We start from the raw sequence: 144,179 nt of genomic DNA, 5'->3' as shown, positions 1-144,179 counted from the left end.
GGACCAATTCTATTGGTGTCAGCTTGTAGGGATTAGCCATTTTTTAGGAAATTGTAAAAGTCCTGCAATTAACGGCTGTTTAACGGCTGAAAAATTGCAAAGAAGCTCTTTTACAGCCGTTAGAATTTATTGGAAGGAAAATTTTCCCCGGCCTCTTTTTCTTAAATGCGCCTCTTTTCTTAATTTAGACTCAAGTATTGATTATATTAGATGTCAGCTGTGCCTACAGGCCATTGTCTAAATCTTAAATCGTGAGTAATGTAAAACACTCTTGACTTCTATTGCTGAAAGTGAAGGTGGAAAACTATTGCTGAAAGTGAAGTCTGTAGGGGTAAAATATTTGGACAGTGTGTTGGTGGAAAACTATTCTTACTATATAATAGGCAGAATAATTATAACTAACACCTTAGGCATGCAAACCCGCTATACTTACCACCCCCCCTAATGTTCAAATATATGGCCCGATTTTTTGAAGAACACTTTCAAGTGTTCAGGGCAGCCTACATGAAGAACACTTTTCCTTTTAAATTTCTTCCCCTTGTTTTTGCCTGCTATGGCACGCACTAGTGAACAATTTAGCTTTGTCTGTTCCTAAAATACTTCTAGCAGCAGAACATCACTCTCAGTTAAATTTAAACAAAGCTCTGATAAGAGATTATTGAATTCTTTTTCAACCTCATGTTTGAGTGTAGCTTTCCTAAGCCTTGGTTTTGAATTACCTAGGACGTAAAATAAATATCAGTTTTCTTGTAGTTTCTTCAGCAACTTGATGTCAACCAATGACCTTTTACTGTTCACTGGTAAAAATATGGTAATTTTATTGTCAAAAATGTTGGTGACTACAGTCAAATGCTTGGGTATTTTCTGATTGAGATACATCACAATGTAACTATAGGTCTATTTTAAGCCTGATTGTGTGCTAAGAGTAGAAATTTCGATTCACAGGGATATATTTGTTATTTAAACTTATGAGGGAATGTTAATCACGAACAGTACTGTAGGTAATATATTTAGTACAATTCAAAGCAAGTGACCTCATAAATTTGTTCTGATGAAAGAATTTGTGGAGGACAGCTGGTACAGATATTTTTTCATGATGAGATTGGACCTTGAATAATTGTAGCATCTCTTGAGACCATTCTTCAATAGATCCAGATGAATCATTTGGTTCAGTTAAATAGTTTGGTTCTATAACGTTAAATACATTAAGCCTTTATATGAATTTTGTGTCTGGTGTAATAGTCTTTATTTTACCATACAACTCTTGCTACACGCTATAAAAATAGCAGATATTTTCCGAATTTTATAAAATATTTTTTTACGATATTGAATAATTTTCGTTAGAAGTCTTGTTTTGCCAGACATTGATGGCCCGCAAGGAAACGATCTGAATGTAGAGTTTGCTCTTTTCAATTTTTAAATACAACTAACTCTAAAATGCCTCAATCTGTTGAATAAATATTAATTTCCTATGTTCGAGAATAAAAAAATTAAGAATAATAAATGGTTTCTTTACTGACAAAAAATTCACTACAAAATTATAGTGACATTCGAATGTCACATTTATTTTAAATAACACACAGTAGGCACTTGGGAAAAACAACAAACATTTTTATTTAGATAAAATAGACACTTGGGAGAAAAATATTAAACAGCGACACGATATGAAAGTTCTTGAGAGGGGACCTTGAAAAGCACGGCGGTCGTTGCGGTGGCCAAAAGACGGAGCCAGGCAGACGCCAGGTAAACAATAGTATAATATTAAACACTTTTTATGTCAAGATATAGAAAAATATACCGACACATAAAAAACAACAATAAAAACTCTGCCTTACACGGAACAAACACACATGTAAAAAAAAGCACCAGTGAAATAAAAAAAAAAGAACCCCGTCCCGCCTACTATTGAATTTATTCCAGACCGAGATGTTGCCTGCATTGCACACATTCATCTCGGTTCGAAGTAGTGTCCATGTAGAACTTTTCCACCATCCGCACACACACTCACTTTGTCCGATATGGACTTGGGATTTTTCTCTAGTCTAACCATGTAGTTTTTATATTTTAAAGAGCAAATTGCTCTGTCTTTCACTCTTGGAACTAGATTACTTTCTACACAGTTTCTATAAACAGTCACACCAAAATTATCCTTCACATAGGGCAGGGCTTCTTAAACTTTTGTAATTCCCGACCCCATTTACGATTGCGAGTTTCTTAGCGACCCCAACAAATATAAAAGAAAAATAAATTAGTATTTTTTGATGATATATTTATTAGGTAACAATATACATATGCATATGAAAATATATAAATTTAGAATTCGTTTTGAAACATACAAAAATCTAAATTGAAATTTGCACAAAATGTTATAGAAATGTTTTTATTATAGTTTCAAAAACAAAAGTGGATTCTGACCGTCTTAATCAAACAGTCCGTGGTAACAAACTGTAGTAAGGAGCGACCAGGATCAATAGTAACCGAAACTCTAAAAAACGGAATTTTGATACCAATAGTTCCATCAAAAGAATGGTATTTTAATGCTGATTTTAAATATATAAGTTTCATCAAGATTAGTCTTACCCATCAAAAGTTACGAGCCTGAGAAAATTTGCCTCATTTTAGAAAATAGGGAGAAACACCCCCTAAAAATCATACAATTTTAACGAAAATCACACCATCAGATTCAACGTATCAGAGAACCTTATTGTAGAAGTTTCAAGCCCCTATCTACAAAAATGTGGAATTTCGCATTTTTTGCCAGAAGACAAATCATGGATGGGTGTTTATTTGTTTTTTTGTTGTTTTTTTCCCAGGGGTGATCGCATCGACTCAGTGGTTCTAGAATGTCTTGAAAGGGCTCATTCTAACGGAAATTAAAAGTTCTAGTGCCCTTTTTAAGTGACCAAAAAAATTGGAGGGCACCTAGGCCCCCTCCCACGCTCATTTTTTCCCAAAGTCACTGGATCAAAATTCTGAGGGAGCCATTTTATTCACCATAGTCGAAAAACCCAATAACTATGTCTTTGGGGACGACTTGCTCCCCCGCAGTCCCCGTAGGAGGGGCTGCAAGTTACAAACTTTGACCTGTGTTTACATATAGTAATGGTTACTGGGAAGTGTACAAACGTTTTCAGGGGGATTTTTTTGGTTTGGGGGGATGGTTACCGGGGAGGATCTTTCCATGCAGGAACTTATCATGGGGGAAGAGACTTTCAATGGAGGGGCGCAGAATTTTTTAGCATTATTTAAAAAAATAATGCAAAAATAAATATGAAAAGTTTTTTTCTACTGAAAGTGAGAAGCAGCATTAAAACTTAAAACGAACAGAAATTATTACGCATATCAGGCGTTTACCTCCTCGTAATACCTCGCTCTTTACGCTAAAGTATTTTTAGTAATTTCAACTATTATTTCTATGGCCTTTGTGACTCAGGGGTCATTCTTAAGGAATTGGGACAACATTAAGCTTTAATGTAAAGAGCGAGGTATCGATGAGGGGTGAGCCCCCTCATATACGCAATAAAAACATACGAATATAGAAGTTTGCTACGTAATTTAATTCGTAAGTTACGTATATTTTTTACTTATGAAAACGTTCGTAAAAAATTCTAAGTTATAGCTGCCTTTTTAAGTAATTAATAAATTGGAGGGCAACCAGGCCTCCTCCCTCGCTCCCTTTTTTTCAAAATCTTCCGATTAAAACTATGAAAAAGCCATTTAGCCCCAAAAAATTAATATGCAAATTTCGTTTTAATTATTTATGTGCGGAGAGCCAAGATCAAACCATGCATTAATTCAAAAACGTCCAGAAATTAAACAAGAAAAAAAACAAATTTTTTTTAAAGGAAAGTAAGGAGCGACATTAAAACTTGAAACGAACAGAAATTACTCCGTATTTGAAAGGGGCTTTTCCTTCTCAACGCCCCGCTAAAGTTTTTTACTGTTTTAAAATGTAGAGTTAAGAAAAAGAGTCAAACTTTAGCGTAAAGAGCGGGCGTTGAGGAGGAAAAGCCCCTTTCAAATACGGAGTAAATTCTGTTCGTTTTAAGTTTTAATGTCGCTCCTTACTTTCATTTTAAAAAACTTGTTTTTTTTTTTTTTTTTAATTCTCTCGAATATATCCAAGTCGTTGCGTGGTAAATATTAAATTAAAGTTTACGTTAAAAATTTAATGAGATGGATGTGCCTATTTTTTATTGGATAAGAAATCAAATCTTGGTGTAATGTTTGGAACTGCTGGACGTAAGACCTCTTCAGCATTTTTTATCGCTGAACAATATTGGGATTTAATGTTTGTTAAAGCTGAGAAAGTAACTTCACATAAATATGTGGTGTTGAATGGCAGAAGTACATTTAACGCAGTATCAGCGATTGTGGGGAATTCAGTTCTAGTTCAGATCCAGAATTCAGTCAAGAGCTTTTTTTTGGAATTGTAGTTTTAAGTTTGAGTCAAACGAAAGCTCAGCAAATTCCTCTTGAGCTTTAAGTGGCAGATGATCAATCTCACTTAAGCCAATCCAAAACGGCTTTTGACTCCAAACTATTTTTTGTAAATCAATATTTAATATAAAATATGTCCGGAACTGTATTTCTAGCGCTTTTAAGTAATCTACAATATTTTTTGCAATAAAAGTTTTACGATGAATTTTCTCAATTACAAAATTGTCGACACCGGAAAACATTTCGAACGAATTTTTTTCGACCCTACTTTTCCAAATGCTGATCTTTTTAATAAAACTTTCAATTTTGTCGTTTGAAGTAAATATATCGCAATTTTTTCCTTGAAGAGACAAGTTAAGATCGTTTAACTTCGCAAAAATATCTTACAAATAACACAGCTTGGATAGCCACAAGTCATTTTGAAAAAAAGCAGCAAATTCACATTTTCGTTCAATTAAAAGTATTTCGATCTCGTCCTTCAATAACAATAATCTTTTTAAACTTTGACCTCTTGACAACCATCTTACTTCTGCATGTAATAACAAAATTGTGTAGTTGGAATTCGTATCCTTACAGAGATTTGAAAATAAGCGACTGTTAAGGGCATGGTTCTTAATCAAATTTATGACCTTAACAGCATCCTGAAGCACATCGTTCAATTCTGGTGCTTTTAATCAATTAAGAAGCGCCCATAGCATCTTCATATGCCGGGACTGTAAGGTCCCGCCTGTCGTGAAAGGATTAAACCGACTAATTCGAAATAAAATGCACTTCGTTCGTAATCATACAATGTCTAAATGAAAATAACACCAAATGTTTATATAGTTTCTTCAAAATAACACTTAGAAATTTTGTTGATAATATTTATCAGGATTATTTCGGTTTTAAGAGATTGATAAAAATAAATCGCTATTATTCTTATAAATTTCTATAACATCTTCTGATTCATAGTAAATTAGTACAAGATATTATAAGGATCGGAATAGAAATGCTGGTATAAACAGTCTTTTCGAACCAGAAGATTTTATGATACATTTATCTACGATGATTGTTATTTTTCTTTATAACAATAATTTTACAAGTTAAAAAACATTTTTTGTTAAATTGTATTTTTATCACTCGCGACCCCATAATTTTGCTAATCGACCCCAAATGGGGTCGCGACCCATAGTTTAAGAAGCCCTGACATAGGGTATTGGTACTTTCTTAGAGAGTTTGTGGATTTTCTCATCGTGTGTATGCACAGAATACACCTTTGAACCTGCAAGAACAGCGTGGAAAATCAAATCACTCCCCGTCTCAGATTTTACAAATAAAAGTTTATTTGGGGCCTGGTGCTTAACTAGCTCCCGGTAAATGGACTCGTTCCAGTGGGTAAAGTCCATTCGAGAGCCAATTTCCTTACCATTTCGCAAATTATCGTATAGAGTGTCTGTTTTAACTTTTAACAGGAGTGAATCAGTGTTTCCATAATATACTTGAGCTTCCCCTCCCTTGGTGTTTGAGCCTACACATTTTTTAATAAAATTACAACACAAGTTTTTTGAAATTTCAAAAATGGCAACGCCAGTGGCAATGTTTTTATTTAACGAAATTTTCTTTTTTCTTTTCTATGTAAAAGGACAATATTTGAGTCAATGATGGAAAACATTGTAAATCTCAGCTCAACAGTGATTTAAGCACATTCCTTTGAGTCGCTTACAACGTCACAGCAACTGCTATTCCGCACACTCTCGCACCTCTTACCGAAGGCCGAACTGAAAATGAGCTTAAAGATATTTTTTTTCAACCTTCGTTGTGTGCTTAAGAACTTTTAATGACGGAGGTATCACTAAAATTTTACATGTAGGGCTATTGGTCAGATTGGTTGGCTTTATGAATCTTTGTGACCTTGAAACTGTTTCCTAGCATCCATCTCCAAAGAACTTGGTGTAAAAAAAATATTCTGTTTCGGACGAAGGTTGGCAATTAATTTTTGTTTTGAAGGTTTCCAGAACATATTCCCATCCTTTAACGTAGACTCAGGGGGTCCTCAGACATCGGTCTGTTTTTACACAGGAAAATAAAATTCTTTACCGAGTCATGAAGTTCAAAAGACATTTCACTATCAATTTCAAAAACCTTCCTTGTGGCCCATTCTTCTCAACAGTGGTAATATATGGAAAAATTTGGATCACAAGGACTGTTAAGCCATTTATAATTCTCACATGGCAAAGAGTAGTGAGACATTACCGACATATGAAGTAAGTTCATAATAAGAAAAACTATGTCAAATTTTTCACCGGTGCGTTGTCCGGTTGGGTCAGTTTTCATGATACGATTGCCATGGAAAACATACCCTCCTCTCAAGTACTTCTCTACAAATAAGTGCTTATTCACAGCAGTGGTCAAACCTCTTTTCTCTTTGCTAATTTTAAGAATTAAATCCCTTACACGTTAGCAAATATATATGTCCTTACACATTAACAAATCATGAATTTCATCATGTGAAGAGCGCTGTTTAAGGAGGGGAAAACTATTAAAATCATTGCTTTTCTGTACTTCAATTAATTGACTTACAGATTTGAGGAAAAAAAAACAGGAATCTAAAGAACAGATTATATTCGAGAACGTATAATAATAATGTTTTGTTTACCATTTTAAATCTAAATCTAGCAGCTTCTAAAAAGATTTGGGTGAGATATTATGGGAAATAGAACCATCCAGCAAGTGCCATGTTCAACCTCAGCTCTCTGCAAACGTGGCAACGCTGGCAGTATGAATTTCAAATCATAGTTGGAATTGTGTATGTTAACCGGTAGATTAGTTATTGTTTAATACATAAATTGCAAGATTTATGGGCGAGTCCGTGAAAGTTATTACAACGATAAATTGATATTGTGTAAAAGATCATGATCGTGAACTGGCATCTCCCCAGTACTCTCAATAAATTTCCATTTAGACACTCAATACATTTTCTAATTTTTAATGGCCAACTTGACCTCTGATTAAAGGGTCATTGGATAGGCTGCATTGCCCACCTGTGAAATTGACTAATTATGAGTTTTAATAAGTGCAATCATGGCTGCAACCACAAAATCTTTCCCGCCCAATGCTTCAAAAATCTCTACCAATTGCATCGTATTTCTCGAGTCTCTTTTTCCATATGCAAAAGAGGCAGCAATGGCTTCATGTTCTTTGACACTATTTAAATCTGATGTATCATGTCCATCTGTGAGTTTGTCCTCGTAAACTAACGCCATCTTGTCACTAGTGAATTCTAAAAATTCTTGAATCACAAGACTGCATTGTCGCCCGAAACTGTCTCCACAGATTGATACTCATAACGCTTATAATGCTTGAAAGAGTGCTTTGATATTAATTTGGTGTGGAATCTAGACTGACACATTAGATAATAGTAGCTTGTCCCACTCCTCTCTCCCCGAAAAATATGTACTATAGAAAAAAAGTAGAACTGGATTAGTCTCTTTAGCAAGCTCGTAAAGAAGTCATACCCAGGGTTTCACTGATTCAATGGACGGAGCCCTCACTGAATATGCTACCTTCTTTTTATCCTTACATCCTCCTCAAACTCTGTGTCATACTGTAAAAGAGTAACACCAATCCTTAAATGCTCATTGGCCCGCTTAAAAATATTTACTCCTTCGAGTGTTACTGATATTGACTATTTAAACAGTTAAAGTTTACCTTAGAAGACTCTGCCCTTCTCTGGGCCAATTTACTGCCAAATCACCCAGATCTGCCCTACTGGTACCCTTTTGCAATTTTCTGTGGGCTGCTATGACAAACGTGCATTGAAGCAATGCAACCTTATTTCAAAACAAATTTCTTGAATACTACTACATCTCCTCAAATCTGAATTGTATTTTGTACCTGCCTTCCCTTCCCACCTCTTAAACAAAATCTTTTTTGAAATTAAACCCATTAATATATAAATTCTCAATAAATAATCCCTCTAACCCACTCCCCTTTCCATTACAGTCATCCAGTTTATTCATAATACTATCTACTCAACCCGGAAGTACCCCTTCAGAATTATGCAAGTCTGGGTCAAGTGATTTTCAATTTGCATACAATACTAATAAAATCACCCGATTTTTCGTTTAATTCAAAAAAAAATTGTGAGATGGATGGGTTGATCCTATCCCTACCTCCCCAATCCCGTATCTGTTTTTCAAGAAGGGCTCGAATCCTGCCCCCATAGGAGAAGAATATGTCTGTAGAATACGTGATTCAACAGCCCACTGCAGCCCACTATAATTAAGTTAAAAGGATCCCAAAGTCTGCGCTATAGACACATTTTTTGCAGAAGGTAGATTTCAACAAGTAAAAGTATGGTAATTCAGGGGATGAGCCACTTTCACTTTGTCCCACACCCCAGCTCCTCCTTTCCACGGTCACTGTGAGTGTTTAGGAGGGGTAGCCACTCTATCGTCTGCCAAGAGTCTCTGGACTGTGTTGGGTGTTAACTCCTCTTGCACCCAATCCAAAAATTCTGCATTAAGACCAAGATTGGCTGGAAAACTATCTAAATCAAAGTTGAGGGATTTATACTATCTAGGATCATCTCACAAAATATGTTTAATCCCTCTCCTACACTCTCCTTTGGGGCCTTCTCTGTCTCAATTTGGGCACAGATACTGTCATAAAATGCTGATGGTGCAACAAGACAGATGTCTTCATACCGTCCAAGAGATTATTGACCCTTAAAGTTGATGGCACTGATAATGTCGCTCGCTGGAACGAAAAATAATACTACCAGCTTATTTTCTTTTTCAAACGGTTAGGATTTTAACCTGAAAAAGAATCTATAATTTTCATCGTTTTAATAATCTATTCTATTTTTTGGAGGCCCCGGGCCCTCAAAGTTCCCCCTGTCTCTCCAAAACCATCGAACAGGTGTGGGCCCAGCAGTCCAAATTATTTGGATATGATTTTCGTTTTATCAGTCTGAACGAGAATATATTATTCTGCAGTATTGAAAAGCCTATAAAATTATTTTTTTAGGAGACTTGGTGGAAGGGGCAGTAGCTATCCAACAGGGGGTTACTCAACATCTGTTTGAAATGGGATGGTTTTATTAAGTTTGAAAAAGATGGAATTCACCAAGTTGAAAGGCCTGTTGATGTTAGTGAATGAGTTATGGTCTTTTTAAGAGTCAATTGAATTTAGTTAAATTCATTTATTTACTAAATGATATGACAATTATTTACGAAATCAACTTTAGCAGCATGGAAAGTAGAGTGGCCTCTCTGAAAACCAAACTGCGTCTAACATAATAGGCCATGATTCGTAAGATGGTCGTTAAGGCGTTGGTGGACCACTTTCTTAAGTATCTTGGAGAACATCGGCAATATTGAGATTGGTCTCCAGTTACCCATATTTGACTTTAAACCTCCTTTGAACAGAGGTATTGCTTTAGCATGTTTTAAGGCATCTGGGAAGGTGCCTGTTGTCAGGAATGTGTTAATGATGTGAAGCAAGGATGGAAGTAGATACATCATTGTGACTTTAAATGTGAATAGATTTTAATCATCAATCCCAGCCGAATTTGATTTAATATCTATAACAATTTTTATGGCCTTATTACTTTTAGATTTTTCAAACCGAAACTCCAATCTTTCCCCTCGATCATCCACAAATTTATGTGAAAGAACTTTAAACTTTAGCGTAAAGAGAATCCATGAAATGAAATCCATTTCATATACGGAGTAATTTCTGTTCGTTTTAAGTTTTAATGTTGCTCCTTACTTTCAGTTAAAAAAACTAGTTTTTTTTTATTTAATCATTTACAGACGCGACATACTTTTCACTAAAATACCTTTTTCTTAGCATGTTGTTACAGAAAGTTTATTCTGTTTCTTGCCTTTCTGAACTCCTCGAAATCGGTCGGATCCTGAGTATTTAGAGTTTGTTCATATAGCAGATCTCTTTTGTTTCTCTCACTTATGATTTGGTCAGTAATCCATGGCTTTCGTGGTTCATCCTCCTTCTGTCTGACAGCTCGTTAGGGATACGTTTTAGCATAAATTGGCAGTAAAATAGACATGAATGTATTGTAAGTTCAAAGGATCATCTTTTTGACACAAAAGATATTTAATGTTAACTGGCCGCTTTGAAAGAGTTTGACAAACCGTCTTTTGGTCAATAGCACAAGTTCCAGTTCCAAAAATAGGTCTTAAAAAACAAAAGATTTTGAAATTTCAAAATTGACGTATTGTAGACAAACTATAGACAAAATATGTCATATTATGGATTATATATTATTTAGACAAAGTATGGACAAAATCTGGCTGAAAACGACAAATAATTGGGTGCTTAGGGGATATATTCATGCAACTGAAAGTTTGAAACCCTGATCTCGTATATTATTTTCATCATCATCATCAACCTTCTGAAATTCCGCCGGCCATATTAAAAAGAGTCACAAGGGGTTGGTGAAAGAAATTTTCAGGTTCCTCAACCGAAACCTGAAAATTTCCATCAAGTTAAACTTGCTTGAATACTTTATGTAGACCCATATTTTAACAAGGTAGGTCTCTTTAAATTAGTCTGTAACGATAGAAATCAAAAGAAAAGATAATTACTAGGCTATGCATAATGGATAGTAGGCCTATGTTAAGTAGGCTAATAAAATTGCCTTTTCAATGTGAAGCCTGTAGCATATGATGTCTATTAATGAGATTATTCTGTATTGACTTCATTTGATATCTAGCCTAAATTTGAAGGGAATTTAAAATAACAATCATAGGCTGTAGTTGTAATTTATTGTTTTTGCTTGGGTTAAACCGTTTACATTTTTGCCAGCTGGTAGGAGAGTATTTGCAACAGTAGAAAATGTCTGGTTAATGTTTATATTAACAGACTACACAGGTAGCTAAGGAACAAACATAGGCTACCTCTATATTAAGGATTGCATCCTGATCCAAACTTAACATACATTTACATCAGAAATGAACTTTATTCCCCCATAAATATGTAACAAGGTAAATTTGTGACAGTGATAAAACTGACTTACCATTGCAGTGAACATACCACTTGTTGCCTTTTTTATGTTCTTTACAAATATATTAATTTCTTTTACTGTAATTCAAATTTAAGCACTTATTAACAAAACCTTAGCTTGCTACAAATAACTTTTTATCTGATAAAATGTAGCATTATTTTAACAAATATGACCAAGAAAAGATGGTGCTGAGAAAATATAATATTTTTTGTGGAAAACAAGCAATAACTTATACTTTATTGAAAATTTTAATTGAAACTTAAATTTATAGCTGAAAATTGCAGCCTGAATCCAAATCTAACATATACTTTCATCATAAATAAACTTTATCCCCACCCCATCCCCCTAATCTGCAAATATATACCCTGAATTGGTATGCAGTAGGGTAAGACAACCAGTACTGGGGCACTTTGATCACTCTGCCTATTTGGGGACAGAATTTTTGATTAGATCACAACATGTCCAATACTGAGACAAAGGACTTTAATCTTGGACATCCAATCCATACATTCTTCTGGGTTGCATCCAAAAAACCTGTTGTCTTTTGTCCCAGTTTTGGACATGTTGCAATCCAACCAAAGATTCTGTCCCAGAATAGGCAGAGTGATTGAAGTGTCCCAGCACTGGTTGTCTTACCCTTAAGTTCACTTTTGATGCAAATGAATATTAAATTTAGATTCAGGATACAATTCAGAGATTCAAGAGGTAAGCTTGTTTCTTATCTACCTGAATAGTCTGTTAATATAAACATTTCCAAGAATGGGAAGTAAATTTTTTGTTGTTCATACTATTGACTTGAGAATAAAGTGAAACAACCTCTAAAGGTTTCTTTTTACATTTTCTTTAAAAATATAATTATTGCTTCTGTTGCAAATTCAAATTTCAGTACTTTCTGAAGTTTTGATAATGACCAAAATATTTCTAGATTGTGGGTATAAAAAAGGTTTAGAACATTGGTCCAAAACTTAATATTTCATTATACATTAATTTTTTAATTTTACAATATTATGCTGTTTTCTTCTTCCTTGATGCTTGATGTTCAATTAAAATATGGGTTTTCTATAAAATATTAGAAATATGAAAGCCAGCTAAAGAAGGTATAGATAAATATCCCATGAGGTTCCAATCCAAAGCAGTATTTAAATTTACAGATATTCAAAATGTTAGCAAATTCAGGTTAGGTTAGGTTTAAAGGGCTTAAATTTGAATTTGCAAATAAGTGATTTTTGTATTTGTATAAAGTTTAAAAAAAGCATCAAGCACCTAAATTTGTCTAAATACATTTGATTATTGTGACTAGTGCTTTTATTGCCTCTATAAGCTATATTTTATGATGACCCCCTGTATTAGTTCACATTTGGGGCTATTGAGAAAGAAACATGTTAAGAAATCAATATTCAATATGCTACCACTTCCAATCGGGCTTTTTAATTATAAATACACTTTCTCTTTTGTTAACATAGGGTGGCATTGGATTTGAAAAACAATGCAAGAAAATAGCATTGACATTTGATTGCTTCTAACCAATTTTCTGAAACATCTATAATTTTCTTTAAAAGTATATGTTGAAAGATTATCTATAACTTGTGTTTTATATTTTTACTTATTTTACACAAAGAAATTTTTTTAAACCATAGGCAGGTCTTGTCATCTTTAAATATGGATATCTATCTGTTATCTTAATCTAGGCTTGTTTTAATACCTTTGAAATATATGCAATATTTGAAATAAGTATTTATTTTCATTGTGTATTTTAAAATTTAAATGGTATCCTATATGAAATGTTGAACATTTTGATTCTCAGTTAAAAGTATAACTTGTTTTTCCTCAAGCTGCAAAGATTTGGGATCCTTAGTGGTTTCCTTTACCTGTAGGTGCTCCTTGACTGGCAGTATGGTTAAAATGGTATATTAGCAGATCTGCATTCTTTGAAAATCACTTCTGAATTTTTGTTAATATTATTGGTATTAACTTTTGCTAAAGAAAAGCAACAAACTTTTAAAACAAGTTCCACCAAAGATTTATGTATTATCTTATTTGACCCTTTGGGCATGAATGAGGAGGCACTATTGGAAGCTTTATTTAAAAAAAAAATCATTTTACTTTTTGTAAAAACTAGTTTTATTTTCTAATGTATTGAAATATATATTCCATGCAAGATAAGCTTTATTTTCAAATGTTTAAAAAAATTACAAATCCAGATAAAAAAGATATAAGGTAATATAAACAGCAGCTGAGAATGGATCACTTTATAGATGATCAGACAAAATTGACCAAGGTTTTTTTTGTGTTAGAGATGATAATTGATTGTCACTGTGATATCTTAGTCAGAGGATAACAGCTGTCATTTAGTCAAATATTTGGTCAAATCTCAGTGGATGACCAAACAAATAACCATTATGGCTCTGAATTTAAAGCTAACTTTGATGCCTAAATTGAAAGTCGAAAATTTTGCATATTTAAAATCCTCTTCTTTGGCAGATGCAGGCTTTTCAGTCAAGACTACTCAGCCATTTTTCTTTTGATTCACTATGTGATGGACAGGGTTACTGATTCGGCTGCTTCTTATTTATCTAAAATTTGCTCAGATTTTTTTCAGTAGATCTTTTGATTAAAGTAGATGAAATATAAGATGATAAATACTTATTTTTGAGCTCTGGGGGCATGTATAGTGAGATAGACTCTTGGCTGATAGTGAAAATTTGTGGTGTTTGAAGCACTTCAAGAGTTGACATTGCAGAATATTCTGTGCGGACATCAGCCTATTACATTCAAATAGGCAATGGTCAATTGTTTAATTTTTAAAATTACAAAACCTGCAAAGAGGGAACTGTGCCACTTGAATTAGGGAACTGATATGATAACACCTCAAAATTTAGCCCATTTGATCCAGACAAAATTCTATGTTAAATCTTGGAAAGGTGCTTGTTGGGGAAAGGCAATAGGATTGGATTATTCCTATGTTACAACATCTCTGATAATCTCCGTTGGTGAATATCCCTAATGGGGTTTGGCACTGGGAATTTCTTCTGGGTATTGACATAATCATTTGCAATGCCTCTATACATGGATAGATTTCTTAACCAGTTATGCAGAGTATGAGAGCTATTAGTTCAATTTTTGTAAGATAATTAATCAAAATAAATCTTTATCTTTCATTTATAGTTGATAATCCACCCTCAGTAAGGAGAAACTTGGTGTTTGTTGGTTTCCTAAGACCAAATGTGAGATGGATTATATCATTTTGTGTTGTTTCAATTTTTGCATATGGGTATTAGCACAAGCACCATAAACAATGAAGCCATAATTAATATGGGGTCTTATAGGTGATTTATAAAATTTGAATAATGTTTTCTCATGACAGCCCCAAGGTGTTGATAGTAGTCTTTTTATTATTCTTATTTTTTCTAAGGTAATTTTTAATTGTTTGTGATGTGAAGGTGGAAATTGAGTTTTGGGTCAAGCATGAGGCCTAGGTAACTTATTTGATTGTCCTCTTGAATAATTATTCCATTTAGAGTTAGCCTTGCATTAAGATTATTTTGCTTGTGGTGGAATTGGATGATTTTCAAATTGGTCGGTGCAATGGATAAATTGGAATTTTGAGAAAACTTTTCAAATTGGAAAGGTGATTTTTGCAACTTTGAATGTGCAATCCCAAAGGTTTTGCCAGTTGCCCATAATACCAGATCATCAGCATATTGTAAATTGGTGTGTGGGAAGTTCATTGCCTAGAGGAATATGGAATAGAGGAGGCAGTTCAGGACTGTACCCTTTGGAAGACCTTTGGTTATTGCAGTTTTTGGTTAGAAGGGTGAACCTACAAAAACAATGGAACTTCGATTTTCTTGGAAAGATTTTATACGGCATACAAGCGGGGGGGGGGTGGATAATCAAAGACTTGCAAGTTTAACCAAAAGAATCTGGTGATTAACATTGTCATATGCCTCTTCAAAGTCTAGTAATGCAGCAATTAGGAAATTATTTTGGATAGGAATTCATTTATTGCATTTGTTTTTTGTGTGTCCTAGCTTTAAATATTTTTGGCACTGGATTGGTTTTGGCTTGTAGGGCTTATGGAGTTTCCTTTGTCCAAAAAGGAATATCTGGGCCAAGATATTGCATTCTTCTCTGAGTGTGAATAAGAAAGACTTGCTTGACTTTTCGCCATTGATATCTGGTTTACTCAGTTGGGTGACATTAGCAACTGGGAACAGGTTACCTGTTCTGTCAGAGAGCCCTTCATTTAGCTCCAGAATAGGTATTTTTGGAGGGATACACAACTATTTTTGCTGGATTGTGGTTTGGAGTCCATAGAACAGATTTTATTGGGATGTTAAGAAGAGATTTTAAATTCAGCAATAATTTCTGCTGATTTAGAATTTTGGAGGGCTATTAGTGGAGATCCATCATGGTTAATGTTTAAAGAGAAAATTGATTTTAATAATTTGAAGAATGCAACCCTTAATTAAGCTATCTTATTTATCTCAAAGGGGGTATCTGGAGAAATTTTAAAGTAAATTCCAAGTTTTGTGAAGGAGGAATTGGATCATGACAAGGGGTTATTTTTGATCAGGCAGATTTTTTTTTTCCTTTTTTTTGGAGCTCCTTGATAGGACCTATTGAAATTCAATTTCATTTTCATCATGGATAGTGACAAACGCCCCCACTTTCACCAATATCTTATTCATTGATTCATCATGTGAGCTTTGAGATAGTGAGCCTGACCAGCCAAGATGTTGAACGTTTTTGATAATCCTTGGGTATGGTCCAGGGGGGACTTTTTGGGGGGTGTTCTATGCATTGCACTCTTACAAAGGGAGGACTTCACTATCCACAAAAAACCACAGTGTGGTCCAGAAGTTGGTTTGGTCCACCATTGGTTGGGCTGACTGCTGATAAATTGAGATAAATATCATAAGAAATCTATATATATAAAAATAAGTTGTCTGTGTGTGGATCTGTGGATGGATCAGGTGACGTCATGTTTGTTCGCATATGACGTCTGAATTATTTCACACTAATACAAAAGAAGAAAAAAACTAAAAAAGGTAAAAACTACAAAAAAAAACTAAAAAGAAAAAAAAACTAAAAAAGCTAAAAAACTAAAAAAAACTAAAAAAAGGTAAAAATCTAATAACTAAAAAAAACTGAAAAAAATAAAAAAAGGCAAAAACTACAAAAAAAATAAAAACTAATAAAAAAACTAAAAAAGCTAAAAAACTAAAAAAACTAAAAAAAAGGTAAAAAACTAAAAAAAACTAAAAACTAAAAAAGAAAAAAACTAAAAAAAAGGAAAAAACTGAAAAATAAAAGAGAAAAAGAAAACTAAAAAAATATGAATAAATATATATAAAAATAAGTTGTTTGTGGGTTATGTCTGTCTGTCTGTCTGTCGAGTGACGTCGTGTTTGTCCGCATATGACGTCTGAATTATTTCACACTAATACAAAAGAAGAAAAAAAACTAAAAAAGGTAAAAACTAAAAAGAAAAAAAACTAAAAAAGCTAAAAAACTAAAAAAAACTAAAAAAGGTAAAAAACTAAAAAAAAACTGAAAAAACTAAAAAAAGGCAAAAACTAAAAAAAAACTAAAAACTAATAAAAAAACTAAAAAAGCTAAAAAACTAAAAAAACTAAAAAAACTAAAAAAAGGTAAAAAACAAAAAGAAAACTAAAAACTAAAAAAGAAAAAACTAAAAAAAAAGAAAAAACTGAAAAATAAGAGAAAAAGAAAACTAAAAAAATATTAATAAATATAAAAAATATAAATATAATATAAATTAGCAATCAACAAAGCACCGAGACACAAATGACGACCGGGACACAGGGAGTATAAATGACGACCAGGACTTAAGTAAAAAAAAAAACTAAAAAAACTAAAAAAATGGTAAAAACTACAAAAAAACTAATAAAAAAACTAAAAAATCTAAAAATCTAAATAAACTAAAAAAGAAAAAAAAGAAAAAAGGAAAAAAATAAAGGAGAAAAACAAAACTAAAAAACGAATGTATATACAGACCGGGACACCGGGATACAAATGACGACCGGGACACAGGGACACAACTACAATGGGGACGCCGGGGGGCACAGGGGATATAAATGACGACCGGGACACCGGGACACAAGGAATATAAATGACGCCCGGGACACTCAAAGAGAAATCACAGACTGGAACACCGGGACACAAATGACGACCGGGACACAGGGAATATAAATGACGACCGGGACACAGGGACATAACTACAAAGGGGACGCCGGGGTGCACAGGGGGATATATAAATGACGATGGCGACTCAGGGAATGGTCGATTAGCAATCACCATCAACAAAGCTCAAGGGCAATCATTAGAATCATGAGGTATAGATCTGAATACGGATTGTTTTCCCATGGACCATTATATGTTGCATGTTCAAGAGTCGGTAAACCTGACAATCTATTTATATGCACAGACAATGGGACAGCAAAGAATGTTGTATATTCGCAAGTTTTACGTAGTTAAAAACATATATATATATATATATATATATATATATATATATATATATATATATCTATCTATATTCACAGGTGGGACATAGGGACACAACTACAATGGCGCGTAACTAATATGGCGCGTAACGACTTACGCGCGCGGGGGGGCTTGGGGGGGGGGGGCGCTTCGCGCCACCCCAACAGCTAGTTTATTATAAATTTCTTAAAGCGTTGCTGTTGCGGTTTAAAATCAAAGAGTTATTGTCATCAAGTAATGGCTAATTGTAGGAAAAGCCAAGACAGATAGTCCAATTGAGTGAGAGGCAATTCTGGCATGAACCACCCTTATTAAGATTTAATAAAAATGATGTTAGTTCACTTGTTGGTAGATAGATAGGTTTATCTATTATTTGTCCCTGCGTCATTCCTAAGGCAATAGAACTAAAGTAGATTTTCATAGAGCTAAGGTAGTCACAGAACTTGTAGTTTTCCATGTGTTTGGTTAAATAGTACAGGTTAATGGTGGGACTAATTGTGCCTCTCTTATTGGACCAATCCTTGTTTGTTTTTTTGTTTTTTTTAGCAAGTCATGCCTGCTTAGAGTCTTGGGCAGGGTGTCTAATAATTTAAAATTGATATGGGACCACCTACCTATACAAAACTTGCCTACCTATGGTCTTAGATTATTGATACTTTTGCCGAGACTAAAGAAAGAAAAGTTTGATTTAAAAGAAAGAAACTTCGCTAATAAATGAGATTTGGCCTTTAATTTTTTTTTGGGGGGGGGGGGAAATAGGGGGTTTAAATTTTGTCCTGATTCTTTAATAATGACCCGTGAATCACAAAGGCCGTAAAATAAATATTTGAAATTTCTAAAAATACGTTAGAATAAAGAGCGAGGTATTACAAGGAGTTGAACCCCTCATATGCGTAATAATCTCTGTTCGCTTTAAGTTTTAATACTGCCCCTTACTTTCAGTTGAAAAAACTTTTCATATTTATTTTTTATTTTTTTAATAATGCTAGAAAATCCTACGCCCGTTTCATTGAAATTCTCTTTCCCCATGACAAATTCCTCCATGGAAAGATCCTCCCACGTAAAATGATCCTCCCACGGGAAGAATGAGCGTGAGATGGGGCCTAGGTGCCCTCCAATTTTTTTTTGTCACTTGAAAAGAGCACTAGAACTTTTAATTTCCGTTATTATGAGCCCTCCTAATAACCATTACTATATGTAAACACTAGTTGAAGTTTGTAACTTGCAGCCCCTCCCACGAGGACTTTGGGGGAGTATGTCGGCCACAAAGACATAGTTAATAGGTTTTTTAACTATGGTGCATAAAATAGCTATCTCAGAATTTTGATCTGGTGACCTTGGGGGAAAAATGAGCGTGAGATGGGGCCTAGGTGCCCTCCTATTTTTTTTGTCACTTGAAAAGAGCACTAGAACTTTTAATTTCCGTTATAATGAGCCCTCTCTTGACATTCTAGGACCACTGAGTCAATACGATCACCCCTGGGAAAAAAAATAAACAAAAAAATAAATAAACACGGATCCGTGATGTCTTCTGGCAAAAAAATGCAAAATTCCACATTTTTTTAGATAGGTGCTTGAAACTTCTACAATTAGGGTTTTCTGATCTGCTGAAACTGATGGTCTGGTTTTCTAAAATAAGTCAAACTTTCTAAGGCTCGTAACTTTTGACGAATCAGACTAAACTTAATAAAACTTATATATTTAAAATCAGCATTAAAATACGATCCTTTTGATGTAACTATTGGTATCAACATTCTATTTTTTAGAGTTTCGGTTACTACTGAGCTGGGTCGCTCCTTACTACAGTTCGTTACCACGAACTGTTTGACCAGGTCGCTCCTTACTACAGTTCGTTACCACGAACGATCTGTTATTGTTACCTGGCATTAAACAATAAACTGTATCAAAAATATAGCTCGATCCTTCCTTCTAGGGCTATTATAAAGAGTGATTGAGAAGGATGGGTTTCATTTACAGATATGGGATGATGGGTTTGCTGAAAATTGCGCTTTTTGGCTGTCTAATTAGGACTAGTGGAAAAACAGGACGTTCTCGAATGGGGTAGCAAGAAGTCACAAGGAAGTCTTAATGAAATTTTCTAGGAAAGTTGGAAAGTAACAAGGAACTTCGGATGGGAAAGGCAACTTTTGGGTCAAATGTTCAATTTTTCCAAATTGTTCTGCAAGTGAAAATAGGGAATATAGTGTATTTGGAAGAAAAAACCGAAACTCTTAAATATCTTCCCTGCCAGTATATATATTTGAATTCTAATTCTAAAGATGAATTCTATAATTGTTTGGTTCATTCAGGTTTTTTGCAATGTGTTAAAATTTGTGATTTGGTAAAATTTATCATATTTAGTTTACCTATTGTTGCTAAAAAGAGGGATATATTAACAGGATAAGCTTGTTTTGGTGTTGCTTGGTTGTTTTACATTTCCTTTTTTTTTCATAGGCATGTATTTTGGGGGTGATACCTGACACGGGGATGCCATGGATATTCTGTGGTAGCCATAACACTTGGCTGGGTAGAGAATTTAATGTGGCGAAACTCTACAGGCAAGTGTATTCTCCTGATGAGCCCTTGTGTTGGGTTATTGCCTCTGAATTATTTGTCTTTATTGTTTCTATTGTTTGGTAAATGACGACTTATACTTATTGACGACATGACTGCCTGTCCATGGATTATTCTTTATGGTTGATTGTGTATGGCTATGCTGTTTGACCTATGTGATTGTATGGATGAGTAGGGTTAAGGATTCAAGTGCTGGTCTATATTAGTCACTAACTTAGGAAAACAGTTTTTCTTTTCTCTTTTTTTTTTTTTTTTTTTTTTTTTTTTTTTTTTTTTTTGTGTTTGTGCTGTTGCATTGGTGATTTCTCTTTTCGTGATATATATATATACATATATATGTGTATATATATATATATATATATATATATTTATTTATATATATATATATGTATATATATATATATATATATATATATATATATATATATATATATATATATATATATATATATTTATATATATATATATTTAAATTTGTTTTCCCTGTTTTAATTTACGACTTTTTATCGTTTGACTTTTTTACGGATTGCAATTTTATGAGTTTAAACTCGTTTGTTATTTGTTACTGATTGACATTCACCATTTAAATTATTTTTTTTATTGACACTAAAGTGTGAAGTTGGTCCTTTTGGGCTTGTGATAGCCGTTTGCTAGAAATAAATATTGTCTAAACCGTAGTTTGATAATAATGTGATAAATAACCCGTGAAAAATGATAAAAGAAGAGCCAGAACTTGAAGGACGAAAGATGAGATCTGAGTATGAAGATGAGATTGCTAAAGAAATAGCGAAACAACTGCCGATTATTCTATATAAGCTTTAAATTGTTGGTAAAACCAACAATAGTGAAATTAAACCAACCCAAGCAGATACCGTTGGAGTGTTCTTATGTTTTGGGATGAAAATATCTTTTTTAAGCTATCGAACATTCTTTCTCTATAGCAGAAAAGACAATTGTCAAGCATTACTAAGGTACAAGTTGTATTTGTTGTAACCCAGAATAATTCCCCATCCTAATAATTTTTGATAGCAGTAAATCAATGACCTAAAATGAAATACAAAGAAAAAACTTACATGTGGCGAATCACGAGCTTTTCATAATTCTCAAAAAGCTAAGGTAGATCCACAATCCAGCGTGCGCCTTTGAGTAGGACTGATCCCAAATTTTTTCCAGAAGTGATTACTTTCATTGCAAAAGGGGAATTTGTTCCACTTTTTTCGGAACTTGATTCTTCGTGAACCGAAGTAACTGTTAAGCCTTCTAATAAATATTTTGGTAACTGCGATCTGGCTCTAGCAGGATAATCTAATTTCAACTTTTCACGATGGGCTCGCACATTTGGCAAATTGAGCCCTCGCTTATTTCTTTTTTTCTAAATTTGTTTAAACTAAGGGGTTGAATTGTTTCTTGGAAAGGCCTTGGACTTGAGACTGGTCATTGACTGCTTTGGTAGTTTGCTTTGGTAATTCTACAGCAAGACTCGAGTTTTGCTATAACAAATTTAAATACTCTGGGGACATTTTGTTTCGTTCACATTAGTTATTAATTAACTTGTTTTATATATCTTTAATTCTTATTCCAGTAGGGAGATTAGGTGAAAATGTACTTATACTACAACATATAAATTTGTCCTGAATTGATTTTAATGGTACAATAATAACCAAAACGACAAATCATTCTTTTTAAAATAAAACCTTTGCTTCTTATTCGGCCCTTGTGCTGTCTTCAATTTATCTCTAGGATAAGACGCAGCTTATCCTTAGCCATTCTTCTTGTAATTATTTATAAAATACAATTTTCTTATATATTCATTAACCGGCAGTTGGGTGTCTACACCCTACTTATTCTCTAGACTCTGTTTAAACAGGTTATAACTAATTAATGCTTGACTGAATCGCTCCTGAACAATCCGAGTGGTTAGTCCCTTGGTCTGATTAATGCATTCTCACACGGTCCGATTACAGCTGAATCTCCACACGAATATGTAAATAATCGCGTCAACGAACAGCGAATGAAGCAAGTAACAGAAAACCGAGAGATGCTTAAGCCAATTCTGGAATCAATCATATTTCTAGGAAGGCAGAATACTCCACTGAGGGGCCATCGGGATGATGGCAGATTAAACTTGGATGACTTGCCGCTTTCCAATGAAGGAAACTTCCGAGAACTACTACGTTATCGTGCTGAAAGTGGCGACAGTAAATTAAAGGAACAACTGAAAACATCAGGAAAAAATGCTATCTACATCAGCAAAACAACTCAAAACCAGTTTATTGACTGTTGTGCGAAAGAAGTTATAGGTGTCATTCTAGAAAGAGTAAAGTCAGCAAGGTATTACAGCATCATTTTTGATGAGACAACAGATGTGTCACATTCATCGCAACTTAGTTTAGCTCTGCTATGCCTTCGATAACCATAGACGCGAGGACTTCATAGGTTTTGTTGACGTTCATCATGCCACCTTTGAACCTTCCACTGCAGACAAAGAGCCGACTGTCAACGGAAAAGTGATTGACCAGCTAGTTCAAAGCCTTTTAGATGAAATGGGTTTGAATTTACTCGACTGTGTTGGAATCGGTACGGATGGGTGTGCAATGATGGTATCAAATAACTGGTGCTGTAGTTGAAATCCAGAAAAAAAAACTAAAAATGCGTCTCGTTGTCCCTGCTTTAACCACGCTATGAACCTTTCTTTGTCAAGAAGCTCTGCTGTTTCGAGCATCAGTAATGTCATAGGCATTATAAAAGAAGTTGTTGCATTTTTTTAATGCATTTGCGAAGAGAAATTACGTCTTGAATAAGGTTTTAGAAGCTCAGCTCACGGGAATCGGCGAGACGAGGTGGATCGATCGACACGAGTCACTTAGGCAGTTTGTGTCCGAACTTCCATTGAGGTGAACCCCTCATATGACTATTGTTGCAAAAAATATGCCTACATCCCTTCTCAGGGCTCAGACGTGTTAGCATCTATGCATGAAAGTAATGTTTGTTGCCTCCCTCCCCCAATATAGTTTCAGGTGAATCATCAAGAAACGCATGTATACCTGGAGTTGACATCGACTCAAGGGAAAATTTTCTGGTGAGTGGTTTCCTACCCCTGACCTAGTTCCTTGTCTTTTCAAGATTTAATATACCGTCTATTTAACAAACATATCAGTCAGCGGCGCAAGAAGGTAGTGCGGAGGGGGAGACCACCCCGGGTGCCGTCTTCGTAGGGGTGCCAAAAAATTGATCTAAAAAGCATACTTTTCTTTTGTTTCATGTTTGCTAGTCATCACAGACTAGGTAATGCCCTCCCCCCTCTAAAATTCAGTTTATGGGCGCCCGTGGTTTGTACAAGAAGTTTCTAAGTGATAAATCTTAAGAGAATAAGAAGAAACTAAGGAAAGTAAAGAGGGCATTAAACTGCGAATTTAGGAGATACGAAATTGAGACCCTCGATGAAATTGGTGAGGATCTAGAAGATGCAGCCAGACGGCATAGTAGTAAAATATTGTATTTTCAGGCTAAGAAACAGAGAGAAAGAAGTCACTGTAAATTAATGGTTAGTGATAAGGAAAATGTTAAAGAGTGAGAGCATAATACTTAAGAATGTGTTAAACCATTTTAAAGCTGTAAGAAATGATAGGGAAGAAATAATAATAAAAAATTGACCATTTTAAAGGAAAGAAGATTTATTTTGTGAGGAATTTCAGAGAGTACTAAAACGATTGAAAAATAATAGGGTCCCAGGTGCTGATATCATGATAAATAAGCTTTTAAACATATTGGTTTTAAAGTTACAAATAAACTACAAGAGAGTATGCTTACGATCCCTGAAAAGAAAAAAGGACCTATTGATTTAAGGACGACTTTATTTACTTTATTTAAGGAGGACTACAGAGGCTGTAGGTAAAGTTTTACAAGAAAATCATTGTTGTTAAAGACGGAACTGCTCGTAGGTTTGGTGGTTCCCGGGGCAAAATTAATTACCCCCCTCCCCCATTTCTGGGGAAAAGGTATCATGAAAATGTTTAATGGAAACTGGGACTTCACGGGAAAGAGAAAGACTGAAGCTGTGAGTAGATTCGGATGAAAGAGGAGCGTCCGTCTATTGGTTAGTGCTATGTGTAAGAACAACATTACTACAGTCGAAGTAGGAAGCAGGGCTGGTAGTCGATTTTTTGTGATATCGGGAGTTAAGCAGAACTGTGTTTTATCACTATTTATTTGGATTTTGTGGAGAGACTGCTCCATTGAACACAGCAAAGACTATGGGAAAGTATGGTATCAAATGGGAAAGTAAAACACTTCTAGATTCATATTATGCAAATGGTTTGATCCTCCTAGGTGAAAATGCCTAATATATATATACATATATATATATATATATATATATATATATATATATATATATATATATATATATATATATATATATATAGTACTGTAATTACTGTAATTGGACACCCATACCTGGATATATTTCAGATTTGTTTCAGATTGAAAAAGAAGCAAGAAAATGCGGGTCCGTAACAGAAGCGCGAGACTTCTCAAAAATGAAAGCCGACTGCTTGAGTGAAGGACACCTGTTCCAAGATTCCACCTTCCCCGCTGACGGTTCTCAATATGCGTCTCAATCATGGCTGAGCTGGTTTGGACTAGAAAGACCACATGTAAGTTCTGAATCAATGGATCGTATCTAGTATGTTAGAGTCCCTAACACTTCTTTTTGTTTATTGGGTCCTTTTGGCCCCAAAGACCTACATATTTAAGAACTCGGTGGATTCTCGAGAGAGAGAGAGAGAGAGAGGTTTGATCCTCCTAGGTAAAAAATACATTATTTTTTGTAAGTTTTGAAAGTTTGGGACTAGAATATGCTTCAAAATTAATGTTGAGAAGACTGGTCCGCTTAAATAACAAAGTATAGATGATGAAAAGTGATATTAGGTAACGAGATAACCAACCTTTTAAATAGCTTTGCTTACCTAGGTAGCATTGTTAGTAAGAATGGTTGATGCAGCGAAGATGAATAGCAGAATAGCCACGGTAGAGAATTTATTTTCCACTTGGAAAATATTTTGAAGAATAGAAAAATAAATCTTCGAACTATGATTAGTCAAACAGTTCGTGGTAACGAACTGTTATATTGACTTTTGGTACCAATAGCTACATCAAAAGAATCGCATTTTAATGTTGATTTTAAATATATAACTTTTATCAAGTTTAGTCTTATCCATCAAAAGTTACGAGCCTGAGAAACTTTGCATTATTTAAGAAAATAGGGGTAAACACCCCCTAAAAGTCGTAGAATCTTAACGAAAATGACACCATCAGATTCAGCGTATCAGAGAACCCTACTGTAGAAGTTTCAAGCTCCTATCTACAAAAATGTGAAATTTTGTATTTTTGCCAGAAGACAAATCACGGGTGCGTGCTTATTTGTTTTTTTTTTTGTTTTTTTTCCCAGGGGTCATCGTATCGACCAAGTGGTCCTAGAATGCCGTAAGAGGTCTCATTCTAATGGAAATGAAAAGTTCTAGTGCGCTCTTTAAGTGACTATAAAAGTTGGAGTGCGCCTAGACCCCCTCCCACGCTTTAGTTGAAAGCTTCGTAACAAGGCAAAAGAAAATATTCACAGATCAGATACTGTCTGAGGGAGTTCATAAGTGTATTTGTGCGTTTGTGTTTGCATGACAACTGATATCGTTAATACTATGCTTACAACAATATAATTTCCAGGAACATATCAAAGAGAAAAGAGTGGTCTAGCCACTTTTAATACATTTTTTTTTACGTAATTTAATGTTTTTGGGATGTCCTAGCCATCTTTCTCATTATAGCCCTAGAAAGCAGGATTGAACCATATTTTTATATCTTCCACATATAGGAGGATAATTCTGCTACTCGACTGAAACTATCCGCCCGAGATCAAAACAGCTTCACACGCTCTCTTCCCGTCCTAATCTATTCAAGGGCTCTTTACACCCTCCCATGAAGTTCACATTTTTTCCAAATTTTTTTCTTTTCATCCCATATAAGAACAGCCTTATTTTCTTTGGATCCAAGATTGTTGGCCGAAAAAGACGATCTATCATCCTTCGTCCGTATATGGTGTCTAGCCATCCCAATAGTTTTCTCACTATAGCCCTAGAAAGGAGGATTGAACTATATTTTCATATTTCTATATTAATTCTTTTCATAAATCTAATTAATTAGTTCTTTCCGTATTTCTATGTCAGCATAAAAAAACCGAACGTAAATCCGTCTAAACACTGAAAAATGAGCAAAATCATGGAAGAGATTATGGAAGGGACAACAAATAATTATGCAAAGCAAGCCACTCAGAGTGCGTTATATTAAATGTCTACCCTAACCACCTCTATCTATTGAATATGTAATTAAAACATACATGCACCGTAGTTTATCTCATTCAAAATAAGCACTCAATAAGTTTCTTATCTCTTATCTCTGAGCATTTTAAGGCAGTGCCGTGTTTAAGTCAGGGTTCCCATATTGCACCTTGAAAATGAATAGGCAAAGCTAATTGTATAATTTGGGATTAAATGGAGAGTGGAGAGATTAGGATTAAACTTGGTGGGAAAAATTAGCACAAGTCTTAAATATGTGATTGACACAATTGGACTGAATCTGCTCTCTTCGTGGGGAGTTGGGGGGGGGGTGTTGATTCGAAAAAATTAGAAACATTGAGGTACTTTAACCTAGGGTCGGGTGACTGGATCTTAATGAAATTTAATATTTAGAAGGAATTCATGTCTCAGAGGTCTTATTTTAAATTCCAAACAGATCTGGTTACACTGGGGGGAGTTGGAGGGGGACAAAAGGAAATCTTGGAAAACTCATAGAGAGGAGAGATGAAACCAGGTGGGATGAAACTTGGTACAAATGGGTGATCAAATCTTAATGAATTTAGAAGTAGCGCGTGTCTTAGAGCTCTTATTTTAAATCCTGACCTTTATTAAGCCTCTGATTTCCTTTAAATCAATCTATTGATTCTTAGAATTTTTCTAGAGCTCATGCCATATGTTCTCTTGGCTCTTCCGACTTCGTCACAAGCGCCATATGAACTCTTAGCGCTCTTTTTATACTGACACTAAAGAGCGAATTCGGCCATTTTGTGCTTGTGATAGCCGTTTTGTTGGAATAAAATATTGTCATACAAAAACAAACTTATTTTATTTTCTGAAGTCTTGACTTTTCAAACTACACCTTATTTACCCATGAAAGTTTTTCCCCAGAAAATTCTTCTCCAAAAAATCATCTATGCTTATACCGACTCACGGCCTAATCTTTTAATAGATGGTGCTTAATGATCCATAATTACACAGAAATTCTTGAAATATGGTGCGGATCAACTTTATCAAATGGAGCTTTTATATACATTTTCATTTTTAAACATATTTCTTGTATTTGCTAATTGACTTTGAAGGAACGCATTTGTCTCTGTGCTTTTCTACATAACAAAATGAGCCAGGAAAGTCTAAAGGGATTTGTTAATAGTAAGGGAAAAGAGGTCTTGACTTAGCATCCCAACCACCTTGAGGTTTTCGCTCTTGTAATATATTTAGCCAGTCTTCAAAATGTATCCCTTTATAAATTTTTTAGGTCGGAAAAACATAGTATTTATTGTCTGTAAATGATTGACGTTCCTCTTCTTTTCTAGGTAATGAAGTAGCTGCTGGGCAGTAAATTTCGAACTCTGTATAAGCCTGTTTTCTGTTGCATTCGTCTTTTTGTGTATAGACGCTTATTTTTACATAAAAAGACAGTGCAGCAGAACTGGTTTCTTATAATTTAAAGTTTAAATAAATAAAAAATCAAGGGTTCTAAACCTTAAGTTAAATAGTATCTCAGTAAAATTCGCGTGTATTTTCTTTCTCTCACCTTTACATATTTTACAAAAAAAAGAACCCTAAAAAAATTTTCTAATCAATATTCTTTTTTGCTCATCCTTCACCTAACGAATTTACTGCTCATTGAAGCTGTGCAATTATGTGGCCTCTGCTCCTGCCAAGGAAACCCTTCCTGACTCAACATTCAAGACCATTTTTTTCCCTTATTTTAATAGAAATTAAATCAATAAAATATTGCTTCTTTGCATTTCTTACGAACTACCTGTTGATCCTAGAGTTAAGGATAGTTCATAGGAACGGAGTACAAGACAGATAAAATACAAAACGGCGTTCATCAAAACAATTAATGAAAATCACTTATTATACACGAACATGTGTTGGATACTTTGTGTTGATTAATGCTAAAATTAAAAAAATGTAGCTAGGCTTTTTTATATATAGAGTGATCCTTGATAAACGTTGGAAAGGTGATCTTGCTTGTCGTAATGCCAGAATTTACCGTATCTATATGCTTACTAATGGCGAAATAATAATAATTATGAAATGACTAAAATAATTCATTCTCTCAAATATGTTGAAAAACCATCGGAGAAAGAATAATTTGTGTTGAAAATATGTTCCGTGTTCATTAAAGAGCCAACACCACTAGTTATTTTGGGGAGTTAAATGAGAGTTGCTTAACTCATATTTATGGCTTTTTCCTTTTCTTTGTGCTCTATATCTTCATTAGGCGTAGTCTGTTTGGTTTAAGATTGTTAACTTGGAGGATTCGATTTATGCCCGTCCGATCTCTAAAATTCTGTCTTTTCTTTGGAGAAAATACATCGTTTTCATGTACTGGATTTTCAGTGAAATGGTAGTGCATATATTACTTTTGTATAGCTTCTGGTGTATAGAAGAGCATCCTAACCCCCAAAAACCTTGGGGTAATTTCTTGGGTATCTAGGCTTGTATGAGAAGGCTAGAGGAATTTTTAAGAACCTAATAAAGTTATTGATGAAGAATTTCTATCATCCTTCAAAAGATCAATACAGTACGGCCGTGCGAAATACAAAAGGGATTGTATGACATTTTCGAAAATGTTAAAGATTAAAGCGTTCCCAGTTGAGTCATAGCACATGTGAAAGCTTTTGAAATTGTTGAGAAAACTGTGCTCGGTTATATAAATAGAACATGACAAATAGATTCATTAGAATGTCAATAACCAGGAGAATATTTTCAGTATCGTTATTTGATCTCTAACGCCAAAAAGAAGAAGAACAATAGGGAATTTTTTAAGACAGCGGGAAGCAAATTAGAATGAAAATTTCGGCCCTATGTCCAAGGGCCGTCTTCAGCAATACAAATAAGAAAAAACAACTGACACGAGGATAAAATCAATAAAACTCAAATGAACAGTTTTTTATAACAGTCCCAGCATCCTTACCTCAGCCAAGTTCAACCAGGACTCTGGTTGAGGCGTTTTCTTTTTGCAATCAATTGAATTTTTTTTAGCGGCTTCTCACGGTAGGGTTTATGCCTTCCACTCGTAGTAAAATTAATTTTTCATTGTCAGCAATTGTCATATTGTTGATAAATTTACTTAGATTGCCCTCAAAGTGCTGTTTTGGCGAAAGGACCAATTCTATTGGTGTCAGCTTGTAGGGATTAGCCATTTTTTAGGAAATAGTTTTTAAAGGTCCAGTAATTAACGGCTGTAAAAGTGCAAAGAAGCTCTTTTACAGCCGTTAGAATTTATTGGACGAAAAATTTTCCCTAGCCCCTTTTTCTTAAATGCGCCTCTTTTCTTAATTTAAACTCAAATATTGATTATATTAAATGTCAGCTGTGCTTACAGGCCATTGTCTAAATCTTAAATCGTGAGTAATGTAAAACACTCTTGACTTATATTGCTGAAAGTAAAGGTGGAAAACTATTGCTGAAAGTGTAGTCTGTAGGGGTAAATTATTTGGACAGCGTGTTGGTGGAAAACTATTCTTACTATATAATATGCAGAATAATTGTAACTAACACCTTAGGCATGCAAACCCGCTATACTTATCCCCCCTCCCCCTAATGTTCAAATTTATGGCCCGATTTTTTGAAGAACACTTTCAAGTGTTCAGGATAGCCTACTTGAAGAACACTTTTCCTTTTAAATTTTTTCCCCTTGTTTTTGCCTGCTATGGCACGCACTAGTGAACAATTTAGCTTTGTCTGTTCCTAAAATACTTCTAGCAGCAGAACATCACTCTCAGTTAAATTTAAACAAAGCTCTGATAAGAGATTAATTAATTCTTTTTCAACCTCATGTTTGAGTGTAGCTTTCCTAAGCCTTGGTTTTGAATTACCTTGGACGTAAAATAAATATCAGTTTTCTTGTAGTTTCTTCAGCAACTTGATGTCAACTAATGACCTTTTACTGTTCACTGGTAAAAATATGGTAATTTTATTGTCAAAAATGTTGGTGACTACAGTCAAATGCTATTTTAAGGCTGATTGTGTGCTAAGAGTAGAAATTTCGATTCACGGGGATATATTTGTTATTTAAACTTACGAGGAAATGTTAATCACGAACAGTCCTGTAGGTAATATTTAGTGCAATTCAAAGCAAGTGACCTCATAAATTTGTTCTGATGAAAGAATTTGTGGAGGACAGCTGTTACAGATATTTTTTCATGATGAGATTTGACCTTGAATAATTGTAGCATCTCTTGAGACCATTCTTCAATAGATCCAGATGAATCATTTGGTTCAGTTAAATAGTTTGGTTCAATAACGTTAAATACATTAAGCCTTTGTATGAATTTTGTGTCTGGTGTAATAGTCTTTATTTTACCATACAACTCTTGCTACATGCTATAAAAATAGCAGATATTTTTCGAATTTTATAAAATATTTTTTTACGATATTGAATAATTTTCGTTAGAAGTCTTGTTTTGCCAGACATTGATGGCCCGCAAAGAAACGATCTGAATGTAGAGCTTGCTCTTCTCAATTTTAAAATACAACTAACTCTAAAATGCCTCAATCTGTTGAATAAATATTAATTTCCTATGTTCGGGAATAAAAAAATTAAGAACAATAAATGGTTTCTTTACTGACAAAAAATTCACTACAAAATTATAGCGACATTCGAATGTCACATTTATTTTAAATAACACACAGTAGGCACTTGGGAAAAACAACAAACATTTTTATTTAGATAAAATAGACACTTGGGAGAAAAATATTAAACAGCGACACGATATGAAAGTTCTTGAAAGGGGACCTTGGAAAGCACGGCGGTCGTTGCGGTGGCCAAAGGACGGAGCCAGGCAGACGCCAGCTAAACAATAGTATAATATTAAACACTTTATGTCAAGATATAGAAAAATATACCAACACATAAAAAACAACAATAAAAACTCTGCCTTACACGGAACAAACACACATGTAAAAAAAAGCACTAGTGAAATAAAAAAAAGACCCCCGTCCCGCCTACTATTGAATTTATTCCAGACCGAGATGTTGCCTGTATTGCACACATTCATCTCGGTTCGAAGTAGTGTCCATGTAGAACTTTTCCACCATCCGCACACACACTCACTTTGTCCGATATGGACTTGGGATTTTTCTCTAGTCTAACCATGTAGTTTTTATATTTTAAAGAGCAAATTGCTCTGTCTTTCACTCTTGGAACTAGATTACTTTCTACACAGTTTCTATAAACAGTCACATCAAAATTATCCTACACATAGGGCAGGGCTTCTTAAACTTTTGTAATTCCCGATCCCATTTACGATTGCGAGTTTCTTAGCGACCTCAACAAATATAAAAGAAAAATAAATTAGTATTTTTGATGACATATTTATTAGGTAACAATATACATATGCATATGAAAATATATAAATTTAGAATCCGTTTTGAAACATATAAAAATCTAAAATTGAAATTTGCACAAAATGTTATAGAAATGTTTTTATTATAGTTTCAAAAACAAAAGTGGATTCTGACCGTCTTAATCAAACAGTTCGTGGTAACGAACTGTAGTAAAGAGCGACCAGGCTCAATAGTAACCGAAACTCTAAAAAACGGAATTTTGATACCAATAGTTCCATCAAAAGAATGGTATTTTAATGCTGATTTTAAATATATAAGTTTCATCAAGATTAGCCTTACCCATCAAAAGTTACGAGCCTGAGAAAATTTGCCTCATTTTAGAAAATAGGGGGAAACATCCCCTAAAAATCATACGATTTTAACGAAAATCACACCATCAGATTCAACGTATCTGAGAACCTTATTGTAGAAGTTTTAAGCCCCTATCTACAAAAATGTGGAATTTCGCATTTTTTGCCAGAAGACAAATCATGGATGCGTGTTTATTTGTTTTTTTTGTTGTTTTTTTCCCAGGGGTGATCGTATCGACTCAGTGGTCCTAGAATGTCTTGAAAGGGCTCATTCTAACGGAAATTAAAAGTTCTAGTGCCCTTTTTAAGTGACCAAAAAATTAAAGGGCACCTAGGCCCCCTCCCACGCTTATTTTTTCCCAAAGTCACTGGATCAAAATTCTGAGAGAGCCATTTTATTCACCATAGTCGAAAAACCCAATAACTATGTCTTTGGGGACGACTTACTTCCCCGCAGTCCCCTTGGGAGGGGCTGCAAGTTACAAACTTTGACCTGTGTTTACATATAGTAATGGTTACTGGGAAGTGTACAAACGTTTTCAGGGGGATTTTTTTTTGGTTTGGGGGGATGGTTACCGGGGAGGATCTTTCCATGCAGGAACTTATCATGGGGGAAGAGACTTTCAATGGAGGGGCGCAGGATTTCTTAGCATTATTTAAAAAAAATAATGAAAAAATAAATATGAAAAGTTTTTTCTACTGAAAGTGAGAAGCAGCATTGAAATTTAAAACGAACAGAAATTATTACGCATATCAGGCGTTTACCTCCTCGTTAATACCTCGCTTTTTACGCTAAAGTATTTTTAGTAATTTCAACTATTTATTCTATGGCCTTTGTGACTCAGGGGTCATTCTTAAGAAATTTGGACAAAATTAGCTTTAATGTAAAGAGTGAGGTATCGATGAGCGGTGAGCCCCCTCATATACGCAATAAAAACATACGAATATAGAAGTTTGCTACGTAATTTAATTCGTAAGTTACGTATATTTTTTCCTTATGAAAACGTTCGTAAAAAATTAAAAGTTATAGCTGCCTTCTTAAGTAATCAATAAATTGGAGGGCAACTAGGCCTCCTCCCTCGCTCCCTTTTTTCTCAAAATCTTCCGATTAAGACTATGAAAAAGCCATTTAGCCACAAAAAATTAATATGCAAATTTCGTTTTAATTATTTATGTGCGGAGAGCAAAGATCAAACCATGCATTAATTCAAAAACGTCCAGAAATTAAACAAAAAAAAACAAGTTTTTTTAAATGAAAGTAAGGAGCGACATTAAAACTTGAAACGAACAGAAATTACTCCGTATTTGAAAGGGGCTTTTCCTTCTTAACGCCCCGCTAAAGTTTTTTAGTGTTTTAAAATTAAGAAAAAGAGTCAAACTTTAGCGCAAAGAGCAGGCGTTGAGGAGGGAAAGCCCCTTTCAAATACGGAGTAAATTCTGTTCGTTTTAAGTTTTAATGTCGCTCCTTACTTTCATTTTAAAAAACTTGTTTTTGTTGTTGTTTAATTCTCTCGAATATATCCAAGTCGTTGCGTGGTAAATATTAAATTAAAGTTTATGTTAAAAATTTAATGAGATGGATGTGCCTATTTTTTATTGAATAAGAAATCAAATCTTGGTGTAATGTTTGAAACTGCTGGACGTAAGACCTCTTCAACATTTTTTATCACTGAACAATATTGGGATTTAATGTGTGTTAAAGCTGAGAAAGTAACTTCACATAAATATGTGGTGTTGAATGGCAGAAGTACATTTAACGCCATATCAGCGATTGTGGGAAATTCAGTTCTAGTTCAGATCCAGAACTTAGTCAAGAGCTTTTTTTGGAATTGTAGTTTTAAGTTTGAGTCACACGAAAGCTCAGCAAATTCCTCTTGAGCTTTAAGTGGCAGATGATCAATCTCACTTAAGCCAATCCAAAACGGCTTTTGACTCCAAACTATTTTTTGTAAATCAATATTTAATATAAAATATGTCCGGAACTGTATTTCTAGCGCTTTTAAGTGATCTACAATAGTTTTTGCAATAAAAGTTTTACGATGAATTTTCTCAAATACAAAATTGTCGACACCGGAAAACATTTCGAACGAATTTTTTTCGACCCTACTTTTCCAAATGCTGATCTTTTTAATAAAACTTTCAATTTTGTCGTTTGAAGTAAATATATCGCAATATTTTCTTGAAGAGACAAGTTAAGATCGGTTAACTTCGCAAAAATATCTGACAATTAAGAATATAAGACTAAATATCTGACAATTTGAGGGAAAAAACAGGAATCTAAAGAACAGATTATATTCGAGAACGTATTATAATAATGTTTTGTTTACCATTTTAAATCTAAATCTAGCAGCTTCTAAAAAGATTTGGGTAAGATATTATGAGAAATAGAACCATCCAGCAAGTGCCATATTCAACCTCAGCTCTCTGCAAACGTGGCAACGCTGGCAGTATGAATTTCAAATCATAGTTGGAATTGTGTATGTTAACCGGTAGATTAGCTATTGTTTAATACTTAAATTGCAAGATTTATGGGCGAGTCCGTGAAAGTTATTACAACGATAAATTGATATTGTGTAAATGATCATGATCGTGAACTGGCATCTCCCCAGTACTCTCAATAAATTTCAATTTAGACACTCAATACATTTTCTAATTTTTAATGGCCAACTTGTCCTCTGATTAAAGGGTCATTGGATAGACTGCATTGCCCACCTGTGAAATTGACTAATTATGAGTTTTAATAAGTGCAATCATGGCTGCAACCACAAAATCTTTCCCGCCCAATGCTTCAAAAATTTCTACCAATTGTATCGTATTTCTTGAGTCTCTTTTTCCATATGCAAAAGAGGCAACAATGGCTTCATGTTCTTTGACACTATTTAAATCTGATGTATCATGTCCATCTGTGAGTTTGTCCTCGTAAAATAACACCATCTTGTCACTCTGTAAGGGTGAATTCTAAAAGTTCTTGAATCACAAGATGGCATTGTCGCCCGATACTGTCTCCACAGATTGATACTCATGACGCTTATAGTGCTTGAAAGGGTGCTTTGATATTAATTTGGTGTGGAATCTAGACTGACACATTAGATATTAGTAGCTTGTCCCACTCCTCTTTCCCCGAAAACTATGTACTATAGAAAAAATGTGGAACTGGATTAGCCTCTTTAACAAGCTCGTAAAGAAGTCATACCCAGGGTTTTACTGATTCAATGGACGGAGCCCTCACTGAATATGCTACCTTCTTTTATCCTTACATCCTCCTCAAACTCTGTATCATACTGTAAAAGAGTAACACCAATCCTTAAATGCTCATTGGCCCGCTTAAAAATATTTACTCATTTGAGTGTTACTGATATTGACTATTTAAACAGTTAAAGTTTACCATAGGAAACTCTGCCCTTCTCTAGGCCCATTTACTGCCAAATCACCCAAATCTGCCCTACTGGTACCCTTTTGCAATTTTTTATGGGCTGCTATGACAAATGCGCATTGAAGCAATGCAACCTTGTTTCAAAACAAATTTCTTGAATACTACTACACCTCCTCAAATCTGAATTGTATTTTGTACCTGCCTTCCCCTCCCACCTCTTAAACAAAATCTTTTTTGAAATTACACCCATTAATATATAAATTCTCAATAAATAACACCTCTGACCCACTCCCCTTTCCATTACAGTCATCCAGTTTATTCATAATACTATCTACTCAACCCGGAAGTACCCCTTCAGAATTATGCAAGTCTGGGTCAAGTGATTTTCAATTTGCATACAATACTAATAAAATCAACCGATTTTTCGTTTAATTAAAAAAAAATCGTGAGATGGATGGGTTGATCCTATCCCTACCTCCCCAATCCTGTATCTGTTTTTCAAGAAGGGCTCGAATCCTGCCCCCATAGGAGAAGACTATGTCTGAAGAATACGTGATTCAACAGCCCACTATAATTAAGTTTAAAGGATCCCAAAGTCTGCGCTATAGACATATTTTTTGCAGAAGGTAGAGTTCAACAAGTAAAAGTATGGTAATTCAGGGGATGAGCCACTTTCACTTTGTCCCACACCCCCAGCTTCTCCTTTCCACGGTCACTGTGAGTGTTTAGAAGGGGTAGCCACTCTATCGTCTGCCAAGAGTCTCTGGACTGTGTTGGGTGTTAACTCCTCTTGCAACCAATCCAAAAATTCTGCATTAAGACCAAGATTGGCTGGAAAACTATCTAAATCAAAGTTGGGGGATTTATACTACCTAGGATCATCTCACAAAATATGTTTAATCCCTCTCCTACACTCTCCTTTGGGGCCTTCTCTGTCTCAATTTGGGCACAGATACTGTCATAAAATGCTGATGGTGCAACAAGACAGATGTCTTCATACCGTCAAAGAGATTATTGACCCTTTAAGTTGATGGCACTGATAATGTCGCTTGCTGGAACGAAAAATAATACTACCAGCTTATTTTCTTTTTCAAACGGTTAGGATTTTAACCTGAAAAAGAATCTATAATTTTCATCGTTTTAATAATCTATTCTATTATTTGGAGGCCCAGGGCCCTCAAAGTTCCCCCTGTCTCTCCAAAACCATCGAAAAGGGTGGGCCCAGCAGTCCAAATTATTTGGATATGATTTTCGTTTTATTAGTCTGAACGAGAATATATTATTCTGCAGTATTGAAAAGCCTATAAAATTATTTTTTTAGGGGATTTGGTGGAAGGGGCAGTTTCTCAACATCTGTTTGAAATAGGATCGTTTTATTAAATTGAAAAAAAGAATGAATTCACCAAGTTGAAAGGCCTGTAACTATTTTTAGGAGTGGCAGAATCCTCGGTAAAAAGCCCCAACATCATTGTTTAAAGGTTTATAGCTTTATTTTTTATAAGGGGCAGAACTCTTGCACAGGAGGTTCCGACATCATGTTTAATAGTCTGTCATTATATTTTTAGTGGAGCAGAACTCTCCAACAAGGGCCCCAACATAATATTTAACAACCCGTAACTTTATTTTTTAGGAGGGTCAGAACTCTCGAACAAGAGGCCCCTCGATACCCAATACCCAGGACCGGCCATACGCAGGACCGAGTTGTAATTTCTAGGCAATTCAAGATTTTATTTTCCTCTGGACTTTCCTTTGAAAAAGCCTATATTCTTCAGATCTAAATTATATTCATTCTCAATCATATCCAGGACTAGTAAAGCGAATTTAAAAACCATTTTGTTTGACATTAGTCTTATGATTCGACATTACCACCAATCTGACCCATATAATAATTAATGCTTCCATTTGCCCCTCGAGGAGCCCTTTGAGGAGGGTATTCCCGCCATATTCGCTGTAAGCTTGGGTGATTTACATAGAAACTGTTTCATTTGTTCTTGAAATAGAATTGACCCATGTATGTCACCTTTCATGCTTATTGCCCCTATCTGAAATATAGCTATTGATCAAACAGTTTGTGGTAATGAACTGTAAGTGAGAAACAACCCGGCTCAATAGTAACCGAAACTCTAAAAAAACAGAATTTTGATACCAATAGATATATCAATGGAATCGGCTTATTATGTGATTTTAAATATATAAGTTTCACTAAGATTAGTCTTAACAAATTTTTGAAAAACGAGGAAAAGACCCTTTAAAAGTATTAGAATCTTAATGAAATTCACACCATCAGATTTAGCTTATCAGAAAACCCTACTTTGATGGTTTCCGGCCCCTGTCTTCAAAAATGTGGAATTTTGTATTTTTTGCCAGAAGAAAGATCACGGATACGTTTTTTTTTTTTCAGGGGTGATCGTATCGACCCAATGGTGCTCAAATATTTTGAGAAGCCTCTTTCAAACGAAAGTGAAAGTTCTAGCGACCACAAAGTTTGGAGGATATCCTGTCCCCCTCCCCCGCCTTTTTCTAAAGTTGTCTGATCAAAATTAAGTTGCAAAAAGATCGGAGGGTATCCTTTCCCCCACCCCCAGCTTTTTTTCTCAAGTTCTCTTATCACAATTTTTAGATAGCCATTTTGCCCAAAATAGTTGAAAGGCCAATAACCATGCCTTTGGATATAACATGACCCCCTCACAGCCCCAGGGGAAAGGCTTTTAAGTCATAAAATTTGCCCATTGTTTACACATAGTATTTGTTATTGTGAAGTGTGTATGCATTTCCGGGTAGGGGGAGCAAATTTTTGCTGTTTTTTTCCACAGGGGAATTTTTTTATTGGAAGGGAAGTTTCAAGGGGAGTGAATCTGTTAGGGGAAATTATGCACTGGGGGAATTTGGCAGAAATCCAATACAAAACGCTTTTTATATATCTTGCATTCTCATTTCCGTCTCAATGTTACGCTTGGAGTTGTTAAAGGTAATTGTCCGGGGTAAATTCTCACCGATATTCAATTTTCTATAAGATATTTTCGGAGGGAGGGGGGGGGGGGTGAATGAAGGTGAAAAAACTAGTTTTTTTCTAAATTTCTCCGGTTACCAAGCTTCAGTCGAAGGAACAATTTCTCAACAAGGAGAAATCTTCTCAGAAATGGGAACTGCTAAGAAATCCAGGTCTTGGCATTGCAACCTCAAAGATACCGATCCTGAAGTGGAAAATGAAAATGGTAAATTTTCAATAATCCCAAGATTAAGAAGGGCATTGATAAAGAGTATTAATATTAGTAAATCTATGCTCATTTTCTCGACATAAATTGTTGGGTCCACAGATATGACAACTTAGACCTTAGTACTATGGAAATAATAAATTAGAGACCTTTTGCTCTAGCTATGGACCAATAGCTAGAGCAAAAGCTATGGACCAAGTTAAATTGGGATCCAGTGTAATATTCATCCTCCAAACATGAATTTATTCTTGTTTTTATTGCATGTCTTAAAAGTTTTATCCTTTTGACGTAGTGTAGCCCTATTTGAAAATAATTTCATAGATGACAATATTTATATTTATAGTTATATTTTTAATTCTATTTATATTATTATTTATTATGCACAGTATACCGCTTATCTTACACGGTGGAAGAATTCAGTCATACTCCATAAAGTCTTATAAAAATACATTGGTCAAAAAGTAGTTCGTCTAGGCCGGGGTAAATATAGCTGCTAACGCTCTTCCTCCACCCAGTTACAGTTAGAGCTTCAATGTTTTCTCCCGTCCAAGAATATCCTACTTTCTTTAAGTTTGTCTTCAGAATTTCTTTTCACTCTATTTGAGAAGGACCTAGCCTTTATAAAGATGACATCCATAAAAGAGGAATTATTCCTCGCGTTTCATAAAGCTTAATCTTTGATATACTGTCGTTCAAAGGATCATCTTCCATGTCCATATTTAACAGCTCCCACTATTGTCATAATCAAATACATCATAACCATGGTTATAAGACCATTGACTCCCACTATTGTCATAATAAAATAAAATCATAACCGTGGTCATAAGACTATTGACTCCCGTTATTGTCACAATCGAATGACATCATAACTGTGATCATAAGACTATTAATTCCCGCTTTTGTCATAATCATATAACATTATAACCCTGGTTATAAGACGATTGACTCCTACTTTTGTCAGATTCAATTAACATCATAACCATCGTAATACGACTTTTCTTTCAATTCTTCTATACTTTTTTAACGTCGAAAAAAGTCCCCACGTCTTTCCATTTATTACTAAAAATAAAATTTAATAAAGGATTCTATTTAATAGGTCTTATTTTTTGGCCCCAAAGAATGGCCAAAAACACAATCTTTAACAATCTGTCATCTAGAGTCTGTAAAACATGGTCTGCCCATGTTAGTGTTTCTGCCATTATTGTCCCAGCTAGTGGAGTTATACCTCGTTTTTCATACAGCTTAATGTTAGGTATTCCTTGCCAAATAGACTACCAACCTAACCTCCAACCTTAAAAGCAGCAAAATAATTTTTGCATATAACTCTGATCATTTAAATTTAATAATCGATAACGTTTAAAAAGATAGGGCATTCGCTAAAGCCCCTCTATCAGTTGAATCAAATAAAATATAAAGTTGAAGACTACACTCACTTGATGAATGAGAATTTTCTGAATTATTAACCTAAGAGTTAGAATATTGTTGAGATATCCTCCGAAAACGACACTGTCTCTCTCAAAAGAACTTAATTCACAATATTTCTTAGTCTAATAAGTGCCATTATGCCAAGTAATTTACTTTGTACAGAAAAGGAAGAATAAACCATTTTAAAACTTTACAAAAAAAAACTATAAGCAATTATCTTATTATTCAAAAACCCTCATTAAGATATTGATCCTTTGATTATTTTTTATGAAGAAAAAATTGTTTTGGCGAAGGTACAGGAAAATTTTCTTTTCAATGAAATGGCTAAGTCAATTAAAATATAAAAATAAAAAAAAATCCAGCTAAAAATAAAACAAATTCAGCTAAAAATAATCTTTTTATTCTAATTTTTTTCTTTTTGTAGCTTCAGTTTCTATCATTGATACGATATCCGACAGCAACTGTACATCTCCTAAACACAGTGTTGTCATATCAGAATCCGCAACTCCTCTTTCTGGGGCAAACGACGAAATATCTGATGAGGAATCAGTTAAAGCCCAGAATCGGCGGAAAAGCAGCTTCTTATTAGTTCCTGAGAAAAGGAGTCGCCACTCACGTCGTCATGAAAGAGGCAATTTCAGCAACAGTTTTTTGTTTTGTAAGCTATTTTTGTAAAATATACCTGTTATAATTATATGTTTCGTTTGGAATTAATATCGATTAAATCATCTGTCATAATGATTTGGTATCCTAACCTCAAATAAAACGACTGATGTGCCTTGCATATTGATATATGAGGTCTGAAGTAACGGAACTTTAAGAAATTTCACATTTTTTATTGATTTTTCTGAAGCTTTCTGCTCTTCACATAACTCATGTTTTTTGTGTTTTATACAAATATTGCCTTCCTCTACCTTGAAACAGTTTCCATTCTACGTGAACTAATTGAATAGCCTGAACGATACTAGAGATTAGATTTTATTATATCAAAAGCATTTTCGTTCTAAAACATCAACCACTGTTACTCGATAAACCAAGTTAAAAAAAAAATAAAATTCGAATGGAAGTAAGGCGTAACTAAAAAATTGAAAGAAAAAGAAGCCATAATGTATATGGTAGCGTGTACCACCCTTTTCCCTTCCCAAAACACTTCATTCTTTACTCTACGGCGTGATCTGGAAGCAGCTAAAAATTAGTCAGACAACAATGAGGAACGAAGCCGTCGCTTCCACCTAAGGCTAAATTTTAAAGAAACCTCTTACTGTTGTACTTCAGCGGTCTTTTATCAGCGGTTTTGCTGGTTGGCTGGAAAATGCTTATAAGATGAGGTTTTTATTTCTAAAAAACGTCTATCACAAACCCAAGTGACCGGAATTTGCACTTTAGCGTCAAAAAATACAAAATAAACAAGCAAATATAATATGTCTGGAAATATTTTTTTTTCCAAAAAGTTGAAAAAGTTGTAAAAAAAAAACAGTTGTCAAAACAGTAGAAAATGTCCAAATAGTAAGAAACATACAAAATTAAAAAACGAATAAGCTAGATAAAAAAACAGATAAGAATAATTTAGTCTTACACTAAAACATACAAAATACAACTCAATTAAAAAATATCTAAATTTGTTAGCTAAAAATTTAAGAGTTGCAAGGTAAACAAAAGAGGGGGGAACTCATGTATTTAACATGCTCACTATGTAGGGAATGAAAGTCCTTCTGTGTCTCTCGGTAGACAGTATAAATGGGGTAAAAAGGGGAATTTTTATTGACGTAGAACGAGGGAGGCGAGGACGAAGGGGGAACTAAATAGAGAAAAGGTACTTTTCTGAGAGACTACGAAGGGTATTGTTGGCGAAATAAAGGAAATTTGTATTCTGGGTGACAAGATCAGTTCTTCGAAGAATGGAGATATAAAGGATTTTAACTTCATTCAAAATAATACTTAGGCACCTTTTTTTTAGACGGCCTCTATTCTTGCTGACAATTGCCAAACAGGACGCATATACTCCATGATTGTGCGTACATATGAAAGGTAGATTCTCAAGCAATGGGATTTTGGACATTTAAAATTTTAAGGAGGAACAATGTGGTATTTGCGCTTGGACATGACGATCCCGTTTTAAGTCACTTGTGATGACAACACCCAGTAGTTTTGTAGTGCTAACTGACATTTCAAGTGATATTGGTCATGTTAAAAAAATGGGAGTCTTTATAAAATGAATTAAAAAAAAAAAAAAAATTTCAACTGAAAGTAATGAGTGAGATTAAAATTTAAAACCACCAGAAAGTATTCCGCACATGAAAGAGGTTGTCCCCTCCTCAACGCCTCCCTTTTTACGCTAAAGTTTGACTCTTTCTCACAATTCTGCTTTTTGAAACAGTAAAAATTTTAGCGTAAAGAGCGAGGCGTTGAGGAGGGGACAACTCTATCATGTACGGAGTAATTTCTGTTCGTTTTAAGTTTTAATGTCGCTCCATACTTCCAGTTGAAAAACTTGTTTTTTTTTATTTAATTTCTGAACGGCTTTGAATTAATACACGTTTTGATGTTAGTGAATGACTTGTGCTCTTTTTAAGAGTCAATTCAATTTAGTTAAATTCATTTATTTACTAAATGATATGACAATTATTTACAAAATCAACTTTAGCAGCATGGAAAGTAGAGTGGCCTCTCTGAAAACCAAACTGCGTCTCACTTAATAGGCCAAGATTCGTTTTAATCATTTACAGACGCGACATACTTTTCACTAAAATACCTTTTTCTTAGCATGGTGTTACAGAAAGTTTATTCTGTTTCTTGCCTTTCTGAACTCCTCGAAATCAGTCGGATCCTGAGTATTTAGAGTTTGTTCGTATAGCAGATCTCTTTTGTTTCTCTCACTTATGATTTGGTCAGTAATCCATGGCTTTCGTGGTTCATCCTCCTTCTATCTGACAGCTCGTTAGGGATACGTTTTATCATAAATTGGCAGTAAAACAGACATGAATTTATTGTAAGTTCAAAGGATCATCTTTTTGACGCAAAAGATATTTAATGTTAACTGGCTGCTTTGAAAGAGTCTGACAAACCGTCTTTTGGTCAATAGCACAAGTTCCAGTTCCAAAAATAGGTCTTAGAAAACAAAAGATTTTGAGATTTCAAAATTGACGTATTGTAGACAAACTATAGACAAAATATGTCATATTATGGATAATATATTATTTAGACAAAGTATGGACAAAATCTGGCTGTAAATGACAAATAATTGGGTGCTTAGGGGACATATTCATGCAACTGAAAGTTTAAAACCCTGATTTTGTGTATTATTTTCATCATCAAATTCCGCCGGCCATATTAAAAGGAGTCAGAAGGGGTTGGTGAAAGAAATTTTCAGGTTCCTCAACTGGAACCTGAAAATTTCCATTAAGGTAATAGGTAAACTTGCTTGAATACTTTATGTAGACCCATATTTTAACAAGGTGGGCCTCTTTAAATTAGTCTGTAACGATAGAAATCAAAAGAAAAGATAATTACTAGGCTATGCATAATGGATAGTATGTTAAGTAGGCTAATAAAATTGCCTTTTCAATATGAAGCCTGTAGCATATGATGTCTATTAATGAGATTATTCTGTATTGACTTCATTTGATGTCTAGCCTAAATTTGAAGGTAATTTAAAATAACAATCATAGGCTGTAGGCTAGTTGTAATTTATTGTTTTTGCTTGGGTTAAACCGTTTACATTTTTGCCAGCTGGTAGGAGAGTATTTGCAACAATAAAAAATGTCTGGTTAATGTTTATATTATCAGACTACACAGGTAGCTAAGGAACAAACATAGGCTACCTCTATATTAAGGATTGCATCCTGATCCAAACTTAACATACATTTACATCAGAAATGAACTTTATTCCCCCATAAATATGTAACAAGGTAAATTTGTGACAGTGATAAAACTGACTTACCATTGCAGTGAACATAGCCTACCACTTGTTGCTTTTTTTATGTTCTTTACAAATAAATTAATTTCTTTTACTGTAAATTCAAATTTAAGCACTTATTAACATAACCTTAGCTTGCTACAAATAATTTTTTATCTGATAAAACGTAGCATTATTTTAACAAATATGACCAAGAAAAGATGGTGCTGAGAAAATATAATATTTTTTGTGGAAAACAAGCAATAACTTATACTTTATTGAAAATTTTAATTGAAACTTAAATTTATAGCTGAAATTGCAGCCTGAATCCAAATCTAACATATACTTTCATCATAATTAAACTTTATTCCCACCCCATCCCCCTAATCTGCAAATAACCAAACCAAAAAACTAAAACCACCAAAGATTCTGTCCCAGAATAGGCAGAGTGATTGAAGTGTCCCAGGACTGGTTGTCATTCTTTCTCTATAGCAGAAAAGACAATTGTCAAGCATTACTAAGGTACAAGTTGTATTTGTTGTAGCCAAGAATAATTCCCCATCCTAATAATTTTTGATAGCAGTAAATCAATGACCTAAAATGAAATACAAAGAAAAAACTTACATGTGGCGAATCACGAGCTTTTCATAATTCTCAAAAAGGTAAGGTAAATCCACAATCCAGCCTGCGCCTTTGAGTAGGACTGATCCCAAATTTCTTCCAGAAGTGATTACTTTCATTGCAAAAGGGGAATTTGTTCCACTTTTTTCGGAACTTGATTCTTCGTGAACTGAAGTAACTGTTAAGCCTTCTAATAAATATTTTGGTAACTGTGATCTGGCTCTAGCAGGATAATCTAATTTTAACTTTTCACAATGGGCTTGCACATTTGGCAAATTGAGCCCTTGCTGATTTCTTTTTTTCTAAATTTGTTTAAACTAAGGGGTTGAATTGTTTCTTGGAAAGGCCTTGGACTTGATACTGGTCATTGACTGCTTTGGTAGTTTGCTTTGGTAATTCTACAGCAAGACTCGAGTTTTGCTATAACAAATTTAAATACTCTGGGGACATTTTGTTTCGTTCACATTAGTTATTAATTAACTTGTTTTACATATCTTTAATTCTTATTCCAGTAGGGAGATTAGGTGAAAATGTACTTATACTACAACATATAAATTTGTCCTGAATTGATTTTAATGGTACAATAATAACCAAAACGACAAATCATTCTTTTTAAAATATTAAATAAAAAAACTAATTTTTTTAGCTGAAAGTAAGGAGCAACATTAAAACTTAAAACAAACAGAAATTACTCCATATATGAAATGGGTTGTCCCCTCTGCAATCCCTTGCTCTTTACGCTAAAGCGTTTATTTGTTTTAAAAAGTAGAATTGTGGCAAAAAGTCAAACTTTAGCATAAAGAGCGATGGATTGCAGAGGGGACAACCCATTTCATATACGGAGTAATTTCTGTTTGTTTTAAATTTTAATGTCGCTCCTTACTTTCAGCTAAAAAAATTAGTTTTTTTTTATTTAATTTCTGAACGTTTTTGAATTAATGCATGTTTGGTTTTGGCTCTCCACACATAAATTATTAAAATGAAATTTGTAGATTAATTCTTTTTTTGGCTAAATGGCTTTCTCTTAGTTTTGATCAGACGATTTTGAGAAATAAGGGGTGGAGAAGGAGGCCTAGTTGCCCTCCAATTTTTCGGTTACTTAAAAAGGCAACTAGAACTTTTAATTTTTAACGAACGTTTTTATTAGTAAAAAACATACGTAACTTAAGAATTAACTTACGTAACAAACTTTCATAACCTTATATTTTTATTATGTATACAAGGGGGTTTGTACCCTTGTTAATACCTCGCTCTTTACACTAAATCGTAAGTTTTATCCCAATTCTTTAAGAATGACCCCTGAATCAGAAAGGCCATAGAATAAATAGTTGAAATTACTAAAAATACTTTAGCATAAAGAGCAAGGTATTTATCTCCTCCTAAATACCTCGCTCTTTATGCTAAAGTATTTTTAGAACCCCTCATATGCGTAATAATCTCTCTTCGTTTTAAGTTTCAATGCTACTTCTTCCTTTCATTTGAAAAAACGTTTTCATGTTTATTTTTCATTGTTTTCTTATAGTAATGCTAGAGAATCCTGCACCCTTTTCATTAAATTTTTCTTCCCCCATGACAGATTCCTCCAAGGAAAGATCCTCCAACATAACCCCCTCTCCTCAGCCCCACCCCCAAACAAAATAAAATCCCCCTGAAAACGTCTGTACACTTCCCAATAACCATTACTATATGTAAACACTGGTCAAAGTTTGTAACTTGCAGCCCCTCCCCCAGGGATTGTGGGGGAGTAAGTCATCCCCAAAGACCTAGTTTTTATGGTTTTCGACTATGCTGAACAAAATGGCTATCTCAAAAGTTTGATCCGTTGACTTTGGGAAAAAAATGAGCGTGGGAGGGGGCTTAGATGCCCTCCAATTTTTTTGGTCACTTAAAAAGGGCAGTAGAACTTTTCATTTCCGTTAGAATGAGCCCTCTTGCGACATTTTAGGACCACTTGGTTGATACGATGACCCCTGGGGGAAAAAAAAAACAAAAACAAATAAACACGCACCTGTGATTTGTCTTCTGGCAAAAATTACAAAATTCCACATTTTTGTAGATAGGAGCTTGAAACTTCAGTAGAGTTCAGTACAGTAGAGTTCTCTGATACGCTGAATCTGATGGTGTCATTTTCGTTAAGATCCTACGACTTTTAGGGGGTGTTTCCCCCTATTTTCCTAAATAAGGCAAATTTTCTCAGGCTCGTAACTTTTGATGGGTAAGACTAAACTTGATGAAACTTATATATTTAAAATCAGCATTAAAATGCGATTCTTTTGATGTAGCTATTGATATCAAAATTCAATTTTTTATAGTTTTGGTTACTTTTGAGCCGGGTCGCTCCTACAGTTTGTTACCACGAACTGTTTGAAAACCTTTGCTTCTTATTCGGCCCTTGTGCTGTCTTCAATTTATCTCTAGGATAAGATGCAGCTTATCCTTAGCCATTCTTCTTGTAATTATTTATAAAATACAATTTTCTTATATATTCATTAACCGGCAGTTTGGTGTCTACACCCTACTTATTATCTAGACTCTGTTTAAACAGGTTATAACTAATTAATGCTTGACTGAATCGCTCCTGAACAATCCGAGTGGTTAGTCCCTTGGTGTAATTAATGCATTCTCACACGGTCCGATTACAGCTGAATCTCCACACGAATATGTAAATAATTGCGTCAACAAACAGCAAATGAAGCAAGTAACAGAAAACCGAGAGATGCGTAAGCCAATTCTGGAATCAATCATATTTCTAGGAAGGCAGAATACTCCACTGAGGGGCCATCGGGATGATGGCAGATTAAACTTGGATGACATGCCGCTTTCCAATGAAGGAAACTTCCGAGAACTACTACGTTATCGTGCTGAAAGTGGCGACAGTAAATTAAAGGAACAACTGAAAACATCAGGAAAAAATGCTATCTACATCAGCAAAACTACTCAAAACCAGTTGATTGACTGTTGTGCGAAAGAAGTTATAGGTGTCATTCTAGAAAGAGTAAAGTCAGCAAGGTATTACAGCATCATTTTTGATGAGACAACAGATGTGTCACATTCATCGCAACTTAGTTTAGCTCTGCTATGCCTTCGATAACCATAGACGCAAGGACTTCATAGGTTTTGTTGACGTTCATCATGCCACCTTTGAACCTTCCACTGCAGACAAAGAGCCGACTGTCAACGGAAAAGTGATTGGCCAGCTAGTTCTAAGCCTTTTAGATGAAATGGGTTTGAATTTACTCGACTGTGTTGGAATCGGTATGGATGGGTGTGCAATGATGGTATCAAATAACTGTGGTGCTGTAGTTGAAATTCAGAAAAAAAGCTAAAAATGCGTCTCGTTGTCCCTGCTTTAACCACGCCATGAACCTTTCTTTGTCTAGAAGCTCAGCTGTTTTGAGCATCAGAAATGTCATAGGCATTATAAAAGAAGTTGTTGCATTTTTTAAATGCATTTGCGAAGAGAAATTACGTCTTGAATAAGGTTCTAGAAGCTCAGCTCACGGGAATCGGCGAGACGAGGTGGATCAATCGACACGAGTCACTTAGGCAGTTTGTGTCCGAACTTCCATTGAGGTGAACCCCTCATATGACTATTGTTGCAAAATATATGCCTACATCCCTTCTCAGGGCTCAGACGTGTTAGCATCTATGCATGAAAGTAATGTTTGTTGCCTCCCCCCCCCCAATATAGTTACAGGTGAATCATCAAGAAGCGCATGTATACCTGGAGTTGACATTGACTCAAGGGAAAAATTTATGGTGAGTGGTTTCCTACCCCTGACCTAGTTCCTTGTCTTTTCAAGATTTAATATACCGTCTATTTAACAAACATATCAGTCAGTGGTGCAAGAAGGTAGTGCGGAGGGGGAGACCACCCCGGATGCCGTCTTTGTAGGGGTGCCAAAAAATTGATCTAAAAAGCATACTTTTCTTTTGTTTTATGTTTGCTAGTCATCACAGACTAGGTAATGCCCTTCCCCCCTCTAAAATTCAGTTTATGGGTGCCCGTGGTTTGTACTAGAAGTTTCTAAGTGATAGATCTTAAGAGAATAAGAAGAAACTAAGGAAAGTAAAGAGGGCATTAAACTGCGAATTTAGGAGATACGAAATTGAGACCCTTGATGAAATTGGTGAGGATCTAGATTAACAGTGGTTCCCAACCGGTGGTACGCGTACCCCAGGGGGTACGCGAAACCCTCGCAGGGGGTACACGAAGGTCCCAAAATTAATTTAGTCTACATCTTTAAAACTTGTTTCTGACTCAGTTCCAACATTTCCCTCAAAATCAGATAACATAACCCATTGTACGTAATTTCAGACTCTTTTTCAAAACTTTTGCTTTCAGTAACCCGCTCATTTTTCTCCATAGCCGTAAGGTCTCGATTTAAACTCAGCGGGTTCAGTATCTTGTCATCTGTTGAAACACGAAGTTCGTGAATTGTGGTTGCAAACAAAGATGGATAGATTCCTGATCAGGAATAACAAGAAGCCGAATGATGGTACCCAAAACTCTGAACCTGCACCTAAGAAGAAGAAATATGACGAATCATCGGTCAAAGTACGTCGATATTTGTCAGAATACCTAGGGCTCGGATTTAGTGTGACAAAGTCTGATCCAGTGAATGCACAGTGTGTTCTTTGTGGTCAAGTCTTGGCCAACAGTTCCATGAAACCTGCGCATATGAACCGACATTTCAGTACTGTGCACCCTTCTCATGTCGGTAAGCCCATAGAGTTTTTCAAGCGTAAACAAGAAGCATTCGCTAGTAACTGTTTGGAAATTGCAAAAGTGGCATCTTTCTTCAAAGGCTCTCCGGGCTTCGTATGCTGTTTCATATTTAGTTGCGAAACAGAAAAAACCGCACACCATCGCCGAATGTCTGATATCACCAGCACTAGTGAAAGTCAGTGAAATAATGTTTGACACGAAAACTGCTACTGCCCTTCAGTCTATACCTGTGTCGAACAATACCATTTCAAGAAGGATAGAAGACATTGCAAGCAATATTGTCATGCAGGTTATTGAGCAAATAAAGTTGACGAAGATGTTTGCGTTACAGCTTGACGAAAGCACGGATGTGTCAGGTGAAGCCCAGGTGATCGTCTTTGTTCGATATCAAGATTGTTCTGACATAAGAGAAAATATTCTGTTTTGTCAAAACCTACAGTCAAGAACAACAGGAGAAGAACTATTCAAGGTGATTGACAAATTCTTCGCAGAAGGGGGCATCTTGTGGGACTGCTGTCTATCAGTTTGCAGTGATGGAGCTGCCGCCCTAACAGGGAAGAATAATGGGCTCATGGCCTGGATAAGGAAGAAAAATCCAAAGGTGAAGTGGTTGCACTGCATCATTCACAAGCAAGCTCTTGCATCGAAAAGGATGAACGCACATCTGCACGAGACCCTCAACGAGGCTGTAAAAGTGATCAACTTCATCAAAGCCCAACCACTGAACTCAAGAATGTTCAAGTTGCTGTGCCAAGAGATGGGTTCAGAACATCAACATTTACTTCTGCACACAGAAGTTCGCTGGTTGTCTCGTGGGAAGATTTTAAACAGACTTTTCGAGCTTCGACAAGAAGTTCATATGTTTCTTCTGGAGCAAAAATCTGCATTCAGTTCACTGTTTAAAACCAGGACTGGGTCTGCAGGCTGGCCTATCTTGCGGATATTTTTGACAAACTGAATGACTTGAATCTGTCAATGCAAGGTTTCCGGACGGACGAACTCTCCCTGAATTCGAAGATGTGTGCTTTCATCAAGAAATTGGAGTTCTGGCTTAAAAAGGTTCAAAGAAACAGCGTTAGTGTCTTCCCGACCCTTGACAAGTTTGCGGACGATAGTGAAATTGATAACCTCAACACAATCTGTGATTGTATTCGGGAGCGTCTGACAAAGTTGCGAGATGAACTTGTGTCATATTTCCCATCGATTATGAACCAAGATAGAACGCAGGATTGGATCCAAAATCCATTTGTTGAAGACGTGACCTCAAGCTCCGGTCTTAGTGACAAGCTTACAGAGAATCTGATCGAACTTGCCAGTGATCGCGCCTTAGAACTGAAATTCCAAAATGTAACTGTTTTCCAGTTTTGGCTGAAGGTGAAAGGAGAATACAAGGAACTAAGTGAAATCGCCATGTCTGCTTTGTTACCATTCGGATCCACTTACCTTTGTGAAGTGTCATTTTCGGCAATGTCATTGATCAAAACCAAACACAGAAACAGACTGAGTGTACAAAATGACCTTATAATTGCCGTTAGTGACATCGAGCCAAGATTTGATAATATTTTAGCAAAAAAGCAGCCTAAAGTTTCTCATTGATTTTGTACGTACATTTAAGCACCGTCATATTGGACAATAAATCTCGCGTTTTTGAAAATCTGATTTTAGTTAAGAAAAAAGTAAAACAACGATTCTCAAGAAAGGGGTACGCAAACTTTTTGGGCCTTGACTAGGGGTACGCGGACCGAAAAAGGTTGGGAACCACTGATCTAGTTTCTAGAAGATGCAGCCAGACGGCATAGTAGTAAAATATTGTATTTTCAGGCTAAGAAACAGAGAGAAAGAAGTCAGTGTAAATTAATGGTTAGTGATAAGGAAAATGTTAAAGAGTGAGAGCATAATACTTAAGAATGTGTTAAACCATTTTAAAGCTATAAGAAATGATAGGGAAGAAATAATAATAAAAAATTGACCATTTTAAAAGGAAAGAAGATTTATTTTGCGAGGAGTTTCAGAGATTACTAAAACGATTGAAAAATAATAGGGTCCCAGGTGCTGATATCATGATAAATAAGCTTTTAAACATAATGGTTTTAAAGTTACAAATAAACTACAAGAGAGTATGCTTACGATCCCTGAAAAGAAAAAAGAACCTATTGATTTAAGGACGACTTTATTTACTTTATTTAAGGAGGACTACAGAGGCTGTAGGTAAAGTTTTACAAGAAAATCATTGTTGTTAAAGACGGAACTGCTCGTAGGTTTGGTGGTTCCCGGGGCAAAACGAATTACCCCCCTCCCCCATTTCTGGGGAAAAGGTATCATGAAAATGTTTAATGGAAACTGGGACTTCACGGGAAAGAGAAAGACTGAAGCTGTGAGTAGATTCGGATGAAAGAGGAGCGTCCGTCTATTGGTTAGTGCTATGTGTAAGAACAACATTACTAAAGTCGAAGTAGGAAGCAGGGCTGGTAGTCGATTTTTTGTGATATCGTGAGTTAAGCAGGACTGTGTTTTATCTCTATTTATTTGGATTATGTGGAGAGACTGCTCTATTGAACACAGCAAAGACTATGGGAAAGTATGGTATCAAATGGGAAAGTAAAACACTTCTAGATTCATATTATGCAAATGGTTTGAACCTCCTAGGTAAAAATGCTGGTGAAAATACATTATTTTTTGTAAGTTTTGAAAGTTTGGGACTAGAATATGCTTGAAAATTAATTTTGAGAAGACTGGTCCGCTTAAATAACAAAGTATTGACGATGAAAAGTGATATTAGGTCACGAGATAACCAACCTATTAAATAGCTTTGCTTACCTAGGTAGCATTGTTAGTAAGAATGGTTGATGCAGCAAAGATGAATAGCAGAACAGCCACGGTAGAGAATTTATTTTCCACTTGGAAAATATTTTGAAGAATAGAAAGATAAATCTTCGAACTATGATTAGTCAAACAGTTCGTGGTAACGAACTGTAGTAAGGAGCGACCCAGCTCAATAGTAACCAAAACTCTAAAAAATGGACTTTTGGTACCAATAGCTACATAAAAAAATCGCATTTTAATGCTGATTTTAAATATATAACTTTTATCAAGTTTAGTCTTATCCATCAAAAGTTACGAGCCTGAGAAACTTTGTATTATTTAAGAAAATAGGGGTAAACACCCCCTAAAAGTCGTAGAATCTTAACGAAAATGACACCATCAGATTCAGCGTATCAGAGAACCCTACTGTAGAAGTTTCAAGCTCCTATCTACAAAAATGTGGAATTTTGTATTTTTTGCCAGAAGACAAATCACGGGTGCGTGTTTATTTGTTCGTTTTTTTCCCAGGGGTCATCGTATTGACCATGTGGTCCTAGAGTGTCGTAAGAGGTCTCATTCTAATGGAAATGAAAAGTTCTAGTGCGCTGTTTAAGTGACCATAAAAATTGGAGTGCACCTAGACCCTCTCCCACGCTTTAGTTAAAAGTTTCGTAACAAGGCAAAAGAAAATATTCACAGATCAGATACTGTCTGAGGGAGTTCATAAGTGTATTTGTGCGTTTGTGTTTGCATGACAACTGATATAGCTAAATACCAATGTTTCTACATTTTAGTGTGTCCCTGAAGAAGAAGATATAGAAAATGAAATCTCTGATGGCGAGAGTGATTTCCCAGGTCCTGAACAAGGATCAATAGTTCGTCTTGATATACCACCTGAACGGACCGCAGACGATGATAATGAGCTGGTAAGTCTTTGCTGTATGGGACTAATTAAGGACTGTTATTCAGTAACAGAAAAAAGGAGGAGACCAATGAGAGTACCTTGGGGTACTCCATTGTGGACAAGGAGGGGCTGGAATAATGATTCTGAGATTTGACTACCTGTGATCTAATTAATAAATTTCACCAGAAAGAATCAATATTGATGTTAGACACAAGTTTCCTAGATTGGAGCAGTTAAATGTATGCCTAACTTGGAGAATAGACATGAAGTTCCAAGTAACCTATTCATTAGCTTTGGGTCAAAAATTTGTTATTTTGACCTGACCCTGCAAATTTTTTGTTTTTAAATACTATCCCACTCTACTAAATTTTACAATGGCGGTTTAAATGACTTCCCTCTTATAAACGCTTAGAGTAACTATTGTGTTTCAGATCGGTTCTTTCAAAAATTTTACAAATTCAAATGTTATTGACCTACTACCTCTGAGGACTAAAGAACTAAGTGTTTAACTGGTCAGGTGTTTTTTTTTTTTTTTATGTTCCATGACTGGTCAGGTGGGGTAGACATTTACACCATAAGTTATACAATTGTAAATAAAAACTATCTCCGATATTACTGATCCTACTGCTAAGAACTCATTTCAGCACCAAGCAGCCTGAAGTCATCACAGCTAGACGTGGTCCTCTTCCATCCCAATCTGTTTAATACCTTGCACCCTACAAAATCCCTGGATGTTCCAGATCTTTCCTTATGGCATCCTCCCACCTTAAACAGAGATGATGTTTGGCCCTGAGTAGTTAGCTATAAAGGACAATCTTTAGCAATCTGTCATCCCTCATCTGCACAAAGTGCACTAACCATCTAGACTTTTCTCTTATTGTTGCCCTGGAAAGCAGGATTCGACCACACATTTTGTACAGGCTACTGTACAGGCGGGGGTTTTCCGCTTGACTGGCTGGCTCTGACCTCTAACAATCCACTCAAGAACACGTTATCCTTAACATAAGTAAACAATCTCTTATTATGTGCCACGCCTCAAGTGGGAATAATATTATCTCAATTTTCATCATCAACTTTTTAAGAACAACAGTTCCAACACATAGGCCATCGAAATAAAACAATAAGCATTTTAACACACTATATTACTTTAAAGCAAAGAGCTAAAGGATATATCTTACTCTAGAGGTAGAGGTTGTAACATACAGGTGTAAGATAGTATCATGTGACATACCTCTTTGTGCCCCGTCCTCAGTTACAACAAGAGATTCCCCAAGGGCCTCTAAGGTCTAGCATGTCGCGCAAGATTGTACCATTCTACGTTACCACCAGAGGTTCCCCACTAAACTAGCGAACCCACCCCCCCTCCCCATTGGAATTGTTTGCTAGGAACCCAGTAGAATTGAATACTAGTGCCCTTGTTGGAATTACTCGCTGGTGCTTCCTTTGGAAATCATTGCAAGGGGTCCGGTGAAATTAGATGCTAGGGCCCCGGTTGGAATTGGATGCTAGGGGCCCCATTGGAATTAATTGGTTTGGCCCCGGTGGATTAGGATTCTAGGGCCCTCGTTGGAATTGGATGCTAAGGCCCCCGCTGGGATTGACTGCTAGGGCCCCGTTAGAATTGCACGGTGGGGCCCTCTTTGGAAAATCTTATTAGTGCCGCCGGTGGAATAGGATTCTAGGAATCCCCATTGGAATTGGTTGCTAGGGCCTCGGTTGAATTGCTTGCTAGGGCCCGGTGTCTTGAAGGTTCCCTATTTGGGAGGGTCCTGAAGGTTTTTCCTTACGCACCTAGGTTTTTTAAACAATCAAAAAACTTTCATATAACATTTATGTTTGCATCTTGATTTGGCGGGATCTGAAGGTATAATATAACACTGAATGTAAAATATTAATAAAATTACAAAACAGTTGAACAAATAAAATGACACATAAAATGAACATGTTTCTGTTCTCTCTGTGTTAAGACTGTCAACCATTTCTTTGATATTTTGTATCTTCCAGTAGTTAAACAAGGCAATAAGGGCCCAGCCCTAAGGATGATTCAAATGTAATATCCTGTTGATTATGTCATAGAACGCACACAATATCAATTGCGCCTAACCAAGCAGTTAATTTTAATTTTCTTGTCGGATAAGAACATAGGTAATTGAAAAGAAACTTGTACAACTGGAAATAACAAATGGAGATTTTATTCCGATCACTTTATCAAAGCGAATAATGAAGACCAGACTCAAAGAGGATAACACGATCGGAAAAAAATTGAATAAAATTTCGCGAAATCGCACCTGTTGTTAAAGCAATATAGTATAATGCTACTTCAGCTTCAAACTTAATCTTACATAAAATGAGTAAGATTGTCCTAGTTCTCAGAGAGCATTGGTGAAATATTTTGGAAAAGTATTAAGTTTTATTTTTCATTTGAACTTGAGGAGGTGAAACCCAAATGAACAAAAATTGATAACCGAGTCAATCTCAACACAGGCATAAATAAGAATGAATATCGCTGACAACCCCCATGCCTTCTCAAGATTGGAGCATAATTTGCACTTTACTGAAAAAAAAGAACAACAACCAAATGATCGTGAATTTTTGGCCACTGTTGGACCGAGTTTTCTCACTTACAGTTCGTTACCACGAACTGTTTGATTTTGGCTCTCCATTCAATGTAAAAAACATTACCATTTGACTGCCACCCGTAGCCAATCTTGTTTGGGAGCGAAGTTGCACTTGATTCTTTTCTTTCTCTATACATGGGTCAATATTCTATGCTGGCACACAAGTGCAGTGACAAGCTATTTTACAAGGAAGCTCTTCGACTTTCTTGAAGCAGTCTTTAGTTTTAAAGCTATACATTTTTGACTGAGCTTAAGCCTCTAATGGAAACAGACTGTTGTATAAAATTTTACGCTCTTTTAAGTTGATCAAAAACGTTGATTTGACTGTTTTGTCATATCAACATAACAGTCATAACAACTATTTTGAGTTGATCCTAAAACACCCAACACATTGAGCATCTCATATTCTGAGTTGTTGAATTGCTCTTTGAGGCTGATGATAACAATCATAGCGACTATTTTGAGTTGATCATAAAACACTCAACACATTGAGCATCTCATATTCTGAGTTGTTGAATTGCTCTTTGAGGCTGCATGAGTCAATGATAGAGTTACTGTTTTCCTTTAACGGATTCATGAACTAATAATAATAATTTTGGTTAAATTATAGATCTGGGAAGTAAAATAAAATTTTAAGCAACACTTTTTTAGTTAAAAATTTTGTAACAAGGCTAAAGAAAATATTGACAGATCAGATACTGTCTGAGGGAGTTCATAAGTGTATTTGCGCGTTTGTGTCTGAGGGAGTTCATAAGTGTATTTGCGCGTTTGTGTTTGCATGACAACTGATATAGCTAAATACTATGCTTACAACAATATAATTTCCAGGAACATATCAAACAGAAAAGAGTAGCCTAGCCACTTTTAAGACATTTTTTGCGTAATTAGACGTTAACATCTAATTTGGGATGTCCTAGCCATCCCAATATTTTTCTCATTATAGCCTTAGAAAGCAGTATTGAACCATATTTTTATATCTTCCACATATAGGAGGATAATTCTGCCACTCAGGCCGAAATTATCAAACAGTTCGTGGTAACGAACCGTAGTAAGGAGCGACCCGGCTTAATAGTAAACAGAGCTCTAAAAAAACGGAATTTTGATACTAAAAGATACATCAAAAGAATTGGATTTTATGCTGATTTTAAAGATATAAGTTTCATCAAATTTCGTCTTTGTCACCAGAAGTTACGAGCCTGAGAAAATTTGCCTTATTTTGTAAAATAGGGGGAAACGCCCCCTAAAAGTCATAGAATCTTAACGAAAATAACACCATCGCGTTCAGCGTATTAGAAAACCCTGTTGTGAAAGTTTCAAGCTCGTATCTACAAAAATGTGGAACTTCGTATTTTTTGCCAGAAGACCGATCACGGGTGTGCGTTTATTTGTTTTCTTTGTTTTTTTTCCCCAGGGGTCATCGTATCGATCGAGTCGTCCTAGAATTTCACAACAGGGCTCATTCTAATAAAAGGAAAAGTTCTAGTAAGTGACCAAAAAATTGGAGGGCACCTAGGCCTCCTCCCACGCTCATTTTCCCCCAAAATCAACGGATCAAAATTTTAAGATAGCCATTTGGTTCAGCATAGTCGAAAACCATAATAACTATGTCTTTGGGATGACTTACTCCCCCAAAGTCCCTGGGGGAGGGGCTGCAAGTTACAAACTTTGACCAGTGTTTAAATACAGTAATGGTTATTGGGAAGTGTACAGACCTTTTTCAGGGGGATAATTTTGGTTTGGGGAGGGGGCTATATGTGAGGATTTTTCTTTGGAGGAATATGTCACGGGGGAAGAGAAATTCAATGAAGGGGGCGCAGGATTTTCTAGCATTATTATAAAAAAACAATGAAAAAATAAATATGAAAAAGTATTTTCAACTGAAAGTAAGGAGCAGCATTAAAACTTAAAACTAACAGAGACTATTACGCATATGAGGGGTTCAACTTCTACTAAATACCTCGCTCTTCACGCTAAAGTATTTTTAGTAATTTCAACAATTTATTCTACGGCCTTTCTGATTCAGGGGTCATTCTTAAAGAGTTGGGACAAAATTTAAGCTTTAATGTAAAGAGTGAGGTATTAACGAGGGGACAAACCCCCTTATATACATAATAAAAATATAGGAATACTAGCTGTTGGGGTGGCGCTTTGTGCCACCCCAACACCTAGTTGGTGGGGCGCTTCGCGCCCCCCCCAAGCCCCCCCGCACGCGTAAGTCGTTACGCGCCATATTAGTTACGCGCCATTGTAGTTGTGTCCCTGTGTATATTCCCTGTGTCCCGGTCGTCATTTGTTTCCCCGTGTCCCAGTTTGTAATTTCTCTTTGAGTGTCCCGGTCGTCATTTATATTCCCTGTGTCCCGGTGTCCTGGTCGTCATTTGTGTCCCGGTGTCCCGGTCTGTAATTTCTATTCGAACAATCCCTGTGTCCCGGTCGTCATTGAATTGCTCATTGAGGCTGATGATAACAATCATAACGACTATTTTGAGTTGATCATAAAACACCCAACACATTGAGCATCTCATATTCTGAGTTGTTGAATTGCTCTTTGAGGCTGATGATAACAATCATAACGACTATTCTGAGTTGTTGAATCGCTCTTTGAGGCTAATGATAACAATCATAACGACTATTTTGAGTTGATCATAAAACACCCAACCCATTGAGTATCTCATATTCTGAGTTGTTGATTTGCTCTTTGAGATTGATGATAACAATCATAACGACTATTTTGAGTTGATCATAAAACACCCAACCCATTGAGTATCTCATATTCTGAGTTGTTGAATTGCTCTTTGAGGCTGATGATAACAATCATAACGACTATTTTGAGTTGATCATAAAACACCCAACACATTGAGCATCTCATATTCTGAGTTGTTGAATTGCTCTTTGAGGCTGCATGAGTCAATGATAGAGTTACTGTTTTCCTTTAACGGATTCATGAGCTAATAATAATAATTTTGGTTAAATTATAGATCTTTGAAGTAAAATAAAGTTTTAAGCAACACTTTTTTAGTTAAAAGTTTCGTAACAAGGCAAAAGAAAATATTCACAGATCAGATACTGTCTGAGGGAGTTCATAAGTGTATTTGTGCGTTTGTGTTTGCATGACAACTGATATAGCTAAATACTATGCTTACAACAATATAATTTCCAGGAACATATCAAACAGAAAAGAGTGGTCTAGCCACTTTTAATACATTTTTTTTACGTAATTTAATGTTTTTGGGAGGTCCTAGCCATCTTTCTCATTATAGCCCTAGAAAGCAGGATTGAACCATATTTTTATATCTTCCACATATAGGAGGATAATTCTGCTACTCGACTGAAACCATCCGCCCGAGATCAAAACAGCTTCACACGCTCTCTTTCCGTCCTAATCTATTCAAGGGCTCTTTACACCCTCCCATGAAGTTCATATTTTTTCCAAATTTGTTTCTTTTCATCCCATATAAGAACAGCCTTATTTTCTTTTAATCCAAGATTGTTGGCTGAAAAAGACAATCTATCATCCTTCGTCCGTATATGGTGTCTAGCCATCCCAATATTTTTCTCACTATAGCCCTAGAAAGCAGGATTGAACTATATTTTCATATTTCTATATTAATTCTTTTCATAAATCTAATTAATTAGTTCTTTCCGTATTTCTATGTCAGCATAAATAAAACCGAACGTAAATCCGTCTAAACACTGAAAAATGAGCAAAATCATGGAAGGGAGTCTACAATTTGGTCTTGACGTTGCCTTCACGAAATTTGTTTGTCGATAAGCAGTTTTGATTAGGATCGCAAGCTTGAATTGACTCTAAAACACGGAGACATATAATAAAAACATGAAGATGAAAATTTTGAGGAAAAAAAATTGGCTAACAAGTATTTGCACTTACATCACTCTTAACCTAGGGGACATCCAAGATTTTTGTTTGGGGGATGAGTATTATTTGGGGGGAGTGTTTTTTCAAAAACTATTCAGGATTTCGTTTGGAGTGGGCTTTTACACAAACACTAAAGTACCTGTGCAAAATTTGTTAATAAGCATTTTTTATTTTCTCACGATTCGGACAATTCTTTTTTTTTTTGGAAAGGGGATGGGCTCAAGCCCGACATCTGGATACGGTCTTGGTTTTGAGGACAGTTTTGAAATGGATATAAATGTTTTATATTGAATATCTAAAACTTTTTTTTTATTTATTTACTTATTTTTTATTGAATATCTGAAACGTTGCTTCTTCGTAAGTTAAGGAAATGGCACTTGATATGTATTTTCAGAGGACTCCTTTGTGTAAGCTTTCATGGATTTCAGAATTTTCATGATCAATTCTATTCATATTGTGTATAGTGCCAAAAGCTAATGTTTATTCCTTTTGTTTTATTTATAACTATGTTTCCATTTATTGATTTTCAGGATAGCTTAGAAATGTAAATTCTAAACTGTCCAACGATTCATTATTTTAAGTATACAACAAAAAATTAGTTTTAGTAGCTTTACTGAAATGACGCTAGGCTTGTAGTCCAGGATTAGACTTTTGGGTGACTTAACAAGTTTTAAAAAAGGCACGGGCTCTAATTTTACTGATTACAGGTTTTCTATAATAAATTTCCATTCATCTTCTGTATATAGTATTAAAGGTCTATCATATGATATTTTTATGTAATTTAGTGGCCAATATTCCCATTTATTAGTTTTATATCCTTTTGGGACAATATTCACTCTTATGGCAATAAATAGTTCGGTAATTTTAGAGTCAGCAGAGAATTTCAATTTACATCTACCCTACCTTAATTACTTGTTTGAGCTTTTTAATAAATCTATTTAACTTGTTTCTAAATAAATAAATAAATATATTCGCAAATTTGATGGCAGGCCGTTAAGCCTCTACAAAAATGATTCTAAATCATAAACTTCTCGGGGCAGTATATTATTTTCGTCAGTGTTGCAAAATTGACCTTGAATTTGAATAAGCATGACTAATTCTTTAAATTTGACAACTCTTTTTGTCTACAACAATTCGAACGTTAACAGTCGGTTTATTTCGAGAGACAACTAAAGATTCAAGGGAAGTTTTTTTTTCTTAGACATTTTGGTCCTATATGTTTTAGCTTTTATTTTGTGTGATTTTTCAGTCACTTTCCTGTTTTAGAAATCTGTGTTTTTGGAAATGTACCACTTTCTGTGCCCACTATTTTTCATATTAAGTGTATTCATACCTGAAAACCGCAATTTTGTAAGGTTTTTCTTTACCTTGTTTCGATATTATGAAATTTCTATTGCAGTGTCGCATTTCCGTCAATGTCGTTATTTTGAACCTTGAAAATAAATAAACAAAACTAATTCTTCAAATTTTACAACGCTTTTCGTCTATAAAATTTCGAACGTTGACAATCTTTCTATTCCGAAAGACAACTACACCTTCAAGGAAATCTTTTCCTTCTTATGCTTTTTTGTCGTATATGTTTTAGCTTTTATTTTGGCTGATTTTTTGCCACGTTTCTGTTTTAGAAATTTGTTACCCATTTTTTCTATTACCTACCTTTTGCCACTTTTTGCGCCCACCATTTTTCAAACTTTGGTCTATTCATATCTGAAAACCGCAATTTTCTAAGGTTTTTCTTTTATTTGTTTCAATATTATGAGCATTTTAAGGCAGTGCCGTGTTTAAGTCAGGGTTCCCATATTGCACCTTGAAAATGAATAGGCAAAACTAATTCTATAATTTGACAACGCTTTCTGTCTCTAAAAATTCAAACTTCGGCAATGTGTTTATTCTCGGAACATATGCTCCTAAAGGAAAGCTATGCCCCCTTAAGTTTTTGTGCCATCTGGTTTCTTTTTTTTTTTATCTGATGTTTGTCAACGTTTCTGTTTTTTTAATTTGGTGCCGCCTGCTACAAAATAACTGCACAAAGGCATTTTGACATCTTTTCCACTAAAAATTGAATTCTCGATCTTTCCTCATTTTTAAACATACATGAGGCTTTGTAAGTGTATATTATTGATGCTGACACAGATCTCTCACGTCAGTCTTTTTTTAAATCTCAAAAGCCATCCAATCAGATGATTTGACTTCCTTAAGGTTGACAACATCACAACATCAAGGTTGATGACATTGAGGGAAGGGAGCGTTATCCAAGCGCGGGTCCAGCGTTATCCAATCAAATCCAATGCCAGTGCGCGGGCAGGCTAGTCTTGTTTGATAGCCCATGTAATTGAGGATCACGTCGGTCCATATGTTTTGCCAGGAGTGAGATATCTGGTGAAATCTAATAGATAATCTGTGGTGAAAGTCCCCTCGTAACCAAGTCAAGCAATCAAGTTCCAATTTCACTGTCCTTGGCTCTTTAAAAGTGGTATTGCATTGAGCTATTTATTTGCTATATTGTTCTGTCATTTTTAATGTTCAATAATTATTTATTGGATATTATATTTGATTTTTTTTGTACTTGTCTGTTAAACGAAACACGCCTAAAAGGTGAAGTTATGTCAGTATTAATGAAATATACCACAAAACATAATGGTAATATAATATTTTAGAAACAATAATATGGAAACTACGACAAATAATTATGCAAAGCAAGCCAATCAGAGTGCGTTATATTAAATGTCTACCCTAACCACCTCTATATATTGAATATGTAATTAAAACATACATGCACCGTAGTTTATCTCATTCAAAATAAGCACCCAGTGAGTTTTTTCTCAATGAGTTTTGTTTACTGAGACTCACTCAATGAGTTTCTTATCTCTCTGGGATCATAACCAATCCCAGAGAGGAAACCGGTTTATGTCAGATCTTACACCGGCCTAATTCTTGAGTGTGTTCCGTTTAACAGACAAGGGCAAATTTTTAAGTCCTTGCTTTTATTTAATATTAGGGGATTTTTTTTATACCAGTGCTTTTATTTTATTTAATACTTGATTTTATTTAGTTGGAGGGGAAACAGGAAATCTTGGAAAACGCCTGGAGTGGAGAGATTGGGATTAAACTTGGTGGGAAAAATAAGCACAAGTCTTAAATACGTGATTGACACAATTGGACTGAATCTGCTCTCTTTGTGGGGAGTTGGGGGGGGGGGGTGTTGATTCGAAAAAATTAGAAAAATTGAGGTACTTTAACCTAAGGTCGGGTGACTGGATCTTAATGAAATTTGATATTTAGAAGGAATTCATGTCTCAGAGGTCTTATTTTAAATTCCAAACAGATCTGGTTACACTGGGGGGAGTTGGAGGGGACAAAAGGAAATCTTGGAAAACTCATAGAGACGAGAGATGAAACCAGGGGGCATGAAACTTGGTACAATTGGGTGATCAAATCTTAATGAATTTAGAAGTAGCGCGTGTCTTAGAGCTCTTATTTTAAATCCTGACCTTTATTAAGCCTCTGATTTCCTTTAAATCAATCTATTGATTCTTAGAATTTTGCTAGAGCTCATGCCATATGTTCTCTTGGCTCTTCCGACTTCGTCACAAGCGCCTTATGAACTCTTAGCGCTCTTTTTATACTGACACTAAAGAGCGAATTCGGCCCTTTTGTGCTTGTGATAGCCGTTTTGTTGGAATAAAATATTGTCTTACAAAAACAAACTTATTTTATTTTCTGAAGTCTTGACTTTTCAAATTACACCTTCTTTACCCATGAAAGTTTTTCCCCAGAAAATTCTTCTCCAAAAAATCATCTATGCTTATACCGACTCACGGCCTCATCTTTTAATAGATGGTGCTTAATGATCCATAATTACACAGAAATTCTTTAAATATGGTGTGGATCAACTTTATCAAATGGGGCTTTTATATACATTTTCATTTTTAAACATATTTCTTGTATTTGCTAATTGAATTTGAAGGAACGCATTTGTCTCTGTGCTTTTTTACATAACAAAATGAACCACGAAAGTCTAAAGGGATTTGTTAATAGTAAGGGAAAAAAGGTCTTGACCTAGCATCCCAACCACCTTGAGGTTTTCGCTCTTGTAATATATTTAGCCAGTCTTCAAAATTTATCCCTTTATAAATTTTTTAGGTCGGAAAAACATAGTATTTATTGTCTGTAAATGATTGACGTTCCTCTTCTTTTCTAGGTAACGAAGTAGCTGCTGGGCAGTAGATTTCGAACTGCATAAGCCTGTTTTCTGTTGCATTCGTCTTTTTGTGTATAGACGCTTATTTTACATAAAAAGACAGTGCAGCAGAACTGGTTTCTTATAATTTTAAAGTTTAAATAAATAAAAAATCAAGGGTTCTAAACCTTAAGTTAAATAGAATCTCAGTAAAATTCGCGTGTATTTTTCTTTCTCTCACCTTTTCATATTTTACAAAAAAAAATAGAACCCTAAAAAATTTTCTAATCAATATTCTTTTTTGCTCATCCTTCACCTAACGAATTTACTGCTCATTGAAGCTGTGCAATTATGTGGCCTCTGCTCCTGCCAAGGAACCCCTTCCTGACTCAACATTCAAGACCATTTTTTTCCTTATTTTAATAGAAATTAAATCAATAAAATATTGCTTCTTTGCATTCTTGCAAACTACTTGTTGATCCTAGAGTTAGGGATAGTTCATAGGAACGGAGTACAAGACAGATAAAATACAAAACGGCGTTCATCAAAACAATTAATGAAAATCCCTTATTATACACGAACATGTGTTGGATACTTATAAGTTTGAACATCCCCTTTTAAGATGGGGATGTCATAAAGGAAAACTGGTTTTGTGGTTATGTCTCAAAAACAGTTTCGACAGATCTGTTTCTAGACCCACCATTTTATATTTACGGATTAATGCTAATCTTAAAAAGATGTAGCTAGGCTTTTTTATATATAGAGTGAACCTTGATAAAAGTTGGGAAGGCGATCTTGCTTGTCGAAATGCCAGAATTTACCGTATCTATATGCTTACTAATGGCGAAATAATAATTATGAAATGACTAAAATAATTCATTTTCTCAAATATGTTGAAAAACCATCGGAGAAAGACTAATTTCTGTTGAAAATATGTTCCGTATTCATTAAAGAGCCAACACCGCTAGTTGTTTGGGGGAGTTAAATGAGAGTTGCGCAATTCAGCGTAGTCTGTTTGGTTTAAGATTGTTAACTTAGAGAATTCGATTTATGCATTTAATGGCAAAAAGTTGGCAATGCGGAACCAATGAATTTAATGTTTTTATTATGGACGTTTATGCTGTATTGATAATCTTAGATGTGTTATTGTCAAACTGAAAAACCATTATATGAATATAATTCTGCCTTTTCTTGGGAGAAAATACATCGTTTTCATGTATTGGATTTTCAGTGAAATGATAGTGCATATATTACTTTTGTATAGCTTCTGGTGTATAGAAGAGCATCCTAACCCCCAAAAACCTTGGGGTATTTTCTTGGGTATCTAGGCTTGCATGAGAAGGCTAGAGGAATTTTTTAAGAACCTAATAAAATTATTGATGAAGAATTTTGATCATCCTTCAAAAGATCAATACAGTACGGCCGTGCGAAATACAAAAGGGATTGTATGACATTTTCGAAAATGTTAAAGATTAAAGCGTTCCCAGTTGAGTCATAGCACATGTGAAAGCTTTTGAAATTGTTGTGAAAACTTTGCTTGGGTATTTAGATAGAACATGACAAATAGATTCATTAGAATGTCAATAACCAGAAGAGTATTTTCAGTATCGTTATTTGATCTCTAACGCCAAAAAGAAGAAGAACAGTAAAGAATTTCTTAAGACAGCGGGAAACAAATTAGAATGAATATTTCGGCCCTATGTCCAAGAGCCGTTCTTAGCAATACAAATGAGAAAAAACAACTTACAAAAGGATAAAATCAATAAAACTAAAATGTAACAGTTTTTCAAAACAGTCCCAGCATCCTTACCTCAGCGAAGTTCAACCAGGACTCTGGTTGAGGCGTTTCCTTTTTGCAATCAATGGAATTTTTTTAGCGGCTTCTCACGGTAGGGTTTATGCCTTCCACTCGTAGTAAAATTAATTTTTCATTGTCAGCAATTGTCATATTGTTGATAAATTTACTTAGATTGCCCTCAAAGTGCTGTTTTGGCCAAAGGACCAATTCTATTGGTTTCAGCTTGTAAGGGTTAGCCATTTTTTAGGAAATAGTTTTTAAAGGTCCAGCAATTAACGGCTGTAAAAGTGCAAAGAAGCTCTTTTACAGCCGTTAGAATTTATTGGAAGTAAAATTTTCCCCAGCCTCTTTTTCTTAAATGCGCCTCTTTTCTTAATTTAGACTCAAATATTGATTATATTAGATGTCAGCTGTGCTTACAGGCCATTGTCTAAATCTTAAATCGTGAGTAATGTAAAACATTCTTGACTTATATTGCTGAAAGTGAAGGTGGAAAACTGTTGCTGAAAGTGAAGTCTGTAGGGGTAAAATATTTGGACAGTGTGTTGGTGGAAAACTATTCTTACTATATAATATGCAGAATAATTGTAACTAACACCTTAGGCATGCAAACCCGCTATACTTACCCCCCCCCCTAATGTTCAAGTATATGGTCCGATTTTTTGAAGAACACTTTCAAGTGTTCAGGACAGCCTACATGAAGAACCCTTTTCCTTTTAAATTTTTTCCCCTTGTTTTTGCCAGCTATGGCACGCACTAGTGAACGATTTAGCTTTGTCTGTTCCCAAAATACTTCTAGCAGCAGAACATCACTCTCAGTTAAATTTAAACAAAGCTCTGATAAGAGATTAATGAATTCTTTTTCAACCTCATGTTTGAGTGTAGCTTTCCTAAGCCTTGGTTTTGAATTACCTTGGACGTAAAATAAATATCAGTTTTCTTGTAGTTTCTTCAGCAACTTGATGTCAACTAATGACCTTTTACTGTTCACTGGTAAAAATATGGTAATTTTATTGTCAAAAATGTTGGTGACTACAGTCAAATGCTTGGGTATCTTCTGATTGAGATACATCACAATGTAACTATAGGTCTATTTTAAGCCTGATTGTGTGCTAAGAGTAGAAATTTCGATTCACAGGGATATATTTGTTATTTAAACTTATGAGGTAATGTTAATCACGAACAGTACTGTAGGTAATATATTTAGTACAATTCAAAGCAAGTGACCTCATAAATTTGTTCTGATGAAAAAATATGTGGAGAACAGCTGGTACAGATATTTTTTCATGATGAGATTGGACCTTGAATAATTGTAGCATCTCTTGAGACCGTTCTTCAATAGATCCAGATGAATCATTTGGTTCAGTTAAATAGTTTGGTTCTATAACGTTAAATACATTAAGCCTTTATATGAATTTTGTGTCTGGTATAATAGTCTTTATTTTACCATACAACTCTTGCTACACGCTATAAAAATAGCAGATATTTTCCGAATTTTATAAAATATTTTTTTACGATATTGAATAATTTTCGTTAGAAGTCTTGTTTTGCCAGACATTGATGTCCCGCAAGGAAACGATCTGAATGTAGAGTTTGCTCTTTTCAATTTTTAAATACAACTAACTCTAAAATGCCTCAATCTGTTGAATAAATATTAATTTCCTATGTTCGAGAATAAAAAAATTAAGAATAATAAATGGTTTCTTTACTGACAAAAAATTCACTACAAAATAATAGTGACATTCGAATGTCACATTTATTTTAAATAACACACAGTAGGCACTTGGGAAAAACAACAAACATTTTTATTTAGATAAAATAGACACTTGGGAGAAAAATATTAAACAGCGACACGATATGAAAGTTCTTGAGAGGGGACCTTGAAAAGCACGGCGGTCGTTGCGGTGGCCAAAGGACGGAGCCAGGCAGACGCCAGGTAAACAATAGTATAATATTAAACACTTTTTATGTCAGGATATAGAAAAATATACCGACATATAAAAAACAACAATAAAAACTCTGCCTTACACGGAACAAACACACATGTAAAAAAAGCACTAGTGAAATAAAAAAAAGAACCCCGTCCCGCCTACTATTGAATTTATTCCAGACCGAGATGTTGCCTGTATTGCACACATTCATCTCGGTTCGAAGTAGTGTCCATGTAGAACTCCTCCACCATCCGCACACACACTCACTTTGTCCGATATGGACTTGGGATTTTTCTCTAGTCTAACCATGTAGTTTTTAAATTTTAAAGAGCAAATTGCTCTGTCTTTCACTCTTGGAACTAGATTACTTTCTACACAGTTTCTATAAACAGTCATACCAAATTTATCCTTCACATAGGGCAGGGCTTCTTAAACTTTTGTGATTCCCGACCCCATTTACGATTGCGAGTTGCTTAGCGACCCCAACAAATATAAAAGAAAAATAAATTAGTATTTTTTGATGATATATTTATTAGGCAACAATATACATATGCATATGAAAATATATAAATTTAGAATTCGTTTTGAAACATATAAAAATTTAAAATTGAAATTTGCACAAAATGTTATAGAAATGTTTTTATTATAGTTTCAAAAACAAAAGTGGATTCTGACCGTCTTAATCAAACAGTTCGTGGTAACGAACTGTAGTAAGGAGCGACCAGGCTCAATAGTAACCAAAACTCTAAAAAACGGAATTTTGATACCAATAGTTCCATCAAAAGAATGGTATTTTAATGCTGATTTTAAATATATAAGTTTCATCAAGATTAGTCTTACCCATCAAAAGTTACGAGCCTGAGAAAATTTGCCTCATTTTAGAAAATAGGGAGAAACACCCCCTAAAAATCATACGATTTTAACGAAAATCACACCATCAGATTCAACGTATCAGAGAACCTTATTGTAGAAGTTTCAAGCCCCTATCTACAAAAATGTGGAATTTCGCATTTTTTTGCCAGAAGACAAATCATGGATGCGTGTTTATTTGTTTTTTTGTTGTTTTTTTCCCAGGGGTGATCGCATCGACTCAGTGGTCCTAGAATGTCTTGAAAGGGCTCATTCTAACGGAAATTAAAAATTCTAGTGCCCTTTTTAAGTGACCAAAAAAATTGGAGGGCACCTAGGCCCCCTCCCACGCTCATTTTTTTCCAAAGTCACTGGATCAAAATTCTGAGAGAGCCATTTTATTCACCATAGTCGAAAAACCCAATAACTATGTCTTTGGGGACGACTTGCTCCCTCGCAGTCCCCGTAGGAGGGGCTGCAAGTTACAAACCTTTACCTGTGTTTACATATAGTAATGGTTACTGGGAAGTGTACAAACGTTTTCAGGGGGATTTTTTTGGTTTGGGGGGATGGTTACCAGGGAGGATCTTTCCATGCAGGAACTTATCATGGGGGAAGAGACTTTCAATGGAGAGGCGCAGAATTTTTTAGCATTATTTAAAAAAAATAATGAAAAAATAAATATGAAAAGTTTTTTTCTACTGAAAGTGAGAAGCAGCATTAAAACTTAAAACGAACAGAAATTATTACGCATATCAGGCGTTTACCTCCTCGTAATACCTGGCTCTTTACGCTAAAGTATTTTTAGTAATTTCAACTATTTATTCTATTGCCTTTGTGACTCAGGGGTCATTCTTAAGGAATTGGGACAAAATTAAGCTTTAATGTAAAGAGCGAGGTATCGATGAGGGGTGAGCCCCCTCATATACGCAATAAAAACATACGAATATAGAAGTTTGTTACGTAATTTAATTCGTAAGTTACGTATATTTTTGACTTATGAAAACGTTCGTAAAAAATTCTAAGTTATAGCTGCCTTTTTAAGTAATTAATAAATTGGAGGGCAACCAGGCCTCCTCCCTCGCTCCCTTTTTTCTCAAAATCTTCCGATTAAAACTATGAAAAAGCCATTTAGCCCCAAAAAATTAATATGCAAATTTCGTTTTAATTATTTATGTGCGGAGAGCCAAGATCAAACCATGCATTAATTCAAAAACGTCCAGAAATTAAACAAAAAAACAAATTTTTTTTAAATGAAAGTAAGGAGCGACATTAAAACTTGAAACGAACAGAAATTACTCCGTATTTGAAAGGGGCTTTTCCTTCTCAACGCCCCGCTAAAGTTTTTTACTGTTTTAAAATGTAGAGTTAAGAAAAAGAGTCAAACTTTAGCGTAAAGAGCGGGCGTTGAGGAGGGAAAGCCCCTTTCAAATACGGAGTAAATTCTGTTCGTTTTAAGTTTTAATGTCGCTCCTTACTTTCATTTTAAAAAACTTGTTTTTTTTTGTTTAATTCTCTTGAATATATCCAAGTCGTTGCGTGGTAAATATTAAATTAAAGTTTATGTTAAAATTTAATGAGATGGATGTGCCTATTTTTTATTGGATAAGAAATTAAATCTTGGTGCAATGTTTGAAACTGCTGGACGTAAGACCTCTACAACATTTTTTATCGCTGAACAATATTGGGATTTAATGTGTGTTAAAGCTGAGAAAGTAACTTCACATAAATATGTGGTGTTGAATGGCAGAAGTACATTTAACGGCATATCAGCGATAGTGGGAAAATCAGTTCTAGTTCAGATCCAGCATTCAGTCAAGAGCTTTTTTTGGAATTGTAGTTTTAAGTTTGAGTCACACGAAAGCTCAGCAAATTCCTCTTGAGCTTTAAGTGGCAGATGATCAATCTCACTTAAGCCAATCCAAAACGGCTTTTGACTCCAAACTATTTTTTGTAAATCAATATTTAATATAAAATATGTCCGGAACTGTATTTCTAGCGCTTTTAAGTGATCTACAATAGTTTTTGCAATAAAAGTTTTATGATGAATTTTCTCAAATACAAAATTGTCGACACCGGAAAACGTTTCGAACGAATTTTTTTCGACCCTACTTTTCCAAATGCTGATCTTTTTAATAAAACTTTCAATTTTGTCGTTTGAAGTAAATATATCGCAATTTTTTCTTGAAAAGACAAGTTAAGATCGTTTAACTTCGCAAAAATATCTGACAAATAAGACTGACAATTAAGAATATAAGACTAAATATCTGACAATCTGAGGGAAAAAACAGGAATCTTAAGAACAGATTATATTCGAGAATGTATTATAATAATGTTTTGTTTACCATTTTAAATCTAAATCTAGCAGCTTCTAAAAAGATTTGGGTAAGATATTATGAGAAATAAAACCATCCAGCAAGTGCCATATTCAACCTCAGCTTTCTGCAAACGTGGCAATGCTGACAGTATGAATTTCAAATCATAGTTGGAATTGTGGATGTTAACCGGTAGATTAGCTACTGTTTAATACTTAAATTGCAAGATTTATGGGCGAGTCCGTGAAAGTTATTGCAACGATAAATTGATATTGTGTAAATGATCATGATCGTGAACTGGCATCTCCCCAGTACTCTCAATAAATTTCAATTTAGACACTCAATACATTTTCTAATTTTTAATGGTCAACTTGTCCTCTGATTAAACGGTCATTGGATAGACTGTATTGCCCACCTGTGAAATTGACTAAATATGAGTTTTAATAAGTGCAATCATGGCTGCAACCACAAAATCTTTCCCGCCCAATTATTCAAAAATTTCTACCAATTGTATCGTATTTCTTGAGTCTCTTTTTCCATATGCAAAAGAGGCAGCAATGGCTTCATGTTCTTTGACACTATTTAAATTTGATGTATCATGTCCATCTGTGAGTTTGTCCTCGTAAACTATCGCCATCTCGTCACTAGTGAATTCTAAAAGTTCTTGAATCACAAGATGGCATTGGCGGCCGAAAATGTCTCCACAGATTGATACTCATGACGCTTATAGTGCTTAAAAGAGTGCTTTGATATTAATTTGGTGTGGAATCTAGAGTGACACATTAGAAAGTAGTAGCTTGTCCCCCTCCCCTCTCCCCGAAAAATATGGACTATAGAAAAAATGTGGAACTGAATTAGCCTCTTTAGCAAGCTCGAAAAGAAGTCATACCCAGTGTTTCACTGATTCAATGGACGGAGCCCTCACTGAATATGCTACCCTGTTTTTATCCTTACATCCCCCTCCTCAAACTCTGTATCATACTGTAAAACAGTAGCACCAATCCTTAAATGCTCATTGGCCCGCTTAAAAATATTTACTCCTTTAAGTGTTACTGATATTGACCATTTAAACAGTTAAAGTTTACCTTAGAAAAATCTGCCCCTCTCTGGACCCATTTACTGCCAAATCACCCAAATCTACCCTACTAGTACCCTTTTGCAATTTGTTGTGGGCTGTTATAACAAATGCGCATCGAAGCAATGCAACCTTGTTTCAAAACAAATTTCTTGAATACTACTACACCTCCTCAAATCTGAATTGTATTTTGTACCTACCTTCCCCTCCCACCTCTTAAACAAAATCTTTTTTGAAATTACACCCATTAATATATAAATTCTCAATAAATAACACCTCTGACCCACTCCCCTTTCCATTACAGTCATCCAGTTTATTCATAATACTATCTACTCAACCCGGAAGTACCCCTTCAGAATTATGCAAGTCTGGGTCAAGTGATTTTCAATTTGCATACAATACTAATAAAATCACCCGATTTTTCGTTTAATTCAAAAAAAAAATTGTGAGATGGATGGGTTGATCCTATCCCTACCTCCCCAGTCCTGTATCTGTTTTTCAAGAAGGGCTCGAATCCTGCCCCCATAGGAGAAGACTATGTCTGTAGAATACGTGATTCAACAGCCCACTATAATTAAGTTAAAAGGATCCCAAAGTCTGCGCTATTAGACATATTTTTTGCAGAAGGTAGAGTTCAACAAGTAAAAGTATGGTAATTCAGGGGATGATTCACTTTCACTATGTCCCACACCCCCAGCTTCTCCTTTCCACGGTCACTGTGAGTGTTTAGGAGGGGTAGCCACTCTATCGTCTGCCAAGAGTCTCTGGACTGTGTTGGGTGTTAACTCCTCTTGCACCCAATCCAAAAATTCTGCATTAAAACAAAGATTGGCTGGAAAACTATCTAAGTCAAAGTTGGAGGATTTATACTATCTAGGATCATCTCACAAAATATGTTTAATCCCTCTCGTTCACTCTCCTTTGGGGCCTTCTCTGTCTCAATTTGGGCACTGATACTGTCATAAAATGCTGATGGTGCAACAAGACAGGTGTCTTCATACCGTCAAAGAGATTATTGACCCTTTAAGTTGATGGCGCTGATAATGTCGCTCGCTGGAAGAAAAATAATACTACCAGCTTATTTTTTTTTCAAATCTGTAATTTTCATCGTTTTAATAATCTATTTTATTTTTTGGAGGCCAGGGGCCCTCAAACCTCCCCCCTGTCTCCCCAATACTATCGAACAGGGGTAGGACCGGCAGTCCAAATTATTTTGATATGATTTTCGTTTTATTAGTCTGAACGAGAATATATTATTCAGGAGTATTGAAAAGCCTATAAAATTATTTTTTTAGGGGACTTGGGGGAAGGGGCAGTAGCTATCAAACAGGGGGTTACTCAACATCTGTTTGAATTGCCTGTAACTATTTTTAGGAGTGGCAGAATCCTCGATAAAAAGCCCCAACATCATCGTTTAAAGGTTTATAGCATTATTTTTTAGAAGGGGCAGAACTCTTGAACAGGAGGTTCCGACATCATGTTTAATAGTCTGTCATTATGTTTTTAGTGGAGCAGAACTCTCCAACAAGGGCCCAAACATAATATTTAACAACCTGTAACTCTATTTTTTAGGAGGGTCAGAACTCTCGAACAAGAGGCCCCTCGATACCCAATACCCAGGACCGGACATACGCGGGACCGGGTTGTAATTTCTAGGCAATTCAAGATTTTATTTTCCTCTGGACTTTCCTTTGAAAAAGCCTATATTCTTCAGATCTAAATTATATTCATTCTCCATCATATCCAGGACTAGCAAAGCGAATTTAAAAACCATTTTATTTGACATTAGTCTTATGATTCGGCATTACCACCAAGCTGACCCAAATAATAATTAATGCTTCCATTTGCCCCTCAAGGAGCCCTTTGAGGAGGGTATTCCCGCCATATTCGCTGTAAGCTTGGGTGATTTACATAGAAACTGTTTCATTTGTTCTTGAAATAGAATTGACCCATGTATGTCACCTTTCATGCTTATTGCCCCTATCTGAAATATAGCTATTGATCAAACAGTTTGTGGTAATGAACTGTAAGTGAGAAACGACCCGGCTCAATAGTAACCGAAACTCTAAAAAAACAGAATTTTGATACCAATAGATATATCAATGGAATCGGCTTATTATGCGATTTTAAATATATAAGTTTCACTAAGATTAGTCTTAACAAATTTTTGAAAAACGAGGAAAAGACCCTTTAAAAGTATTAGAATCTTAATGAAATTCACACCATCAGATTTAGCTTATCAGAAAACCCTGCTTTGATGGTTTCAGGCCCCTGTCTGCAAAAATGTGGAATTTTTTAGTTTTTGCCAGAAGAAAGATCACGGATACGTTTTTTTTTTCAGGGGTGATCCTATCGACCCAATGATCCTCAAATATTTTGAGAAGGCTCTTTCAAACGAAAGTGAAAGTTCTAGCGACCACAAAGTTTATAGGATATCCTGTCCCCCTCCCCCGCCTTTTTTCTAAAGTTGTCTGATCAAAATTAAGCTACAAAAAGATCGGAGGGTATCCTTTTCCCCACCCCCACCTTTTTTTCTCAAGTTCTCTTATCACAATTTTTAGATAGCCATTTTGCCCAAAATAGTTGAAAGGCCAATAACCATGCCTTTGGATATAACATGACACCCTCACAGCCCCAGGGGAAAGGCTTTTAAGTCATAAAATTTGCCCATTGTTTACACATAGTATTTGTTATTGTGAAGTGTGTATGCCTTTCGGGGTGGGGGGAGCAAATTTTTGCTATTTTTTTCCACAGGGGAATTTTTTTATTGGAAGGGAAGTTTCAAGGGGAGTGAATCTGTTAGGGGAAATTATGCACTAGAGGAAATTGGCAGAAATCCAATACAAAACGCTTTTTATATATCTTGCATTCTCATTTCCGTCTCAATGTTACGCGTGGAGTTGTTAAAGTTAATTGTCCGGGGTAAATTCTCACCGATATTCAATTTTCTAGAAGATATTTTCGTTGGGAGGGGGGGGTGAATGAAGGTGAAAAAACTAGTTTTTTTCTAAATTTCTCCGGTTACCAAGCTCCAGGCGAAAGAACAATTTCTCAACAAGGAGAAATCTTTTCAGAAATTGGAACTGCTAAGAAATCCTGGTCTTGGCATTGCAACCTCAAAGATACCGATCCTGAAGTGGAAAATGAAAATGGTAAGTTTTCAATAATCCCAAGAAAAAGAAGGGCATTGATAAAGAGTATTAATATTAGTAAATCTATGCTCTTTTTCTCGACATAAATTGTTGGGTCCACAGATATGACAACTTAGACCTTAGTACTCTGCAAATAATAAATTAGAGACCTTTTGCTCTCCACTATGTCAGTGCTGCTATATTGGGTATGGCGCTAAGTATACATCTAAGAACACTAAATCTCACAATTTAGCTTTCAGACCACGGTGTAGAAGCACTTTATATAAGCTATGGACCAAGTTAAATTGGGATCCAGTGTAATATTCATCCTCCAAACATGAATTTGTTCTTGTTTTTATTGTATGTCTTTAAAGTTTTATCCATTTGACGTAGTGTAGCCCTATTTGAAAATAATTTCATAGATGACAATATTTCTATTTATAGTTATATTTTTAATTCTATTTATATTATTATTTATTATGCACAGTATACCGCTTATCTTACACGGTGGAAGAATTCAGTCATGCTCCATAAAGTCTTATAAAAATACATTGGTCAAAAAGTAGTTCGTCCGGGCCGGGGTAAATATAGCTACTAACGCTCTTCCTCCACCCAGTTCCAATTAGAGCTTCAATGTTTTCTCCCATCCAAGAATGTCCTATTTTCTTTAAGTTTGTCTTCAGAATTTCTTCCCACTCTATTTGAGAAGGACCTAGCCTTTATAAAGATGACATCCATAAAAGAGGAATTAATCCTCACGTTTCATAAAGCTTAATCTTTGATATACTGTCGTTCAAAGGATCATCTTCCATGGCCATATTTAACAGCTCCCACTATTGTCATAATCAAATACATCATAACCATGGTTATAAGACCATTGACTCCCACTATTGTCATAATAAAATAAAATCATAATCGTGGTCATAAGACTATTGACTCCCGTTATTGTCACAATCGAATGACATCATAACTGTGATCATAAGACTATTAATTCCCGCTTTCGTCATAATCATATAACATTAAAACCCTGGTTATAAGACGATTGACTCCTACTTTTGTCAGAATCAATTAACATCATAACCATCGCAATACGACTTTTCTTTCAATTCTTCTATACTTTTTTAACGTCGAAAAAAGTCCCCACGTCTTTCCATTTATTACTAAAAATAAAATATAATAAAGGATTCTATTTAATAGGTCTTATTTTTTGGCCCCAAAGAATGGCCAAAAACACAATCTTTAACAATCTGTCATCTAGAGTCTGTAAAACATTGTCTGCCCATGTTAGTGTTTCTTCCATTATTGTCCCAGCTAGTGGAGATATACCTCGTTTTTCATACAGCTTAATGTTAGGTATTCCTTGCCAAATAGACTACCAACCTAACCTCCAACCTTAAAAGCAGCAAAATAATTTCTGTATATAGCTCTGATCATATAAATTTAATAATCGATAACGTTTAAAAAGATAGGGAATTCGCTAAAGCCTCCCTATCAGTTGAATCAAATAAAATGTAAAGTTGAAGACTAAACTCACCTGATGAATGAGAATTTTCTGAATTATTAACCTAAGAGTTAAAATATTGTTGAGATATCCTCCGAAAACGACACTGTCTCTCTCAAAAGAACTTAATTCACAATATTTCTTAGTCTAATAAGTGCCATTATGCCAAGTAATTTACTTTGTACAGAAACGGAAGAATAAACCATTTTAAAACTTTACAAAAAAAACTATAAGCAATTATCTTATTATTCAAAAACCTTCATTAAGATATTGATCCTTTGATTATTTTTTATGAAGAAAAAATTGTTTTGGCGAAGGTACAGGAAAATTTTCTATTCCACTTTTGGCGAAGGTACAGTCAATTAAAATATAATAAAAATAAAACAAATTCAGCTAAAAATGATCTTTTTTATTCTATTTTTTCCTTTTTGTAGCTTCAGTTCATTTCAGTGATACGATTTCCGACAGCAACTGTACATCTCCTAAACACAGTGTTGTCATATCAGAATCCGCAACTCCTCTTTCTGGGGCAGACGACGAAATGTCTGATGAGGAATCAGTTAAAGCCCAGAATCGGCGGAAAAGCAGCGTCTTATTAGTTCCTGAGAAAAGGAGTCGCCACTCACGTCGTCATGAAAGAGGCAATTGCAGCAACAGTTTTTTGTTTTGTAAGTTATTTTTGTAAAATACACCTGTTATAATTATATGTTTCGTTTGGAATTAATATCGATTAAATCATCTGTCATAATGATTTGGTATCCTAACTTCAAATAAAACGACTGATGTGCCTTGCATATTGATATATGAGGTCTGAAGTAACGGAACTTTAAGAAATTTCACATATTTTATTGATTTTTCTGAAGCTTTCTGCTCTTCACATAACTCATGTTTTTTGTGTTTTATACAAATATTTCCTTCCTCTACCTTGAAACAGTTTCCATTCTACGTGAACTAATTGAATAGCCTGAACGATACTAGAGATTAGATTTTATTATATCAAAAGCATTCTCGTTCTAAAACATACAACCACTGTTACTCGATAAACCAAGTTAAAAAAAATAAAATAAAATTTCGAATGGAAGTAAGGCGTAACTAAAAAATTGAAAGAAGAAGAAGCCATACTATATATGATAGCGTGTACCACCCTTTTCCCTTCCCAAAACACTTCATTCTTTACTCTACGGCGTGATCTGGAAGCAGCTAAAAAATTAGTCAGACAACAATGAGGAACGAAGCCGTCGCTTCCACCTAAAGCTAAATTTTAAAGAAGCCTCTTACTGTTGTACTTCAGCGGTCTTTTATCATTGTTTACAAAATTGAATTTCACTTAAGTGATATTCAGCTAAATGATGATCTTAAGTGGAGAGGCGACAACCCAAACAATCTGAATGGTTGGCTGGAAGATGCTTATAAGATGAGGTTTTTATTTCTAAAAAACGTCTATCACAAACCCAAGTGACCGGAATTCGCACTTTAGTGTCAAAAAATACAAAATAAACAAGCAAATATAATAAGTCTGGAAATGTTTTTTTTCCAAAAAGTTGTAAAAAATAACAGTTGTCAAAACAGTAGAAAATTTCCAAATAGTAAGAAACATACAAAATTAAAAAAAGAATAAGCTAGATAAAAAAAAAACACATAAGAATAATTTAGTCTCACACAAAAACATACAAAGTACAACTCAATTAAAAAATAACTAAATTTGTTAGCTAAAAATTTAAGAGTTGCAAGGTAAAAAAAAAGAGGGGGGGATCTCATGTATTTAACATGCACACTATGTAGAGGATGAAAGTCCTTCTGTGTCTCTCGGTAGACAGTATAAATGGGGTAAAAAGGGGAATTTTTATTGAAGTAGAACGAGGGAGGCGAGGACGAAGGGGGAACTAAATAGGGAAAAGGTACTTTTCCCAGAGACTATGAAGGGTATTTTTGGCGAAATAAAGGAAATTTGTATTCTGGGTGACAAGATCAGTTCTTCGAAGAATGGAGATATAAAGGATTTTAACCTCATTCAAAATAATACTTAGGCACCTTTTTATTTAGACCGCCTCTATTCTTGCTGACAATTGCCAAACAGGACACATATACTCCATGATTGTGCGTACATATGAAAGGTAGATTCTCAAGCAATGGGATTTAGACATTTAAAATTTTAAGGAGGAACAATGTGGTATTTGCGCTTGGACATGACGATCCCATTTTAAGTCACTTGTGATGACAACACCCAGTAGTTTTGTAGTGCTAACTGACATTTCAAGCGAGATTGGTCATGTTTAAAAAATGGGAGTCTTTATAAAATGAATTAAAAAAAAACAAGTTTTTTCAACTGAAAGTAATGAGTGAGACTAAAATTTAGAACGAGCAGAAAGTATTCCGCACATGAAAGGGGTTGTCCCCTCCTCAACGCCCCCCTCTTTACGCTAAAGTTTGACTCTTTCTCACAACTCTGCTTTTTGAAACAATTTTAGCGTAAAGAGCGAGGCGTTGAGGAGGGGACAACTCTATCATGTACGGAGAAATTTCTGTTCGTTTTAAGTTTTAATGTCGCTCCGTACTTCCAGTTGAAAAACTTGTTTTTTTTTTATTTGATTTCTGAATGGCTTTGAATTAATGCACGTTTTGATGTTAGTGAATGAGTTGTGCTCTTTTTAAGAGTCAATTCAATTTAGTTAAATTCATTTATTTACTAAATGATATGACAATTATTTACAAAATCAACTTTAGCAGCATGGAAAGTAGAGTGGCCTCTCTGAAAACCAAACTGCGTCTCACTTAATAGGCCATGATTCGTAAGATGGTCGTTAAGGCGTTGATGGACCACTTTCTTAAGTATCTTGGAGAACATCGGCAATATTGAGATTGGTCTCCAGTTACCCATATTTGACTCTAAACCTTCTTTGAACAGAGGTATTGCTTAAGCATGTTTCAAGGCATCTGGGAAGGTGCCTGTTGTCAGGAATGTGTTAATGATGTGAAGCAAGGAAGGAAGTAGATACATCATTGTGACTTTAAATGTGAATAGATTTACATCAACAATCCCAGCCGAATTTGATTTTATATCTATAACAATTTTTATAGCCTTATTACTTTTAGATTTTTCAAACCGAAACTCGAATCTTTTCCCTCGATCATCCACAAATTTATGTGAAAGAACAGTTTTTGAATCATTTCTAGCATCCTCATGAACTCAAGATCCTATTTTTGAATAAAAATAGCCGAAATGACTGGAGATAATAAATTTGTCAAACAGTTCGTGGTAACGAACTGTAGTAAGGAGCGACCCGGCTCAATAGTAAACAAAACTCTAAATACCGGAATATTGATGCTAAAAGATACGTCAAAAGAATTGGATTTTTATGCTGATTTTAAATATATAAGTTTCATCAAATTTTGTCTTTGTCATCAAAAGTTACGAGCCTGAGAAAATTTACCTTATTTTGAAAATAGGGGGAAACACCCCATAAGATTCATAGAATCTTAACGAAAATCACACCATCGTATTCAGTGTATCAGAGAACCCTAGAGCAAAAATTTCAAGCTTCTATCTACAAAATTGTGGAATTTCGTATTTTTTGCCAGAAGACAGATCACGGGTGCGTGTTTATTTGTTTTTTTTCTTTCTTTTTTCCAGGGGTCATCGTATCGACAAAGTGGTCCTAGAATGTCGTAAGAGGTCTCATTCTAATGGAAATGAAAAGTTCTAGTGCCCTTTTTAAGTGACCATAAAAATTGAAGGGCACTTAGACCCCCTCCCACGCTCATTTTTTCATAAATTCAACGGATCAAAATTTTGAGATAGTCATTTTGTTCCGCATAGTCGAAAACCATAATAACTGTGTCTTTAGGGATGACCTACTCCCCCACAGTCCCTGGGGGAGGGGCTGCAAGTTACAAACTTTGACCAGTGTTTACATACAGTAATGGTTATTGGGAAGTGTACAGACGTTTTCAGGGGGATTCTTTTGGTTTGGGGGTTGGGTTGAGGAAAGGGGGCTATGTGGGAGGATCTTTCCTTGGAGGAATATGTCATGGGGGAAGAGAAACTCAATGAAAAGGGCGCAGGATTTTCTTAATTGGGACAAAACTTAAGATTTAGTATAAAGAGCGAGGTATTAACGAGGGGACACACCCCCTCATATACATAATAAAAATGTAAGAATATAAAAGTTTTGTTACGTAAGTTAATTCTTAAGTTACGTATATTTTTTACTAATAAAAACGTTAGTTAAAAATTAAAAGTTCTAGTTACCTTTTTAAGTAACCGAAAAACTGGAGGGCAACTACGCCTCCTTCCCAACCCCTTATTTTTTAAAATCGTCTGATCAAAAGTAAGAGAAAGCCATTTAGCCAAAAAAAAAATTAGTATGCAAATTTCATTTTAATAATTTATGTGCGGAGAGCCAAAATAAACATACATTAATTAAAAAATGTTCAGAAATTAAATTAAAAAAAACTAGTTTTTTTAACTGAAAGTAAGGAGTGACATTAAAACTTAAAACGAACAGAAATTACTCCGTATATGACATGGATTTTCCCCTCCCTAATCCCTCGCTCTTTACGCTAAAGTTTGACTCTGCAACAATTCTAATTTTTAAAACAATTATAAACTTTAGCGTAAAGAGCGAGGGATTGCGGAGGGGAAAACCCATTTCATATACGGAGTAATTTCTGTTCGTTTTAAGTTTTAATGTCGCTCCTTACTTTCAGTTAAAAAAAACTAGTTTTTTATTTAATCATTTACAGACGCGACATATTTTTCACTAAAATACCTTTTTCTTAACATGGTGTTACAGAAAGTTTATTCTGTTTCTTGCCTTTCTGAACTCCTCGAAATCAATCGGATCCTGAGTATTTAGAGTTTGTTTGTATAGCAGATCTCTTTTGTTTCTCTCACTTAAGATTTGGTCTATTTTTAATTCTAATCTTTAAAACAATTATAAACTTTAGCGTAAAGAGCGAGGGATTGCGGAGGGGAAAACCCATTTCATATACGGAGTAATTTCTGTTCGTTTTAAGTTTTAATGTCGCTCCTTACTTTCAGTTAAAAAAACTAGTTTTTTTTATTTAATCATTTACAGACACGACATACTTTTCACTAAAATACCTTTTTCTTAGCATGGTGTTACAGAAAGTTTAGTCTGTTTCTTGCCTTTCTGAACTCCTCAAAATCAGTCGGATCCTGAGTATTTAGAGTTTGTTCGTATAGCAGATCTCTTTTGTTTCTCTCACTTATGATTTGGTCAGTAATCCATGGCTTTCGTGGTTCATCCTCCTTCTGTCTGACAGCTCGTTAGGGATACGTTTTATCATAAATTGGCAGTAAAATAGACATGAATTTATTGTAAGTTCAAAGGATCATCTTTTTGATGCAAAAGATATTTAATGTTAACTGGCCGCTTTGAAAGAGTTTGACAAACCGTCTTTTGGTCAATAGCACAAGTTCCAGTTCCAAAAATAAGTCTTAAAAAACAAAAGATTTTGAGATTTCAAAATTGACGTATTGTAGACAAACTATAGACAAAATATGTCATATTATGGATAATATATTATTTAGACAAAGTATGGACAAAATCTGGCTGAAAATGACAAATAATTGGGTGCTTAGGGGACATATTCATGCAACTGAAAGTTTGAAACCCTGATCTTGTGTATTATTTTCATCATCAACCTTCTCAAATTCCGCCGGCCATATTAAAAGGAGTCAAAAGGGGTTGGTGAAAGAAATTTTCAGGTTCCTCAACCGGAACCTGAAAATTTCCATTAAGGTAATAGGTAAACTTGCTTGAATACTTTATGTAGACCCATATTTTAACAAGGTGGGTCTCTTTAAATTAGTCTGTAACGATAGAAATCAAAAGAAAAGATAATTACTAGGCTATGCATAATGGATAGTATGTTAAGTAGGCTAATAAAATTGCCTTTTCAGTGTGAAGCCTGTAGCATATGATGTCTATTAATGAAATTATTCTGTATTGACTTCATTTGATATCTAGCCTAAATTTGAAGGTAATTTAAAACTAACAATCATAGGCTGTAGTTGTAATTTATTGTTTTTGCTTGGGTTAAACTGTTTACATTTTTGCCAGCTGGTAGGAGAGTATTTGCAACAATAGAAAATGTCTGGTTAATGTTTTTATTAACAGACTACACAGGTAGCTAAGGAACAAACATAGGCTACCTCTATATTCAGGATTGCATCCTGATCCAAATTTAACATACATTTACATCAGAAATGAACTTTATTCCCCCATAAATATGTAACAAGGTAAATTTGTGACAGTGATAAAATTGACTTACCAATGAAGTGAACATACCACTTGTTGCCTTTTTTTATGTTCTTTACAAATATATTAATTTCTTTTACTGTAAATTCAAATTTAAGCACTTATTAACATAATCTTAGCTTGCTACAAATAATTTTTTATCTGAGAAAATGTAGCATTATTTTAACAAATATGACCAAGAAAAGATGGTGCTGAGAAAATATAATATTTTTTGTGAAAAACAAGCAATAACTTATACTTTTATTGAAAATTTTAATTGAAACTTACATTTATAGCTGAAATTGCAGCCTGAATCCAAATCTAACATGTACTTTAATCATAAATAAACTTTATTCCCACCCCATCCCCCTAATCTGCAAATATATACCCTGAATTGGTATGCAGTAGGGTAAGACAACCAGTACTGGGGCACTTTGATCACTCTGCCTATTTGGGGACAGAATTTTTGATTAGATCACAACATGTCCAATACTGGGAAAAAGGACTTTAATCTTGGATGTCCAATCCATACATTCTTCTGGGTTGCATCCAAAAAACCTGTTGTCTTTTGTCCCAGTATTGGACATGTTGCAATCCAACCAAAGATTCTGTCCCAGAATAGGTAGAGTGATTGAAGTGTCCCAGCAATGGTTGTCTTACCCTTAAGTTCACTTTTGATGCAAATGAATATTAAATTTAGATTCAGGATACAATTCAGAGATTCAAAAGGTAAGTTTGTTTCTTATCTACCTGAATAGTCTGTTAATATAAACATTTCCAAGAATGGGAAGTAAATTTTTTGTTGTTCATACTATTGACTTAAGAATAAAGTGAAACTACCTCTAAATGTTTCTTTTTACATTTTCTTTACAAATATAATTATTGCTTCTGTTGCAAATTCAAATTTCAGTACTTTTTGAAGTTTTGAAAATGACCAAAATATTTCTAGATTCTGGGTAAACAAAAGGTTTAGAACATTGGTCCAAAACTTAAGATTTCATTATACATGAATTTTTTAATTTTACAATATTATGCTGTTTTCTTCTTCCTTGATGCTTGATGTTCAATTAAAATATGGGTTTTCTATAAAATATTAGAAATATGAAAGCCAGCAAAAGAAGGTATAGATAAATATCCCATGAGGTTCCAATCCAAAGCAGTATTTAAATTTACAGATATTCAAAATGTTAGCAAATTCAGGTTAGGTTAGGTTTAAAGGGCTTAAATTTGAATCTGCAAATAAGTGATTTTTGCATTTGTATAAAGTTTAAAAAAAGCATCAAGCACCTAAATGTTTTCTCTTCATAAGTCAAAAATATGAACAATGAAAAATTTTCCAAATGGGTAGTTATTAAGTACTGGAGGCATTATCTTAGACTGTCATAAAACTTCAATCTTAACTTTCCTTTTATCAATTGCTAGGCCTAGCCTACAAGATAATGAGAGGGTTCATTTAAATTTGAAGGATATTGACCAAACTCAATTATTATTAGTATCTTATGTATAAAAATTTATGATAGAACAATTTAATTGAACAATGAAAGTAAGGACAGTTTTTGGACTAGTAAGCTTTTTTTTTACATTTGACTATTGTGACTAGAGCTTTTATTGCCTCTATAAGCTATATTTTATCATGACCCCTAGTATTAGTGCACATGTGGGGCTATTGAGAAAGAAACATGTTAAGAAATCAATATTCAATATGGTACCACTTCCAATCAGGCTTCTTTTAATAAATACACTTTCTCTTTTGTTAACATAGGGTGGCTTTGGATTTGGAAAACAATGCAAGAAAAAATTGAAAAACAATGCATTGACATTTGATTGCTTCTAACCAATTTTCTGAAACAAAGCAGCATCTATAATTTTCTTTAAAAGTATATGTTGAAAGATTGCCTATAACTTGTGTTGTATATTTTTACTTATTTTACACAAAGAAATTTTTTAAACCATAGGCATGTCTTGTCATCTTTGAATATAGATTGAATATTTTGTGAATATAGATATAGATATCTATCTTGTCTATCTGTTATCTTAATCTAAGCTTGTTTAATACCTTTGAAAGATATGCAATTTTTGAAACAAGTATTTATTTTCATTGTGTATTTGAAAATTTAAATGGTATCCAATATGAAATGTTGAACATTTTGATTCTCAGCTAAAAGTAGAACTTGTTTTTTCTCAAGCTGCAAAGATTTGGGATCCTTAGTGTGTTCCTATGCCTGTAGGTGCTCCTTGACTGGCAGTATGGTTAAAATGGTATATTAGCAGATCTGCATTCTTTGAAAATCACTTCTGAATTTTTATTAATATTATTGGTATTAACTTTCTCAAAAGAAAAGCAACAAACTTTTGCAACAAGTTCCACCAAAGATTTATGTATTATCTTATTTGACCCTTTGGGCATGAATGAGGAGACACTATTGGAAGCTTTATTTAAAAAAAATCATTTTACTTTTTGTAAAAACTACTTTTATTTTCTAATGTATTGAAATATATATTCCATGCAAGATAATCTTTATTTTAAAATGTTTTTAAAAATTACAAATCGAGATAAAAAAGATAAAAGTACACTTCAAAGATTTAAGATAATATAAACAGCAGCTGAGTATGGATCACTTTATAGATGATCAGACAAAATTGACCAAGAGGTTTGTTTTGTTAGAGATGATAATTGATTGTCACTGTGATATCCTAGTCAGAGAATAACAGCTGTCATTTGGTCAAATCTCAGTGGATGACCAAACAAATAACCATTATGGTTCTGAATTTAAAGCTAACTTTGATGCCTAAATTGAAAGTCAAAAATTTTGCATATTTGAAATCTTATTTGGCAGATGCAGGCTTTTCAGTCAAGACTACTCAGCCATTTTTCTTTTGATTCACTCTGTGATGGAGAGGGTTACTGATTTGACAGCACTTGGTATTAACCATGTGACATATAGCAATCGCCAATTCTGTCGGTCTGTCTGTCTGTCAGTCCTGGTTTTGCTACTTTAGGCACTTCCTGGTAAGCTAGGACGATGAAATTTGGCAAGCGTATCAGGGAACAGACCAGATTAAATTAGAAATAGTCGTTTTCCCGATTTGACCATCTAGGGGAGAGTGGGTGGCCAGTTAATTTGCAAAAAATAGAAAAAATGAAGTATTTTTAATTTATGAGTGGGTGATTGGATCTTAATGAAATTTGATGTTTGGAATGATATTGTGTCTCAGAGCTCTTATTTTAAATCCCCACCAGATCTGATGACATTGGGGGAAATGTAAAGTCCCGGTTTTGCTACTTTAGGCACTTCCAGGTAATCTAGGATGATGAAATTTGGCAAGCGTATCAGGGACCAGACCAGATTAAATTAGAAATAGTTATTTTCCCGATTTGACAATCTGTGGGGGGGAGGAGTGGGGGGCCGGTTAATTTGGAAAAAATAGAAAAAATGAAGTATTTTTAACTTATGAGCGGGTGATTGGATCTTAATGAAATTTGATGTTTGGAATGATATTGTGTCTCAGAGCTCTTATTTTAAATCCCGACCGGATCTGATGACATTGTGGGGAGTTGGAGGGAGGAGAACCTAAAATCTCGGAAAACACTTAGAGTGGAGGGATTGGGATGAAACTTGATGGGAAAAATAAGTGCAAGTCCCAGATACATGATTGACATAATCGGAACTGATTCGCTCTCTTTGGGATAGTTGAGGGTGGGGGAGTAATTCTTAAAAATTAGAAAAAATGAGGTATTTTCAACTTACGAATGGGTGATTGGATCTCAATGAAATTCGATGTTTAGAAGGATATTGTGTCTTAGAGCTCTTATTTTAAATCCTGACCGGATCTGGTGACGGGGGCGGGGAGCTGGGAGGGGGAAATCTAAAACTTGGAAAAGACTTAAAGTGGAGGGATTGGGATGAAACATGGTGGGAAAATAAACACAAGTCCTAGATAGATGATTGACATAAATGGAACGGATCCGCTCTCTTTGGGGTAGTTAGGGGGGGGGGGTATTTCTAAAAAATAAAAAAAATGAGGTATTTTTAACTTATGAATGGGTGATCGGATCTCAATGAAATTTGATATTTAGAAGGATATCGTGGCTTAGAGCTCTTATTTTAAACCCGACCGGATCTGGTGACATTGGGGCAGAGTTGGGAGGGGGAAACCTAAAACTTGGAAAACACTTAGAGTGGAGGGATGGGGATGAAACTTGGTGGGAAAAAAACGCGAGTCCTAGATACAGATTGACATAACCAGAACGGATCCGCTCTCTTTGGGGTAGTTGGGGGGGGGGTTAATTCTGAAAAATTAGAAAAAATGAGGTATTTTTAACTTACGAACGGGTGATTGGGTCTCCATGAAATTTGATATTTAGAAGGATATCTTGTCTCAAAGCTCTTATTTTAAATCCTGACCGGATCTGGTGACATTGGGGGAAGTTTGGGGTGGGGAAACCTAAAATGATGGAAAACGCTTAGATTGGAGGGATTGGGATGAAACTTGGTTGGAAAAATAAGCAGAAGTCTTGCATGCGTGATTTACATAATTGGAACGGACCTGCTCAATTGGGGGGGGGGGGGTAATTCTGATAAATAAGAAAAATGACATATTTTTAACATACAAAGGAGTGATTTAATCTTCATGAAACTTCATATTTAGAATGACCTTGAAACTCAGATATCTTATTTTAAATCTCAACCGGATCAAGCGTAATTGGGGGGGGGGGCAGTTGGGGGGACCGGAAATCTTAGAAAATAAATGGGAAGAATAGAAACCTGTCTAAGATACGTGACTGACATAACTGGACCGGATCTGCTCTCTGGTGGAATTGGGGGGGGGGTAATTTTGAAAATTGAGGTATTTGTAACTTACGAAAGGGTGACCAGATCTTAATGAAATTTGATATTTAGAAGGATCCTGTGCTTTAAAGTTCTAATTTTAAATTCCGACCAGATCCTATGACATTCGGAGGAGTTGGAGGGGGAAGCCGGAATTCTTGGAAAACATGAAAATTGGGGTATTTTTATCTTACGAATAGATGATCGGATCATAATGAAATTTGATTTTTAGAAGGAATTCATGTCTCAGAGCTCTTATTTCAAATCCCGACCAGATCTTTTGACATTGGGGGGAGTTGGGGGGGGGGAATCTTGGAAAAACACTTGGAGTGCAGGAATCGGGATGAAGCTTGGTGGATAGAATAAACAAATGTCCTTGATACGTGATTGACAGAATCGTACTGGATTCGCTCTCTTTGGGAGAGTTGGGGGGAGGGGTTCAGTGATTTGGCGAGTTCAGTGCTTCTGGACGTGCGAGGGCGATGTAAATTGGTAGGCGTGTCAGGGAGCTGCACAATTTGACTTGATAAAGTCTTTTTCCCAGATTTGACCATCTGGGGGGCAAAAGGGAGAGGAAAAATTAGAAAAAATTAGGTATTTATAACTTACGAGTGGGTGATTGGATCTTAATGAATTTTGATATTTAGAAGGACTTTGTGACTCAGAGCTCTTATTTTAAATCATAACCGGCATTAAGCCTCTTATTTTCCTTTTTAAATCAATCTATTGATTCATAGAATTTTGTTAGAGCTCATACCATATGATCTCTTGGCTCTTAGCTCTTCTTGCCTCGTCACAAGTGCCATATGAGCTCTTAGCTCTTGTTTTTTTACTGGCTATTCTAGGGCGAGACTCAAGGTGATGTTCCTGGCAATAGGTTGAATAATTTCTTGCGACACCTCTTGAAAGATTTAGCTGGTAAGATAATTTTATTAGAATTGATTATTTGTAATTTCCGAGAGTATCTAAGGGTTAGTCTACATTATTTTTTCCAAGGGGAAGAATGTAACAAGCCTTTTTTTCAAGAGCCTGTGACTTTCAAGGAAGGTGTACTGAAATTATAGAGATCCTCGAATAATAATTGTAGTGCGACAATGATGTTCATAGCGCACAAAATGTAAATTGCCTGGTGTAAAAACCAAGGATATGTTAGTTGATAATGGTCTTACAGGTCAATTGTACTTCTCATAAATCATTAAGGAAACTATGCGAAGTAACCAAATTTTTGAAGTTTGTTTTACTCTATTCTTGAAGTGGAAAAGAACGGGTTTTATGGGTCTAAAGGAGAAAGTTCAGTTATAAAATAATAAAAATTAAATTAAAGTCTGTTTTCTTACCATAAACAAACTGAATGAATGCTTCATTTTCTATTTGTATAAGTATAATTTGCGACTGTGTTACTGCAAATTGACTACTTGTTAATTTTATGTATGATCCAAGTGACATATAGGAATCGCAATTTCTGTCGGTCCCGGTTTTGCTACTTTAGGCACTTCCAGGTAAGCTAGGACGATGAAATTTGGCCGGTGTATCAGGGACAAGATCAGATTAAATTAGGAATAGTTGTTTTCCCGATTTGACCATCTGGGGGGTGGGGAGGGGTTGGGCCCGGTTAATTCGGAAAAATAGAAAAATGAAGTAATTTTAACGTATGAACGGGTCATGGGATCTTAATGAATTTGATTTTTGGAAGGATATCGTGTCTCAGAGCTCTAATTTTAAATCCCGACCAGATTCGGTGAGATTGGGTGGCTTGGAAAACGCTTAGAGTGGAGTTATCGGGATGAAACTTGGTGGGAAAAAATAAGTAGAATTCCTAGATACGTGATTAATATAACTGGAACATATCTTATCTTTTTGGAGGAGTTGGGGGGAGAGTTAATTATGAAAAAATGAAGTATTTTTAACTTGCGAAGTAGTGATCGGATCTTAATGAAGTTTCATATTTAGAAGGATCTCGTAACTCAGATCTCTTACTTTAAATCCCGACTGTATCCAGAGTCATTAAGGGGGGGGGGTGAGAAAATCTTGGAAAACACTTAATGTGGAGAGATTAGGATGAAACTAGGTTGGAAGAATAAAAACAAGTCCAAGATACTTGAATGACATAACCGGAACAGATCCACTCTGGATCCGGTGACATGAGGGAGTTAGGGGGGGACCTAAAATCTTGAAAAACGCTCAGAGCTTAGAGTTTTTCAACTTAAGAAGGAGTGATCGTATCTTAATGAAATTTCATATTTAGAAGGACCTTGTAACTCACATCTCTCATTTTAAATCCCGACCGGATCCAGCGTCATTGGGGGGGGGGGCGGAAATCTTGTAAAACACTTAAAGCGGAGAGATTAGGATGAGACTTGGTTGGGGGAATAAAAACATGTCCAAGATACGTGACTGGCATAAACGGACTGGATCCGCCCTCTTTGGCGGAGGTGGGGGGTAATTTGGAAAAAATATAAAAAATGAGGTATTTTTAATTTACGAACAGGTGATCAGATCTTAATGAAATTTGACATTTAGAAGGATTTTGTGCTTTAGAGCTCTCATTTTAAAATCCCGACCAGATCCGGTGACATTGGGGGGAGTTGGAGGGGGAAACAGGAAATCTTGGAAAACGTGAAAATTGAGGTATCTTTATCTTACGAACGGGTGATCGGATGTTAATGAAACTTGATATATAATAGGATCTTATAGATGCTCCATTTTCAATTTGAATCGGATCTGGGCACATAGGGGGTTGGAGCGGGGAAATAGAAATTTTGGAAAACGCTTAGAGTGGAGAGATCGGGATGAAACCTGATGAGAAGAATAAGCAAAAATTTTAGATACGTGATTGACATAATTGGAACGGATCTGTTCACTTTAGAGGAGCTGGGGGTAGGTGTATTGATTTTGAAAAAGAAATTGAGGAATTTTAACTTAAGAACGGGCGACCGAATTATAATGAAATTCAATATTTAGAAGGAACTCATGTATCAGTACTCTAATTTCAAATCCCAACCAGATACGTTGACATTGGGGGGAGTTGGAGGGGGTTACCGTAAATCTTGGAAAACGCTTAGAGTAGAGAAATTGGGATGAAATTTGGTGGGTAGAATAAGCAAATGCCGTGGATACTTGATTTACTTAATCGTACTGAATCCACTCTCTTTGGGGGAGTTAGGGGGCGGGGTTCAGTGCTTTGGCGAGTTTGGTGCTTCTGGACGTGCTAGGACGATGGAAATTGGTAGGCGTGTCCGGGAGCTGCACAAATTGACTTGATTAAGTCGTGTTCCCCGATTAGACCATCTGGGGGGGGGGCTGAAGGGAGAGGAAAAAGTAGAAAAAAACAGGTATTTATAATTTACGAGTGGGTGATCGGATCTTAATGAATTTTAATATTTAGAAGGACATCGTGACTCAGAGCTCTTATTTTAAATCCCGAAAAATTATGCAAAAAAAAAATATTATTATCAAGTCATCGAGGGTTCTTGTGCTAGCATTAATTGAATGAAATAAATGATGCATTACTTTTTTTTTTACAAAAAGCTGAATTACACATTGTAATCGTTTCAAAAATTTAGAAATTGTATTTGATTCCGATTCCATTCCTCGTTTCTCACCATTCTAATTTTTGATATTGGTTATTATAACATCACTTATTTACTCCAGTTCTTTGGAGAATAAATTTGATTTTATTTTGTAGGAACTATTGCATCAGTTATTGTTAGTCATCCATTCATGGTAGTGACTGCAAGAATGTGTGCACAGTTTGTGGGCAGGGAGTCACTTTATACGTAAGTGAGATATTGTCTTTTCCATTGAAAGTTGTGACCTTTTGTAAAGTTCTAAGTCTTGTTCTCGGCTCAATCTCGCAACGTCACTTGAAACTTTTGTTTTACTTATGTAATAGAATTTAGAAAGCAATTTGCTGTTGTTCAGGCAAAATATTAAAAGTTTGACTTCCCAACTTTAAGCTAAACTGTTTTCGGCAGTTACTGTTGTTTCTTATTATTTTTATATTGTGATTTGTAGTCACTATTTTTTTGTGATCTTAAAATATTAAATATTTTAAAATAGTTATTATGTCAAGATTATTCGGAAATCGGTGTCACAACGGTGGCAGTCTTGTAAAAAGGTCTTATAAAGAATTCCGCTCATTGCATTAAAGCTAATAAGGTAATTAAGAATCGTAAATTAAATAATAACTTTTCTTCGAATGATTTCATATTGATTTAGGAAAAACAAATTAATTGTAAAAAAGCCTGACCAAGATTTGTCTGCAGCTGTTCAATAGATTCCAGCTTACAAACCAAGTTTAAACAAGACTGTAATCCAAGTAGTTATACAAAATGTAGACTTACCAAACTTTGGCTGAATCTTCGTGCGGCAGTAAAGCTAAGAATCAGTCTAAATTTTAGATTCTTCTATGGTTTGTGTTCAGCGTTAGGTAAACAAAGAGAAAAGCAGCTCTCCTTCTATTCACCTGGTTTACTCAGCATTATTTACCTAGAAGTTTTTGAGTGAGTTTGGCGGATTCTTTGTTTCTGTATTTACATTTTATTTCATAAAAGACGGCTATTAGTCATACAGCCGAAATGTTCGGTGAGGTTGTATTTTGTACCCTCTCGTCCAAAATTACTCATCATGGTTTATGCTCCGGGATTTTTAGTGTGCTATTTATCTGCTCTCCTACAGTTATAATATACCTACAAGAAACAGAAATTCTCTTATCATTCCATAGCTGAGGTTCAGTTCTATTTATCAATCAAATGGAATTTTTAAATTCGGTGGATATAATTTTTTAGATAAAAAAGACTGATTTTTTTTTTTGAAAAATTGCTTATAAAAGTAATATCATAATTATAGCTTGGTGAATGTGATTTTTGAAAAAGGGGAAGTACCTAATGATCTTAGGAAAACCTTAATTAAACCACTGTATAAGAAAGGTGACAAGAGTGAGTGTCGTAATTATCGAGGTATTAGCCTGGTCTCTGTAGGCAACAAATTGCTTAGTAATATGATACTTTTTAGACTGAGAGATGCTGTAGACAAAGTTTTAAGGGAAGAACAGTGTGGATTTAGAAAAGGTAGAGGATGTGTCGACCAAATTTTCACTCTTAGGTTAATAATTGAGAAGTCTCTTCGTTGTCAAACACCTTTGGTCCTCAGTTTTATTGATTATGGGCAAGCTTTCGATTCTGGTGATAGAAGAGTGTTAGCAAAGGTCTTATCCTTATATGGTATACCAGAAAAATTTATTACAGTGATTTGTGCTGTTTACGGTTAAGGTAGGAAATGAGGTTAGCAACTCGTTTTGTATTAAATAAGGAGTTAAGCAGGGTTGTGTTCTATCCCCCTTTATGTGGATCATTTTGATGGACTTCGTCTTAAGGAGCACAGGAAAGGCAATTGGAGACCACGGAATCAAATGGGGAGAAAAATCGCTCCTGTACTTAGATTATGCTGATGATTTAAGCATATTAGATGAAAGTTTGAGCAAAATGAATGAAGTTTTAGAGGTTTCACGAGTTCAGGGTGCTAGAATAGGCCTGAAAACTAATGTGAAAAGACTAAGTCACTAAGGCTAGGAATAAGGGAAGATTAAAAGGTGACTTTGGGTAACGAAAAGATTGATCGGGTGGGTAGCTTCACTTACCTTGGTAGTATTATTAGTAAAGACGGTCGGAGCAGTGAAGATTTTAAAAGTAGAATAGCTAAGGTTCAGGGTGTTTTTTATAGTTAAAAAAAAGTTTGGAAGAATAGAAAGATAAGTCTGCAGACCAAGATTAGAATATTGGAAGCTACAGTAATGACAGTGGTCAAATATGGCTCTGAAGTATGGTTGCTCCGAAAAGCGGATGAAAATTTACTTAATGTTTTCCAGAAAAATTTCCTACGGATTGTTTTGGGTACCCGGCTAACTGACCGTATTTCAAACAGTAGGTTGTTCGAAAAATGTGGTTCAATCCCGCTTTCTAGGGCAATAATGAAAGAAAGGTTGAGATTGCTAAGCCACGTTCTGCGGATGAAGGATGACAGATTTTCCTTGGCAAACCGTCTGGGGCTACACGGAAAGCAGGTCGTCCTTGTTTGGGTTGGGAGGATGTCATAAATAAATATTTAAAGGAAACGGGAACTTCCTGGGAGTGTGTAAAGAGGGAGGCCTTGAATAGATTAGGTTGGAGGAGGAGCGTGCGTAGCTCTGTTGGCCTCAGGCGGCTTGGTGCTGCAGTGAGTTATTAGTAGTAGTATTCTCACTCCAAACACCCAACTTTACACCAACTGGCGCAAATAACCTTTTTAAGTCACTACAACAAGACTGCAAGTCTGCAGAAGGGTAACATACTTATATAATTAATTTTGAGATATCTATTTATGGAGTTAATAACTATAGGTAACGAGGTAGCCTAACTCTTTAGAAAGAGACGTAACCTGATGAGCTTTGAGAGAAGGCATGGGTTAAATATTGATTACTTTTAGACGATTCTTTAGCAGACAAACGATACAGGACTTGGAATCAAAAGGCTATAGTTGACTAAATAGTTAATTCGTAAAATAATAGTTAAATCACTAACACTTGCTCTACTAAATAATCTAATTAATATAAGGTTCAAAATGTTATCATCGCGTTATCACAACAATAGGGTATATATAAACTATATGCCCTAACCATGTATCCTTTTTCAGACAGGGAAGTGGGTATTCCAAAATTTTGTAACTCAACCAATATATCCTTTAAGGTCTCAGTAATGTGGGTATTTCAAAACTCTTGAGTAATGTGGGTAGTTCAAAACTCTTTATCTCAGTGAAATTTTTATTTCAAAATTTTTCTAAACTAAGCAGTTTGCAATTTTGCGTCTTTTATTGGGTTTTATTAAAATCAATTTCTGACTCTTGATATGGTCAATCTTACGATATTTTCGAAAGTGCTTGTTTCAGGAGGAGCATTTGTATATTTTGCATGACGGAGAAACAATGTAGTTTATGTCATAATTGAATCCCTGTGGTCATGAACGGTATTTTGGGAAGTAACTATTTTAGGGGTATAATATATTTTTTAGTTGATCATTGTTGTTTAGAGTTCAGTTCGTGAGTCCAGTGGAATGAGTTTTACAGAAGTTTTGAGTTCAGGAAGAGTAAAAGAAGTAAAGTTTGCAAAATCTAAGAACGAAAGAAATGAATGTCATTAGTAAAGTATGCAAAGTCCCCTGCAGTGCGCTCGGACTTTGGTCTGATAGTTGCTGTCGGACGTGCCTGGAATTCCATTCCTGTTGGGATTCGACGGTCCTGTACCATAGGATCCTTCAAGAAACGGTTGAAGAATTTTTTAATCAAAAAAAAAAAATTAAATTATAATATTGATCAGTTATTTATATTGTTTAGTTATCAAGATTTCATTAATTTATTTAATTATTTAGATTGAATTTATTTATTTAGATTTGGGTGGTGTGAGTGTTGGATCCTCGATGTATATATATATTTTTTTTTATTTATTTTTTGTAAGTAGGTGGTGCGGAGACCGGTTGTACTCGGGTGAGGATTGGTGAGTAGACTCTAAATATATTTTAAGTGTGAATGTAATTAATAGTTATTTATGTTTTGTTTTGTTGTTTTTTTTCCCAAATAACGGGCCATTGAGCCCTTTGGGATATTTTTTGTTCATAAATGGATGGATATTGGTAACAAAAGGAACTTGAACTTGAAAGCTTAATCTCAAAGACACGATGTAAATGAGCTTTCATTTTTAGCTCTTGACATGATTTGAGACATTTTTGCTGAGCAAGAAAATTGAGACATTGAAAAAAAAGTTAGGAATTGGGACTGTTCGACATTGCTTATTTCAATAATATTGATGGACCTAAAATTTCCAATTTTGCTCTACTAAAGTGCCAACGTGCTTGCATCCTTGGGTAACTAGTTTTTTACGTGGTAAGATTTGATAAACCTTTATCTAGATAAAATATATATATATATAGATAAAATATATATATAGATAAAAATAGATTGAGGTAGACGAGAAGCTTGCGCTGTTATATGTTAGTCTCTGGTGACTTGGTTCTGCAGTGAAATGTTATTAGTAGTACTACTAGTAGTTTTAAATACCGTTAAAACTCCCACCCACCATTCTTCGCGTCTCTACTTAGTGCCTTTTGGTGTGGTTACATTGTGATTATAATGACATTCAATCATTAATTTTGGAATAACTAGGATTAGTTCCCAAACCATTCCCGGATGATATTAAGCCGAAAGAAGTACCAGCATATGAATGTGTGCTAAGTTTGGTAGTGGGGATTTTTGGCTGGGGTTGGAGGGACCACGGGCCCACTTTTAGCCCTCCAATCTCACACTTTGAAAAATAACTTGTATTCCAACTTGATTTAACATCTCAACCTGGTTGCTACTACTTAAATATATGGGATTGTCTATTTACTTATGTATGGACATTTATCCATGGGACTGTAGGTCTTTTGTAGAATTTTTTGGAGTTTTTCTCCTTTCGTTTGACTGATTTTACCGTTAGAATCTTTTTTAATATATATCTCTTGATTCCTGGATTCTTATGCTATCATTTGGTGACTTCCTTTTAATTTTACTTGGCAGGTTTATATATATGAGAATAAAAATACGCAAAATATAACTGCATTTATGGTAAGGAAGGTTGTCTTTAGATGTCAATAAAAAAATAGTCCAAAAGATTGGGGTGAGGAGCTCCCCCCTTTTCTCCTTTCATGGCTTAGATATTTTATACTTCAAGGCACATTGAATTTAACTGCATACAAAATAGGTGGGTAGGGCCAGGGGCCCCCCTGGATACGGCTCTGAACTATTAAGTATGAAAGCACCAACATTGTCTATTTCAATAAATATTATATTGGGAATTTTAAGGGTGTTTAATCTTTCGAAACTACCTTAAGTTTTTCTTTTTTCTCTTTTTTAAGTAAAAAATGCAAATGTGCTTTACTCATCATTTGCTCCCACTCCCATCACTGTATTTTGCTTTTAGACTTTTTCTTTTCATATTTTTTTTTCATTTTAGGGGTATTAGATCATCATTTCGAGACATTTTTTTGAGAGAAGGCATCCAGGGTTTATTTGCTGGCATCACTCCTCGTTTGATCGGGGAAGCCCTTGTTGTAGTCATTAGTGGTCCTCTGGCTACTGCTATCAATCGGTCAAACCAATTTGTCGAACCAAGATGGATTCGACGATTTGCTTCTTTTAGTTTTCGGGTAAAGTTTTCTTTTAACTCTGTCGTTTCTTTTTGATTATGTAAAGCTGCCGAATTTTGTAATTTTTGCGAAAAAGGCAGGATTTTTGCCTTGCACATTAGGGGAGTGGGGGGTAAATCATAGTGGACCTGAATCCAAAATGTCTTAGGTACAATTATTCTGCATATTATGTAGTAAGAATTGTTTTCTGACTTCAAACTGTCCAAATACTTTACTCCTCCCCTAATGTGCAAATATATAGGCCTAATTATATATTTTCCAGATATTATGTCACTTGTCTTTGTCTTGTTTTGCTCTAAAATGAAAGAAACCGAAAGGTATGAGCCTCCTTATATACGTAATAATTTCTGCTCGTTTAAGTTTTAATGGTGCTTTCTACTTTCAGTTTAAAAATAAATCAAATATTTTATTTAATTTATCATTGTTTTTTCAGATAATGCTGGAAAATCCAGCTTCAAGGAAATTCTCTTCCCCCATGATAAATTCCTCCATGGAAAGATCCTCCCGCGTAACTTCTCCGCCCTGACCCCCCCCCCCACCAGAAAAATAATCCCCCCTGAAAACGTTTGTATACTTCCCAATAACCATTACTGTATGTAAAGAAATGGCAAAGTTCATAACTCGCAGCCCATCCCCCGGGGACTTTCGGGGATTAAGTCGTTCTCAAAGACATAGATATTAGATATTTTGACTAAGGTGAAAAAAGTGGGTATTTCAGAATTTTGTCGGATGATCCAGGTTGCAGCGGTAGCTGGCTGTCTAGTGGGAGACGATCACGTTCCATTGTAAATAATAAAATAGCCCATAACTCCTAAAACTAGAGTCAGATCAAAAATATTCGGTGCAGTGAAAATGTTAAAAGTGGAGTAGCCAACGGCCAGGGTGTTTTGACAGTTGAAGGAAAGTTAGACGAATGGGACTATACGTCTGCAAACCAAGGTTGGAATATTTGAAGCCACAGTGATGGCAGTGGTTAAGTGTGGTATGGTTCTGAAGCATGGCCACTACGAAAAACGGATTTGTTAGATGCTTTTCAAAGAAATTAACTACGGTTTGTTTTTGGTACCTGACGGACTGACAACATCTCAACAGTAGACTGTACGAAAAGTGTAGTTCAATCCCGCTCTGTAGGACGATAATGAGAGAAGGGTTGAGATGGCTCGAGTATGTTCTACGGATGAAGGATGAAAAATTACTAAAGATTGTTATTTTCGCTAACTGTCTAGAACCAAACGAAAAGCAGGTCGTCCCTGGTTGGGGTGGAAGGATGTCGTAAGGAAAGATTTAAGGTAAATGAGAACTTTCAGGGAGGGTGTTAAGAGGGAGGCTTTGAATAGATAGGGATGGAGGAGGAGGGTGTGAAGCTGTGTTTGCCACAGGGGGCTTGGTGCTATAGTGGGTTGTTAGTAGTCGTAGTGTTGACTAGTGCAAAAAGACGCCGTGTCCTTATTTAGTGGGGAAAAAATTTGGGTCCTGACTCAGTGCAGTAAGTTTTCAGTATAGTTCTCAGTCATTTCTGAAACGAACTCATTTCTAGTTGTGGACTGACCCGGTGAAAAAAGGGACTGAGTGCTAGGTTGGTGTAAGAAAAAGATAATGCATGGCTCGATGCAAAACCAGCTATGTCCTGACTTCCTGAAAAAAAAAATCAAATACAAGAATGACTTGATGCAAAAGTAAGCCAAGTGCCGAGTTACTAGAAGAATGAGCAAAATTCTGACTCCGTAAGAAAACCAGCTAAGCCTTAATCAGGTGCAAAACTGAGTTATCTCCAAGCCACGGAACTCCGATGAATCGGTAAAAACGATTCTGATAAAATTAAATTGATCCAAGCTGCATAGTTTTCATAATGGTGTGTTTGTAGGCTGCTGTGTGGTGGCAGTAATTCCTGACACAGTGAAAGATTAGCTTTTTCTGAAGGACAGTATTTTGGTAACCCGATGCAGAAACATGGATGAGCTGGTGTAAAAACGAGCGAGTCTATGCTTGCTATCTACAGATTATAGGAAGAAAGTGTGCCTCTGGCCTCTCTAACACCATCTCAACCACTAGTTGTTTATCATTTTATTATATTAGCCTTAAACTTGCGGGGCAAATACCCTCAGCCGATGGAGCATAACACAAACAAATTACAGAAACTTTGGAGCTGGCTAGTGCTTTGCCTGGGAAGCTTATTGGTCTGCAAATTTATGCAGAAATTTGTTTTGGCGTGAGCACCTGTGCTCCGAATTTCAGATGGTGTTAGTTTTTCAGAATTTTAGGTCAATTCCATGACAGGCTGCCAGAGAGGGTATATCCACCTCAGGTGATAGAACTAGAAACTTGAAAAAAAAAACTTTTTCAAGTTCCAACTTTTGTCTATCACCCTTTAGTTGGGGGTCAGCCAGTTGACCCGGCTGTTTCACTGGTACATATATTGACTTAGAACATTCCTTCTGTTGCTCGTGCGACGTGACTGGATCCCTATGGTTGTTTGGAGGATTAGAAACATAAAAAGGCTCTCTGACTCTTCAACTCCACCATCGTAAACAACGCTGTTTTATTGACATTCTGCAATAATTGAATTTTTATTCGAAAACAGAAACTTATTTTTGCTGAAGATAGGGGTGAAAATTTAGTCCGAATTTCATAATACAAAAAATAAAAAAATTCGCGAATCATATATTCAGCAACATTAATTTCCTTGTTAAGATACATTGAAGATTTTGTTGAAAGCAAGCGCCCATAAATAACGGGGATTGTTTCAATGAAAGACGAACTTAACTTTGTTTAAAGATAACTAAAAGCAATTCCTTTTATAGAGAATCCTTGCTTGCATTTATTGAAATGCATTAAGAAAATGAAACTGAACGAAAAGTTCTATTTACGTGTTAATTTTGTATACTTTTGAATGAAATGGAATCAAAAGAGGAGTGACAGAAAAGTGTCCTTTTAAAAATAGTAAAACTGTCTTAATTTTTGATCCCTCTTAAGTTTTCTTGTTATTATTTTTTAAACCGTCCCTTCTTTTGAAAACAGATTTAAAGTGATTAGGTTTTCTCTGTATTTGCTTAGAATTCAACTGATTTTTTCAGGGTCCACTTCCAATGTGTAAGTTTGTTTTTGGAGTATTTCAGTGCTCATAATTACTTCATGAGAGCTAGAGATAAAAAAAAAACTGTAAATAAAATATCAGTAAAAACTATATAGTCCCAAACTAATGCTTATCGAAAATTTTGACAGATTATTGAAATTTTGTCTAAATCTTAATGTACAATCCTTAATTCCAAACAGAGAATCTGCTGGGAATTTTAATTCCAAAAAATACCTATATTCCTAATATTAACCAATAACAGCATTATGTCAATAAAAAACCAACACAAATCAATTCAAAAGACGTTTCCAAAAACAAAATTTGTCAACGGAAGCGAAAGAGCCATACTAAATCTTATGACGAGCAGAATTAAAGTACGTCAGCTTAATAAAGAGTGGCATGTAGTTCCTTTTATATTTTTGTATTGGTTTCATTTAGAACGGAACGGAAGCCTTAGAAAATCCAGAAAATCTCATTCAATCATTAATTAGAAAATTTGTCAGTTGATCAAAGGTAGACCGATCAAAGGTGCACATTATTATATGGAATAGCTCGGTATTTACTTGTTTGTAGGTTTATTTACCAATGAAAATTGTAGTTAGATATTTTTTCCCATGAAGTATTGCTATATGTTCTCTTTTCCAGGCTGTAGTTAAGGGTGCATTCCTACACCCCTTCCGGGTTGTGTCAACAACGATGTCCGTTAACAGATCAAGGTAACATTTGGCAGTACTCTTTAGGAATTTGAACATTGGAATGACTTATTTAGTTTTCTTCTCAGTTTTCAGATTTTTTTTTTTTTTGGATATAAAACCATTTCTCGGCGTTAATGATTTTAGAAATGGCCTTTCTTAGGGGTGAAAACGTTTGACAATTATTTAGCTGTTCTGATCTAACGAATTGTTATAGACAATTAACAGGTGTGCCTGTGTTACCTGTTACCTGTGTGCCTGTGTTGTAGATATAAAAGCTAATTTTATATCTACATGTGTTTTAAAATTTGACTTGATGACATCAGCACAAAGCGCCACATGGTGCCTGAAAACGGCATTTTGGGTGCCACTTCTGGAGTGGAAAGGCTTGAAGAATAAATATGGTGCCATCATAATTTCATGGTTAAAAACCTTAAACCTGAGGTTTAGAATCCCTTATCTTGTATATCCCCCCCTCTCAGCCCTCCTAATATTTTTTATAAACCGTCTACTGGCTAACAGAACACCACAGAGAGCTGTTTAACTTCTCATTTAAAAGCCGGCATCAATATCTGCGTGCGTTTTGTAGATCGCCTTGACAAGACTCACCATGAAGCGACATCTGACACCAGATATGGCACTTTTCGGTGCCGTATCTAGAGTTGAAAGGCTAGGAAGCATGAAATGGGCATCGTTATAGTCTTCATGGTCGAAACCCTTAACCCTAGTTTTAAAATCTTCCCTCACGTATACTCTCCCTCCCATTCTCTTAACCAGTTTCGTAAATCGTGGGCTGACTAACGGAAGTAGTAGGCTACTACAACATTGTAGAGAGAGTCATAATTGCTTATTTTAAAGCTCTGGTCATATCTACGTGCACTTTGGAGAATATTTCCTGATAACTCAATAATACGAAGTGCCATTTTCCACCTAAAACGACATTTAAAGTACAATTTCCCGAATAGAAAAGCAAAGAATTATGAAAAGGGTATGATACAATAACCAGAGGTTTACAATCCCTCTTTTTCTGATAGGAGTAAAGAACAAAGATGAAACCTTAAAAGAACAAAAACTATTGCTTCGAAGTTTTAAGCATCATTTATTTGCAATATTGGTTCAAATAAACCGACCCGTAGTATTTTTCTAAATTCTGTAGAATTTGAAAAACTGGCATAGAACTTTACCAAAAACAGATCTCCTTGAGATTTTTTCAATTGTATTCTAAAATTTAATTTTTTCAAGGCAGGTGAAAGACTATTGAAAGCTTTATAAATTCTTCTTTTATTCTCTGCGGGGTGCTTAAGGACTTTCTGCTCTTAATCGGGTTTTGTTGCGTCGGTCTTGTTTTCAGCAAAGCACTAGTTTTTCAAAATTCTAAAAATTTGGGAAAATATTACGAGCCAGTTTATTTGAAACAATACTGTAGATATACGTTGCATACAACTGCGAAGCAATAATTTTTGTTTGTTTGAGTTTCATCTTCGCTCTTGGGGCATTGTCATTAGAAAACCTAAGGAATAGCTGACTACGTGTTGTCCAGCTTCAAATAAATAAATAAATAATTATTTTAAACATTTAAAGGCAACCAAATTACAAATTTAAATACGCAGATCGGTGTCAAAAGCAATAGTTGGAAATCACGATATCTTTTATATAGGGTAGATGGATGAAGGATAAGGGCCCAACAACTTCTGCTCTAAATCTTACGAGTTTCACACTTTTCCCCATTTACCTTTTTTTTCTTTTTTTTCTCTATCGTTATTAAGCTATGAAATGTGTGATTCGGGGAAAAGTAAAAATATTTTGGCCACACCTGTTTGAATTCTGTTAGTAATTTAAACAGTAAATTTATTAAACAGTTAATAAATTTTAATTAAACAGTAAAAATCGCTGAATGCGTAAAAAACTCGCTGAATGCGATGGTGTAATTTTCGTTAAGATTCTATGACTTTTAAGGGGTGTTTCCACCTATTTTCCAAAATTAGGCAAATTTTCTCAGGTTCGTAACTTTTGATGACAAAGACTAAATTTGATGAAACTTATATATTTAAAATAGGGATTAAAATCTAATTTTTTTATGTATCTTTTAGCATCAAAACTCCGTAACGAACTACAGTTCGTTACCACGAACTGTTTGATTATGATATTATAAAAATTAGATCCTGAAAGAAGAATCTAAAAGGCTATAAGGTGAGAACGTAGGGAAGGTTTTTGTAAAATAAAGTTTTAATTCCATAAAATCAAAGGAATAATATAAGAGGATGAGACCCTTTGCTACAATGTCTTAAACAACCTGTTTTTCGAAACTAGCTCAACTCGAAAAGCAACCTTTTAAGGGATGTAGATTAACTGTTTTGGTCTACTGTAATATTTTATCATTGGCTTAGATAGCATTGAATTGAAAACGGAAATGTGACTTAAAACAAAAGGATAGAATGATATTTATGCTACTACGTAATTTCAATAATAATTATAGGAATTACAGTGGAATAGGAAAGTATTATTTTAGAATCCGTGAAGGATAAATAGAAAACAGGAATCTTATTCCCATTGTAAGTTCGTAGTTCAACTGAAAAGGCTGATTTGCCACCCTATGACTTGAAACAAAACAATTAAATGATGATTTTGCCAATGCGTAAGAGGCATTGGGAAATTCCTGGTTTTTAATAAATTATGTAACAACACAATTGAAACAAAAATATAAAGACTGGAAGAAAAGTTGAGAAAAAAGTTTTTTGGTATCCTTGACGTTATACAATATTATATATGATTTTGAATGAGCCTGAACAGCTAAGGCAAAAGGCATGGAAAAATATCTGAGTTAATGCAAAAACATGCAAAATGTGACCCACAAGCATCACAACGAATCCCAAATGGAAATAACGGACAAACGAATCTGCGGTTACAATCTATGTGACAGAGATGATCTCATTGAATCGTAAATGAAATCTGGGAATAGAAGAGGATCAACAGTAAGAATCACAACAAATACCAAGAGTAAATGAATCCTATAAAACGGTGGGTTTTTTGTTGATTTAACAGGAAGGAGTTTGATGCAATAACAGGAAGGACTTAAAACTAAAGAATAATTCGATAATTATGCTATTTTGTTATTACAGAGTCAAATATATAAAAGCCTTCCGCGTCCTGAGTACTTTCATTTCACTACCTTTTATTCGGGGAATCTTTTTGTATATTTATACCGATAGATTATTTATATTGTCGGCAATGAAGTTAAATTGTCATTTGTTTTTGTTTTTTTAAATGTCTAGCAAAGACATTCATCTTCAGTAAAATTTATAATAGCTATTTGTGACTTCATATAAAAACTTCGGAATAATTGACTATGGAAAAGTATTCTTGTGAAAACTTCAACCATTGCTAAGCACACTTTCAGATGTTAGTAAAGTGAACAAAATGATAAGAAACTTATAGGAATGTAACAGCATTAAGTTAAAAAATTCTTCCAAAATTACGAATTTTTACAAAGTCTTGATCTATCTAGATCGTTTTTTCACACCAAAAGACCAAATTGTCGAAGATACAATTTTTCTAAAGAAATGATGTCATCTAATGTGTAAAACAATGTCATGTGTGAATTTTCTTGCATTTAAATGTAAGCAAACTTAACGAAATGTTTAAAATATAATTTGTCAGTAAGGAGCCAATGCCGTTCTGGCGTTTAAAAGATTTAAGGGACAGTAGGCCTACTCGTGTTTGTAGTAAGTTCGAGTTGCTTCTAGTTTTATTTGTTGTTTATTTTAATTTGCGTTCATTTTAGAATTTATTTATTCACCTATGCACAGGCTATAAAATTAAAAAATATTGTCTTCATTTACAAGAAATTGGATATACTTGTAATCAAAATACAGATAGATGTGGAGAAAGAAAAGATATATTTGCATACGTATCTATTGTTTATCAATGTCCTACGTATCTGTTACCATTATGTTCGATATGAAGATTCATTTTAGTTTTGCTTGTTTTTGTTTTCAGCTAGTTTTTAATAGCCCAACCACCTTGAGGTTTTCGCTCTTGTAATATATTTAGCCAGTCTTCAAAATATATCCCTTTATAAATTTTTTAGGTCGGAAAAACATAGTATTTATTGTCTGTAAATGATTGACGTTCCTCTTCTTTTCTAGGTAATGAAGTAGCTGCTGGGCAGTAAATTTCGAAGTCTCTGTATAAGCCTGTTTTCTGTTGCATTCGTCTTTTTGTGTATAGACGCTTATTTTTACATAAAAAGACAGTGCAGCAGAACTAGTTTCTTATAATTTTAAAGTTTAAATAAATAAAAAATCAAGGGTTCTAAACCTTAAGTTAAATAGAATCTCAGCAAAAATTCGCGTGTAGTTTTCTTTCTCTCATCTTTTCATATTTTACAAAAAAATAGAACCCTAAAAAAATTTCTAATCAATTTTCTTTTTTGCTCATTCTTCACCTAACGAATTTACTGCTCATTGAAGCTGTGCAATTATGAGGCCTCTGCTCCTGCCAAGGAACCCCTTCCTGACTCAACATTCAAGACCATTTTTTTCCTTATTTTAATAGAAATTAAATCAATAAAATATTGCTTCTTTGCATTCTTGCAAACTACTTGTTGATCCTAGAGTTAGGGATAGTTCATAGGAACGGAGTACAAGACAGATAAAATACAAAACGGCGTTCATCAAAACAATTAATGAAAATCACTTATTATACACGAACATGTGTTGGATACTTATAAGTTTAAACATCCCCTTTTAAGATGGGGATGTCATAAAGGAAAACTGGTTTTGTGGTTATGTCTCAAAAACAGTTTCGACAGATCTGTTTCTAGACCCACCATTTTATATTTACGGATTAATGCTAAACTGAAAAAAATGTAACTAGGCTTTTTTATATATAGAGTGAACCTTGATAAAAGTTGGAAAGGCAATCTTGCTTGTCGAAATGCCAGAATTTACCGTATCTATGTACTTAATAATGGCGAAATAATAATAATTATGAAGTGACTAAAATAATTCATTCTCTCAAATATGTTGAAAAACCATCGGAGAAAGAATAATTTTTGTTGAAAATATGTTCCGTATTCATTAAAGAGCCAACACCGCTAGTTGTTTGGGGGAGTTAAATGAGAGTTGCGCAATTCAGCGTAGTCTGTTTGGTTTAAGATTGTTAACTTAGAGAATTCGATTTATGCATTTAATGGCAAAAAGTTGGCAATGCGGAACCAATGAATTTAATATGTTTTGATTATGGACGTCTATGCTGTATGGATAATCTCAAATGTGTTATTGTCAAACTGAAAAACCATTATATGAATATAATTCTGCCTTTTCTTGGGAGAAAATACATCGTTTTCATGTATTGGATTTTCAGTGAAATGATAGTGCATAGATTACTTTTGCATAGCTTCTGGTGTATAGAAGAGCATCCTAACCCCCGAAAACCTTGGGGTATTTTCTTTGGTATCTAGGCTTGCATGAGAAGGCTAGAGGAATTTTTTAAGAACCTAATAAAATTATTGATGAAGAATTTTAATCATCCTTCAAAAGATAAATACAGTACGGCCGTGTGAAATACAAAAGGGATTGTATGACATTTTCGAAAATGTTAAAGATTAAAGCGTTTCCAGTTGAGTCATAGCACATGTGAAATCTTTTGAAATTGTTGAGAAAACTTTGCTCGGGTATATGGATAGAACATGACAAATAGATTCATTAGAATGTCAATAACCAGGAGAATATTTTCAGTATCGTTATTTGATCTCTAACGCCAAAAAGAAGAAGAACAATAGGGAATTTTTTTAAGACAAATTATTTTTAGGAAACAAATTAGAATGAATATTTCGGCCCTATATCCAAGGGCCGTCTTCAGCAATACAAATAAGAAAAAACAACTGACAAGAGGATAAAATAAATAAAACTAAAATGAACAGTTTTTCAAAACAGTCCCAGCATCCTTACCTCAGCGAAGTTCAACCAGGACTCTGGTTTAGGCGTTTCCTTTTTGCAATCAATGGCATCTTTTTAGCGGCTTCATCACGGTAGGGTTTATGCCTGTCCACTCGTAGCAAAATCAATTTTTCATTGTCAGCAATTGTCATATTGTTGATAAATTTACTTAGATTGCCCTCAAAGTGCTGTTTTGGCGAAAGGACCAATTCTATTGGTGTCAGCTTGTAGGGATTAGCCATTTTTTAGGAAATAGTTTTTAAAAGTCCAGCAATTAACGGCTGTACGAGTGCAAAGAAGCTACTGCCTACTTGAAGGACACTTCCTTTTAAATTTCTTCCCCTTGTTTTTGCCTGCTATGGCACGCACTAGTGAACAATTTAGCTTTGTCTGTTCCTAAAATACTTCTAGCAGCAGAACATCACTCTCAGTTAAATTTAAACAAAGCTCTGATAAGAGATTATTGAATTCTTTTTCAACCTCATGTTTGAGTGTAGCTTCCCTAAGCCTTGGTTTGGAATTACCTAGGACATAAAATAAATGTCAGTTTTCTTGTAGTTTCTTCAGCATATTGATGTCAACTAATGACCTTTTACTGTTCACTGGTAAAAGTAGGGTAATTTTATTGTCAAAAATGTTGGTGACTACAGTCAAATGCTTGGGTGTTTTCTGATTGAGATACAGCACAATTTAACTATAGGTCTATTTTAAGCCTGAGTGTGTCCTGAGAGTAGAAATTTCGATTCACAGGGATATATTTGTTATTTAAACTTATGAGGGAATGTTAATCACGAACAGTCCTGTAGGTAATATATTTAGTACAATTCAAAGCAAGTGACCTCATAAATTTGTTCTGATGAAAGAGTTTGTGGAGGACAGCTTTTACAGATATTTTTTCATGATGAGATTGGACCTTGAATAATTGGTATCTCTTGAGACCATTCTTCAATAGACTCAGATAAATCATTTGGTTCAGTCAAATAGTTTGGTTCAGTAACATTAAATACATCAAGCCTTTGTATGCACTTTGTGCCTGGTGCAGTGGTCTTTATTTTATCATACGACTCTTGCCACACGCTATAAAAATAGCAGATATTTTTCTAATTTTATAAAAAAAAATTTACGATATTGAATGATTTTCGTTAAAAATCTTGTTTTGCCAGATATTGATAGCCCACAAAGAAACGATCTGAATGTAGAGTTTGCTCTTCTCAATTTTAAAATACAACTAACTCTAAAATGCCTCAATCTGTTGAATAAATATTAATTTCCTATGTTTGAGAATACAAAAATTAAGAATAATAAATGGTTTCTTTATTGACAAAAAATTCACTACAAAAAATATAATGACATTCGAATATCACATTTATTTTTAATAACACACAGTAGGCACTTGGGAAAACAACAAACATTTTTGTCTAGATAAAATAGACACTTAGGAGAAAAATAAACAGCGACACGATATAAAAGTTCTTGAAAGAGGACCTTGGAAAGCACGCTGGTCGTCTCGGTGGCTAAAGGACGGAGCTAGGCAATGGCAGATTCCAGGTAAATAATAGCATGATATTAAACACTTTATGTCAAGATATAGAAAAATGTACCGACACATAAAAAACAACAATAAAAACTCTGCCTTACACGAAACAAACATACACATGTAAAAAAAGCACTGGTGGAATGAAAAAATGAACCCCGTCCCACCTACTACTGAATTTATTCCAGACCAAGATGTTGCCTGTATTTGACACATTCGTCTCCGTTCGAAGTAAAGTAGTGTCCATGTAGAACTTTCCCACCATCCGCACATACACTGACTTTGTCCGATATGGAATTGGGATTTTTCTCTAGTCTAATCATGTAGTTTTTAAATTTTAAAGAGCAAATTGCCCTGACTCACTCTTGGAACTAGATTATTTTCTACACAGTTTCTATAAACAGTTCCACCAAAATTCTCCCTCACATAGGGTATTAGTACTTTCTTAGAGAGTGTGTGAATTTTCTCATCGTGTGTTTGCACAGAGTACACCTTCGAACCTGCAAGAACAGCGTGGAAAATCATCACTCCGCGTTTCAGATTTTACAAATAAAACTTTATTTGGGCATGGTGCTTAACTAGCTCCCGGTAAATGGACTCTTTCCAGTGGGTAAAGACCATTCGAGAGCTAATTTCCCAAATCATCGTATAAGTGTCTGTTTTAACTTTTAACAGTAGTGAACCAGTGTCTCCATAATATACCTGAGCTTCCCCTCCCTCAGCTATTTGAGCCTACACATATTTTAATAAAATTAAAACACGAGTTTTTTTGGAACTTATAAAATGGCCACGCCAGTGGCAATATTTTTATTTAACGAAATTTTCTTACTTCTTTTCTATGTAAAAGGACAATATTTGAGCCTATGCTGGAAAACAATGTAAAGCTCAGCTCAACAGTAATTTAAGCACATTCCTTTGAGTCGCTTACAACGTCACATCAACTGCTATTCCGTACACTCTCGCACCTCTTACCGAAGGCTGAACTGAAAATGAGCTTAAAGATATTTTTTTTCAACCCTCGTTGTGAGCCTTAGAACTTTTAATGACGGAGATATCACTAAAATTTTTCATGTAGGGCTATTGGTCAGATTATTTGGCTTTATGAATCTTTTTGACCTTGAAACTGTTTCCTAGCATCCATCTCCAAAGAACTTGGTGTAAAAAAAAATATTCTGTTTCGGACGAAGGTTGGCAATTAATTTTTGTTTTGAATGTTTCCAGAACATACCCCCATCCTTTAACGTAGACTCAGGGGGTCCTCAGACACCGATCTGTTTTTACACAGGAAAATAAAATTCTTTACCGAGTCATGAAGTTCAAAAGGCATTTCACTATCAATTTCAAAAACTATCCTTGTGGCCCATTCATCTCAACAGTGGCAATATACGGAAAAATTTGGATCACAAAGACTGTTAAGCCATTTATACTTCCCACATGGCAAAGAGTAGTGAGACATTACCGACATATGAAATAAGTTCATATTATTTGCATATAAAAAAGTTAAGGCTGAATACTGAAAAGAGAGAAGTTGTTATTTTAAAAAAAAGGAAGGTTGGGGACGATGAAAAATATACATTTAAATTTAATAATAAGAACTATTTATAAGTAAATATTATTACCAAAAAAATTATTACCAAAAAAATTCTTATTTTTAATGGCCAACTTGTCCTCTGATTAAAGGGTCATTGGATAGGCTGTATTGCCCACCTATGAAATTGAGTAATTATGAGTTTTAATAAGTGAAATCATGGCTGCAACCACAAAATCTTTCCCGCCCAATGCTTCAAAAATCTACCAATTGCATCGTATTTCTCGAGTCTCTTTTTCCATATGCAAAAGAGGCAGCAATCGCTTCATGTTCTTTGACACTATTTAAATTTGATGTATCACGTCCATCTGTGAGTTTTTCCTGGTAAACTAACGCCATCTTGTCACTAGTGAATTCGAAAAGTTCTTGATCAGAAGATGGCATTGTAGCCCAAAAATGTCTCCACAGATTGATACTCATGACGCTTATAGTGCTTAAAAGAGTGCATTGACATTAATTTGGTGTGGAATCTAGACTGACACATTAGATAATAGTAGCTTGTCCCCCTCCCCTCCCCCCGAAAAATATGTACTATAGAAAAAATGTGGAACTGAATAAGCCCCTTTAGCAAGCTCGAAAAGAAGTCATACCCAGTGTTTCACTGATTCAATTGACGGAGCCCTCACTGAATATACTACCCTATTTTTATCCTTACATCCTCCTCAAACTCTGTATCATACTGTAAACAGTAGCACCAATCCTTAAATGCTCATTGGCCCGCTTAAAAATATTTACTCCTTTAAGTGTTACTGACATTGACCATTTAAACAGTTAAAGTTTACATTAGTAAAATCTGCCTCTTTCTGGGCCCATTTACTGCCAAATCACCCAAATCTACCCTACTAGTACCCTTTTGCAATTTGTTGTGGGCTGCTATGACAAATGCGCATTGAAGCAATGCAACCTTGTTTCAAAACAAATTTCTTGAATACTACTACACCTCCTCAAATCTGAATTGTATTTTGTACCTGCCTTCCCCTCCCACCTCTTAAACAAAATCTTTTTTGAAATTACACCCATTAATATATAAATTCTCAATAAATAATACCTCTGACCCACTCCCCTTTCCATTACAGTCATCCTATTTATTCATAATACTATCTACCCAACCCGAAAGTACCCCTTCAGAATTGTGCAAGTCCAGGTCAAGTGATTTTCAGTTTGAATACAATACTAATACAAATCACCCGATTTTTGGTTTAATTAAAAAAAAAAAATGTGAGAAGGATGGGTTGATCCTATCCCTACCTCCCCAATCCTGTATCTGTTTTTCAACAAGGGCTCGAATCCTGCCCCCATATGAGAAGACTATGTATGTAAGAATTCATATTCAACAGCCCACTATAATTAAGTTAAATGGATCCCAAAGTCTGCCCTATAGACATATATTTTGCAGAAGGCAGAGTTCAACAAGTAGAAGTATAGTAATACATGGGATGAGCCACTTTCACTTTGTCCCACACCCCCAGCTTCTCCTTTTTACGGTCACTGTGAGTGTTTAGGAGGGATAGCCACTCTATCTCTGCCAAGAGTCTCTGGACTGTGTTGGTTGTTAACTCCTCCTGTACCCAATCCAAAAATTCTGCATTAAGACCAAGATTGGCTGGAAAACTATCTAAGTCAAAGTTGGGGGATTTATACTATCTAGGATCATCTCACAAAATATGTTTAATCCCTCTCGTTCACTCTCCTTTGGGGCCTTCTCTGTCTCAATTTGGGCACTGATACTGTCATAAAATGCTGATGGTGCAACAAGACAGGTGTCTTCATACCGTCAAAGAGATTATTGACCCTTTAAGTTGATGGCGCTGATAATGTCGCTCGCTGGAAGAAAAATAATACTACCAGCTTATTTTTTTTTTCAAATCTATAATTTTCATCGTTTTAATAATCTATTTTATTTTTTGGAGGCCAGGGGCCCTCAAACCTCCCCCCTGTCTCCCCAATACTATCGAACAGGGGTGGGACCGGCAGTCCAAATTATTTGGATATGATTTTCGTTTTATTAGTCTGAACGAGAATATATTATTCAGCAGTATTGAAAAGCCTATAAAATTATTTTTTTAGGGGACTTGGTGGAAGGGGCAGTAGCTATCCAACAGGGGTTTACTCAGCATCTGTTTGAAATGGGATAGTTTTATTAAATTGAAAAAAGAATGAATTCACCATGTTGAAAGGCTTGTAACTATTTTTAGGAGTGGCAGAATCCTCGATAAAAAGCCTCAACATCATTGTTTAAAGGTTTATAGCTTTATTTTTTAGAAGGGGCAGAACTCTTGAACAGGAGGTTCTGACATCATGTTTAATAGTCTGTCATTATATTTTCAGTGGAGCAGAACTCTCCAACAAGGGCCCCAAGATAATATTTAACAACCAGTAACTTTATTTTTTAGGAGGGTCGGAACTCTCGAACAAGAGGCCCCTCGATACCCAGGACCGGACATACGCAGGACCGGGTTGTAATTTCTAGGCAATTCAAGATTTTATTTTCCTTTGGACTTTCCTTTGAAAAAGCCTGTTTTCTTCAAATTAAATTATACTCATTCTCCATCATATCCATGACAATCCAAAATATAAAGAGTGGAAGCTCTCTGGGATGTCAATTCACGAAAATGTAGGGGGACAGTAAATGTATTTGCAAAACTTAAAGGAAGGAGGGAATTTTCTCTATGGAATTCATAAGCCTGTTATTCTTTCTCTGTAAAATTCTAATCTCTGGTACATTTCAAAACCCAAGGGGGGAGAGGAGCAAAAACTATAGGGGTAATTTTGCCCTACCGTCCCCAATTTGAGTTTTTTGGCGCGGGTACATATACAAATGTTGTCTGTTCTTTTGCACTCGAAAAAGTTCTGTGTTAATGTATTCGTTGTCAGTTTTTCAGCCCCCCGCCCCCAGGGGCTGAATGGTCAAAATTTTAATTTTTGTAAATGAGGGAAGTTTGTTTGGAAAAATCTTACTGTCAGAAATACCTCTACCCAAAACCTTCTACCTCTGCGTGGGTAATTTTATGAATGTTATATTTTAGTTCATACTCAACGAAGTTATGCGTCTATGGATTAGCTATTACCCCTTCAGCCTTCACATTGTAGGCTTAATTCAAGTAGGCTTGAGAGGTTTAATCTCTCCGCTCCTTTGACCTGCAGGATAACCCAGAAAACTTATACAAGAGTCCAGTCCCCCCCATTAGACAACAAAAGGATATACAACTTCTCCCGTAATAGCTGGTACACATTTAATGTATAACTAAGAATATAACTGCCTACTAAATCTGTGTAATAACAATTCATAAATTTAACAAAGCGAATTTAAAAACCATTTTATATGACATTAGTCTTATGATTCGGCATTACCACTAAGCTGACCCAAATAATAATTAATGCTTCCATTTGCCCCTCGAGGAGCCCTTTGAGGAGGGTATTCCCACCATATTCGCTGTAAGCTTGGGTGATTTACATAGAAACTGTTTCATTTGTTCTTGAATTAGAATTGACCCATGTATGTCACCTTTCAAGCTTATTGCCCCTATCTGAAATATAGCTATTGATCAAACAGTTTGTGGTAATGAACTGTAAGTGAGAAACGACCCGGCTCAATAGTAACCGAAACTCTAAAAAACAGAATTTTGATACAAACCGATATATCAATGAAATTTGCTTATTATCCTGATTTTAAATATATAATTAAGCTTTCATTAAGCTTAGTCTTACCAAATAAAGACTACGAGGATGAGAAAATATGCCTGATTTTCGAAAAAAGAGGAAAAGACCCTTTAAAAGTACTAGAATCTTAATGAAAATCACACCATCAGATTTAGCATATCAGAAAACCCTACTTTAAGGGTTTCAAGCTCCTATCTGCAAAAATGCGGAATTTTGTATTTTTTCTCTTATTGTTAAGGGTAATAGTCCGGGGTAAATTCTAACCGGGATTCAATTTTCTAGAAGATATTTCCGTTGGGAAGGTGAATGAAGAAGAAAAAACTTTTTTTTTCTAAATTTAATTAACTTCAAGGCCGACCAAATTAAACACATAGCAATTGCTTTGTTTTATTAGTTTGTTATTTTATTTTATTTTGTACGGAGTCGGTGTAGACCTATTGGGTTAGACAGTCTATTCCACTATATATTCAAAAATTCCGGATAAAGTCCTGTTGATGGACCAAAAGTATAATGAGGCCTTCACCTGTTGGTTTCTGGATAAGTGAAGTAGAAACGAATGATTTATCAAAGAGACAGGAGGAGTCTGTAAAGCGCAGATTACGTTTCCATTAGCTACCTGAATTTATGGGAAAAATCAGTAAAGGTTCAAGTGTCCTGTGATAAATTCAATGGAATCAAAGGAAAAAGTAAAAGATAGACCTGTACTGCAGAGTATGCCGACAATTCAAGTGACTTCTCCGCTTAGTGAGTACGACTGTGAACTGGACCTCTGGGATGTCGATAGGATTCAGAAAAAGAAGTAAGTAGCAATTTCTTCATTAAAGAATTTTTTATATTATAACTGTAACGAGCGACTAGGCTCAATAGTCACCGAAACTCTAAGAAGCGGAACTTTTGTATCAGTAGATGCGTCAAAAGAACCATATTATTATGCTGATTCCAAATATATAAGATTCATCAAGTTAAGTGTTACCCATCAAATGTTACGAGCCTGAGAAAATTTACCTGATTTTCGAAATAGGGGGAACACCCCCTAAAATTCAAGAAATCTTGATGAAAATCACACTAGTAGATTCAGCGTACCCGAGAATCCTACCGTCGAAGTTCAAGCTCCTAAATACAAAAATGTAGAATTTTGCTATTTTTGCAAAGTGGAAGCTCTCTGGGATGTCAATTCACGAAAATGTAGGGGGACAGTAAATGTATTTGCAAAACTTAAAGGAAGGAGGGAATTTTCTCTATGGAATTCATAAGCCTATTATTCTTTCTCTGTATTCACAGATGCTTGTTTATTTGTTAGTATGTTGTTTTTTTGTTTTTTTCCTCAGGGTCGATCGTATCGAAAAACTGGTTTTAAAAGACCGGGAAAGGGCGTATTCAAACACGAATTAAATGTTCTAGTGCCCTTTTTAAGTGAGAGAAAAGATTGGTGGGCAACTCGCCCCCCTCCAGCGCCTATTTATTTCCCAATATTATCTGATCAAAATTTTGTGATTGCCATTTCGTTTATTGTAGTCGAAAAATAAAATAACCATATCTTTAGGGGTAAAATTACCCCCCCCCCCCACAGTCCATGGAGAGAGGTCTGTACGTTATGAAATTTGCCCATTGTTTACGTATAATATTTTTTATTGGGAAGTATACAGATAATTTTGGGCGGGAGGGATTTTGTGCTTGGGATGGATTCCATTTGGATGATCTTCCTTAAGGAGGGAAAGTCCTTGGGGGGCTACAAATTCCAGGAAAATTTTACACTGGAGGGGGGATTTGAAAGAATTCATACACAAAATTTTTGTTAATTGTCTTACATTATCTTTGTCATTTTTTGCGTGTTTTGCCTCCCGTTCCCGGTTCGAAAGGAGGGATTTCCAGAGTGATCGAGAAACCCATTATAGACTAAAGTCTTTTTCAAATGAAAGTATGCTAAGAATAATTTTTCAGGCTTTACCATCCGCAAGAAATTTTACGGAAAATGGGTTCTCAACATGGAAGGAACAGTCTGGAGGGATCTTGTTGGAGCGGGGGATGTTGTTTTACAGTGGATGAAATTTTCACAGGAGAGTTTCCGTGAGAGGGGAGGGGTCAGGGAGGTTGAGCCAGATTTACCTACATTATTTGAACAAGAGCTAAAAGCTCATATGGCACTTGTGACGAGGCCGGAAGAGCCAAGAGCTCATATTGCATGAGTTCTATCAAAATTCTAAGAATCAATAGATTGATTTAAAAGGAAAATCAGAGGCTTAATGCCGGTCGGGATTTAAAACAAGAGCTCTGAGTCGCGAGGTCCTTCTAAATATCAAAACTCATTAAGATCCGATCACCCACTCGTAAGTTAAACTTCATTTTTTCTAATTTTCCTCTCCCTTCAGCCCCCCAGATGGTCGAATTGGGGAAACGACTTTATCAATTCAACTTGTGTAGCTCCCTGACACACCTACCAATTTTCATCGTCTTAGCACGTCCAGAAGCACCAAACTCGTCAAAGCACTGAACCTCATCCCCAACTCTCCCAGAGAGAGCGGATCCAGTCCGGTTACGTCAATCATGTATCTACGACATTTGGTTATTCTACCCACCAAGTTTCATCCCAATCTCTCCACTCTAAGCTTTTTCCAAGATTTCTGGTTTCCCCCTCAAACTCCCCGCAATTTCAACAGATCTAGTCGGGATTTGAAATAAGAGCTCTGAGACATGATTTCCTTCTAAATATCAAATTTTATTAAGATCTGGTCACCCGTTCTTAAGTTCATTTTTTCTCTCAATTTTTATATGTTTTTATACCTCAATTTTTTAAATTTTTCCCAAATTAACACTCCTCAGCTCCCCCAAAGAGAACGGATCCATTCGAACTATGTCAATCGCATATCTATAACTTGTGCTTATTCTTCCCATCAAGATTCATCCCGATCTCTCCACTCCAAGCATTTTCTAAGATTTCCAGTTCCCAAGATTTCTGTTTATCCCCTCCAACCTCCTATGTCCCCGATCTGATTCGAAATGAAAATGGAGCAACTGAAACATGAGATTTTTCTATATATCAAGTTTCATTAAGATCCGATCACCCGATCATAAGATAAAGATACCTCAATTTTCACATTTTCCAAGATTTCCGGTTTCCCCTTCAACTCTCCCCCTGTCACCGGATCTGGTCGGGATTTAAGATAAGAGCTCTGAAGCACAAGATCCTTCCAAATACTAAACTTCACTAGGATCTGATCACCTGTTCATAAGTTACAAATACCTCATTTTTTCTAATTTTTCCGAATTACCCCCCCCCCAACTCATCCAAATAGAGCGGATCTAATCCAATTATGTTAGTCATGTATCTTTGACTTGTGCTTATTCTTCCCATCAAGTTTCATCCTGATCTCTCCACTCTAAGCCATTTCCAAGATTTCCACACCCCCCCCGAAAAAAACAAACACCGGAGCTGGTCGGGATCTAAATAAGAGATCTGAGTTACGAGTTCCTTCTAAATATTAAATTTCATTGAGATCCGATCACTTCTTCGGAACTTATAAACACCTCATTTTTTCAAGTTTTTCAGAATTAGCCCTCCCCCCAACTGCCCCAAAAGAGCGGATCCGTTCCGGTTATATCAATCACGTATCCAGGACTATTCCTTATTTTTCCCACCAAGCTTCATCCCGATCCCTCCCCTCTAAGCGTTTTCCAAGATTTTAGGTTTACCGTTGCAACTCCCCCTAATGTCATCGAAACCGGTCGGGATTTAAAATAAAAGCTCTGAGGCACGATATCCTTCCGAACATAAAATTTCATTAAGATCTGATCACCCCTTCGTAAGTTAAAAATACCTCATTTTTTCTAATTGTTTTGAATTAACCGTCCCCCCAATCTTCCCCCCTCCCTCAGATGGTTTTATCGGGGAAACGACAATTTTTAGTTTCAAATGGTCTGGTCCCTGATACGCCTGCCAAATTTCATCGTCCTAGATAATCTGGAAGTGCCTAAACTAGTAAAACGGGACCGACAGACAGACAGACAGACCGACAGAATTTGCGATCGCTATATGTCACTTGGTAGATACCAAGTGTTATAAAAACGGACAGAAATTAAATAATTATTTTTTTTAACTAAAGTAAGGAACAACATTAAAACTAAAAACTAACAGAAAATTTTCCATGTATGAAGTGTTGCCCCCTCCTTAGTACCTTGCTCTCTAAGCTAAAATCCCCCTAAACCACGGTTTATTGCTGGAGCAGCTAAATGTCCAACCCGCATTGCTGCTACTGACCTCTCTTTAATTTTAAAGGAAATTGTAAATAAACTTAAAACCTATTGTTCTGGTATTAAAAAATTTTCGAATTTTAATCCATATTGGAGTGTTAATAATTCACTGCAGGTGATAGATTCTTTAACAATGGTTTCAGCTAAAAGAATTGAGTCTTTCGATTTTGCGACAATGTATACTAATTTATCACTTAATTTAGTGTTTGATAATTTAAAAACTGTTATAAAGAAATCTTTCCTCTTATCTAGTAAAAGGTTCTTAAAAATAGACAGTTATAATAAAAAGCCCATATGGACAAACTGCTTTAATACTACAGTTAACTTGAGATGTTACAGCTTGGATATGATTTTTGAGTTATTGGAATTTGTTTTATGCAATACTTATATAAGATTTGGGGGTGATTTGTACAAACAAATTATAGGAATTCCCATGGGGGGGGGAATGCCAGCCCATTTATAGCTGACTTGTTTTTAAGTCAACTAGAATATAAATATATGATGGATAAGAATAATCCAATTAATTTAAAACATGCTTTGTCAAATAATAAAAGATATTTAGATGATATTTTGGTCTTAAATTGTAAGGATTTCATTGATATTTCTAAAAATATATATCCATCAGAGCTTATTCTTGAGCCTAGTCATGGCGCTGGTCATGAAGATCATTTCTTAGATTTAAATATTAATATTTGTGATAATAATAAATTAAGTTTTAAAATGTATAATAAAACGGATGATTTTGATTTTGAAGTGATTAGTTTCCCATTCCCTGAAAGTAATATACACTCAAATATCACATATTCAGCGTTTTTCTCACAGTTACTTCGTTATGCAAGGATTTGTAGTAATTATATTGATTTTAAAAATGGATGTAAAATCTTAAGCCAAAAATTGATATCAAGAGGTTTTTCTGCAAATAAATTAACTTGGCAATTTAAAAAATTTAGTTTTCATTATAACGAACTTTTAAATAAACATCAAAAGAATTATCTAGAAATACTTAAAGAAATTTTTAACTAATTTCGGAGGTTCGAGAAATGTTGTCACAGCGCCATTTATTTTGAATTGTGTTTCTAATTGAGCGGATTTTTTTTTAAAAATTAGCCACATGGTAAAGATGAATTCTGTAATTGTTTAGTTCATTCAGGTTTTTTGCAATGTGTTAATATTTGTGATTTGGTAAAATTTATAATATTTAGTTTACCTATTGTTGCTAAAGGGAGGGATATATTAACAAGATAAGCTTGTTTTGGTTTTACTTGGTTGTTTTACATTTGCTGTTTTTTTTTCATAGGCATGTATTTTGGGGGTGATACCTGACGCGGGGATGCCATGGATATTCTGTGGTAGCCACAACACTGTGCTGGGTAGAGAATTTAGAGTGGCGAAACCCTATATAGGCCAGTGTATTCTCCTGATGAGCCCTTATGTTGGGTGTTGCCTCTGAATTATTTGTCTATATTATTTTTTCTATTGTTCGGTAAATGCCGACTTATACTTATTGACGACATGACTGCCTGTCCATGGATTATTCTTTATGGTTGATTGTGTGTGGCTATGCTGTTTGACCTATGTGATTGTATGGATGAGTAGGGTTAAGGCCTCATTCAAGTGCTGGTCTATATTAATCACTAATTTAGGAAAACAGTCTTCCTTTTCTCCTTCTGTCTCTCTCTTTTTTTTTTTTTTTTTTTTTTTTTTTTTTTGTGTTTGTGCTGTAGCATTGGTGATTTCTCTTTTCATGATATAGAAATGGTTATTGGGAAGTGTACAGACGTTTTTAGTGGGATTTTTTGAATGGGGGAGGGGTTTACAAGAGGAGGATATGTTGGGGGAACTCTCCATCGAGAAACTTGTCATGGGGGAAGAAAATTTCCATAAAGGGAGCGCAGGATTTTCTAGCATTATTTAAAAAAAAAACAATGAAAAAATAAATATGAAAAGTTTTTTTAACTGGAAGTCACGACCAGCATTAAAACTTAAAACGAACAGAAATTATTACGCATATGAGGGGCTCACCTTCTCCTAATATCTCGCTCTTTTCGTAAAGTATTTTTAGTGGTTTCAACTATTTATTCTACGGCTTTTGTGATTCAGGGCTCATTCTAAATGAATTGGGACAAAATTTAATCTTTAGTGTAAAGAGCGAGGTACTGACGAGGGGGCGAACTCCTCATATATGTAATAAAAACATGAGATTACAAAAGTTCGTTACGTAAGTTAATTTATAAGTTACGTTTATCTTTTACTAAGAAAAATATTCGTAAAAAAACTAAAAGTTCTATTTGCCTTTTTAAATAACCAAAAAATCGCAGGGCAACTAGGCTTCCTCCACCGTTTCCTTTTTTCTCAAAATCGTTCGATCAAAGCTATGAGAAAGCCATTTAGCCAAAAAAAAAAAAAAAATAATAATAAATAAACTTGCAAATTTCATGTTAATTATTTTTCTGCGGAGAACCAAAATCAAACATACATTGATTCAAAAACGTTCAGAAATTAAATAAAAAAAAAAAGTTTTTTTTTAGCTGAAAGTAAGGAGCGACATTAAAACTTAAAACGAACAGAAATTAATTCGTATATGAAAGGGGCTGCTTCCTCATCAACGCCCCGCTCTTTACGCTAAAGTTTTATACTGTTTTAAAAAGCAGAGTTGAGAGAAAAAGTCAAACCTTTTTTTTTTATTTAATTACTATGAAAAGCATATATTCTTAAAGGATATTTGGTTATGAAAATTTCTTCTTTTTAATTTTGATTAATCTAAAATAATGAATATAGAAATAGATAATAGAATATTATAAAAATAGAAAAATAGTTTTGGCAGCTGCTTTCCCTGGAAATCCATGAAGAAAGCTGAAGACCAGCAATTAAATCCCGGACCTTTCAGTATCTTGAGCACTATATGTTTCTCTGGTAATTTTTTATGTTTATTTTAGTGCGATTCCAGTCATGCTAACTAAAATAGACGGTAATATCAAGTAGTTCGTGGTAACGAACTGTAAGTAAGGAGTGACTCGGAACGAAAGTAACAGTAATGACAGCATAGTGACTTTGACAACACAGTACCCCCTTCAAGTCCTGATCCAGACACTTTTTTTTTAAACTTCTTCAAGATGCAGGTACATGTTACGTCATAGGAAACGTTTTCTAAACGATTCAAGTGCATGTTACGTCAGGTTTCATGTTGCATAATTGAGAGTATTTTTTTCTGGAAAAACCTGCGAGGGCCAGGGAAAAAACCTTCAGGATCGCTAGTCAAGATGCAAACAATACTTAATAGTTTCATTGATTATTAAAAAAGCTTCAGAGCTTCAGAGACCCGCTAATGGGGGCCTTCAAGATGCTGGACCCTAGTGAGCAGCTCCACCAGGCGCCCCAGCATTCAATTCTAACGGGAGCCCCTAACAGCAGATTCCAATGAGGCCCTAGCAACCAATTCTGTTGGGAGGCCCTATAATCCAATCCCACCGAATCTCCCAACCTAACCACTGGGGCCCTAGCATCCAATTTAACTGGGGGGGGATGTATAGCAACCAATTCAACCTGGGGCCTCAGCGAGCAATTCCAACAGGATCCTTGCAAGGTTTCCAAACGGGGCCCCTAATCTAACCTAAAAACCGGGGGATAGCATCTGTTTTCACTGGGCATTAGAGCATCCAATTCTACTAGGGGGCCCTAGCAGAAAACACCACTGAGGCCTCTAGCATCCTATTTCCCTGGGGGCCCTAGCGAGCAAACTCATATTTTCATATCATTGTGCATTGCACTATTGATAACAGTTCAGGAAGCTTTCCAATAGTTGTGCTAATATGCCCTGGTCTGTCAGCGTAATGTTTCATAGCTGATGAAGTCTAAAACTATAAAGACAAAAAAGGACCTTTTTGGTAGGTATGGGATCAACTTTTATTTACGCTAAACTGTGGGTACATTCTGGGCACGGAAGACATCAAAAATTTGTTTTATATGCATTTTTGTTAGGTTTTTACAAGTTGGACAAAACATTCTGTTTTTTTTTTTGGGGGGGGGGGGTGAATCTCCTCCCCCTTGGATACGGCCTTTATTCTGGGTTTGTAAGCTGTTGTAACTTTACAATAACTATAGTTACTCATTTTTGACATCCGCCCAGAATGGTTGTGAAGTAACTAGGGGAATAATTAAGCTCATAAGGGAAGACCATCAGAAGTTTCAATTGTGTCCATCTCTCTTTCACTCTAATAAATATTTTCAATACGTTTCGATATGGTAGTAAAACTATGGTGATCATCAAATTAATTTACCCAAGATGCCTATGAACTATCTTTTGTAAAAGCTACCGAAAAAGCAAATTTGAAGTCACCTTTCTGTCGTTCATGTTTCAACTGCAGCTGGAAGGAAAAGGTTAATTTTTTTTAACTGCTTTTAAACCTGGAATGCACCCTGTATAAGCTAAATTGGCAGAGACTAGGCTAATCTTTTGTCAGTATTTATTTCTTAGCCTCTGTATAGTTTTGGATAGTTTAAACATTTTTTTTTTTTTTTTTTTTTTTTTTTTTTTTTTTTTTTTTTTTTTACACAGGTATCAAACCATCCTTGGACTGCTTGTAGCAGTCCAATCCAAAAAGTACAGGAAACGAAAGAGTAGAAAACCGGCGTTGCCCTTTAAAAGAAAATTCACCAATGCCATCTAGCACTCGGTAGCTTTGTTTGACTCAAAAACGCTGGATACCTGTTTTTTTTAGGTACTTGAAAAGGCAGGGTGTAGTAAAGAAAAAATAATTCTGTCATCAGTCGGCCTATGGGCTTACAAGTCAACTTTCCGAGCTATCCTAGATCCACCTTATGCAGCTTCAATCATTCTTGAAAATAAAATTACTATGCTAAAATGGGTAAAACACCCCCTAGAAGCTAAGCAATTGCTATTCTTTGCTTCAAAACTCAGTTACTAGAGTTCATTTTTATGATATAAAGAAAAAATCTTATGTTCCAAAAAGATAATAATTAGGCCTTTCATAACCTTAAAATCATCGAAAATTTTGACACGATTTCTGCAAACGTTGAAAATTTCTTATTTTCTTAAAAGGTCTGGCACATGATCTGCCTTTTTATTATTTTTCTTGGAATTCACCCTCCTACCTCTTCCTTCCGTCAATAATAAATTTTTCCGTGAATAATTACGCTATCTAGTGATAATTTGAACCTGTGCCGTGGGATTTTTCATTTTTATGGGAACTTCCTTTTTCATCTTTTGAGTTTTCTGTGTGTCTTTTGTGTTTTTCTTACGTTTTCTGTGCGTTTCCCTGTGTCACCTTTGTGTTTCTAATCGTGTTCTATATTCTGATGTGTCTGTCGATATTGTTACAATGATTGTGCAATTATTTTTATTAACATAAAAATACATTTGAAGAATCTTGGCTATAATATTAAACGATTTTAATTACATTTTAAAATCTAATTTTGTACCAGCCATGGATAAAAAAGAAGAAGAAATAAAACATTTTAATATATAATTACAGGTATGTCAAGACCTTTCCAATATATCAAATGACGAATATTCAAAAAAGAAAACAAATTTCTCCGGTTACCATGCTCCAGTCGAAAGGACAATTTCTCAACAAGGAGAAATCTTCTCAGAAATGGGAACTGCTAAGAAATCTAGGTCTTGGCATGGCAACCTCAAAGATACCGATCCTGAAGGGGAAAATGAAAATGGTAAGTTTTCAATAATCCCAAGTAAAAGAAGGGCACTGATAAAGAGTATTAATATTAGTAAATCTTTGCTCCTTTTCTCGACATAAATTTTTGAGTCCACAGATATGACAACTTAGACCTTAGTACTTTGCAAATAATAAATTAGAGTCTACTATGTCAGTGCTGCTATATTGGTTAATAAATCTAAGAACAATAAATCTCACAATTTAGCTTTCAGACCACGGTGTAGAAGCACTTTATATAAGCTATGGACCAAGTTAAATTGGGATCCAGTGTAATATTCCTCCTCCAAACATGAATTTATTCTTGTTTTTTTTTGCATGTCTTAAAAGTTTTATGCATTTGACGTAGTGTAACCCTATTTGAAAATAATTTCATAGATGACAATATTTCTATTTATAGTTATATTTATAATTCTATTTATATATAATTCTATTTATATTATTATTTATTATGCACAGTATACCGCTTATTTTACAAGGTGGAGGAATTCAGTCATACTCCAAAAAGTTTTATAAAAATACATTGGTCGAAAAGTAGTTCGTCTGGTGCAAATATAGCTACTAATCTTCTTCCTCCACCCAGTTTCAATCAGAGCTTCAATATTTTCTCCCATCCAAGAATTTCCTACTTTCTTTAAGTCTGTCCTCAGAATTTCTTCCCACTCTATTTGAGAAGGACCTAGCCTTGATAAATATGACATCCTTTAAAAGAGGAATTAATCCTCTCCTTTCATAAAGCTTAATCTTTGATATACTGTCGTTCAAAGGATCATCTTCCATGGCCATATTTAACAGCTCCCACTATTGTCATAATCAAATACATCATAACCATGGTTATAAGACCATTGACTCCCACTATTGTCATAATAAAATAAAATCATAACCGTGGTCATAAGACTATTGACTCCCGTTATTGTCACAATCGAATGACATCATAACTGTGATCATAAGACTATTAATTCCCGCTTTTGTCATAATCAATAAACATTATAACCATGGTTATAAGACCTTTGACTCCCACTATTGTCATAATCAAATAAAATTGTAACCGCGGTATTCAGACTATTGACTCCTGCTATTGTCATGATTAAATTACATCATAACTGTGGTCATAAGACTATTGATTCCAGCTATTGTCATAATCATATAACATCATAACCGTGGTTATAGGACTATTGACTCCCGCTATTGTCACAATCAAATAACATCATAACCGTGGTTATACGACTTTTCTTTCAATTCTTCTATACTTTTTTAACGCCGAAAAAAGTCCCCACTTCTTTCCATTTACTACTAAAAATAAAACATAAAATATAATAAAGGATTCTATTTAATAGGTCTTATTTTTTGGCCCCAGAAGGATGGCCAATAACACAATATTTAACAATCTCTCATCTATAGTCTGTAAAACATGGCCTGCCCATGTTAGTGTTTCTTTCATTATAGTCCTAGTCTGAGATAGCTTCCAGTGGAGTTATGCCTCATTTTCACACACAGCTTAATATTCGAGATACAATCAGTCAAACGAGTACCTAAGCCTCTAATAATCTTACGTCTTAAAACTTAAAAAACTTAGTCTTAACAATACCTCTGGGAATAAATTAACAAATCCTCTCCAGACTTTAAAAAAACCCACGTTGTTTCAGAACTATACTTGACCACAGTCACTACCATGGCTCCCAAATTCTAATCTTAGTTTGTAAACTTATCTTAATATTTCTTACAGATTCTTTTCAACTTCAAAAAATTATCCCTGTCTTGGCTCTTCTACTTTTTGCTTCTTGACTGCTTGAAATAACTTTGTTGAAAATACTACCCGGGTAAGTATAGCCATGCATTTGTTCAATTTTCTTGTTACATAACATCACCTCATCGCCCTCATTTATTCCTAGTTTCAAGGGAATAGTTTTCTTAAACTTCATCATGAACCCTGAGTTCCTGAAACCCTGAAAACCTCAATCATATTGCTGTTATTTCCAAGTAGGACACTGAAATATTCTGAATAGTCTAAGTTTACAAGAATTTTACCTTCACATTTGATTCCATGCTTCCCAGTAGTCTTTGCAGTGTTCCTTGAAACAAAGTCCATCAAAATAGTTTAATGCAAAGATTGTAAGCCTTGTTTAACCCGTGATTCCTCGCCAAATAGACTTCCAACCTAACTTCCAACCTTAAAAGCAGCAAAATAATCTCTGTACATAGCTCTGATCACTTAAATTTACTAATCGGTAACGTTTAAAGGATGGGACATTCGCTAAAGCCTCTCTATCAATTGAATCCAGTAAAATATAAAGTTGAAGACTACATTGACCTGATAAATGAGAATTTTCTGAATTATTAACCAAAGAGTTAAAATATTTTCGAGACATCCTCCGAAAACGACACTGGTTCTCTCAAAAGGATTTCATTCACAATATTTCTTAGTCTAATAAGTACCATAATGCCAAGTAATTTTCTTTGTACAGAAACGGAAGAATGAACCATTTTCAAATTTTATAAAAAAAACTAAATAAATATCTTATTATTCAAAAACCTTCTTTAAGGTATTGATCGCTGGATTATATTTTATGAAGAAAAATTATTTTGATGAAGAAACAAAACAAAACAAATTCAACTCAAATAAATGTTCTTTATTCTACAATTTTTTCCTTTTTGCAGCTTCAGCTCCCATTAGTGATACGATCTCCGACAGCAACTGTACATCTCGTAAACACAGTGTTGTCATATCAGAATCCGCAACTCCTCTTTCTGGGGCAGACGACGAAATGTCTGATGAGGAATCAGTTAAAGCCCAGAATCGGCGGAAAAGCAGCGTCTTATTAGTTCCTGAGAAAAAGAGTCGTCACTCACGTCGTCATGAAGGAGGCAATTGCAGCAACAGTTTTTTGTTTTGTAAGTTTTTCGTAAGGTATACTTGTTTTAATTATATGTGTCATTTAGAATTAATATCGGTTAAACCATCTGCCATAATGATTTGGTATCCGAACATCAAATAAAATTACTGATATGCCTCCTATTGATATATGAGGTTGAAAGGTACGGACCTACAAGAAATTGCACATATTTTATCAATCTTCCGAAGCTTTCTGTTTTGACATAATTTATTTTTTTAGTGTTTTATACAAATACCCCCTCACACTACCTTGAAATAGTTTCTATTCTACGTGAACAAACTGAATGATTTTCGTATCATAGGCAGCGCAATAGCACTGCCTAAGTAAAGAACGATGTTGGTACAATCTATTATACATTTTTTTGTTTTAGACTAGGCCACTTCGTATCGAAGAGGTTGTCGTAGATACTTCAAAAAAGGCTCATTCGAGTGTAAAGTGAAAGGTCTAGTGCCCTTTTTCATAGTTAAAAGTGATTGGAAGGCAAATAACCACCCTACCACACTCACCGTTTCCCCAAACAGGCTCAATCAAAATTTTTAGATAGCCCTTTTGTTCAACGTAATTGAAAGGTCCAGAAATTATGTTTGAGGATGATACCACCACGCCCTTAGGGCAAAGGTTGTAAGTTATGCCTTGGCGATATATTGGGTTTTTATAGAAAGTGTTGTCGTAGAATCTTCAAAAAGGGCTCATTCAATTGGAAACTGATAGGACTATAGCCATTATCAATAGTCAAAAGTGATCGGAGGGTGATTGCCCCTCCCCACGCCCATGATTTCCCCAAACACTTCCGATTAACATTTTGATATAGCCATTTTGTTCAACGTAGTTGAAGGGTCCGGCAATTATGTCTTGGAAGATAAGAGCCCCACACAGCCCTCAGGGCTAAGCTAAAGTTGTAAGCTATGCCCTGGGGGCACATTGGATTTCATAGAAAGCACTGTTGTATAAACGTAAAAAACTCAATCGATTGGAAATTGAGAGGGCTAGTGCCCTTTTTAATAGTTGAAAGTAATCAGAGGGAGATCACCTCACCACACCCATCATTTCCCAAACACTTCCGATCAACATTTTGATATAACTATTTTGTTCAACGCAGTTGAAAGGTCCGGAAATCATACCTTTGTGGATGAAAACCCCCCACCCAGCCCTCAGGATGAAGGTTGCAAGTTATACCCTTGGGGCATATAAGGTTTTTATAGAAACTTCAAAAAGGGCTCATTCGATTGGAAATTGAGAGGACTAGTGCCCTAATAGTCGCAAGTGATTCGAGGGTGACTTCCCCCTCCCCCTGTGTCCATGGGAAATTATCCGTTTAAGGATAAAAAATCCCCCCAGCCCTTAGGGCAAGAGTTATAAGTTATGCCATTGGGGCATATAAGGTTTTTAGGAGTAAAGATCAATTTAAATCATACAATTAAAAAACTAAATATCATCAGTTGCAAGATTAAAAAGGTTATATATGGCCACCCATAGATACAAAACCTAAAGCCGATTATATATCGAATATATCGAATATTCGATATATAGTAATAGAAGAAATATATCGAGGCGACCCATCAAAACCGTCAATAAACTCATCCAGGTAAACACGGGGCGGCTTATACATTATACAAATCAAAATGTTCTCTTTTCAACTTCCACTTCAAGAGAGAAACTTTCTAGCTTACCTTTAATCCAACCCCCCAAATTATTTCTAAATACGTAATTTGAATTTTTCATTATTAAAAATCCCAGTCCACCATGGTTCATAGATGTTCGGCTCCTCACTTCTAAACCATAACCTGGGCAAAATAAGCCAAGAGAAATTGGTAAGAATCAAAATAATTGGTAAGAAATCAAAATATCCAGTAGTTAGATGGCAATTCCAAGAGCAAAGGCAAAGCGAATTACCCCTTCCTGTTTCAAATGATCTAATGCACGAACTCCCGTGGAGGGGCTTAAACTTTGCAACAGGTAAATCCTTCCGACCAATTTGGGCTTCCAAATGGCCCTAATTGCGAAAATGACTACTCATAAATCTTGCTAAAGATTGACAATCATTCATCATTGCAAAGGAAAATAAAATTGGTTTCCAACACAGCAAAGAAGGAAAAAACACGAAAATAAATAAAACAAATGAAAGACAGAAGAAAAAACTGAATGCACAACGAAAAAGGAAAAGAAACAGAGAGAAAATAAACACAACTAAAAAACTAAACCGACTGGAAGATTTAGAGGGTGCGCGTCAGTGACCTAATTCGCACGGGATTTAAGTCACTTTGTTCTCGTTTGAAAATGTGGCCACGATCAGGTCAAACATTCTTAGCACCAAATGGATCTCTAGCACCTTCTGGTACCAATTTTTTCACTCTAATAAGGTATTCACTAGCGAAGATACCAGATTTAGCAAGGTTTCAATTTAGCTTTATAAACTGTGTAAGTTATATCTTTGTTCCCGAATTTAATCAGTACCGGAGCCACCGTACACGGTGTTTGCGTATTTGATGTGGCGTTTAAGAGCCAGAACCGATTCACCGCTAACACGTACGTAGATGACACACTGCTCACTCCCATTTATTGCATAACATCGAGTACTGTTGCGCCTAGATTAGTCTCAGGATTTTTTTTTTACACCAAAAAATACCGACGAATCAAGAAGCTTCTCCTTTTCTAAATCATCAATTTTTTACTCAACACTCTCTGTTCTACGCTCCAGAGACTGAATCGGACTTCTCAAACTGTCTAAAAAATGGGAGCTTCCCAATATACTCGAAGGTAATTAAAAGTTATTAATTACCTAAAGTTATAAATTAGTTATAAATTAGAAATATAATTAGTTATAATTAGAATTATAAATTTGCGAAACAAAGTTCCGTGTCGACGAAGCTTTGTTGTCTTGGGCCGACTGATTTAGCAGCTTTTTTTTTTTAACCTTTTTTTCAATGACTTTAGCAGTGTCAGTACGAATTTTGTCCACCTCAGCTTTATTAAGGTTGATTCTAGGTAAATTAAGGTTGATTCTAGGCTAGGCCTCGATTGGATGAAAAAAACTCAGGAGGGTTTGATTACCAGATAAAAGGGTAAGTGGTATTTTTTTATAAGTTGAGCTTCCATAGTAATTTTGTCTTTAAAGCCTGCTTCGATTTATTTCAATACAACAAAACATTTGACTCTGATTCACTATAATTCTTTTCAAATCTATCCTAGCCATAAACCTTGCAATTATTGTTCTTATTATGAAATATTCTACTGGGCTAGAACAGATGTGTCTATTAGAAATCTTTTGAAATGAATTATTGTCTTATATAGTTTAAGTTGTCCAATCTATTTATTGTTGTCCATTTTTGTCCAAGTTGTCCAAGATAACTTGTTGTTTAAAAATTGTTGTCCAATTTGTCCATCCAGCTGATTCAGCAGCTTTTTCTTGAACCTTTTTTTAGTGACTTTAACAATGTCAGTACGAATTTTGTCCACCTCAGCTTGTGCGGAAAGAAGTTGATTCTGGAGAGCTGAGGCATTGCACGAAACAGTGGCCGTTTTACTAGAGACTTTCCCATCTCTTTTCCTGACAAGTTCAAGGTCAATGTCTGGATTACTCTCGTTTTCTGGAAAGCCCTGATTTACACCCTTATGCTTTCGCTTTGAAGCGTCGAAATAGTTATCTTCAAAAGATACAAGATTCGCAGCTATCAAAGCATGAAAATCAATAGATTCGTAGCAAAACAGCTGTAAACTTAAGTATAGATTCTTTTGACTTAATAACATTTGCAATACGCGCTGGCCAAAGTGGATATCCTTTGAGCTGCGACAAAGACAAGTTCCCCTTCTTGAACTTCACCTTTTTGAAGTCAATGATCCCAAAAAAATATATATAAAAATAATCAAAAATGAAACTTATCTTAGCGTGGGCATACCCATGGAATGCGGTTGGCGATCACCTTTATTGGAATGATGGCCCAGTGGATCATAGAGCCTGCTAAATTATCCACTGTATTCAGATATCCCTAATGAACTTTATCCAAATAAAATAGTTCAACATAAGTTCAAAATACCAAAAACCGGTTATTTCCACAGTTAATACTCTCAGAAGTCAAGAGGCGTTCACTGAATGAATGCCTGACCTGAACTAAGTTAAAAGTGACTCGAGAGCAATACCTCCTCCCCCCAGGGTTATCCTTTCCCCAAAGACATACAATTAAAATTTGAGATATTAATTTTGTTCATTGCAGTTGTAGAGTTCGGAACTTTTGTCTGAGGAAGACACCCCCGGCCCCACAGCTCTCAGAGCAAAAGTTGTAAGCTTTGCCCCGGGAGCATATAAGGTTTTTTATAGAAAGGGTGGTTGTATATACTTTGGAGGGGACATTGGATCGGATATACATTGGATTGGTAATATTTATTTCTAGTGCCCTTTTTGAGAGTCAAAGTGACCAGAAGGCAGTTATCCCCCCTCCCCAAACATGTCGTGCTTTCCCGAAATACATCGAATAACAAATTTTGAGACAGTCATTTTATTCAAAATGGTCCAAAGATTATATAACAAGACATTGCCGCGGGGCATTTAAGGTTTTGTAGAAGGGATGGTTTTTTAACCTTAGAAGAGGCTCTTTTGTTTGAAAATTGGAAGTTCTAGTTCCTGTTTAGGCGTTAAAAGTGATGGAGGATATTTAGCCCCTCTCCCTTTCCGACAACCGCTCTTTTCACCAAACGCATCTGATTGAAATTATAAGATAGCGAATGTGTTTAAAATTGTCCAAAGAATATATATTAATGTCTTTAGGGTGATAAAATCCCACAGCGCCCTGGGGATGGGATTGTAAGTTATGCCATGAGTGCATATAGAGTTTTTATGGAATGGGCGGTCGTATAAACTTCCGATAGGGCATGATATTAAATCAGAAGTTATAGCGTCCTTTTTAAGAGTCAAAGTAATTTGAGAGCAACCTGCCCCCCTCTCCCCCTCCACGCTCATCATTTCCCTTAACACCATTAATCAAAATTTGGAGATCACAATTTTGTTCACCATAGTTGAAGGTTTCAGAAATTATGTATGTGAGGAAGACATCCCTCTCCTACAGCTCTCAGGGAAAGGGATATAATTATACCCCCGGGGCATATAATGTTGTATGTCTTTTATAATATGTTTATGAAATGAGTTTGCTTCGGACGTTTTGCTATGCTTCAGTTTAAATTCTAATTAGGTTTTTTCAATTGACTTGTGATCTATGGTCTCTCATTAGATCATGTTTTCACCTTTTCCTCAGGGAAGGACTGACAAAACTACTACTACTGCTACTGCTACTACTACTACTACTAGTAATGCTAATACTACTAATACGGCTACTACTACTACTGCTACTACTGCTACAACTAACGGCAATTCATTACAGTACCAAGCCGCCAGAAGCCAAAACAGCTGTGCACGCTCCCCCCACCTAATCTATTCAAAGTTTCATTCTTTACCCCTCCCAGGAAGTTTCAGTTTTTCTTTAATTTTAATTAGTTCAATCAACCATAATAGTCTAATTAGATATCTTTTAATATTTAATATTTGATCAACACTTCAGTGATTTGTTTAATCAGTTAATGGATATATTAATTTTAATTTATTTCAATCCATTTTAGTCAAACATGAAAAACCAGACCCTGAAGCTTTGGATGCCGCTGCAAAATTTGTAGCCGAAGTTTTGTATCTTGCTCAAATGGAGGCTGTTCAGCGACAAAGTCAGTCAGTTAAGGTATGTTGACTTTTGTAGAAAAAAGAACCTAAGAAATGTTAGATATCTTTTCTGCATTTCTTCCCCTCAGCTCAAAAAGCGCTCTGTGATCCATTAATTATTCAAAAAAAATATCCAGTAATGTTTTTAGTACCATGATGCTAAATTCTAAATTGCTTTGTATTGAGAAGTGCATTAAACAAAAAGATGAGTAGTTCCTACCGAGTGATTTGTGATTAATGTGGTACCCATTTATTTTTTGAGGGGACTAATTCAAAGGACAATTCCTGTTACTGGTTGGCATTGTGGCAAATGGGGTCAAACCATAAGACATGTATTGCCAAGCAGAGATTTGTCAAGCCACGTATTACCAAGTAGTGATGCATCTACTTAGCAAAATTACTGATGATCAATATTGTTTTCTTAAAATTAGTAAAATAAATAAAAAAAGTCTTTGAACTTGTTGTTTTATTATCAAAATCCCTTTATATTCTCCTCCTTCTACCCAATTTTTTCGCTATGCTTAAACTATGATTAGTACTACCTGATATATCCGAATTTGAATATTATTGAAGCATAAATCTTCCAAAAAAAATTTGAGAGACTTGGAGTCAGGGCTGGATTTAAAGCTTTGACGCTTCTAGGCCAAAGAGTTTTTCCGATATTTTTGGGGAAATCCCCGAAAATTCAGGGATAGTGAAAGCACTGAACAGAACGTATCTGATGAGCCAATAGTAATCAAAGAAAGAGGTGATATCGAACTCACAGCTGCCATTCCTGGAGACATCTAACAGTATATAAGTGGCCACGGATTTCCTATGCTGTTTTAATTTCACTTTTCTGTGAATGGTGCACGGTAGCGGAGCAAACCTGGCACTTTGACGATAAATTGCACCAGAATAGTTTTTTTTAAGAATAAAATTCAGTCAATGATAATTTATTGTGCCCCTAGGCCCGGGCCTAGTTGGGCCATTGGTAAATCCTGGGCTGCTTGGAATATATTTTTACCAGATAGTTTTTAACATTTTGGCGATAAATGTTAATGCTTCCGCTCAACTAATATGGTAATAAAGAATTTATCTGTCGGTAAAATTATGCATAGGAGTAAAAGAATATACTGCCAGTAGAAGAGTTGAATTGCAATTGGATATAAACTAGCAAAAGTATGTAAAAATCAGTAGTTCTAGGGTAGCTACGAAGTTAAGCCTTAAATAAAATGAATATTATGGCTACCCTCTTGAGCTACAGGTATAGAATCTTAGAAAAGTAAGATTGTAAAACAGTCAATTTTTTCTTTATATATATATATATATATATATATATATATATATATATATATATATATATATATATATATATATATATATATATATATATATATATATATATATATATATATATATATATATTGAACAAAATAGTTACAGCATAATAAGAACATAAAACTGTTCTCAGCTGTCCAAGAGCCTGACACTAGGCTGCCTGAAGAGCCAGGCTAAGGACACAAAAATTTGTGTCCTTAGATAGTTTTAACTTATAACTGCATTTATATATATCTATATATATAAAAATAAGTTGTCTGTCTGTGGATCTGTGGATCAGGTGACGTCATGTTTCTGTGTCGGCTGACGTCATGAAATTAGTTGTCGTCATTTTTGCTTTGACGGTGAAGTCATTAATGGTATTTAAGACATATATGTTCACGTAGAAATCTATTAATGTTTAAGTTTAAAATGACTGATGAACTTACAATGGCAAAAGCCGATGAAGATGCTCAAAGAGTCTATGCCAAAAAACTTGCTGCTGATAGAGAAAGTCAGAAAAGAAAGCGTGCCGAGGAATCAAAAGAACGGCAAGGAAACAGGCTTGAGGCTAAAGAACGCAAAACCGCGCAGTTAGATGAAGATCCACCTGGACAGCGAGAGTCAAAACATATCAAAACTGAAAATGATAGCGATGATGATTGGGTTTGGGATTTTGACTTGGATAAGGGCATCAATGCCTACCAGATTTTAGTTAAAAAAAAACAAAGGTTCGGCGATATGTATTTCATAGTGAAGCTGAAAAATAAAGAAGAAAAAGAAAACTGAAAAAAGAAAAAATGTAAAAAACTAAAAAATACTAAAAAGAAAAAACACTCAAAGAGAAATTACAGACCGGGACACAAATGACGACCGGGACAGAGGGAATATAAATAACGACCGGGACACTCAAAGAGAAATTACAGACTGGGATACCGGGGCACAAATGACGACCGGGACACAGGGAATATAAATGACGACCAGGACACAGGTATTTAAGAATATCGTTCAAAGAAAAATTTTTCATTGTAAGAAGACCGTTGAAAGAGAAATTTCTAATTGTAAAATGACTGAAGAACCTACAATGGCAACACCCGAGGAAGCTGCTCAAAACGAATGTATTCAAGCCGAAGTAGCTGAGTTGGTAAAGCGTTATGTTTCAGGTTCTAGGTCCGAGAGGCTCCAGGTTTGAACCTTGGCTTTAGCATAAATACAAAAGAAGAAAACAACTAAAAAAGGTAAAAACTACATAAAAACTAAAAAGAAAAATATATATATATATATATATATATATATATATATATATATATATATATATATATATATATATATATATATATATATATATATATATCTTCTATATATATAAAAATAAGTTGTCTGTCTGTGTAACGATGACTCTGGTCAAACATTTTCAGATCAATTGCTGGCAATTGGAAACGGAAAGCTCCCAGTAGTGGGAAAGCCAAGAATGTTGTATATTCGCAATTTTTACGTAGTTTGAAACACATATATAAATCTAGCTATATTCACAGGTGGGACACAGGGACACAACTACAATGGCGCCGTAACTAATATGGCGCGTAACGACTTACGCGCGCGGGGTGGCTCGGGGGGGGGGGGGCGCAAAGCGCCACCCCAACAGCTAGTGTATATATATATATATATATATATATATATATATATATATATATATATATATATATATATATATATATATATATATATATATATATATATATATATATATATATATATATATATATATATATATATATATATATATATATATATATATATATATATATATATATATATATATATATATATACGTATATATATATGTGTATGAGATATACGTTTATTAAAAAAGAAAATAAACACTATTCACCATTCACCTGCCAAGACAGGCTGTAAGCCTGGAAGAGCAAGCGAGGTTATCACCCTCAGCTAATTAAGACTACATTCATAACACGCTTCTCAACACAAAAGAAACTCAGCGGATGAAGGAAGAAAGGAATAAGGAGAAAAAGGAAAAGATAAGAAGAATACAGAAAAAAAATTAACAGCAAAAAAATCAGGGAAATGCTTGAATAGAATGACAACCTCGAGCGGTCTTTGCATCGAAATCATCACGAGATAAGGAAACTTCTTTGCCCGTGACTTAAAGGCGAGAAGACTAGGCGCACTTTTCACACACTCGGGCAATATTTTCCAAACATAGGGACCAGAATACCAAATCACAAAAGATGCCCTAGTGGTACTCCTAAACTCATTGTTAAGTTATCAGCTTTTCTTGTAATATGGTCATGACGGTCTTTATTAAGAGTAAAAAGATTTTCAAAAGCAGGGGTGAGCAGGCGATACAAATATTTATGCGAGAAAATGGTGACTTGCTAATCTCGAATTTGGGATACATCCACTAACTTATTCTTTTTATAATGCTCATTAGCAGGAACCTCATCAGAATAATAAAATTCCTGTAATAATTTTACAGATCTATTTGAAGTTTTGTACTATTTTAAACATGTTACAAAATTACTTTCCAATATAGAGCATCTGACAAAATATAGAAAAATTAATCTTTTTTAGAATCTGTTTCGGGACTAGATTTTTAAATCTTTCTATCACCCCAAGACCTCTGCTTTATTTTTCAGCTGTCAAACTTGAATGGTTTCTCCAAGACAGGTTTTCATCAATTAAAAACCTCAAGTACTTCGTTGTTGCTACTCTTTTTATCACATTTCGTCGAACCGTGATTTGATCATTTCTAACACTTGACGAAAGTTTAGAAAATATTATGAAAAACATTTTTAGAAAAGTTAAGGGTTAACAAATACTGTTGAGAAAAAGTGAGAAATTCAGAGACAGCATAATCTGTCTAGATGCGAAGCATTAAGACATGGTATTACAGTAGGATATGAAAACCTAGGTGTTTACGAGTTCAAGGCGATTCCCCGTTGTTGTAACATTTGCCGGTCTCCTGAACATCTCCAGTCTTCTTGTTCTAGTGTAACACCAAAATGTGCGCGATGTGCCGGTCCCCATATCTTAGATAGAGACTCGCCTTGCAATTTGTCACATAAGTGCGCAAACTGTGGAGGCAAGCATGTTTTGTATAACTTCACATGTCCTAAACTCAAAGCAATTGCAGGCCATAATTTGCCTAAAATTAACTAATGTCTGTATCAATCATGTAATATCTATGGGAAATTAACAAGGATCTTACCATTGATGAACTCTGCAGTAAGTTTGACATTGTATGCTGGCAGAAACAATTTCTGACAGGAACGAGTGTTAATTTCCTGCGTCTCAGTGCTAATCACTTTACTTTCACAACAAACGCTACTTCTACTTCTGGAAGGCCTTCCGAGGGCTTAGCATGTATTATAAAAAAAGAATCATGAATATCATGAATATTATTCATGATGAGAAGAATATGACTTATTTGAATAAATTTTTCAAAGCATGTGCAAGTTTAAAAACTCTCCTCCATAGAATAAGCAAGGATGCTTGCGAATTTATTATTATTGGTGATGTGCAAGCTTGATTCTGTGCGTTCTATGAACCTTCTTGATTGTCTTCCTAATTACAGAATAATTACGAAAGATGTATCTTTTTCGTACGTCTATAATCCTGGAAGCCTGTCGGATATTGATCATGTGATTGGTTCCTCGTTTATTACATCTTCAACAGTGCACATCCACAAAGATGAGTAGGGTATTGGTCAACTTCCATTATCATTCTACTTTTCGATTAGAACAAGTAGTACATCCCAGGCAGATTCCCCTGCCTCTAAATGGTTTTTTCGGAGTAACTGGAAAAATGCTAATATGGCACTATATATTTCAATCCTGGCCATACTCCTTGGTTCTTTACGTGTACCCTATCTTTTACTCATGCTAAATGTTCGCTCTACAAAAAGCAATTATGAACTGAATCAGTACTACAACCACATTGTGTGGTGTTTAAAACACGCTGAGGAGGTTGCTGTCCCTAGGGAGCGAGTGAGAAAAAGTACAAGGATACGAATATGGTCGTGTGACCCTAAACTGAGAATCGTGAAAAATAAAGTCAAATTGTGGCTGTGGATATAGATTGATAATGGTCAACCGCAATCTGGAAATTATTTGAAATAAAACAAAAACTAAGTGTCTGTTTAAAAAACGTCTGCGATCAAGCCGATATAAAGGGTTAGATTGCCCTACCAACAAGAATGAATGGGACAAAGTGATTAATGCATCTAAATTAGATAACGCAGCAAATCTTAATTGCCCAATCTCACCAGCTGCGTGGTCTGACCACTATTCAGTTATATTTTCCAAAGTGAATTATGCAGTGCACGCATTTTACTCAAGTTGTTTGATTCGGTTCTCCCGTCTTCCTTGACTCAGGCAGAAGTTCTACCACTTTCTGTTGATGCTGTAATTGCAACTGTTAAGAAATTGAAATCAAGCTCTTTTGATGTCGACGGAACTAGTGTTTATCATCTTAAAGTAAAATGCCCGTCTTTGTTTTTCCATTTACAGTTGCTTTTCCAAATGCGTATTTGTTGTTCTCTTGCTCCTGATAGCTTTTTGGGTGGAACTGTCACGTCCGTTCTTAAGCGAGGTAAGAGTCCATTGGGTTATTCTTCTTACAGGTTTTTTATTTCTAGTATTCTTGAGAATATATCTTCTATATGTTTTATTGGGTTAACTGACGTATCATACCTTGCTTATGTTGATGATACTCTTCTGATTAGCCGGTCTAAACTCAGACTATCGCAGATGGCTAGTAAAGTTTCTTGTTCTTTTACTAAAATCGGTCTTTCACTTAAACCTCTAAACCTCTAAACCTGTGAGTTCTAAACTTTTTTCCATCCCTCATGTAGATTCAATGCGGTGGTTGGGTATTAAACTAACCAAAATTTAAAAACTTTTCGTGACAGGTGCCGTCTGTGATGCTAGAATGAAGATCCAGGCTGGTTACTCTAAATTGGTGCTAATCGAGGCCAATATAATCGTAATCCCCTTGGGAAGCTCTTTTTCAGATCATTTCCCTCTTTGCCTTTTTAGGTTTTATCTTATACTTAGAAATAAAGATTTTAATGATATTCGGGTGGCCTATTTCCGTTTATGTACATATCTTCTTTATCTTCCTCTTTGGTAAATAATAAATAAGTTTCACCTCCCGAATCTTACTGAAAAGCTGACTGGTTTACACAAAAAGATTTCGGAAACAGTGTTTCGCGATTGTCGCCTCGCCATGGCTTAATTCGCTTTTTCATTTAAATTATTTATTTATTTTTACTATTGTTTAATTGTTTTTGGTGATTTATTGTTGTTTATTTTTTTGTTTTTTCTTTGTTTAATGTTATTGTTGATTTTTGCTTGTGTTTACTCCACTATTTATATTTTTATGTAAGTGGGTTATAAATTAATATATATTATAAATTTTATTATACAAAATATCAAGCAAAGGAGCAGCTAGAAAGAGCAGAGTGTCATCTGCAAACAGGATGACACCAGCCTCTGACAGGTAATTCTTCACTTGACCAATAAAAATGATGAAAACCAGGGGTCCCAGGATTGCCCCTTGTGGGACCCTGCACTCTATTTTCTTTTTTGAAGATAAAAATGACCCGTTTTGTACTATCTGATACCGATTGTGTAGATATGATTAAAACCACTCCAGGACTGAACCCTTCACCCCAACCGAATCAAGAGCTTGAATAAGCTCTGAGTGGTCTACCGTATCGAAAACACAGCTGCAGGTATGAGACCAGCTTCAAATGCATCATTACTCCAATCAACCAATCAACCAATTTCCGAATTGCCATATCCGTAGATAGCCCTTTTCTGAGCCCAAATTGGTTTTCCATTAGAATCTCATTCTTTTTTCAATATAATAGCTTGACTGGGCATGTACCGCTTTCTCATTTAACTTAGAGAAAAATGGAAGAATAGATATAGGTCTTCTGATTCGATGGGCCATTTTCCCCCCTCTTTTATAAAGAGGAGTGCTTCCAGGAAGACTCCAAGATCTAAAGAAAGGTTGATGAGGTGCGTCAAGACAGGTAAGACACTCGTTTTTGCGGAATTTATGAGTTTCAGCGAAAACTCATCCATCCCGCTAGAACTCGACTTCATCGTAGCCAGAAATTGTGCCACTTCCATTTCCAAATATCTTGCAAATTCAATGGAATTCTTAATTGCTGGCTGCCTTTCAAAAACAGATCCAAAACTCACAGATGTGGTTAGGTTAGCCCGCGCTTGATCTCAAAGTCTTTTTCCTTAATTTGCATTACTCAAAAGTTTATTTATTGTTTTCTATGTATTTTTCATATTCCCTTGATTTTCATGAAATTCATTTTGGAAATAAAGTTTCTGAGCTTTCCGCTTTTTTGAATTTAAAATATACCGAAATTTTGAAATTTACATGGTTATCCTCTGAATGATCCTTTAAATAGTTCACATAAAGTCGGTTTTTCTGCTTTATTGAAGCTAAAATAGCTTTTGTATACATAGTTTCTTAGGAAAATTTATTTTAGGGTTTATTCTTCGTAAGGGACATGTTTCATTTATTACATTTGTCAGTATCTCACTGAAGAGGTCATGTGCTGTATTTGGAAACTATTCCTCTATTACACGCAAAAAATTTGTTTCATCCATCTTATTTTCAAAACTCTTTAGGTTTTTACTTTTTATTTCACGTTATAACGGAGCCCTTTCATATCGCTTATTTTCCTTTGATTGATTCAGCTTTATTTTACTTATTATAAGAAGGTGATCCGACCCGTCGGCCACAACCACATCTGCTTGGGATCTTTCAAATAATCCACCATTAACGAAAAATCATCAATTAAGGACACCGAAAGATGCGAAATTCGATTTGGAATAGTTGCAAAGCTTTTTTAGAGGTTTAAAAGCCCCCCCTCAAAGAATTTTCCTGGTGAGGTTCATAATGTCCTGTCTTGCCTTTACCTCCTCTGTTCTGGTAGGCCTGTGAACGTAATATTTTATGTTACATAGCAAAAGATCGTTGCAATAGGATAAGCACTATTACCCCCTCCCCTCCCCCAACCCCGGTAACACTAATAATAAAGTTTGTTATATAGTTTTCTGGACTCCTTAAAAAAATTCTTAGAAGAAAAAATAAACAAATAATTATAGTTGTAGAAGCGGCTGCAATCTAGTTAAGAAGGGAGTCCATCCCATAGTAGTTGAAAAATAAAAATGTATTTTGAGAAAAACTCTAAAAACGAGGGATAATTGCCATTTGAAACTTATTATCGCAATTCTATAAAATATGGTTAGTTCTTTAATAGGTTCCATCTAAGAAATAGCTGCTGGCTTTTCCTGTTTTGATAGTACCAAAAAGCATCAATCTTCCCCCAAAGAGGGTAAAAATAACGAAAAACGCAAATTTTAATAGACCCAATCAATTTTCTGTAGTTTAAACTCAACCTGGAAGTTTTCAACCCCACCTTTAAAAACTACTCCAAACTATGTTTTAAGTACTGTAGCTAGGTCCCTGCTTAATTATAAGTCTTCAGCTGATAATTATATGTGAAACTAAGCACTAAAATTAAAACTTTTCTTCTGAATTCTTTTTGAGAAACTACTCAAATACAAGAACCTATTCATTTGAATAAGGAATATTTTAGAGAACTATAAAGCTTTAGTGCAAAGAGCAAAGGGATTGAAGAGGGGGTTAAGGAAATTATAGGATCTTTATATTTCAAAACCTTATGTAAAAGGTAGGCCAACGTAAATAAAATTGATTTAAATAGAAGTAATTAAAGCCCTTTTAACATGATTATGATTGTTATTATCATTCACTAATCTGGCAGAAGTGTGTTGGCTTCTCAGTTTATTGTCGATGTTCTAGAAGTCTATTTAATTGCAATGACTCTTAAGTCTTCCCCATTGTTTTATACTTTCGTTGTATGCTGAGGAAAGACTACTTGGCTTCGAGAATAATTGTCTGCTTGGAATCCTTGCGGTACATTGGACCGATAAAGTAACGAATGCCCAGATTAGGGCTGATACCGAACAACCACTGGTGATGGGATCAGAATGAGAAGATGGAAGTATTGGGGCATATGACCCGCATGAGTGAAGAACGCCTCCCACACGATTTATGGTGTTAGACCCCATCCGGCATTCAAAGGAGGGGAAGACAGCTCATTTCACTTGGTAGATCCCTTGAGAAAGAAGCAACGAGTCTCCGAACCACTTTGAATGAACTTTGGTCTTTGGCACAAGATCGGTCAAATTGGAGGTCAACAGTCGCTGACCTATGCACCCCCAGGGGTAGGAGGATCGAAGTCTAAGTAAGTTAATCTTATTTATAATTATGCTATGTCCCGGTGTATACATAAATATTAAGCCTATTTCTGCTTCTATTTTAGGAAAATTTACCTAAAATCAATCTGTCAGAAGAGCAAAGCAAAACAAAGAAGATACAAAGACGAGTGGTCAAGCTTTTTCGGCGATTCTTGAGAGTTTGTGGATGCTATCACGTAATTCCCTCTCCTTAAGGCTTGTGAAGTACAGTGTTTTAAATAGGACAAGTGGCCAAGCTTTTTCGGCGATTCTTGAGAGTTTGTGGATGCTATCACGTGATTCCCTCTCCTTAAGGCTTGTGAAGTATAGTGTTTTAAATAGGACGAGTGGTCAAGTTTTTCGGCGATTCTTGAGAGTCTGTGGATGCTATCATATGATCCCCCTCCTTAAAGCTTGTGAAGTGCAGTGTTTTAAATAGGACGAGTGGTAAAGCTTTTTCGGCGATTCTTGAGAGTTTGTGGATGCTATCACGCGATGCCCTCTCCTTAAGGCTTGTGAAGTACAGTGTTTTAAATAAGACAAGTGGTTAAGCTTTTTGGCGATTCTTGAGAGTTTGTGGATGCTATCACGTGATCCACGTGACTCAAGGCTTATGAAGTACAGTGTTATAAATAGGACATAAGGAAAAGCGTTTGGATGAGAGTTCATCTTGAATAACATTAGTGAATCCTTTGAAACAGGAAAATGAAGCGGCATTTTGTCTTCAAGATGCATACCTGTGTCTCTTTGCTCTGACAGTGTTTTTCCAACAGAAATAGTTAAAAAATATAATACAGCTCCAAAATGGCTGTAAATATTTGTTTATACTGATTATTTGTTTATTTATAAAACTATAGCGACCTTCTTTCTTCTTTTTATTTATTAATTCTACTTTAGTGCTAAGTGTATAGTACAATTGGTCAATAAACTTCCCTTTATCATAAAACTCTTTTTATAGTATGATATAATGTATTTTATACTTGCTTCTTTTCCTTGTATTTCTTTTCCTTGTGAAATTTACTTCAGTACCAAGCGTGTAGTACAGGCTGTTTATTAAACTCTAGTCATTAAACAAGCCCTTCTCGTTTTGTGGTATATTTTACACCTATATCAGTATGTCCTTTTGTCCTAGTGGTGACATCATAGGTTTGTTATTACCTGGAACCCAAGAAAATCAACTTTTCAAAAAATTATGATTTTTATGTAATCTGATGTCAAAAGATTTATTGAAGAAAAAGAATAAAAAGGATAAAGACGCTCCAGAGCCATTGCTGGCACGCAGGGGGTCGACAATTCTGTTGCTGTCTGTGTTTGTTTTTTACAGGAGAAAGCCTCTACCTCTTGCCTACAGGAAAAAGCCTCTATCCTCTTGTCCAGCCTTGCTTCAGCAGAAGTTGATCCCTTGGCTCTGGGTTGCCAAGTAGAGCATGAATCGACTGTGGTTAAGCAGGGCATATTAAGACTAAGCTAATGTTAAATATTGCATTTTATTTAATATTATCTTTTTTATTTAAAGAATGCACTAGATCCGTTATTCCCAACGTAGGACGCAGGCTTGCCGGTGGGGCATGGTAATATTTTGGTGGGCCATGGGCGGGACGGGTGCCCTTCGGCTAAATATGCGTCTTAATTGTGAAAAAAACATTTTTCATGTCAATGACGTCACATTCGCGTGCATGTAAACAGTAAAAAGGATACATGATAGTATTGCAATGCCTTAATACATTGTATAAAACGTATTGTATTGAGACAATAGTTTTCACTAGCATAAAATATGCCTGGAGGGAGACCCGAAAAAGATACCAAGTAAATGGTCTTTTAAGCTTCTCTAGGTGAATGTACGTACAATTTTGAATAATAAAATTTAAATGTCACGCGAGGGGCATTAAGATTTTAGAAATACCTGGTTGGGGTGTGGCCCAAAATCAGTTGGGAGCTACTGCACTAGATACAGCAATTTCCATTGAAATGAGCCCTTATGCACCCCCATATGATGTTTCAGTCCCCACCTTGTAGTAAAGAAAAACAGCAAAAAAAGAGAGTCACGTCACTCCTTGTCGCGTAGAAAGGTTATCTAGAGCAATAATGAAAGAAAGGTTGAGATTGTTAGGACACGTACTGCGAATGATGATTGACAGACTGCCAAAGATCGTCCTTTTTGGCCAACCATCTAAGGCCAAACAAAAGGCAGGCCGTCCCCTAGTGTGGTGGGAGGAAGACATAAGGATTTATTTTTGGAGACACTTGCACTTCTCGGGAGGCTTTAAATAGGGAAGCTTAAATAGATTGGGATGGAAGAGTGTAAGTAACTGTGTCGACCCCAGGCAGATTGTTGCGTCAGTGAGTTGCCAGTAGCAGCAGTAATTTCAATCGTACAGTTGTCATTTTGATCCGACATAATTTTTTTTAGGTTTCAGGCCATTTTTCGCGATTCTCAGAGTTATTTTTGCAATAAGCTTTTACAATTTACATTAA

At 35.2% G+C, this 144,179-nt stretch overlaps 2 protein-coding genes and 1 long non-coding RNA gene across 5 annotated transcripts; all 3 read left to right on the top strand.

The window, feature by feature from the left end:
* Positions 1 to 10,815: 10,815 nt before the first annotated feature.
* LOC136037711 (uncharacterized) lies at positions 10,816 to 28,630 on the top strand. Its single transcript, XR_010620027.1, has 3 exons — positions 10,816 to 10,972; positions 25,012 to 25,185; positions 28,194 to 28,630. It is a non-coding gene; the product is annotated as an uncharacterized LOC136037711 (long non-coding RNA).
* Positions 28,631 to 43,864: 15,234 nt separating this feature from the next.
* Positions 43,865 to 142,779, top strand: LOC136037707 (uncharacterized). 3 transcript variants are annotated; one of them, XM_065720471.1, is made up of 5 exons: positions 43,865 to 43,958; positions 123,304 to 123,499; positions 126,160 to 126,393; positions 132,003 to 132,115; positions 141,791 to 142,779. In XM_065720471.1, the coding sequence occupies exons 2-5, from the start codon at positions 123,424 to 123,426 to the stop codon at positions 141,917 to 141,919; spliced, it is 552 nt and encodes a 183-aa protein (XP_065576543.1). In that variant the 5' UTR covers positions 43,865 to 43,958; positions 123,304 to 123,423; the 3' UTR covers positions 141,920 to 142,779. The 3 variants fall into 3 exon arrangements, with proteins under 3 accessions (XP_065576543.1, XP_065576541.1, XP_065576542.1); XM_065720469.1 differs by lacking the exon at positions 43,865 to 43,958 and adding an exon at positions 82,403 to 82,538; XM_065720470.1 differs by lacking the exon at positions 43,865 to 43,958 and adding an exon at positions 114,050 to 114,362.
* On the top strand, positions 82,455 to 105,428 carry LOC136037708 (mitochondrial carrier homolog 2-like). Its single transcript, XM_065720473.1, has 7 exons — positions 82,455 to 82,493; positions 82,527 to 82,545; positions 91,551 to 91,641; positions 95,355 to 95,390; positions 96,885 to 97,077; positions 100,796 to 100,866; positions 104,988 to 105,428. Exons 3-7 carry the CDS (start codon positions 91,586 to 91,588, stop codon positions 104,989 to 104,991), a joined length of 360 nt encoding a protein of 119 aa, XP_065576545.1. The 5' UTR covers positions 82,455 to 82,493; positions 82,527 to 82,545; positions 91,551 to 91,585; the 3' UTR covers positions 104,992 to 105,428.
* Positions 142,780 to 144,179: the final 1,400 nt, after the last annotated feature.

The sequence above is a fragment of the Artemia franciscana genome, chromosome 17 (assembly GCF_032884065.1).
Source record: "Artemia franciscana chromosome 17, ASM3288406v1, whole genome shotgun sequence".
NCBI classification, from domain to species: Eukaryota; Metazoa; Arthropoda; class Branchiopoda; order Anostraca; family Artemiidae; genus Artemia; species Artemia franciscana.
Note: the sequence above shows the minus strand (reverse complement) of the source record. Positions and strands in the feature narration are given on the sequence as shown.

Excerpts from the sequence above, each read along its gene's own strand:
- LOC136037708 (XM_065720473.1), top strand. The coding sequence starts at position 91,586 with ATGGTAGTGACTGCAAGAATGTGTGCACAGTTTGTGGGCAGGGAGTCA. Across the intron at positions 91,642-95,354 it reads GGCAGGGAGTCACTTTATAC|GTGGTGCGGAGACCGGTTGT; the intron begins GTAAGTGAGATA and ends TTTTGTAAGTAG. Across the intron at positions 95,391-96,884 it reads TTGTACTCGGGTGAGGATTG|GGGTATTAGATCATCATTTC; the intron begins GTGAGTAGACTC and ends TTTTCATTTTAG.
- LOC136037707 (XM_065720471.1), top strand. The coding sequence starts at position 123,424 with ATGGGAACTGCTAAGAAATCTAGGTCTTGGCATGGCAACCTCAAAGAT. Across the intron at positions 126,394-132,002 it reads CAGCAACAGTTTTTTGTTTT|TCAAACATGAAAAACCAGAC; the intron begins GTAAGTTTTTCG and ends AATCCATTTTAG. Across the intron at positions 132,116-141,790 it reads GACAAAGTCAGTCAGTTAAG|GAAAATTTACCTAAAATCAA; the intron begins GTATGTTGACTT and ends CTTCTATTTTAG.